At 41.0% G+C, this 144,179-nt stretch overlaps 1 protein-coding gene across 2 annotated transcripts; it reads right to left on the bottom strand.

The window, feature by feature from the left end:
* Positions 1-39,669: 39,669 nt before the first annotated feature.
* PRTFDC1 (phosphoribosyl transferase domain containing 1) lies at positions 39,670-127,742 on the bottom strand. 2 transcript variants are annotated; one of them, XM_028114184.2, is made up of 10 exons: positions 127,521-127,742; positions 127,380-127,473; positions 117,676-117,782; positions 111,973-112,156; positions 55,754-55,819; positions 45,618-45,635; positions 44,174-44,256; positions 43,659-43,705; positions 40,693-40,769; positions 39,670-39,717 (listed from the first exon to the last, which is right to left on the bottom strand). In XM_028114184.2, exons 2-10 carry the CDS (start codon positions 127,425-127,427, stop codon positions 39,670-39,672), a joined length of 678 nt encoding a protein of 225 aa, XP_027969985.1. In that variant the 5' UTR covers positions 127,428-127,473; positions 127,521-127,742. The 2 variants fall into 2 exon arrangements, with proteins under 2 accessions (XP_027969985.1, XP_087881651.1); XM_088025525.1 differs by lacking the exons at positions 40,693-40,769; positions 127,521-127,742 and having other exon boundaries at positions 39,698-39,717; positions 127,380-127,427.
* Positions 127,743-144,179: the final 16,437 nt, after the last annotated feature.

Raw genomic sequence — 144,179 nt, 5'->3', positions numbered from 1 at the left:
TTTTGTGAATATTTTTTGATCCATCTACCATGCATTCCAAAGTGAAAGTAGCCTGGTTCTTAGGTCAGCCACACAGATTTGCTATCAGTAAGACTGTTTGTTGGAGGAGAGCGTTAGGGAGGACTCTTTTGCCTGGCTTCCATAAATACCAAATTTGTTTGGCTATTCAATTGGGTGCAAAGTTTCCTTCTACAAGAGGAGAAGAAGGGAGAAGCAGTTAAGGGTGGGCCAGACTTCAGGCAGTAAAAGGCAAAGGAGTAAAGAGGTGACAAGCACTAAGAGCTTGTTCTAGGCCTGGAGTTCTCACGAGGCACGGAAAGGTTGGGTTCATATTAGACTGATATCAGGGACAGGCTTATAACCTCAACTAGGAAAACTCACGGGCCCTGTCCAGGTGAGCAGGTGAGAATTGGACAGTCATATCCAATGGTCAGGGCTGCTGCTGAGTCCACAATCCAGGCAGCTCAGCCATGGACTAGCCTGGAACAAAGGTGGGGGGGTGCAGACTAAGAAGCACACTGCGTACATGGCCCAGGAAATTAGGAGAAAAGCTGGGACAACCTGTTCAAGTCTTGGCAAGAAAATTTGGGCAAAAGGTAGAGTCCATAGCACCGGAAAGATGCTTGAACCAGAGCTGTCTCTGCCTGGAGTCTGTAATGTTCCCTTAAAGAAGCACAAGTGAATGTTGGCATGGCCAGGCTGAGTAGGCGGTTGTGACCATATGGCTCCTTTGGGGGGTGTCGGAGGTGGTGGTGAGGGAGAAGCTCAAAGCAGACACTTTCAGAGCACAAAGCCAACGAGCTAACTACCTACATTCTCTGACTGCTGGAAATGGCATCCTTCTTTTGGGATTATAGTTTGGGGATTTTCATATTCATGTAAATCACAATCAAAACGAGGTCCTTATTTAGAGACGGCACAGTTCGAGCGAACGGTTTGTGACTCTGGTAAATGGATGCCTGGGTGCTGAGCTATTAATACAGCAATGCCAGGCCCTGGGGAGACTTCCTAAACCAGAAGAGTCCTCCTCTGGGAGGAAATGGGACTAACAACAAATATGCTTTTTCAGTAGGCCAACAGCTTGCTGAGCTGGAGCATGGTACATCCCTACCCCCCCCACCATGTTTTTTTTCTTCCTAAAGCACACCGTGTTGCCAGGAAGATGTATTAGCTGTGGGTTTCTTCAGCTCCTTCATGAATCCAAACAGTTCAATCCTGACATCTTGCCTATGATGTCACGGAGGGCATGGGATTAAGTGGGCAGAGAAGCGGGCTAGCAATGGTAGAGCAGACTAGTTCGCTCGGGCAGCCGTAAACAACAGACCACAGACTGGGCAGCATAAGGAACAGAAATGTATTCTTTCACAATTCTAGAGGTGAGAGGTCCCAGATCAAGGCGCTGGCAGGGTCTCTCTCTTTGGCTTGTAGAGGACTGACTTCTCCCTGTTGTTGTCACGTGATCTTTCCTCTGTGTGTGTCGGTGTCCTTATTTCCTCTTCTTATAAGGACACTGGAAATACTGGGTTAGGGCCCATCCAAAGGACCCCATTTGATCTTAACTATCTCTTTAAAGACCTTATCTCCAAACATGTTCTGAGGTCCTGGGGTTAGGACTTCAACTCATGAATTTGGGTGGTGGGGGACAGGGCACATTTTGGTCCATAGCATGTCAGTGGTGGCCTCCCCGAATACTCGGGAGATACAACTGCTTCAGGGTTTATAAGATTGTGGTGAAGTAGTTTTCATATAAAAGCAGAATGTTCATGGACCTATAACCGGTGGATTGCCATTTAATCAATCACAGACCCATTTATTGTCATCACCCTCTTACTATCACACACCGTCAAATGATCATATCAATATCAATAAATATTTATTGAATAAATGACTTACTCTTCTTTCTTGAAAAGACCTGCCTTTCCCCTTTAGGAGGATCTGACAGTCGAGAGTTAGTCCAAAGTCTCACGTTATGCTGCCGATGGCCTCCTATTGACCGAGCTGTGGGCAGTCTCCAGTGGATTATAAAGCATCATAACTAATTATACAACATTTGTCAACAAAATTAATAAAGTGCTCTTTATGACACAGTCATTTCAGTTTTTTCAAATCTGTCAGCTTGTTCCCTAACTTGAAAACTTCAACAAACCAGGTGCTGTGGCTGCCCCCCCGCCCCATGAGGATGAGGTCCTCTCCTGAGAATGGAGGAGGAATGCTGGGCAAAGCCTCCTTCAGCATGAGTTTCTGTGGAAAACGCCAGACTGGCCCGAATGTGGAGAGGGATCCCTCACGTCAGGCTCCGTCCAGACTAGAGCCAAACCAGCTCTTGGTTAATTAATGGGCCCGCTCCATGCAGGTTTAAAGGCAGATGAGCCTCTTGAGTGGCATGTGAGTCTTGCCCTAGAAGATTCTAGAATCTGTCTGTTGGCTGCAGTCCCTGCTCTGGGAACACAGTTTTCCATTTGCTAACATTTTGTCACAGGCACAGCAGCTGTGAGCGACTGCACAAGGAAGGGCAAAGTTGTGGATCAGATCCAGGAGAAAGGGTGAAGAATTGAATTCAAGAATTGAATTCTGTAATATCTAAGGGCCAAGGATAGATTGATTCTTTTTTCTTACTGTGATAAAATATATATGCATATATATTTTATACACATACTTTAAATATGTTTAATATGTACTACATACATATTTTAAACATATGTATATATAGTTTATCATGTATATATATTTAATATATTTACATATGTATATATATTTTATCATTTTAACCATTTTTAAGTGTACAGTTCAGTAGCACCGAGTACACACCATTGTGCAATCATCACCACCATCCATCTCCAGAGCTCTGTTTATCTTGCGAAACTGACGCTCTGTACCCATTAAACACTAACTCCCCATTCTCCCCTCCCTCCAACCCCTGGCAAGCAGCATTCTCCTTTCCATTTCAATGAATTTGACTAGATATCTCATATAAATGGAACCATACGACATTTGTCTTTCTGCTGCTGGCTTATTTCACGTAGCAGAATGCCTGCAAGGTTCCCTCCTCCTGTAGCCTGGGTCAGAATTTCCTAGCTTCTTAAGGCTGAAAAATATTCCACCGTGTGTATATAGCACACTTGGTTTATCCCCTCATGCATCAATAGACACATGCGTTGCTTCTACCTTTTGGCTATTGTGACAAATGTTGCTGTGAACACGGGAACACATATATCTATTCGAATTCCTGCCTTCAATATTTTTGAGCATTTACCCAAGCGCGGGATCCCTGGAAAGTTTGGTTCTTAAAGCCAGGCCTCCCAAACCCAGAGGGAAGGATAAGAACAAACAGGGGCACACACCAAGCCCTGGGACCGGGACGGACTGGGGAGAGACAACTTGGCAAACAGGGTCCAAGTCCAGTCAAAGAACCTGGGCAGTAGGACTCTGTCCTACTGAGATATTGCTCATTAGGAAGGATTCCTGCTTTTAGAGGGTGCATCTCTATTGGATCCGTAGCTCTGCATCTGTACCATTCTACCATCTGGCGTCCCTTTCCCGCTGCTACGCTGTTATTTACGCATGTACTTTAAGTTCCCTACTAAACTGTAAACTTCCTGAAGGCGTCTATGCTTTGCTCATCTTAGGAGCCCCACTTAGTACGGTCTCTGGAGCATAGCTGTGGTTAATAAATATTTACTAGATAGATGAACCTAATACTCAGCATTACAGAAACAGACCGACTTACTCATTTCCTGGAATTCTTCAAGGAAAGCACCACACTCATGTCAGCTTAGATGTTATTAATAGCAGTTGAGTAACCAGAGGAAGTAATAATACCACTGTGGGAAAATTAGGCCACATCTGAAACACCATGTGCAAGTTCAAGCGTGCCTTAAAGAGTCTCCCAGGTATTGGGGATAATCTAGAAAGAGCTCAGGGGAAGGGTCAGCAGAAGCAAAGACTCTAGAAGCTGTCAGGTGGAAGAGAGTTGAATAATTGACTGTTTAGCTTGGAGACTAGAAGAGATGTAATAAGTATTTGTAAATATTGGAAAGGTATTCTTGCAGAAGAAAAAGCTAAATTTTGCTCCAGGGAAAGATCCAGAACCAACGGATTTGAGAGCAAGATCAGATTCAATATAAGAGAGAACTGTTGGAACTTTTAAATTTGAGCACTCCAACAATGGAATGGACTGATTGATAAGATGGCGAGTTCCCTGTTAACACAGAGATATTCAGAAATGCAGTAGAAAGGGACATACAGACTAGATCCTGTAGATTTTTCTTTTGACCCTCATAGTTTTTATTTCCAAGCCTCAAATAGTTTCCTTTTTTAAAAAAAAAAAAATTCCTGTTCAGCTTCAGAAATGCAATATCCTCTCTTATCTCTCTGAGAATATTACCCCTGTGTCCTCGGGGGCGGGGGGGAAGCTTCCATTTACTGAGTTTGGTACAACTCTTTGGGATATTAGTTTTTCTCAAACGATCGACCATTTTTAGCTGTGAGCTCATGGTTGTAGGTGGAATCTCTTTGTAGTCTGCGAATGTTTTCTCTGCTTCCTAGCATTCTCATGCACAAGTGCCAGCAAGGTGAGCCGGTGGTTAGTCTTCTGGGTATACGGATTCCCCTTTATTTCTGAATGTTTCCAAAGCAATTCTTCCAAAATTCATATTCATTGCCTCTGCCGGAAGGCAGAACCTCTATTTGGCAAGAAGGAGTCAGACCTTGTCCCATCTGACTGCTTCTACCAGTCATCCCTAGATTTGCCTCTGGGCTCCCCTCTTGCTTCTCATCACTGCTACTTCCAAGCCTGGGATTGGTGTCTTGGAGAATTCCAGAACGTTTTCTTCCCTCTAAAACAGGCTTTTATTTTTTTGAAAAACATCTTCCTCTATAATCCCAATCCTCTTTGCCTTCTCTTATTTAGGAATTCCTTCTTATTTCTGGTCCACCAAGAATATCTCTTCTTGTTTTCCAGTTATATTGTGGGTTTATTATTTTAAACACGTAACCACTTTCTGTCATTTTTAGGCATCTGTGCTCAGTTAACCATCTTAATTCAATCTCCTGTCCCTTCCAATTCTAAATGTTATAATTTTATAAATTCAAAAGGAAAAGTAAACAGAAAACAGTAATTATAAAAAGAACTCATTTTAAAATTTCTTTTCTAATTATAATAGTAACAGCAGAGATGAAATCCAAGATCACTCACAATACCAAATTCAACTATCATAATACAAATCTCTGCTAATATTTTGAAATATATGTAGAATATACATATATATGACTTACAATAAATATGTATATAATATGCTACTTTTATTACATGGATATATAAAATGAGAATAAACTCTCCAAATTACCCTGTCTCTTGAATTCCCTCATAAACTGTTATGTGATTATTTCCATAATTAAGCCACATATAAATTTCTGGTTACCTTTTCTCTTTAAACTCTTTTTGTTTTTTTCTTTTTTGTGCCTTTCCTCTTGTAATTAAGTGTTACTCTTTCACTGGCTAACCACAAGAGCTTTGTTTTTTAGACATTTTTGTTTCCTTCTCTATGAATAGCAACGTCTGCAAGGTTTAGCAAGTACCAAAACATGGCATCTGCCACGCTAGATGTCTGGAATGGTGCATCCACACTGCCTTTTAAGGTTAATTAATTTTAATTTCAATTTTAATTACCATAACTCATGAACATAATTTTAGAAATCTAATCGTAATTCTCATTCTTCCAATTTATATCATAATTTTTAAAGATTTATTTAATTGTTTATTTGCGAGACTGAGGGAGAGAGGAAGAGAGCAGAGGGAGGAGCAGAGGGAGGGGTAGAGGGAGGGAGACAATCCACAAGCATGTTCCCCCACTGAGCCCGGAGACCCACATGGGGCTTGATCCCAGGACCCTGAGATCAGGACCTGAGCCAAAACCAAGAGTCAGTCATTTAACAGACTGAACCACCCAGGCACCTCTATATCATAATTTTTTAGTGAATCGATATTCAGAGTTTGCATTATTATGACTATGTAATTTTTTTTTTTTGGTTGAGATAAGGGGAATATCAGGATTACATTCCTTTTCTTATTCAAATTTAAACAATGTTTTTGGAGTTATAGTTATACTGAGTCCTGGCTTGGGAAGCAGGCTGGACCGATGAACAGACAGACAGAGGTGCCCATCCCTGCCCTTCCAACGTGGTCTAGACCCCACACCAAAGTACTGGCTGGTCAGCCTCCTAGCTGCCCCTGCTCTGCACCCCCTCCGCAGTCCACAGACTCCAGCCGCTTTGATGGTCTCCTGTTGCTGCTTCTGCCCATGTTGGGGCGAAGGGAGGCTCCAGCCCAGACTGTCCCTCCAGGGTCCCCCACCTATCCTAACCCCATTTGAGGCCATGGCTTTTCCAAGGGAGTCGGGCGCCTCTATCCCCCTGGGCCTTTGCAGTTGCCCTGGCTCTCCTCCCTTTTCCCCCTCGGGGTGGGGGTGGGGTGGGATGCACCACGAAAGGCCCCATGGGGGCGGGCCACCCTCCAGCTTTCACCTGGACCGGGTCAGTTCAGTAACTGTGTAACCCTGGTGCCTGTATATGCGGAACGTGTGCTGTGGGGCCGTCGCTAACCTCTCAGCTGCGCGAAGTCTGCAGGAGCTTGTGGTCTCCCGGTCCCGGCCCGCTCCGCAACCCTCCGCAACCCTCCGCAACCCTTCGCAATCCCCGGGCACCCCCCCCCGGGGTGTGTGGGATGTGCTGCTGCCGCTCGCCTGCCTGCCAAGGCCTGGCCAGCCCCCTCCCAACCCCCAACCAGGGCTGTGCGTCTGGCTCCAGAGACTGGGGGAAAACCCAACTGCCAACATGCAAGTCGCCTCCACTCCCATCGGGGCGGCCGGGTGTCCTCACGCCTCTGCGGGCAGTCCCAGCCGGGCCCTCCTCCCGAGCCCAGGGCCCCAGCAGACACCGCCCAAGGCGGAGCCTTACCTGTCCCACCCGGGCCTGCAGGCCTGGAGGCCAGTGCCCGGCCTGTTGGTATCGCTTGCGTCCTCTGGGCCCGCTGGTCTGCCATCTCTGCCCCAGGCTCGTTGTCACCATCCCTGGCAGGCCCTCCCCGGACCCCAGCCAGGGCAGCCGGGAAGAAGCGCATGCCTTGGAGGGGGGTGCCCAGTGTGCGTCCCCACCGGACAGGAGCCGGGAAATAAACTCCCTTGAAGGGGAAAATACGATTATTAAAATTAAAATATTATTGACTATTTTTTTCTTAATTTGTATAATCATTAATTCTAAATATTCCAGGAGCTTGGTAATATGCCTCTTGATTCTATTTTCCTCTCAATCCAGTACATTAGTTTCGTTTGTTTTTTTTTTTAATCCAGAAGATGCTCTGGAGCCGGCCCTTCTCAAATTCCAACCTGGACTGGTTGGTTTCTAGGCCTCCTGGACAGATGTCATCCTGTGTTAGGTCTTCTGGTTCCTATAATTTCTGTTTCATGGTTTTCTCCCATATTTTTCTGAAGAACATCATTTCAGTATTTTTCTGACAAGGAGCATATGAAAGGTAAAAACATCTGAGGATTTAAATATCTAAAAGGATCTTTTAGTCCATCTTTATATGTGGTTAATAATTTGGCTGGCTATAGAACTCTTATGCCAGAAAAAAAAAAACCTTCCGATTTTTTGAAGGTAATGATCCATTGACCTATAGCTTCTGCTATCCTGATGCTTTTTATGTGAACAGCTTTATTTGTCCTCTCTAGACATTTTTAGGATCTCCTCTTTGTTTTTGATGTTCTAAAATTTCCCAGCGATATTTATGGTTTAGGTCCTTTGTGGTAGATGTTCATCAATGCCCTTTTAAATCTAGAGAATCAGATTGAAAATAATTTTTTGTTTCCCACGCATGTGTCCACGTGTGTGTGTGCATGCATGTGTGTGTGTGCAGGCATGTGTGTGCATGCATGTGTGTATGCATGTGTGTGCATGCATGTGTGTGTGCATGCATGTGCGTGGGGGGGGAGGTAGGCAGTTTGGCTGGCTGTAGGAGGAAAGGACAGAAGCTGAACCGTGTCTGCATTCTTTTATCTGCGTTTTCTTTGTAAGTCTCACACAACCTTCCGTGCTACTTGGTGACTCCAAGACCTCAGTCTTTCTAGGTCCCTGGGGGTCAAACTGACTCCCTTCTCTTTGTTGTCCCCCCGGAAGCCATTTTGGGTGGCTGGGTTCTCCTTTCTGCATAAAAATCTCATCTATCAAATTTTTGTCTTCTAAAGAGATATGAAGATATTCGTTTGGTCTCTTGGACCTTTTACTTTTTTGTTCCTGACATTCTGTTATTGACATTTTATTAGATTTATTAGGCTGTGTTAAACCCAGTGTATTTTACTAGAAGTCTAAAGAGCTTTTAGAGTGAGTCTTTGAAGGCAAAAATGGCCATCCTTTTCTTTCTTTCTTTTTTTTTTTTAGATTTTATTTATTTATTTGACAGAGAGAGACACAGCGAGAGAGGGAACACAAGCAGGGGGAGCTGGAGAGGGAGAAGCAGGCTTCCCGCCGGGCTCCGATGCGCGGGGGGTGGGGGGGGGTGGGGGGGGTGCGCGGAGGGATCATGACCTGAGCCGAAAGCAGACGCTTAACGACTGAGCCACCCAGGAGGCACTCCTTTTCTATCAAAGGAGTTACTAGGGAAATGTTTCCTGGCAAGGCAAGGAACAGGGATATAGTGTTTCTCTTTTCTTTAGTAAACTTAATCTCTTGCGTCCTGGCAGCAAATGGTATAAATGACAGATGTCAATCAATTCTAGCCTTCCCCTCTTGCCTGAAGTCTTACCCACCGCTGACTTCCCCAACTCTTCTCTGGTTGCTAACAACTGAGGGATTTATTGTTTTACACTTGGACTGACCAGTGAATATGGGCAAGGAGTCATGTAGAGGGCTCTTCTGCAAACCTGACCTAAACTAAGTACAGAAGTTGTTGTAGTTAGTCTTAGGGACCAGATGTTACTGTATCTGAAGGGTACTAGACTCTGAATCCCCCCTCACTACTCCCTCTTTTTTTTTTTTTTTTTTTTTTAACAAAAGCAAAGGCAAGAAGAAAGTAAGATGCTGAGTTGTGATGTCCATCACGGCTGTTTTGGTATCTGATATATTTATGATGATGCATTTGATATATTTTCTATAATAAATATCCTTGTAATTCAGCATAGTATCTCTCTCCTAGAGTTGTTACAAGCCCGCACTAGAGCCAAATTGCATAGGTTTGAATTCTGGCACCATCACCGCATAGCCCTTGACCTTGGGCAAGAGACAAGTCTCTCATAGCTCAGTTCCCTCATCTGTGAAATGCAGGTGCAAAAAGAAGAGCCTCATCAGGTCACTGTGAGTGTACAAGTAAAATAAAGTCTCAGGCATTTTAAGGATTATGTGTTTGCTATGATCATTGCTGTTGTTATTTCAAATGACAGGATGTTGAGGTTGTTACTTAAAGAAACCCATTAGAGAAGGAACACAGCTGAATGGTCTGGAGCAGCTGCTGTTGATCAAATACAAGATATGGAACCAATTCCTTAGCAACCAAGCCTCAAATGACATCCCAGAGACTCCTTTTTGAAGACCCATCATATTCCTTTTCTGTATTAGTTGTTTTCCAAGGTGAGAAAGTTCGAGTTTGCCTAATAAAGCAAGTACTCCGGATGTGAATAGAGTGGGTCACGGGGACGCCTCATGTGCTCACGTGACATCCCTGGGTTTCCTCTTTCCTTCTCTTCAGGAAATCCCCTTTCTTATCTGATTCTTTCTCTATAAATAGATGCAATAGGTTTGGAAGGCCATGACTAGCCTGGGATTCAGATAGGAAGGTCTGTGAGGAGGGAGATACTTTGCTCTGGCTTTTCTGCAGCAGGGAGCCCTTGCTCAGTGCTGAGGGAGGCGAGGGTCTGGGGGAGGGAGGGACCGGCACACAGGGGCCAGAAGACCCAAGGAGGGTTCTCTCGCTAAGGAGGACTTGTGGTGCACTGGAAAAAGCTCAGGGCCCAGAGTCAATCAGATCCAACTTCCAGTTTTATCCCCAATTCAATTTCTCAAAGCTTTATGAACGACAATGTCCTCATCTGTAAAAGGAATACTTCTCAGTGTTGTAATGTGGAGTTAATGAGTGAGTTTACATCTATAAAATGGCTTGGCACATCATAGAACTCTCTCTGTTCGCATTCTTCTCTCCTTTCCCTATTTCACATGTTTATCACTCTCAAATGCATCTCCCAGATTTCCACGGCAAGACAGGATCTGGCCAGGCAACACCAGGATGCACAGTGCCCTGGTGATTATCCTCTAGGACATTCACTTAAAGGATCTGCATAGGTCAGATTTTCAAGGCTATCCTAAATTATCTCTGATAATGGCTTGTTTCCCCTCAGCAATTGAATCATGTGTATCCAATCAATTTAACAGTATATTTATTAAGCCCTGTCCTGTGCTCTAGGTACTACAGAGGATATAAAGGAAGAAGAAAGGAGCTTGCAATTTTGTGGACAAAGCCAAACAACTAGATAAGTAATATAGAACTAACCCAAGTAATGGACTGTGGAAAAAGTCTGTGACTCACTGATGTTCAGAGTGGGGCACACTTGGCTTTGACGCCTTATTTACTGCTCCTATACAATAGAGTCAAGTTTTGGGTAGGGACGTCCTCACCTCATCCAAGCTGAGGGGGGTTTAGGGAGTTACATGCCAATATGGGTTGGGGTCTGGGGGGGGGGCGGTTCTGGGAACATGTGCATCTGCTGATTTGTCTTCAGGTGCCAAAATGTTTTCCCAGGCCAGAGTTGTTTCCATTCAGGATTGTTTTCTCAGCTTCTTGGGGAAAAAAAACCAAAGGGAGAGTGCTGATGGACACAGACAATTCTTTTCAGGACATGTTCTAGCCAGACTTGGCTGCCTACCAATTTTTCATTTTTGGTGATTTGCTAGAAGTAAGGCCTCTGTTTCATAGCATGGAGTCTTTTTCTAGAGGACAACTCTCTTCCTGCCTGTCCCCCTCCATTTTGCTCACAGATGATGGAGAGACTCTTGTCTTCCGCATCAGTAAAACACTTGGCACATCTGTGTTACTTCTCATTCATAGAACCTCAAACTCTCTGAAAACACAACTAAAAGCAGCTACTCGGTGCGCAGGTCATGGTTATTGGTGGTCAGCATTTTCTAGGCAGGCACTAGGATTAATGATCAGCAAGAGCCCCTTTTTTCCCTCATCTTATATAAGAATTGGAAGGTAGGCCTCCCCATGCTAACTTCTGCTTTTCTTCACTGTCTGTACCCTTTGCCCTGGTTTGACCGAAGGTAATACTGTTTCCCCTTAATTTGATTGGGTGGTCTCCCACATCAGAGAATTCCCAGTTTATGCCTTGTAGAGTAAGTAAAGGTAGACCAACTTCAGGTTAAATTCAGACACCATCCCGGCACGTTCAGCCCCGGAGTCTTCTGTCTTCCAGCTATCGTTTCTCCTCCAGTGACAGACTGGCCCTTTGGAAGTTCCAGGGAGATTCTGTTCCGACCTCAACTTTGCCCAGGTCACAGGGGTCTGAGGCGAAAACGGGATTGTGTTGAGTCAAAAGCAATACGTTCTTGCTTCTCGCTTCCCTTTGCTAATGCAGTGCCTCTGGGAATCTTGAAAGTTCACCCCAGTTTTTCTGAGGGGTGACCAGTTGGTATTTCACATGCGTTTGCAAATAAGTCTTTCCCGTGTTGGCCAACTGTTGGCTCTCCCGCTTTGGCTCCTTCAGGGGACATTGCCCTGGAAGTCCCAGCAAAGCCCCTCATCTGAGCAGAAGTGCTGACACCTGGTCAAAGTCGCCCTCAGCTGCTGGTGAAGTCATCACAACCGCTGAAGGCACTGCCGCTCCCGGGATGCTCTGCCGAAGCTGGGTTGGGTCTGCCCCGCCATGATGAGGCAGCTGGTGCTGGCCTGGGGGTACAAATGCTGATTCTGTGGGCTGCTTTCCGGGGTGGCAGGTGCCTTCTATACAGAAGAGGGCTAAAGCTTTCCTCCCACTTTCAGGGCATGCTCTCACACCTCCCACCCAAGTAGTGCTGCTTTGTGCCATTAGAGTCTTATAGAGAGTTTTGCATGATAACCCACTTTCAATTTTTACGTGCTTCCCCCCTCTCATCCATGAAGACCGTGCTGCGTGTTCACTGGAGATGAAGCCATGGAAACATCCAGGTCCCAGGCACGGGCTATTTGCTCCGCCCACACTGAGCATTATGTTGAATCAGGCTGCCGAGTGCTTTCCAAGGGGTCCTTCAGGCCCTGAGACCATAAATCTGTCTCCAACCCTCCTTCCGCATTCCAGCCAGAAGCTCGGTCTGCAAATCTATCTTCTTGCAGAGAAGCATGAGGGCATGATTAATAAAAGACTCTCAAGGATAAAAATCAGTATCATTAAGCTACAAATAAGTGGAGAAGGGGAAGGGATATAAGTTCAAGGAGGAAAAATAAAGGCTATATCATTCCCAAATATTAAATAAGAATCTTCCCGTATTTGTGAGTGGATGAAAATGAGTCATTAAATTGTCCAGATACTTTGATTCCACCAGGCACATTTAAGAGTCATGTGTGCTTTTAGTCTAAAATATCAATGTTTACAATCTGCTGGAAATTATCTCCTTGGCAATTATTTAAACTTCCGTTGAAAAAGTTTGGATGTTATCTTTAAAACAGCACAGAGCACTTCAAAATTATTTTTTGGAGGGGGTGCTGGGAGCAAACATGTTGGAGAGCCTCCTACGTAAAGTGCTTTGCAAACATGCTCCGACCAACTGACTGATTTCTATGAATTTTATGTCACAAATTACTTTTTAATTTGCAATATTTTATATTTGTTTAGATTTGTTTTTCACTGGAAACCTTGAAGACCAATAATGATGTTAGACGGTTACTTAATTTGGCTCACCCTCCATCTTCACATGCTTGCTTCCTGGTCTGCTGCCATCCAGACACTCTACCAAAGCAAGAGACCTCCGATTACTGATCACCAGACGACGAACACACCTTGCAGGGAACCACGTTAACACTCCCATGTTAAAACCTTATCTGTTCTCATTCTCTGCTGTCTCCTTCTGCTTTTTAAGGTTCAAAAAAAAAAAAAAAGTGGCAAAACTCAAGATGGCTTGGCAAGGAAAATGAGTGGGAAGGGAACATAATTAGTGAGTAATCCTTAGTTTTCCATGTGAAGTTACTTTTATTTCCACTCCAAGCCTCAAATATCAGCAGGGTGGAAAGAGTGGAGAATAAATCAGTAACTTGATTATCAAGAGAACTCTTTCCTGATTGGAAAAAGAATAACTATCCTAGGAAAAATTGGCTCACAGGGAAGGACCTTCCATGAATGTATTTCTACTCTGCTCTGTTGCTTACAAGAGAGACAGCATTCAGGGGCTGGGAGTAGGGAGAAACCTCTGGCAGCCGTGCTTCTTGTGGGCAGAGAGACAGGGATTTCCTTTAGCAAAGGAACTGCAGGGCATCGGGGTCCTTGGGATTGGCAGTCAAAGACGACATTCTTTGGCCAGGACAGTGAGAGTCAGCGGGAGGTCAACTGATGCGAGCAGGGAGAAGTGTAAGGGTTGTCATGCCAAAGTTGTTGCACAGAAGCTGAGCATAAGCCCCAGAAGGTTCCAGACTCAGAGAAGTCTAGAGCAAGTTCAGTTCCTCCTTTGCCCTGGGAATGAACATCAGAGTCACGTTTAGTGGCAGAAACTGGAAATTTAGCCAGTGAAGAACTTCAAGGACATCTATGTATTTGTATGTATTTAAGTCATGTTCTAAATTGCATCCACTTTGAAATTCGTAGGCAAACTTTGCTAAATGGTGTTTGTTAGGGATTTATACTGATAAGTGTATGCACACAGTTTTAATTTATATGTACACAGACATATCCATACACATATATGTCTTATGGGAAATGTTTAACTTATGGCTCCTCTTTCTAGATGTTCAGATCAGCACTGTGATCCTAGGAAAAGCCCAGATGATTGGTTTGCTTTACACAACCAAGCCTTCAAACATCAGGGTTTCTCAACTGAAATTGCAGAAATCATGCCTAAGAGGAAATGAACAGTTTCTAGGGCTGCCCTTGCCAACCCAAGCCTCAAGGTAAGGGCAAATAGGCCATCAAATCCAAACCCGCAGGAGTGACAGAGCCCGGCAGGAAATGTCTGTCTGGGAGCTCCCTGTGTCAGTCTTCCTTGACGCCCATTTCTAGCCCGGGAGCCAATGTTTCATGTTCTGATGATTTATTTGGGGGTGGGGGGGGAGGGGCAGAAGGAGAGGGAGAGGGAATCTTAAGCAGACTCCACACCTGGCATGGAGCCAGACACGAGGCTCGATCTCACAATCCTGAGGTAATGACCCGAGCCAAAATCAAGAGCTTAGCGCTTAACTGACTGAGCCTCCCAGGGATCCCTCATGTTCTGATGATTTAAATATGTGTTCTCTGGTGGGTGGGCCAGAAGAAACCTGAGACTGTTCACAGAGTCATATCTCAAGTTGTTCTCACGGCTATCGTGGTGTTAATGACCAGGCTGGACATCCCTCCTCTTTGTGGACGGGGGATGCAATGCTTGGTCGTCATTAGACTTTGTTGCCTTTGGGGAAAGCCATGGCCTGCACCTGGGCACCACCTTTCCCTGCTCTGGGTCAGAAAGCTGTGAATGGAGACTCCACATGAAGATTGGAAATGCTGATCCGAAAAGCTCCCCCTCTGAATAGCAGCGGTACATACATCAAAGCAGGCCTCTCTTTGCTTGATTTCCTTGGCTCGAGTGGGACAGGGAAGCGGAGAGTCCAGGACGTTCCCACAGAGAAGGAAGGCCCTGACTAGGGATGTTGTTCACAATGCCTTTCGGAGTGAATTCGGCTGCTGCTAAACTGGCTTGGGCACAAATGTTCACAGCTGCATGAAGGATGTTGCAGGGGACATAATGGGTGCTGTGTGTGCTGGAGGACAAACAGTCCCACGCAGGCCTGGGCCTGAGAAACAATGGGGCAACAAACAGCCTTCAGGACAATGCATTCATTTCCTGTAATGACACTGGGCACAACGAGGCCCAGTAGGCTGTTCCATCTGACCGAGACACACTGCACTTGATGCCATAATTTTCAAGGCCTGCTGTTCATTAAGAATGAAGAACACATAAAAAGAAGGAGCGATGACAAACCTTTGTGGTTTTTTCCCCTGCAGAGCCAGATATAATTACAACTATTTTTTTTTTTTTAATGCCCAGATAAAACAGTGCAGTAAAAATACTGGAGAGGTGTTAGAAGCTATTTCAATTTTAAGTCTTTTTGACATTAAATGAGTGTGACTCACTATCACCGCTAAAAATACTGGTGTGTGGCACCCGGGGCTTCTCTGCTTCCCCGCAAGCCCGCCGGCTCTGCCATGAGCTCACCTCTTGCCTGAGCTTCCATCCTCATGCAGATAAAAGTCCTGTTGGGAGCTGGTTTAAGATAGATCCTTAATAATGGTAATGATAGTCATGATGACTGACACCTACTGAGTACTTGCTTTGTAGCAGGCCCAGTTTTAAATGCTTAAATCCTCATGAGAATGCTGTGAGGTAGGTACCCTTATTAGCCCCATTTTACAGATGAAGACGCTGGGGCATAGAAAGGGCGAACAACTTGCCCAAGGTCATAGTCTGTCTTTTCAAATATATACCCAGGGCCTCCCGTGGACCCACTTTGCTGGGCGACACTCCACCTTGGCAGGCACTTGGCTCACCCCACGTTTGCGATGAAATAGCGTCCACAAGGCTCACACGAGGTAGGCATGTCTAGAGGGGACAAGGAGAGGGCTTCCGGGGTCAGAAGTGTTTTGAGGAGATACAGGGGAGAGATGGGAAAGAAGCAACCTCCACAAGGCTGCTTCCTTCCTCAACTGATAATTAATCAAACACCAGGAGCTTCTCCATGGATCTGCTCAGAAAGCCATGACTGGCATGCAGAGCGCTCCTGATTTTCAGGCTCGCCAGGCTGTCACTGAGCATCAAATGTGCCCCCAGACTGTTTAAGATGTCGAGAGAGTCTCGGAGGGGTCAAATGGTGGTGGTGGGAAAGGATGGGGTGAGCTGGAGGAAACAGCGCCAAGATAGAAATAAATACATAGAACTTTGGAACGGAAGGACGCTATAGAGATCATTCAGTTACTTTCTCATCTTATCATTGAGGAGCCCTGAGGGCAGCAGGTGAAGAGCCCCCACGAATACCACTCATGTGGCTCAAGACAGAGCCAGGAGTACAAGCGAGGTCTGCTTTCTCCACCCGAATAAAAGAGCAAACCCAGTTACAACCACTTGCCAAGTGTGTCCTGAGCACTGAAGGATGTACTACTAATGAAGGGTCTTGGCAGGGATGTGACAGGAAAGAAATGGGAGATAGGATTCCTCCCCTCCTGAGGCGTACAGCCTCTTTGGGGATTCACACGATACCTAAGTGGAAACACCAATGGACGCATCTCGCCATTTCCCAAGGGAATTTGGCTCATATATAAGAACAGAGGACTAAGGACTTCAAGGGATCAACAGAGTGGTAGTAACGCAGGAAGGGTTTCTAGAAATGCACCTTGTCCTATATGGAGGTCGCTAAGAGGGGTGTGAATTGGTAGAGAGAAAGCAGGGAGTGAGAGCCGCAAGCATAGGCAGCCAACAGGTCTCTCTGGCTGGCCCAGAGAGTCTGTATCTACAAGGAATGAGAAATGATGTCACAAAGAGAAACCAACTTTAACAACATTCCTGTCATACTTCGAGGCAGCAAGCTGTCTGACATTTGAGACGCTGAAGAATCTGCCCTGGTTTGATAGCTAAGGAACAAAACTAGTTGTAGGCAAAACAATGAAATGACACGCACTGTTTCCCTAGAGCACCACATTAACAACCAGTCCGTGATCATAATGCCCTTAAGGAGCTCCATCAACAAACCAAGAGCAGTGATGGGGCTCCTCACTATATTCTAGGTATGATGCTGGGCTCCAGGGATACAAGGAGCAAAATTGGCTCAGTCTTGCTCTGGGTGTTCTTTATAAATGGTTTTTGTTAGAACAGTTCTAGCAGAAAATCAGCTCTTTTTATGTCTTCCAAAACTAAGGAAGCCCAGCAATTCTCAGAGGCACTGAATAATCAATACGTTTCATGGATGTCTAAATGAGTGAATGAAGTCACTGGGTTTTTTCTGCCCGGCCACCTACTCAGGAAGAGAAATCAGGCGTCCACTTACACTCTTCCTGCTCTTCTGGCCACAAGCCAGTACAGAATTACCCCTTCTCTAGGCATGCTCTCTCCCTGGAGAGATGCAAGGCTGTTCTCTGATCACTGGGCTGTTCTCACAGTGGAGGCTGCTGGGTAGCACTTTGTAAGACCACATGGTGAGCGAACTCCCACTGGAACTCACCTGGAGAAGCCCCGGCCAAGGGCTCCTGAAGCAGAAGGACCTACTTATTCTCCTTCATTTGTCCACTCTCCTTTTCATCAGTCAGGGACCAAGCTCTACACTAGAACCAACAGGAAGGAGCTGAGATAGCTGAAAGAGGGGGCAGGTTGAACAAGGAGAGGATTTGCATTTTCATAAGGAAGCCATCTTGTCTCTGCTGAGAGATGGCACAGACAGGATTCCCTCCTGTTGAGAGACGGGAGGGGAGGAAGGGGTGTGTCTAGATTAAAATAGGCCGGACTGTCAAATCAGTTGATTCCAAGTAAACCAACTCAATTAAATAAACATTTCTAGGGTACTTGGTACGTGTCTGAACCATTTATAGTGAGTCTGGAGCACCTTAATATTCTCCTCTAAAAATGCATTTCTCACCACCAGACACTTGCAGTTTAGATATATTTAGAAACAGGTATACGTATTTAATTCTTTTTCTTTCTTTATTGTCATCCTTTAGGTTTTCATTAACCCTGTTTTCTCCCAATGTCAGCTGGGCTATACCATGGAAAGCAAAGGGGTTTAGGTGGGGAGGTGGGTGGGCAGGCTCTGTGGCCTGCTGTGGGGCCACCAGCAAGAATGCAGCTCAGGGAACCTTCAGGATATCGTCAAACTGAGGCTGTTGAAGGCGGTGGAGCAACTGAGCCTTCCCATCTGCCTCTTTCCTCCTCTCTGCTCATTCTGTCATGGTTTGTAGGTTCGCAGCTTGGGGTTTGTGTTCATCTGGGAGCTCACAGTTCTGAAAAACCATTGCTTTCTAGGACCTGGGTGGAAAATTCCCTACGGAGAGCTCTTGGTCCTGAAGAGATTATGGCAAGAGTGGAGGGAAAAGAGAAGGTGGCTTCTCCTCCAAGGGAAGAAAGTGTTGTTAGGACAACTCAATTAGCCCCAGCTTAGAGGGAGTTGATGACAGCAAGGAGGAGAGGGGTCACCCGGACTGAGATGTCCTACCCCCAAATCTCTGTACCAAGAATGGGTCAACTGGGCATCAGGCTAGGAGGGATCTAGTGGCTACATTACACAAGGCTTTCTAAACTGATTTCAGACTAGAATCAGAAGGCTCTGGGCCAGTGGGGAAGGAAGCAGGGGGAGTCAGAGCAAAGACGGTGTTAGTCAGCGGATGATGAATCAGTTTGGGCTCTGCCACTGATCAGCTGCGTGATGTTGGCAAATTATTTAACTTTTCTGAGTCTCAGTTTACTCATCTGGAAAATACAGAGCAGTCTCTGGAGACAGACGAGTTTAAAGTTTTATCACCTTCTAGCTGTTTGGCCCAGAGAAACTCCTTTCAACTTCTGTGAGCCTCAGCTTCCTCTGGTGTAAAATGATGGAGAATAATTATTACCTACATCAAAAGGTTGTAAGAATTAAATATAATGCATGGTAAGTATTTAGGGCAGTGTCTAGTACATAATGTTCAAAAACCGTTAGTGCTGTAGGATGTTAATGTAGGATGGATGTGAGGATTAGAGAAACACATGCAAAGCACTTAACATATTACTTGACACATCGTCATTAGACACATAAACATTAGGTATCATGCGACTCTGAGCAACCAATAAATATTTGTTGGACAACTTCCTCGAGGAAGAATGTGTCTTTTCATCTTTGAATCTCTATTATCTAGCAGTGGTGATTGTAAGTATATTAGTTTCCTATTGCTGCCCTAACAAATTGTCACACATTTAGCAATCTAAAACAATATCAATTAATTACCATATAGTTCTGGAAGCCGAAAGTCCAAAATAGCTTTCCCTGGGCTAAAATCAAAGTGCTGGCAGAGTTGTTCCTTTTAGAGGCTCCAGGGAAGAATCCATTTCCTTGCCTTCTCAGTTTCCAGAGACTTCCTGCATTTCTTGGCTCTTGCCCTCTTTCCCCATCTTCAGAGCCAGAAGGGGAGCACCTCAAATCTCTCTGATCCTGCCCTCCCTACTTCTGGTCATTGCATCTCCTGCTCCTCTCTTATAAGGACTCTTGTTACCATGGGGCCCATCGAGACAATCCAGGATCATCTCCCCATCTCAAGATCCTTAATTTAATCAATCCATGAAGTCCCTTTTGTATGGCAACATATTCACATGCTCTGGAGATTGGGGCAGGGATATCTTTGGAGGTGTCGTCATTCTGTTGACCTCAGTAGGAATGAATGAACAGCGTGTTGCACATTAGCAATTTCTTCTAGAACCTCTGCTTACCGTGTAAACTTGCCCAACCTGTCTTATATTGAAACAACTCTGCCCTGGATTTTATATCAATTCAAGGACATTTGATTTCACAGTAAGCCTTTCCAAATCATGACTCGGGTCATGATCCATGGGTCCTGGGATCTAGCCCCACAAAGGGCTCTCTGCTCAGTGGGGAGTATGCTTCTCCCTCTCCCACTGCCCCTCCCTGGGCTTGTGATCTCTCTCAAATAAATAAATAAAATCTTTTTTAAAAAATTGGAACTTTCTTAAAAAGTGTTTAACTATACTCAGTTCAAAGATGGTCGCCAAAATAATTTGTACTTAAACAAACAAACAAAAAAGCCAACAGTTCAAGTTAAAACAGCACCACAATTATTTTAATCATAGTTTTGTTAGGGTAAGTTCAAAAACTAAGAGTTTTGTACCTTTGTAACAAAGTCAAGGTTCAGGCAAACACTACTCAGCTGTGGAAATAGTAATTATTTAGAATATGTTGAGATGAAGCTGAAGGGTATGCTCGGAGGTGAAGAACAAGAAAAATATCAGCATTAAATATTTACATAAGACTATGTATTTGTTCGTTGTGTATAGTTGGGTTAATACAAAGTGCTTGGAATTTTAGATATATTATCTTATTTAATCCTCATGACAACCCTAGAAGGTATGTATTGTCTCCCTTTAACTGTATCTTGGAAAAGTTAAGGCATTTGTTCATGGCTCACAGTTAGTAAAGGGGAAATCTGGACTCAAACACAGGCCTATCTCCAATGCCTGGGATTTTACCATCATATTCTAGGATTATGCTCAGAGGTGGAGGATGGGGTTAGTTCAGCTCCTGCATTTTAAGTATAAGTTCTAGAAAAGTAAAACGATGTGTTGCTAACAGAGAGGGTAAGAGGTGGGTCAAACTGCAGGCTGATTTCTAGTAAATTTTTGCTACCATTTGTTTCTAAGGATTAGGAAGGACATTTATTTCTCTTTAGCTTTTACACTTTAGGAAGCAAATGCACAATCTAGTGGAACTTTGAGGTTGCTGAGGCTGGGAAGAGAATGCCTTTGTTTGAATAAAACCAGCTCAAATGAGGTAGCTGGGATATCACCTTGGAGCTGAAAGGAGGACCTGCCCCCTATTAGTCACAACTGTCAAGATTGGGCTTGAGCCCCAGTGGATAACGGAGGCAGGGCACGAAGCCAGGGGCAGGCTGGGAACGCCAAGAGGTGGCGGGGCCTGTGGCCGTGGGGTGAGCTCAGGTCCAGAAGTCATGTGAGAAGACTGAGTCTCTGCAGGCCAAGGAATAGTGGACAGAAAGCAGCTGAGCAGACAGGTTTGACATTAGCCCCTGAGGCCCCAGCACCCAGCAGGCTCGGTCTGGAGGCCCTGCACTTAGCTCCTATCTCAGGCCTGAGCATGGATGGGGGCCCTGCACTAGAGCTGGGTCACGGGTGTCTGTGTTCAAGGCCAGTATAGATTCTTGTGAGCAAGACTGTGTCAGCCCCTCCATATGCATTTCAGAAAACATCACACTTGAAACATAACTGGTTTGTTTATTTCTGGAAATGAAGCAAGATTTGGGTAATATGTTTAAACATGCCTCATAGATATCTAGCATTGTGTTGGTGGTCAAGATTGTTGTTTAAACAGAGTCATTCTCAAGATACTCCACTGATTGTTTTTTTCCCACTGATTTTTAAAGGGCCCGAATCTAGGATGTTAAAGGGCCATATCAAATAGAACATGCATGGTAAAGAACAAATGCTTACTATATAATAAATAATAAATATTTGTTAAATGAATGAATGAGTCTGCATCGACAACAAAAAGAAGGCGTCTCTTTTTTGGAACACCAAGAGGAGGTCTGCATAAACCCAGAGAAACTAGGAACTAATGTCCAGGTGAAATACTTAGTGTATTTGGAAAGTGGAGAAACCATCCTCCTCCCCACAAAAGTGAAGCTTAGACTTGGGAAAGAGATCTTGGATGAGGGTAGATAATGGAGTGAGAGCAGAGAATCTTCCACGAAGGTCCCATTCAGCCTCCCTGCCTCCTACGTTCTTCCAGACTTCAGTGCAGAAAGGGCTTTAGTCAGCTGCCTGGAGTCTATATGTACGAGCAGCAGGTCCCGCAATGATTTGAATGCCACATTATTAAGTGCTGCACGTGGGAGCATCTGAAACCGAGATTTTGGTCACTTGGACTCCTCCTTGCACGCCCACACAACAGAAATGGACCACAGTGCATTGGCTGAGCACAAGAGGTAAGCTGACACACTAGCAGATACTCTGCTATTTGTATCACATGCACATTCCCGGCGCTCCAGGTCCTGTTCACCTTATCTAAAAACCAATCTCACGTGCCCTTTGGTGTGAATAAAGACTTCTCTAGGGAAGGGAAGGTATGAACTGATTGCAAGTTTTGATGCCTCTTAAAATAACACAGGTCCTTTCAAATTTCAGTTCTAAAAAATCCTCCTGCCTGAAATCTGGGAACTTCTCAAGCCCCATCAGATTTTGGCGGGATGAATTATTTAACATCTTTGGAGCAAGGGAAGAAGAAATAAATGCATCTGGTATTTTTAGGAGACTCTGAGATAGATAACAGCAGGTTTCCTTTCTTCTCTCCCCACAATGGGCAATTTTAAAACGAAATAGATAAGGAGAACAGGACCTTTGGGAATTAAAAAGCTTTCTGAAGAAAGAGTAATATCTTATTCATTCATTCATTCATTCATTATTGTGGTAAAAAACACAGGACATAAAATTTATCATCTTAACCTTTTGCATGTGCGGTTCAGTGGTGTTAAGTACATTCATATTGCTGTGCGATCATCATCACCTTCCATTTCCAGAACATTTTTCATGTTTGAAAACTGAAACTCTATACCCATTAAATAATGACTCCCTATTACCCACTCTCCCCAGCTGCTGGCTTGACTACTGTAGGTAACTCCTATAAATGGAATCACACAGTACGGTTGACCCTGAACAACATGGGGGGGGTAGGAGGCACCCACCTCCCACACAGCCAAAACTCTACATCTAACTTTGGGTTCCTCCAAAACTTCACTACTACTAGCCTCCCGTGGGACAGGAAGACTTACGGATTACGTAAACTGTGAATTAACACACGTTCTGTATGTTATATGTATCCTATGCTGTATACTTACAATAAAGGAAGCCAGGGAAAAGACAATGGTCTTGAGAAAATCAGAAGGAAGAGAAAATGCATCTACAGTACTGTCTTGTTTTTATAGAAAAATATCCGCATCTAAGTGGACCCGCAGAGTTCAAACCCATGCTGTTCAAGGGTCAACAGTATTTGTCTTTTTGTGATTGGTTTATTTTACTTAGCACAATGTCCTCAAGATTCATCCATGTAGCATGCAACAGGGTTTCCTTCCTTTTGAAGGCTGAATAATATTCCACTCTTAGTACAGACCACATTTTTATCCACTCATCCACCAATGTACAACTGGGCTGCTTCTACCCCTGGGCTATTGTGAATAGTGCTGCTATGAACATGAATGTGCAAGGAAATAGTAATTTCTTGACCTGGCTACTCTGGTATGTTGTTCAGAGAAGAATGAGTGGATTTAAGGCCTCATTAAGGATGGAGACAGGGGAGGGGACATACTGGTGACCCTTTGAAACATCAGCAACACTCGAAACTGTGCCAAGACCTCAAGGAATTCTGCTGTAAGTATATTCAAATGTGTGTATTAATTTCTCTTCCAAATTATTTAAAACCAAATTGTTTTCTTCTTGGGCTTGATGACAGTATTTAGTCTCTAATGAAAACAGGAACATAGCTTAAAAAAGAAATGAGAAATATCACATTTATTAAAATCATCCAAACTACCAAATATTCAAGTGAACTATCTAATTATTAGGAAGCTAGACTAGTGCCATGCAAAGATTAGCATAAAATAGCTCTTGTTGAACAATACCTTATCTATAATCAATATTAACCTATATTGGGTGTCAACATTTTTTTCTAAAATTCATTTTGATACTCTTTAAGTATCTAGAGTCAATAATTACCTCTTCGTCTGCTCAATTTGATTACCGTGTATTTTTTAACTCCTGGGGCATGTTTCCCCTGGCAAAATGGAAACGCAAACAGATGGAGGAGAATAAGTGGCTTGAGCTAACATTTTTCTTTTCGTGAAGAAACAGCAGTAGAAAATTGCAAAAGGATCTTGTTTAAGTGAATGTAATTCCTGTTGTAGACAACAAGCGTAGTTCCCCACTCCCATTTCAAAGATTAATAAAAAGACTAGACCAATGCAGGAACATTTAAAAATCCAGGGACATGTTTCAAGAACATTGAATAGCATGAATATCACGCATAGTTTATCTCAGTCTCAAGGACTGTGAGTCAAAAAGGATGTTAAAAACATCTGGATAGAAAAAAATAATGTGTAGCTAGGGATACATTCTGCAATTTCTGATCCTTATCTTCTCTTTTAGTGGTTATCAAAGAGGCTAAAAGGATTTCTTAATATAAAATCCCTGAAAAGAAATACTGTTCGGCGTGGTCTATGTGTCTAAGACTGGTATTTTTGTTTTCTTCTAATTTGTTCCCAATTATTCCTAGTTTTCTTTTTTCAAGGTTGGGTCAACTCAGAACAAATGAATGGAAGGGATTTAAGAAGCGATCATTACAAGAATTTATTGTGCAATATTAGATCAAACTCCTGCATATTTATTTCATAGAAAGAGAGAGAGAAAGCACGAGCTGGGGGAGGGGCAGAAGAAGAGGGACAAGCAGACTCCATGCTGAGCAAGGAGCCTAAGTGGGGGTGGGGGAGTGGCTCTATCCCAGAACCCCGAGATCATGACCTGATGCTTAACAGACTGAACCACTCAGGCGCCCCATGCGTGTTTTAATCTTTAGGAAAAAATTAAGATGCCAGTGTTAGACTACATGGAGAAAGCAACTCAGAGAAAAATGGAAGTCTGCCAATTGCAGAAACACGTTGTCCAGAAAAATCACTGATTGTAAAGAACATCCTCTCTCCTTATATAAGCTACCAGATGTTGTTGAATTGAATTTTAAAAAGAAAAAAGGAAAAAGATGATGAGTCATAGGGTGCAACCACAGCTAAACAAAGTTTAGCAGCTCTTTTAATTAAAGCATGTTGCCGTATGTGTAATAAACAATGGTACAGAATGAGAAAATATAGGTTCTGTACCCAAAGGAGATTTAAATTTAAATACCTTTTACACTTGGCCATTTAGAAAATCTTAATAGCGTCATCTAGTTGCAAGGACTTTGAGAGGTTCTAGCTATCGCTTCTATGACCTTTCACTTCCCCCTCTGCACCCCCAAAAGCACATTTCAGAGAAATCTTTTTTTTTTAATGTCAAAGGTATTATAGTATCCGCTAGAGAGAAAATTGAGAAAAATACCCTCCTTATATCAGAATCCACTCAAATGCCACATTGGGCTGTGTCTTTTCTTTGATCCCAGTGGAGATGGGAATCATGTGCATGTGATTTTCATGAGTGGGGGGCTAGCCCTTCACCTCCAGAACACAGCTCCAAACCACCCTAGCCCGAGATTTTTCTCTAAGCTTTTTTATTCTGTCTTTAGAAACATAATGTTACCTTTCTTTTTGCGATGTTTTGCTCTCTCGTTATCTTCTACATTACCCTTATTCCCAGAACTGGTGCTGGCACTCTAGAAAAAGTCAGATTACTCCTCCAGTCAACAGGACAAAGCTCTACCAGCCCCACTTCATGCAATCAACAGGTATTTATCAACTGCTTATTGTGCACCAGCTGTGTCGGCACTGGTGACAAAGATGAGGTGACTCCGTTCTTGCTCTTCTCATCATTTATGTAGATGTCTGCCGACTTGCATGTTCATATCTCCAGATGGACACGCATGATTCATTGGTGGGCAGGAAATACTAAAACTTCTATTTATTTCTCATTTTGAATCTAAAAATAAGAAGCTAAACCCTACTAGCATTTACCATATGGATTGTCATGGGAGCCCTCATGTGAGCCCATATGTCAGATGTCACATTGCAGGTACAGTGTTTAAAATGGCCTGAGCCTATAATACCAAAGGGTCGACAATACAGTGTCCATGTCATACATAATGTATTTCTGATTGGATTGATTTGAGATTATATTACCTGGTATTATTTTCTCTGTCAGCTTTATTAAAATATAACTGATATGCAATAAATTGCCCATATTTAAAGTATACAATTTGTTCATTGTTAACATGTGTATACATGTGTGAAATCATCACTGCAGTCAAGATAATTCAACACTGATTAAAGTTTCCTGCTATACCTCTGTAATCTTCTCTTCTCACGTCCCTAGACAACTACTGATCTACTTTCGGTCATTATACATTGCTTGGCATTTCCTAGAATTTGATGTAAAAGAATCACATAGTGGGGCGCCTGGGTGGCTCAGTCGTTAAGCGTCTGCCTTTGGCTCAGGTCATGGTCCCAGGGTCCTGGGATGGAGCCCTGCACTGGGCTCCCTGCTCCACGGGAAGCCTGCTTCTCCCTCTCACACTCCCTCTGCTTGTGTGCCCTCTCTCGCTGTGTCTTTCTCTGTCAAATAAATAAATAAAATTTAAAAAAAAGAATCACATAGTATTTTCTTTCCTTCCTTTCCTTCCTTCCTTCCTTCCTTCCTTCCTTCCTTCCTTCCTTCCTTCCTTCCTTCCTTCCCTCCCTCCTTCCTTCCCTCCTTCCTTCCTTCCTTCCTTCCTTTCTTTTTTTTGGTCTGGCATTTTTCACTTAGCATAATTATTGTGAGATTCATCCATACTTTAGTGTCTCTTAGTAGTTCATTCTCTTTTGTTGCTGAGTTGCATCTTAATTGTACGGATATACCACAGTTCTTTTATTCACCTACTGATGGATATTTGAAACTTTTCCTGTTTGGCCTATTATGAATAAAGCTGCTATCAACATTCGTGTGCCTTTTTCTAGACATACACTTTCATTTCTCTTGGGAAATACCTAGGAGTGGAATAGCTGGATCATATGGCAAGTGTATGTTTAACTTTTTAAGAAACAACCAAACTGGTTTCCAAAGTGGTCATATCATTGTAAATTCCCACCTGCAGTGTATGAGAACAATTTCTCCAAATGCACGACAATACTTGGTATGGTAAGTCTTTTTAATTTTAGCTACACTGATAGATCTGTAGTATTATCTCATTGTGGTTTTAATCTGCATTTCCCTAATGACTAATGATGTTGATATCTTTTCATGTGCTTATTTGCCATGTGTATATCTTCTTTGGTGCAGTAATTATTCAAATGCTTGGCCCATTTTGAAAATTGGGTTGTTTGTTTTCCTATTATTCAGTTTTGAGAGTTTTTATGTATTTTAGATACAAGTCTTTATCTGATAAGTGATTTGTAAATATTTTCTGCCTGTTTGTGACAGCCAAAGCCCTGTCTTTTCATTTCCCTAACAAGGTCTTTCAAAGATTAGAGATTCATAATTTTGATAAAGTGCAATTTGTTAATTTGTTCTTTTATATATCTTACTTTTGGTGTTTTATCAAATACATCTTTGCCTACACCAAGGTAACAAAGGTTTTATCTAGATTTTATAGTTTTGGTTTTTTATATATGGGTCTATAATCAATTTTGAGTTAATTATTTATATGATGTGCAGTACAGATCAAAGTTCATATTGTTTTGCATAAGCAATATCCAATTATTTTAGTACCAAATGCTATACTTCTCCCCCTGAACTACGTTGGCATCTCTGCTGAAACTCAGTTGTCCATGTATAGGTAGGTTTATTTCTAAACTCTTTACTGTGTTCTATTGATCTGTCTATATTTATACCAATACTATACTGTTTTAATTACCGTACATTTATAGTAACTTGATTTCAGATAATGTTAATCTACAACATTATTCTTTCTCAAAGTTGTTTTAGCTATTCTAGGTCCTTGAATTTTGATATGAATTTTAGATTCAGTTTTTTAATTGTTGCAAAAAAAAAAAAGTCTTGCTGGGATTTCATTTGAAACTGTGTTCAATTTAGAGAGTAATTCGGGGAGAACTAACATATTAGCAATATTGTATCTTCTGAGCATAGAACACAATAATTTAGAACTTCTCTCCATTAATTTAGAACTTCTTAAATTTCTCTCAGCACTTTTCGTAGTTTTTAGTGTACAAGCCTTTCATATCTTTTCTCAGATTTATCATTAAGTATTTCATATTTACTGATATTGTAAAGGATATATTTTAAATTTCAATTTCTGATCATTGTCACTAGTATTTATGTTTGATTTTTGTATATTGATCTTATAACCTATAACCTTATTAAACTTACTAGTTCTACTAGCTTATTTTATTTCTAGGCATAGGAAGTTGTTAATATCTCCTTATTATCCTTTGGATATCTGTAGAATCTGTAGTAATGTCACTTTCCTCGTTCCTGATATTGGTAATTTATGTTTTCTCTCTTTCTTTCTGGTCAGTGTAGCTAGAGTTTATCAATTTTATTTATCTTCTCAAAGAACCAGTTTTTAATCCATTGATTTTTTTCTATTGTATTTCAATTTCTATATTAAGGATTTCTACTTTGACATTTATAATTTCCTTCCTTCTGTGTAGTTTATAATTAATTTGATCTTCCTTTTCCGGTTCCTAAAGGTGAAAGATGAAATTATTGATTTAAAACTGTTTTCCATTTTTAATATGTGTTTAGTGCTATAAAATTTCCCTAAACATTGCTGTAGCTGCATCCCACAAACATGATATATTGTGCTTTCATTTTCATTCTGTTCAAAATACTTTATTATTTTTCTTTGGTCTATTATTTGACCCAGAGTTTATTTAGACTTCTGTTAGTTTCTAAATATTTTGGGATTTTCAAGAGATAGGTCATTCTGTTATTAAAGATTTCTACTTTTATTCCCTTGTCAGAGAACACATTTTATATAACTTGAATCCTCTAAAAATTGTTGTGACTTACTTTATGTCATAAAATATGGTGTATTTTGGTAAATGGTCTACCTGCCCTTGAAAAGAATGTGTATTCTGTTGTTGGATGGCGTGTTCTATAAATAACAATCAGGTCAAATTCCTATGCAACTATCAACAGTGCTATGCAACTCTACTATATCCTTACTGATTTTAGTCCTAATTTTTCTATCAGCTCTTTAAAGAGGGGTGTTAAAACCACTGTCTATAACTGTGGATTTGTCTACTTTTCCTCACAGTTTTCAGTTTTTGACTTATGTATTTTGAAGTTCTGTTATTATGTGCATTAACATTTAGGTTTGTCATGCCCACTTGATAAATTGCTTTATCATCATAAAATATATTTCTTATCTTTTATGTATTTCTTAATATTATCTCTGATAATATTCTTTGTTCTGAAGTCTACTTTGATATTAATAGTCATTCCATCTTTCTTTTGATTAGTATCAGTGTGTTGTGTCTGTTCATCCTTTACCCTGAACCTACCTCTGTCTTTATATTTGAAGTTTGTTTCTGATAGATAGTTAGGCCTTGGATTTTTATCCAGTTTGGCAATCTGTTCCTTTTAATTTGGGTGTTTAGGCCAAGGGGGGCTGAACTAAATCTGGACTAAATGCTAGTTTTGCAAATGAAGTTTTTTTTTGGAACTCAGCCACAATCATTCATTTACATGTTGTTTATGGTTGCTTTTGCATTCAAAGGCAGAGGTGATTTATTACTCCCAAGTCCATATAGCCGGCAAGAATAAAATATTTACTATCTGGCCCTTGACAGAAAAAAAGTTTATCTACCCTTTTTTCTTTAGGCTCTTTCCATTTAATGTGATTATTGTTGTGGTTAGGTTTAAGGCTATTATGTTGTTTTTGTTGTTTTTTAATCTCACTTTTGCCGCGGGTGTTTCTGTGATCCGACGCCTACCTGGCCCCTATCCTGGGCTTTCTCTCCTGTTTCTTACATCTTACAAGGCAATAAAAATGAAATCTCAGGTGCAGTAAGTTTGGTGAATACTCTTGTATTAGCTTGGGTCGTCTGAGAAGCAGATGCCACGATGAGATTAAATGTGCAAGAAATTTACAATGGAACATTCCTGTGAAAGAAAGTGGGGAGGGAGCTGGAAAAAGAGAGGATAGAAGCATTTTAGACTGTTGTACAGTTCTAAGGAAATTTCAGCAAGACCATCAGGGAGTCTTGGAGACAGATACCTGACAAAGGACCCCCATGTTCTCTAGGAACAGACCTGGCTTAGTATACCTGCTGTGCTCAGTCAGCGACCAGGAGCAGCAAGCGTGTGGGAAGAGTGACTGCAGGGCAAATGCAGTGGATGGTTTCAGAGTAGAGCTGAAGCCCCCAGTCTCTGAAGCCCAGGCTCCCTGTTGTTGGAGGTCTGAGGCTCATTCTCATGGCCTTCACAGTCTTAAGATGAAAGCTGGCTTTAGCAAACTTACTTGTCTGGGTTTCTGCTTTTACTCAAGTTTCAACTTCTGAGCAATTTGTACTTTTTTTTTTTGACAGTTCATGAATGCACTTAAAATGACCTTAAAAAAATATTTTAGGGGTGCCTGGGTGGCTCAGTCGTTAAGCAGCTGCCTTTGGCTCAGGTCATGATCCCAGAGTCCTGGAATCGAGCCCCACATCGGGCTCCCAGCTCAGCGGGGAGTCTGCTTCTCCCTCTGACCCTCCTCCCTCTCATGCTCTCTGTCTCATTCTCTCTCAAATAAATAAATAAAATAAAATAAAATATTTTATCCAGCAATTTTTATTGTTTTCTGCAAGGAGGTCAGTCAGGGTATCTACATTTTCACAAGTCTAGACACTGAATTTATCTCATTCATTATTTCATAATGTCTGTTTTTGTATATATTTTATAATGAACATAATGTAACTGTAAATTTATAAGTAAAGTCTTGTTAAGGGGATAAAAGGTGATAAACATAAACAAGCATGGACTGCTGAATCCCACCCCTCAGAAAAGCCCTAGAGAGGCTATAGAAGTGAGAAGACCAGGATGGGCTCCATCAATGAACAACAGCAACCCTCAAGGGGAGGAGCAGGAGGCTGCCCTCAACTGCTGCATCTGGAGGTGGGTAACTGAAGCCCAGAAGTGGAGTGGGGCTGGGGAGTGGCTGGAGGTGGCAGAGAGAGTGGAGTTGGAAGATGCTTTTGTTTTTGCCTCCCTCCCTTAACCCCATTGTCCTGAGCCTTCAGCACAGAACAATAGCAAGAGCCAATTCATTGGCCAAGGAGGGTAAAATTAGGTAGCATGGAAAGCCACAGTACTGGGGAATTGATGAAAACCAGTATAGGTTGAGCTGCCAGCCTCATGCATTCACTCTGGGAAGTGAGGGAAATTTTCCCTGTAAACCCCTAGGACTGGTGGGTTGTAACTGAAGGAGCTTACTTTCTCCCAGCGCTGCCTCTAAGGGTTTAAATGGAAAGCTCCTGCGAAAGCAAGGGCATGTCTGCAGGAATGGCGGCAAATAGCAACAGTGGTTTTGTGGTATCTGGGATCATCTTTTCCCCTTACCTTCAACACACTTGGTTGAGCACAGACTAGGCTTTGACCTTCTGCAGTACACTTTATCAGCCGAGGTAGCTGATCCATCCAGGGAGGCGTGGACTCACAAGTCAAAATAACTAGATACGCAAAGGATACAGTGATTGTACAGGAAAAACTATGCAGAATATTTACCATCTGAAGGAGAATTACTGAGCTAAACACACCTGAATTTTAAAATAAGCATGAAAAATTTACTCTAGGAGGTGGGGGAAGATAATCAATAATAAGAAGCCATTAGTAAAGTCCAAGTAAAAATATTAGATAGGAAAAATATAATAGTTAACAATAAAGAACACAATAAATGAGAAGGACAGCCAGATGGTTATGACTGACACATGCATTAGTGAGTTGCAAGATTCTATTGAGCAACTTTCCCGGAATGTGGCAGGAAGGAACGGGGTTAAGATAGAAAAGTCAAGGAGTGGCTAAGATTGAGGGGAAAGTGCTTATGTCTGAATCATAAAACCTCCGGGAGAGAAAAAAAGAAAAGGAGGAAATAGTGGAAGAAATAAAGGCAAGGAATTTCTCAAAACTAAGAGATGGAGGAAACAGTGGAAGAAATAAAGGCAAGGAATTTCTCACAACTAAGAGATGGAGGAAATAGTGGAAGAAATAAAGGCAAGGAATTTCTCACAACTAAAAGAAGAGAAGAAAGTCTTCAGATTATAATGTTCAGTGCCCAACAGGAGAGAAAGCAACAAATTTCTTAAAATGTGCAGAGAGCGAAAGCAGATTCTCTTCAAAGAAACAATGATCAGATGGATGTCCTGCTCCCAAGAGCAATATAGGATGTAAGAAGATCAACAAATAATGTAAACTGGTCTTGAAAGGAAATAATCTGAAACCTAGAATTTTATATCCAGCCAATTTTTCATTCAAATATGAGAACACAATAAAGAAACATTCACATACATATGAAGGCTTAGAAGGTTTATCATAAACACACATTGAAAACTTGCTTGAAAGTAGTATTTAAATAGGAAGAGAGACAAGGTCAGGATGTATAGGAGACAGAGCCAATAAAGGTGGTCAAACACCTTGGCAAAATTTATGTTGTCTTAAGAAGATAAGATGGCTAGGGGCACCTGGGTGGTTCAGTCGGTTAAGCATCTACCTTCAGCTCAGGTCATGATCCCAGGGTCCTGGGATTGAGTGACGTGTCAGGCTCCCTGCTCAATGGGGAGTCTGCTTCTCCCTCTCCCTCTGCCCCTGCTCCTGCTGTCTCTCTCTCTCAAGTAAATAAATAAAATCCTTAAAAAAAAAGATGATAAAAGAGCTAGAACTAAAGAATAAAAGAAATGACATACACAGTACCTTAGAACTTAACTTCTAATGGCAGATAGTACTTATCATATTGAGGGAAAATAGATATTAAGATTTTAAAAATCATGGACATGAGCATGGGTCTTAGTAACCTAAGGCCAATTACCATGAGAACAAAAATTGAAGATATAACTTTCAAACCAGCATAAGAAATAAATCTTTCTTGAAAATCAAGAAATCTAAGAAAAAGAGAAAAAAGAAATAAAAAGTACTATAAATGAGAAATATGATCTAAAATGGTGGAAATTAAGTCCTAATATACCGGTATTTACAATAAATATACTGAGAGAAATCTGATTTTAAAGATCTTTATCAGAAAGCAAAAAGTTAAAAACCAAAAAACCCACTAATAATTCAGCTCAAATAGTTGTTCTTTTTTTTTCTGAACAATAGAATAATCTAAGACCAGAAATAAATGAAGTAGAAAAATAAAAGAATAGGGAAGTATCTTAAGTCAGATTTCCTAGAATAGAGGTCTGCAAACTTTTCCTGTGAAAGGCTAGCTAGAAAATATTTTTGGTTTGGCAGGTCACATAGGATGTTTATTGTTTTTTTTTTTTCTTTTTCTTCCTTCCCTTTCCTTCCTTCCTTCCTTTCTCCCTCCCTCCCTCTCTCTCTCTTTTTTTTTTTTTACAATCCCATACAAATGAAAAAACACTTAGCTTAAGTGTTAGCTTGCAGGCCATATCAAAACAGGCTGTGGGCTGAATTTAACCCATGGGCTGCACTTTTGCCCTCCCAGAAGCAGAGCTGGAGAAAACTGTTCAGGCACGCACATTCTTCGGTGTTGTCTTGAGGGAATGCTCTGAGGAGGAAGAGACTGAAGAAAGCAAGAAAGCAGGCAGGGACAGAAGAGGCTAAGCAAGGATGTGCAAAACTTCAGCCTGATCCCCCAGGGAGTTCTAGAGCATGAATCGCACCAGAGAGTCCCACTTGGGCTTTAGTGGTGCTCACATGTCTGCAAGTCATTGGCTGTGATTACCTTGGGGAGGGTGTAGACCTCCAAGAAGCAGGGAAGGGGCGACGGGGGACTGTAGCAGCCAACACTCAATAGAATCTGGAAGATGGGTACACCAGCCTGGAAAAGAAATCCACTAGAAGAACATGAACAAAGTTAAAGTGGTTTCTTTGGGGCGGGGGGAAGAAAAGTATTAGAAGCAAGTAAAGTATGGAATAAAAAGAAGAAATGTCTATATACACATTGAGAATTTTAAAGTCCTAACAATGTCAATATATAGAGAACTCCTATCTTATGCAAGCTGTTTGAGAAAATGGAAGAAAAATAAAAGTTGATGTCACTTTTTGAAGCTAAAATAATCCTGATTCCAAAACCACATAAAAAATAATAGAAGAAAATTACTGGACTCTTTTGTATTTGAATCTAGATGCATAAAAATTATAGCGAATGAGAGCCAGTTGCATAATTACCCAGAGGTCCGTGCCTGGGGCTGGAAGTTCCAACCTTCCAGTCACTGGTCTTTCTGGTGACCAGCCCCATCCTGAGGCTATCTAGAGGGGTCCCCCTCTAAGTCACCTCTTCAGCATAAACTCAGGCATGATAAAAGGGGTTTGTTAAGAGTAACAAAAGATCCTATCCCTACTTTGGAAATTCCAAGGGTTTTAGGAGCTCTGTGCCAGGAACCAGGGACAACGACCAAACATATTTCTTATTATACCACACCATTCTTTCTTCTGATTGTCACCTGCAAGTGTATGGACACATTTTCTACACGGTCCGTGAACTCAGCGCTGTGTACTGAGTACTGACGCAGCAGTCTAATAACACGGGTTCAATTTCTTGTTTTGAACACAGTTCTGTGACCTTGGGTAAGTGATTTAATCTCTTTAGTACTCACTTCCTTATCTCTAAAATGGAGATGGCAGTTCCTACCTCTGGGTTTCATGCTAAATACTAAATTGAGTTATCATCAGGTTTTTGTACAGCGCATGATCCACAGTAGTTGCAGGCAGATCTTTTGTGAAATGTCAACACACTCAGTGTCTGGGTTCCAGTCTTTCACAATGTGTTTTGTTACGCTCTTGTTAGATCTCTTTTAAATACAACTGTAAAGATTCGCGCAGTTACCCAGTAGCTAGGTAGTGTAAGTCATTTTCCCAGGCTATTGATGGATATTCTTCACACGGCACAACAAAAAGCGTTGTTCAAATGAAGATAAGACAAATTACAGTACTTCCTTTTTCCAGCCAACCAGCTCTGTCATTCAATATTAGGAGATTAGATAAATCGGACAGAGCAGTTTTCATCGTAAATCCCTGTTGGTTAGTACTCAGTGATTTGTTGTTTTTAATTGATTTGGTGAGTACTATTTCCAGCATACAGTTATATAAATATATATAGGAAGTCCCATTCTGGATTAGTTTCTTGGCCAAATTATATGGCAATTTCTTCCTATAAAAATGGAACTACTCCTAAAGTTTCAGCATGAATTTACATTTACAGAATACTTGGCAAGCAAAAACTATTTTACTATGGTTTTTATATTTCAAATTTAAGCACCTTAATAATAAAGAAATAAAACTGCTCTTTCAAAGTCTTTTTAATCTGGTCCAAACACTACCAGTGGGAAAACATGTATTTCTACCTTTATAATCAAGATGGGCTACTCTGGTGTTCTTTTTATCATTTCTTAATTCCCCATGTGGCTAGGTAGTAGTAGTCTTTTTTTTTTTTTTTGAGGTGGGGAAGCAGCAGGGGGTGAGGAAGAGAGAGAACCTTAAGCAGGCTCCCCGATGGGGGGGCTTGATCTCACAACCCTGAGATCATGACCTGAGCCAAAATCAAGAGTCAGACGCTTAACTGACTGAACCACCCAGGCGCCCCAGTATTCTGTCACTCTTAAAAACCTAGGCAAGCAGGTGTGCTTTCAATTATGCATTATGACCACTGCATAATCGGCTTCTTCACTAATCTCATTAGTGGAAAATGTGCAGGGGAATAACCTGTCTGTGCCAGATTTCATCTCCAGCTTTCTGACAATGGCCAGAGACATATACATCCTACCCCCTGGATCGTCTTACAGTGTTCTTCCATCAAGCAGTGGCCGTCTATGTTCCCTCCCCTTAGTGTCAGACAAGTCTTTGTAACTGCTTCGACTAACAGAATGTGGGGGAAGTGAGCCTGTCATATAAGAGGCAGTATGGCTTTTGCCTACTTCTGTCTCTGTCTCTGTTCGTACTTGCCTTTGGAACCCAGCTGCCATATTGTGAGGAAGTTCGAACCACATGGAGACACCACACAGAAGAATTCCACCTGACAGCTTCAGCTAAGGTTCTAGCGAGCAGCCAATATATCAACCACCAGGCAAACCTTCAGATCAGAGCTACCCATAGAACTTTCTGTGATTGGGGAAATTTTCTCTGTTTGTGCTAATAACTTACTCCCTTATGAGGCTGTTGAGCAGTGGTAATGTGGCAAATGTGAACGAGGAAGTGGATTTTCAATTTTATTTCATTTTAGTTAATTTAAATTTAAACAAGTACATGTGGCTAATGGCTGCCACACTGGACCATTTATCGTCACTTGGTTATAGCCCTTGGCCTTTGAATCTTCCAGCTGAAGCAAAAGACATCACGAAGCAGAAACGAACCATCCCCACAGTGCCTGCTCCCTATTCCTAATTCTCATAAGCCCTGAGAAATAATAATTATTGTTCATTTAAGCTACTCAGTTTGGGGAGTGGTTTGTTACAGAGCAATCGATAATGAATTTGCTGTTTCTACTGTTTTGTTCACTTGTTTTTTGTTTTCCACAGTAAATAAAAATATACAAGTCTTTCCCCCTCTAGCTATGGTTATGTGTCTCTGGTCTTCACAGCCCGGTTTCTTGAGTGAGTCATCTACACTCACCATCCTCATTCGAAGCTTATTCACTAGTCAACATGCATTAGGCTCTGGATACAAAGTCGTAGTAACATTAGTTCTGGCTTATTTCTCCCACTTAGAAAATGCAGGACTTCAGTATCCCACTCTGTCTTCATGGTTTCTCCTACTTATCTCTGAGCAAAGCCCACCCTGGCAGAAAAAGTCAGAAAAGGGGGTCCTTCGGGCTGAGACACGGCAAAAACGTTTTTGTTTTTTGTGGTTTTTTTTTTTTTTTGGAATGGATTATGCATGACCCTCAGTGAAATGTGAAAGGCTTGTCTGTCCTAGTGTGTGGCCCAAAGGCTACCATGAAAACAGCTCTTTCAGTCAGGGTCTTTGTCACCTCTCCACGGGGTTCAGAACCAATCCTGGGGTATGGTTTGGCCAAGAAACAAAGCAGCCTTCTCCACATACACCTTCTGTCCCTCCTCCACATGCCTCCCACCATCAACGCACAAACTTCCCTTCCACAACCCTTTTGCTCCCCTCCTGAAACTAGCCTGTCTACCAGCCTTCAAGTGTCATCTAGGGATCCCAAAGGAACTTTATGATAGCAAAATAATGACAACTCCCAAACACTATTTTTGCCCAGATTAACCAGACATCTGGGTGGGGAGTGTGATTTAGGGTTTTGATTTCCTAGAACATACTACCTCTATTACAAAAGTGAGGAAATATTTCCATGACACCAGTTCTCTAGGAGTGGGATAGGTCACCTTCTCTCTCCACTGGGAAAACACAAGTTCATCCCATGGGAGGCTGAAAAAAAATACCTGCCTTTGCTCTGAAAGGTGTTTTTTTTTTTTTAATAGTCTCAGAAGGGCTGAAACATGGTAAACCATGTTATATCCAAAGACATCCAAAGGTTAAACAAGGTGCATCAAGATTTGACTATTTGCAGTTCACACTGGGAGTGCATGGTTCAATACTGGATACATTCCAATCTAGTAAGTAAGAACCAATTTATAATGAAGGGTTCTAATTTGTTTGGAATATCCCAAAGTATTACTGATTATGTTACTGTATTACTGTAGTAAAAGTATTACTAATTATTGTAACTGAATCCAAATAAAACATATCACACACTTGTCTCCCCCTTCCCCTACTGATCAGCTTTGGAACACCAAATTAATAAATGCATTGGTTGCTAATCTGGTTATGAGTTTTCACATTTTTGGTCTGGATTGAAAAAACTCAGTGATATTAAATAGATTCGAGTTTTGCAAGAGAAGAGGAAATACTATTTTTCCCAAGATGACATTCTTGGATATCACTGTCAAAATATTGTGTGATAGGAAAAAAATTGCAGGAATGATTAAACTTCTTGTGTATTTAATGGATTTTTCTTTTTCAGCATTAGCTAGCACAAGTCCTTCTCAAAATCTTGTGAAGTAGATCAACTCCCTTCCTAATTCAAATAAACATACAGTCCTCAAAAATTACACTGACGTTGTTAAAATTCAACATTCTAAAGAAAATATTTCAATAAAAATTATGGATAATTTTATATTTATAATCAAATGTATCTGGGTTTTTCTAGGTCTCTGATATAAAGGTGGCACAGTGGAAATTGTATTTAGAACATGAATTCAGTGATTCAAGAAACTGGCCAATTAGAATTATCAATCTCACAAACAATGAATCATGGAACACTACATCAAAAACTACTGATGTAATGTATGGTGATTAACATAACAATAAAAAATAAAAAAATTATCAATCTCTAACTTGGATACTGATTCTTCTATGGAACAAAGCTAAAAGGAATTCCCTTGGCTGGTTTCTTACTTTCTGGGTGTGGTTTATTTTCTTCTCTGCCTGGAACAAAGATATTCAGGAAAATCTTTTACAACTAAAATTCTTTGTCTTACAAGGAGAGAAAAAAAGAAAAGCAGTAGATCAAGTCTGGCTTAATCGTTTGCTTATAGTAGTGCATATATTGGATTTTTTCCAGGTTAACAAAAATAAAGCCCCAGGAAAGATATATGCAGCAGTGTATTTAAGCTACTGGCTCACACACATTTTAATGGCTGAAAGTATATAAAAAATATGAAGGCAGAAGAAAAACAGTAAGCAGTTATGAAACGTAACAAGGTTTTTTATTCTTTATTAGTTTAAAGGAAGCTAGAACCTGATAATAATATGCCACAAATGGTTCAGAACCAAACAAAAGCTGCTTAGTTATTTATTTTGCATTTTCTCCTTTTAGGAAGTGAGAAAAAAACAGTTCTATTGGCACTCGAGCTTATTTTCAATTAAAATCCCCATAAATTAGAAAACATCTCATAAAACAATGGAAATGGAAAAAATGTTATTCAGAAAACAACTTTCTTAAGTGTGCTGCTTTTCTGTAGTGCCTAGGGATGTCGGATGTCTTCTAAGACCACTCAAAAAAATAATTCAACCTCTGTGTTCGTGTTGATGATAATATATAATAGTGTCTTGTCCTTTGATGTAAATAAGAGGAAAAACTCATACGTGCTTAGTTTTGAATTGAACCTCCCGCTCCGTGAATTCTGCCATTTGCTCCTGTCCCACACGAATAAAAGGATGCAGCTTAGAAACGAGGGCCTTGCTGCCATTGTATTTTTTCTAATTAAAATTCAGAGTATTAAACACAGTTGAGTACATCCATGCGTACATGACATACCGTTATCACATACCGGAAGCTCAGATCAACAGCACTGAGCAGAGGCTCATTTCATAACATCATTAAGATTCATTATATGCTACAGTTCAAAAAGGCTTTGTCAAAGCAAATAGTAATGGCCTGCCAGAAATGTGCAAACAGAAATTTATATTAAATTGTCCTTTCCCTCCTTTTTGGGTATGGGAATCTAGCTGCATTCCCAGGATTTGAGTTTGGAGCTTAACTGAAAAGGCTTCCAGTTTCTCCAGATTGCAAAATATTACCAAAACGGAATATTAAAAAAAAAAAAGTTAAGTGAAAAATATTTGAGTAACTACGTGGGGGTATAGTCATCAAGCATAATAACTGTATCGGAATAAAAGAAGGTGAAGTTCTCGAGTGCAAAGGTAGATAGAACGCATGAGTCACAAGGCAGAGTATTTAATTTGGAACAAGTCAAATAAAAACATTGCCTTATTTTCCTTAAGAACCTTTGGTACTCTTTATGTTATAACCTCAGAAAAGAAAGCTCTCTCATTAAAACATTTTTTTTCTTTTATCTCCTGCTGAGTGAAGATGCCTGGGGAGACAAACTTTACATGCTGGCTTTCCGACTGTAGTCGTAAGTATGATGTTATCTGGAGATTCGATGGTGAGAATTTACTCCTTTAGACTTGGTACTTTTCTTTGCCATGTTCATTGATCACACATATGTGCTGAAACAATAAAGGATTTAAATGAATCCGTTTCTTAGCCAAATAGGAGTGCAGAAAATGTAATGCAGTAATAACAGAATGTCATCTTATAATTGGTTATTGTTCATTCAAATATATGTGTGCGCATTTATGTGTGTGCATGTATATAAAATCTAAAGACACCCAATCGAATGCTTGAAAAAGTTTCTTCATTGTTCTAGTTTAGAGCCCTATTCCAAATCTGGCTCCCTAGGTCTGGAACAACCGTAACGGCTGAAGGAGGGTATGGTCAGCCATGGTGGAGATAGAAGTCTCCACCTGGTAACATTATCACCTCTAGGGAGAATGGAGAAATAGCCATGGTAAACACAACATTGACTCTTAATCGATCTTTTTTGGGTAGCAAGAAATGTGTAGAGTATTTTGATTGCAAGGCACAGAAGTGGAGTCAGGTTAATATAGGCTAATATAGCCTACCAAGGCTAATGAGGTGGCTCACAGAATCCAAAGAGCTACACAATGAAGCAACTGGAAGGCTGGAATGGGGTAGCTCCCGACTTTAGCCCATGGTGCTTGTGGATACTCTCTCTGGGGCCCTGCCATTCAGTGGCTTAAGACCAAAATCTCTTGATTTCTGTGACTTTTGGTTTAAGTTTCTAATTCTTAGGAAGGAGAGAGACACACACACACATGATTGGTCCACTTCGGGTAAGATGTCTACCTCTATATCATTCAACATTGGTCAGGGTCCCACAGCTGGGGGGTCTACACTGGGAGTCCATGTATATATGTTGAAAGTTTCTCCAAAAAGGGAATAGTTATGAACTGCATGCAACTGTAACTGGGATTATGAATGCAAAGTGCCCAGAATATTCCTGACACAGAAGATATTCAGTAAGTGGCAGCCATCATGACTACTATTTCAATAATTTGTTAAATTCATATAGCTGTTAAGTTCTTATGAGAGGAGGCTAGGGATTTGCATGCATGACTTACATTCAGATCTCTGAAGTATTCATTGTAATCTAAGGCATAACCCACCACAAATAAGTCTGGAATCTCAAATCCAACATCTGAGTAGAGAGAGAGAAAAAAAAAGGAATAATGTAGATAACATGAGTAGAAAGCCACCATATGCTATTGTTGGCACTTAAACTGTGAGGACCTTTCATTTAAGCAGAAGCAAGTGGGAAAAATGATAAGCAATGCATAGGATGAACCCAGTAGGACCTGGACCACAGTGATTAGGCAGGGAGACGAGGGAGACAAGCAAACATATAAGGAAGAACGGCTGTACTCCTACCATACAGAGCTGAGAAAGGGCTCAGCCAGCCTGGGGGAGAGCAAGAAATATGCATGAGTTAGTCATGTAGCCCTGCAGTTCCAAAGCAAGCAGTATCCAATGTTATAATGCCAAAGGAAATACTTGGGAAGCATAAAGTGCAGTTCAGACAGAAGTATTCCAATCCTGTACTACATGACTAGGTGCACAGGCTGTCATCACTAGGAACCCATTCTCCCACTGCGCTCAGTGTCCTCAGCTGGATAAAGGGCTGGGAAGTCAAACCTGGGAGACCAGATGATGGGAAGTGGGATTGTTCAGTTTGAGGAACAGAACGCTAAGGGTTATTCTAACACTAGTCTTTGAATCCAGTAGACAGATGGCATTAATTAGCTCTCAATCTCTATTGCAGGAGGAATGGGAGTAAAAGGATTTAAATGCAGTGTGAGGTACTTAGGTTAAACGAAGGAAAAGTTTATTGAAAAGAAGATGATTTTTATGGAAAAGAATCTTTAAGGAACAGATAGTAGCGCTCCTTCTTCAGAAGTCTTGAAACAGAATAAATGTGCCTATGGTCCAATGGTTTTTCAAACTCTTTCCACTTTTTTTTGAATCTGTTTGTTTATTAGAGCATTGCAGAGGAGATACGTGCTCACTTACTTTTATGAAACTGTTCTTTGGGATAGCCAATGGACTTATAGCATGGAGAGAAAGTTATCCCTCTGGTGACCACTCACCACCATTTTGATTCCTATGACCAAAGATGCTTTCACATGGAGTAGGCAACTGGTTCCTTCTTGCAGAAAGTGCCAGAGGAGAGGGACTTACTTTCTAGAGGATTGCATTATATGTCACTGATAGAGACCCCCTTTGGTCCCTCCACACTGTCCCTTGCTTTGAGAAAAATAATCAAAGAGGAGAAGCAAGAGCAGAAGAAAAGATGTCAGAGCATATAAAAGATGTCATGGAGAATATGGGAAAGAATCAGTTATGAGAAAGGAACCAAAAGTATCAAGCCTCAGAAGTCCAGGGAGAAGAAACAGAGATTCTGAACCAGCTAAAAGGATATTAGTAAATCCCAGAGAACCCGGGTTGTCACCACAGTAATGACTTCACAGTAACCAGAGCAATGCCTACAGTAGGCATGGCACCAGAGACTTGGCAAAGCCAATTCAGAAGGTCAAACCTTCAGGACTGTTAGGGAGTGAAAGAAGGACACTGGATTGGTAGATCAGGGGGACAGTTAGGAATCAGAGTGACCTATGTCTAGCTGGAGAATGGGTGCATTTACTTGCTGATGTTACTTACAGATGTAGTGCAAGAGTAAGGCAGTGATCAGAACCAGATTGCCTGGGTTCAATACTGACTCTACACTTACAACAACGTGACCTTTGAAAACCATTGAACCTTGTTGTGTTCAATTTCCTCATCTGTAAAATGGGCATAACAAGAGCAACTACCTTGGATGAAGGTTGTAAGGATGAAATGTGTTAATCTCTGCATCACTCTTAGAAAGGAGTGTAGGGCCCATCGTAACCTCTTACGAGTGTTACCTGCCATTATTTTATTCATGTTGTTGCTGTAAGTGACACAAATAATCTGTAATTAGTTGGCTATGTCTGAAGTGAATCTTTCAACTTCAGTTAAAATCTTATCTCTGTGGGATCTTCCATGATTTCCTTAGGAGATTTCTGTTTACTAACTTCGCCTAACCTTACTGCATCCAGATTATATTCCCCATGCCAGTAACTGGACGGGGACATGTTGTTGGGTCTATCTGCCCAGCACTGATGTTGTCTAGATTTAATACATGAAACTTGTTTTTAGAATAAAGAGTCACTTGCGAAATGTCATTGGCATATTACCCATCCATAGTGTGCTTCCCTTGCTCTGATGTTTTTTCAGCTTGCTGATGAGAACTGTAGCCAAATGATCCCAGAGGCTTTAGAGCAAATGTAAGTTATAAAAATCAAGCTGAAGTCTGCCTATGTGAGTGAAAAAAAGTCGCCTCTAGTGTTAGAATAATAAATAATCAAGCTGCTTGTTTACTCTTCCTGGCATTGGAACTATTCATATTATGGGGAGGAGAGTAGCAAAGTGCCCTGGATGAGCCAAATCCTCCAGAACATAGGAAGTCAAGCACAAAGATTGGTCTCTGAAGATATCTGCTCGGCCAATTCTCTGTGTTACTGAACTTTTCTTCGGTCAGCATCGAGCATTGTCTGGTGACGGTTCCTGGAGACAGTATGAGAATCCCTCTAAGCCTTTACAGTGCCTTCCCGGGTCTGACCGACAGGGGCCGCGGCCAAGGCAGGGATCCTGCATGTCAGCCAGTCTGGTGGGGTCAAGTCTCCCTCCACCCCCTGAAACCCATTAGCTGAGATCTTTGGCTTTAAGGTGCTATGGAAAACCTAAACATAAAAATATCCAATGCACACGATAGAGTTTCCATGAACAACGCAAACTGGGAAATGAAAAACCGTCGTTGTAAAGGGTTCTATCCTTGTTGTAAAGGGTTCCATTGGCAAGGCTGGGGAGACCTCTGTGGGACTAGGAAATCTTTACAGCTTCTGCTTCACACGGAATGCCGGCAAATAGGAAACCAGAGATTCTTCAATGTGAAATGACACCACCAGCCAACCAACCAACCAACCAACCAACCAAAACCAAAACCACTTACAGTCGGGTCTAAAGCCATCACTTCTAGGTGTTCTCTTCACCAACAAACTACCATTAAAAAAAAAAAGTGTTTAGTGATCCAGATAAAACTGTGAATTGCAAATAGAACTGAACATCATTAAAATATGTATTCCCCCCACCTCCCCGGCATGTGGAGCACCATCCCGGGCCCCTAATTCACACTCCTGCTACCAAGGCACCACATCAGTGATTCTAGATAAAAGGAAGGGAGAGGGGCACTGGCACCAGGCTCCGCCAGCTGGAAACTACAAATGGAGGCACAGTAACGGGAAGCTCAGACACCCGGCAAAGCATGTACTCTTCCTCTTCCTCTGTCTCAGACTAGCAATCAAATGGGCTATTTGTTCAGTGTGGTCAAGCCATAACACCCCGGGGCACAGGGTCACTGGTTTGGAATAGACTGCTCTCTTTGGGGAAAACATCCTGTGTTAGCATCCCTCCCGGGCTTATTTGCACACACAGAAGCAACAACAGTGACGTGAATGTCCTACTCACCTGGCTACCTTAATCATGTTGGGCTTGTATTTCTCTATGCTACTGAGCAGCGCTCGCATGGTCTTCCCGGTTCCAACAACATCCTTTGCAAAGAGGACAGACACATTCAACTGAGCGCATTTGGGCAGCATAATAGACTTTGCATCCAGACAGATGATTGTATGCCTTATTAATAATGCATCATAATTAGAATTGCCATCAGATGGAGTCAAAATAGGAAGCAGGGTTGGTTACATTTTTTAGACAGGTGCTTCTCTCGGAAACTGGGTTTAGGGGAATATATTGGTGAATATTTCCTCTTGGAACCCTTGAGCTGTGTTGAAAGCTAAGTTCGACCTTTGGAGAGCATGTGCGGATGCTCACTGAGTACATTGGGACTCATGCATGCACATTCAAGGACTAAATTTGGCCCTGAGGTTATGCAACACAATACGGAACGCATGAATTTTCATGGACATGGGATGTACATCTGAATGCACTGAATGGATAAACACCTCCCCCTTGCCCTCCCCACTCAATAGGGGATTCTACGGCTGGGAAGTGAGATGTGTCTGGACGGCAGCTGGTGACAGCCTGTGAATTCTGCGGGTGCAAGGTTGCAGTGAGCCTCGGCTCGTCTCTGCTGATGAGCTGCTGTACAATTAGAGGAGAATGGGCAGCAGAAATGTATTGTCCTTGGGACAGAAATCAGCTGTCAGGAGCTGATTATCAAAACAACAGGTCTGAATTTAGCCAGGGTTGGGCAATTCGTTTGGCTAGAGGGTCTACTTCCTGGGTTATGTCTGAGCCGGGAGGACTGCAGATACACATGGCACATACGGGCAACCGTGTAACAAAAGCTTGAAACAGCTCCCTTGAATTCTTGCCAGCTGATAAGATAGACGTGCTCTCGAAGGAAAAGTGGCCATGTGCCGTATTAAGTCCACTGCTACCACAGGGCCTGTTCGCTCTCAAATTTTTTTAGCAGAAAAATTAAATTAAATTATAGCTTTCTCTTGGATTGCCATTTGAAAACTGATTGTATTTACGATTTGGTTGCTGAAGGTAGAATTGTTTGAAGTCCTTAGGGGTCATTAGCAAGAACACTGAATCAAGGGTGAAAAGAGTTCAAACCTTGCTTTTACTATTACATATATTTGGTTCTGTGGGGCTGGTTTCCTCTTCTGTAAAAAATGCCTGATTTGCAAATAGGTATAAGAACCAATTTAGACATGCGTGAAATTAGACATAAAAACGGATAAAGTACCACGAAACTATGATTGCAAAGCTTTTATTCTAAATTGTTTCAGGCCACTGATTCTAGTTAGCTCTTAGTAAATTCGGAGAGCCATGCGCACAGTGGAAATTCAATAAATCCTTGACCAATTTGATAATAAGTGCTATTTCAAAACTCACCATTAGATTCTTTCAACTTCCAAATATGGATAAAGAAAAGTCAGCTTACCTCAACAATGAGGACATTCTGAAATTAAAAAAAAAAACAACAACAAAACACAACAGTTATTTAGAATACGATGCAAATCCGTTTTACAAGATAGACCCACGTTTTTGCTTACAGTTAGAAATTCCACAATTTGTTTAGCTGGTCCTTCGCCATCCATCTAACTCAAATGCTTGGAAGTAATGTAGGTATTCCAGATTCATGCTAACAGTCTCTCTGCAATTACTGGGTGCTACAATATTGGTATCTACATTCAGGTTAGCAGCAGGGTCACATCAGATCCTAGACCTGTCTGAAGAGCTATCCACAAGGTCAACCCAATGTCCCTAATTCTGGCAAGCACCCCATCCAGCTTACTTTGGCACACAAGTTTACTAAGAGTTTACCAGGAAAACGAGCCACACAAACTATGTTGTTAACGGAGACAGCACTCTGCAGAAGGATCATGTATTCAACTGTGACAGTCCTGTATTCCTGCATAGCCACCAGTCACTGGGGATTCTGTATTTACTCTCGGATTTTCAACCCTGAGGAAGGGGTGGGCTAGAGAGAGCTCTGCGAAGTGCCTGGTTGATATTTTTAGAAGCATGGTTGGGTTCCTTGCTATGTGCTCTCGAGGCCTACCTCTCCTTCTCCCCTCAAAACACTGATTCTGTTTCATTTCAATTCCTGTTTGAGAGTTGTCCTCCTACTAGAATGTAAACTCCATGAGGACAGGGATCATGTTTGTCTTGCTTACTACTGTATTCTCAGTCCCTAGGATATATATACCTGCATATAGGTGCTCAGCAATTATTTACTGAGTGGAGGATTAGTAACTGATGACACTGATTCATGAATTAAAACCAACCAATTAAATGGATTAGTTACATGTCAATACCCGTCCCACCACATTAAAATATGACTGTGTTAATATGACATTGAAATGAACTGAAGGGTGTGGCTATAATGTAATGTTGTCTTTCTTTAGATGACCCTTCATTTCTTCCTATGATTCATATGATACTTTAAGAATTCTATCAAGCCTTACACCTTAGAAAGCTTACTTATGTCTAATGCAAAAGAGATTTAAGTAATGAAAGTGTTAGCCAACCAACCAAATCCATATTTACTTTATGCGTCACATGCTTCTTAGGCAGAAATATCTTTCTGGAAGTATTTTTCTCTCTGGTATAGTCATTAAATAGTCATTTAGTCATTAAGTACATTTAATTTTTTTTAAAGATTTTATTCATTCTTTCTTTGAGAGAGAGAGTGCAAGCGTGAGGAGGGGCAGAGGGAGAGGGCCAAGCAGACCCTCTGCTGAGCACAGAGCCCAATGTGGGGTTTGATCCCAGAACCCTGAGATCATGACCTGAGCTAAAGTCAGATGCTTAACCAATTGAGCCACCCAGGCGCCCCCCCCCCAGCCCCATTAAATACATTTTAAAAATCTTAGTTTTATTATTGAAATGTAAGCTTATCTTGTCCATTTTAAAGTAGGTCATGCCCACAGTATCCCCTACCCTAAGTATCACAGAGACAGAGGGGTGCCCTTGGTATTCTGAACACATTTGCTATGTTCTTAACCATTATCCCACAACAGTCAGTTAGGATACGCATTTTTAGTCTGACTGAGGCTTACCAACCATGCCTGTTAACCAACCCGAATACTTGGTTAATTTAATTCCCTAGCTCATAATCTTTTTTTGTTTCAATCTTATAATGAAAAACTCTTTAAAACTCTGTTAGTCTGCATTCTTGCCTAATTAAATAAAGTACACTGAATATAATTAAATTTGTTTTTTAAAAGCTTAGAATCTTGCAAAACAAGAGTCATCTTTGAAAAGATTAATTTTAACTATAAGATACAATGGTGGTTGGGAAGCAGGGCTTGAATGTGTACTAATCCAGAGATATATTATCAAAATTACTTAAACACATTTTAAAATCAAGGAATGCATATACAGATTCAAAATCAAATAGAAAAGTCTAAAGATTTTCTAAATGTTGCTGTGTATCTAACTGTAAAGTATTTTAAAATGCGTATGTACTTTATATAAAGTTATCATGGCATTCTGTATTATGCATAGCCAAAATATTATCACAACTAACAAAAATGACAATAATCCATTTTATTTTATGTTTTTCATTTTTTCTAGTTTTATTGAGGTATAATTGACATACACTGTATAAGTTTAAGGTGTACTGCATAACGGCTTGATTTATATATATTATAAAATGATTACCTCAATAAATTTAGTTAACATCCATCATCTCGTACAGCTACAGAAAAAGAAGAAAGCAAAAAAAGACCATTTTTTCCTTATAATGAGAACTCTTAGGATTTACTCTCTAAACAACCTTCGTATATATCACACAACAGTGGCGGCTATGGTCATTGTACATTTCATCCCCAGTACTTATTTATCGTATAACTGAAAGTTTGAACCTTCTGATCACCTTCCTCTGATTTCCCTGTCCCCCATCTCCTGCTTCAGGTAACCACAAATGTGATCTCTTTTTCTACGAGTCTGGTTTTTGTGTTGTTTTGTTTTATATTCTACACGCAAGTAAGATCATACAGTATTTGTCTTTCTGTCTGACTTACTTCACTTAGTATAATGCTCTCAAGGTCCATCCACGTTGTTGCAAATGGCAGGATTTCCTAGTTTCTTATGGTTGAATAATATTCCATCGTGTGTGTGTGTGTGTGTGTGTGTGTGTGTGTGTGCGTGTATCACAACTTCTTTATCTGGCAATAATTTCTTAATATCATATATAAAACCTAGGACATATTTAGATTGCCCTAGTGGTCTTTAAAATGGCCTCTGTAGCTGGTCTGTCTAATTGAAGCCCATGCATTGGGTCCATAATCCCCTTTTAATTTAAAATAGTCTCTTTTACTCTACATACATTTCTCAATTTAATAATTTTAGACATCACCTATTTACTATGTTATATAATGATAAGAATTTTGTTGTTTTACACTATCTCACTTCTTTTTCCACCCCCCAGGGTAGATACTTGGTTGTATCTATGACTGTATCTTCTTGTACTGGTCACGTTTTTTCCCACTACAGAGTCAAATAATATACTATAATTATGTTCCCTTTTAGTTTGTTTCTTTCCTTGAAGTTCCTAATCGTTTTCCCTGCCATCTTTCAGTGTCTTAGACTGCAATAACCCTCTTGTTCTTTATGCTCCTTTCTTTCTCTTTTTCTCTTTCTTTTTTTCTCTCTTTATCTTTTTCTCACTCACTCTTTCTTTCTTTCTTGGAAGGATCGTTATGAAGAAAACATTGGTTAATTATGGTTTAACTATATTTCTTAAGGGATTTTGGAGGATTAAGGAGGCTAAGCGGGTTGATAACATCTGTAACAGCACAAAGAAATTTCTGAGTTGTGTATGGTATGTAGTGCGTTCATAAATGATGGGCAAGGGAATACTGATATAAAAAACCCATCTGCTACTGAAAGGGAGCTCTGCAGAAATCTAGAGTTCTTCAGTGAGTTAGAGCAATCCCTACAGATATTTCTTTTCCTTTACAGAACATCACACTATTTTCAAATTTTTTCCTAAATAATATGTGGGTTTACTGTCCAGATTGTTAGCAGCCTACCTCCAAAAAAGCAATGCCTTTAGTACCTTTAGAAATTGCCATACAAAAGACATAGCCCGAGAGTACAGAGAAAGTAACTAACCCAACTTTGGAAGCATTTTCACTACTGTCTAACTAATCTCTTTACATTTTAATATACCAGGATTAGCTTCACAAGCTAAGGGACAAAGACAAATTCATCTTTATATGATCAGCATATAACATGGAGACCGGTATGTAGTAGGTGCTCAAGCAATGCCTTTGGAACAAATCAACAATTTTGACCTCATTTTTTTCTCTAGTTTGTTATACTTTTGACACATCCCCTCCATTTTGTTTTCCTCAACGATGTACAATTCCCCATTCACTGAGCTATATAGTTCATGTCTACTGCTTTTAATTTTGCAGCAAGAAATCTTCCAAAATACATCCCCCTCCTTTTTTTATTTTTTTGAGTGGGCAACCTTAGAAATTTTTTCAGGACATGCTGTGCCTCCTAAATGCTTCCAATCTGATAACTCCCATCACTGAATCTGAGATGTCTGCCAGTTACTGTCTTAGTCATCTCATCATACCTAGCTCATTTCCTCCCGGAAAGTAAGTAAAATTTGCAACCTGGGGGCCATAGGCAAAAATTCTATGGGGAGTCTCCGGAGTGTGTCATTTCGTTGCTATAGTACAATCCTGATGGAAGCTAACAACCTCAAGTTTCTTGAAGAAAAAGAAAGGAAAGAAGAAAAAGAAGAAAAGAAGGAGTTATACAAATCTAAATGATTTTCATAAATAGGTTATTCCCCCTTTCAGTCTTTTAAAATGCAGAATGAGTAGCATGCCACAGTCTAATCAGCAGCAGTATAGTTTTGGGGCTATGGTCACGCCAAGCAGAGGGTTGGCAGTAATGATGATGGGCTCATTGTGGGTGCTGAGCATGGGTAGGAGTGTGAATATGAGCCCCACAGAGAAAGGAATGTAGTTCAGCATTTCACTTTATGTGATAATTCACAAAATTGCCAGAATCATCAGTCGGTGGGCATTTCCATTATTGTTCTCAGCCTAGTCAGATGCAATAAAAAGGGATGATTTAAATAGTTAAGGCAGCCAAGGAGGAAATTTGGCTGGTTCTGACGCTTCATTCTGGCATTTGATTAGAAACTTATTTGGTGGGGGAAGGTGGCACGTCTCCTGAAATCTTGCATTTAACCTGCACATCTGTGTTTTCCCATTGCCAGATTTGGGTCTGTTTCCATGCAGTTAGTTTTATTCCATCCCTTTCAGAGATTTCCCTTGAACATGAATAAAATCTTCTTGCTTTAATGGATACACACATTTTATGAAGTGCCAGGATTAAATCAACTTTGAAACAGCTTGAACACACCGAGGAAAATGCTTTTAAATATTGTGAGCCGATGAGGCCATTTAACTTAATCATTGAGGTTTCCCTTTATTCCACAGCCATGACCTATTTAGAACCATGACTCAGCCAGCTTCCCTTATGAGCTTCCTTCTCTTTGCTTTAAAAAAAAAAAAAAGAAAGAAAGAAAGAAGGCAGGAGAGAAAGAGAGAAAGAAGAAAAGAAGGAAAGAAAGGCTAAAAAAAGAAGCCATGAAAGAGACAGGTCCATGGGGGCTATAGTCTCTTTTCTGGATATTTTAACCCACACATCTTTAGAGAGCTTAAGAAGTTATGTACTACAGTTATGGGGCTTATAATTTGTGGACAGTTATATAGGTGAGCTGTCCCCATGTTTTTAGAAGTTCTTTTATAAACAAATTTGATTTAAAAAAATCTTTTCAGGGGGCCTGAGTGGCTCAGTCAGTTAAGCATCCAACTCTTGATTTCAGCTCAGGTCATGACCTCAGGGTCATGAGATCAAGCCCCCCATCGGGCTCCGCACTGGACGTGCTCAGCCGGGAGTCTGCTTGAGATTCTCTCCCTCTGCCCCTTTTCTCCCCCACCCTCACCCCACTCACACACTCTCTCAAATAAAGAAATAAATCCTAAAAAAAAATTTTTTTTTAAATCTTCTCTAACCCTCCCTCCTTCATTTCATCATTTAGCTCCGCTGCCCCCCCCCCTTTGGTCAGTGCGGTGCCTTCCGCAACACTCCTACTTAGCTCCCGTGGTTCCGGTGCCCCTGCGTGCTCCCCCCACGTGGCCTCCTGACCGGTTCCTCTGCCTGGAGTCTCTTTCTCATCCTCGACCCTCCTATCAAGTTCATTTTCCCAAAACACGGCTTCTTGATGTCACTTCTGCTCAAAAACTTTTGCAACTCCTCTTTGCTTTTCTGAGCAAGTTAAACTCTTTATTGAGACTCTCAATACATTCTACAAACCAAACCCAATTTACATTTTCCCTGTTTCAAAGTATTGTTTCTCTATTTTGAGCTGACTTTTTTCAGCCACACGGATCTGCTCTTATCCCCTGGCTCTCCTATTTCCCTCCTTCATCCCTCATTTCATGATGTTCTTCCTCCCTTTCCTGGGTTATTCCCAGGCTTTCTGGTCCCAAGTAAAACCTCAGCCTCCTCTTGTGAAGACAGTCACAGTCCCAAGGAATCATTTCTTCTTTGGGTTTCTTTAAGGGCAAGGGACTTTTCTTGGGATCATTAAAAATAGTTCCCACTAATTGTTGGGTGCCTTTTCAAATTTTGTTTGCTTGTTTGTTTGTTTCCCCAGCTGGTGTACATTCTGCATGATGGAAAGATTCTGGAGGTCCTCTGAAACTTATTTTTAAAGTTCTCTCAAACTCTTAATGCATAGCCTTTCTCTGAAAGGCTGAAGGATGGGTGAACACATCAAGCCATATGAGTGCCTTCATCTGTTTAAGGAAAAGGAAATTCCAAAAGTTAAGTGACATCGTTTTCACTCGTCCACCTTCAGGTGTGCAGCATTCACCAACCCAGTCCCCGCTTTGACTCTCTTGTGACACCAAAGCCCTTCTGCTTCTCAAAGTCAATGTGCCCTCATTTGACACCTTTCTCATTCGACTTAAACCCAACCTGCTGGCTGATGTGTCCTTTGGTCTGGCTAGATGGACTTCTATGTACCTTTCCCTCCGTCATGTCCGCCCTTTCCCACACTTCATTGAAAACACCTTTCTGGTTTCTTTCTAAGAGAAAGAAGAACATGCATTCACTCAGTCACCAAATATTTTTTCCAACCTGTCAGCTAGGCACCGTGCACGATGCAGGAGATAGGATGGTGAATAAGATAGGCAGGGTCCCTGCCCACCTTACAGTGACATTCTGGTTGGGGAAATAGACAAATAAAAAAATTAGCCTCAAAGTAAACACTGCAAACTGTGGAAAGGGCTTGACTTGAAACAGGGTACTGATACAGAGATGAATGGGGATGGTGGGGAGCATGCAGGAAAAGAGTGCATGCCCATTTTAGACAGAGAGTCAGGGAAGACCTCCCTAACACAGGAGGCTGAGACCTGAAGGATAGGAGGAAAATGGATTCCAGGTTGGAGGCCACAGCTTGTCCAGAGCTTAACCAGTGTGGTGATAGCACTGTGAGGGGTGAGTGGTGTATGATGATGGTGGGAGGGAAGCAGGGCCAGATCACATAGGTCTTACAGGCTGTGAGAAGGAGGTTGGATTATAATCTCAGAACAGTGGAAGTAGGGTTCCCAGATAAAATACGGAACACCCAGTTACATTTGAATTTCAGATGAATAACAAATGATTTTTGAGCTTAAGTATGTTCCAATTATTGCATGTGACACACTTATACTAAAAATGCATTCATTGTTTATTTGAAATTCAAATTCAACTTGGCATCCTGTTCTCCATTTTTTGTTTGTTTGTTTTTTGGTTTTTTTTTTGCTAAGTCTGACAACCCTAATTGAGAGGCCGCTGAAAGGTTTTTAGTAGGCAAGTGAGGCAATCCAATTTGTATTTTAAGAAGATCCCTTTGGCTGTTGTTTTTTGGAGAATGGTTTGGAGGATAGCAAGAGTTAAATAAAGGCAGAAGTTCAAGGAGACTAGTTAGGTTACATAGCATCCCAGAGAAGGGATAGTAGTGGTCTGGCCCTAGAAGACCAGTGCTTCTCAAACTTCCACGTGCATAGGAACCATCTAGAGATCTTGTTAAAAGGAAGACTTAATTCAGAAGATTTTCTGTGGGATCTGAGATACTGCATTTCTGATTAGTTTGCAGGCGGTGCTGACCTTGCTGGTTCCTCGATCAAAGGTCATCAAACTATGGCCCATCGGCCATTTTTATAAATAAAGTTTTATTGAAACACAGCCATGTCCATTTGTTTCCATTTTATCTATGGCTGTTTGCTGGTTTCGTGCTATGATAGCAGAATTAAGTAGTTGCAACAGAGACTGTATAGCCCTCAAAATCTAAAGACCGGTGCCCAGCCCTTCCCTAAGAAGTTCGCTGACCCCTACCATAGACCACATTTTGCTACTGTAAAGGTCTCGATTCAGGTGATTACCGTGAAGATGGAGAGAAGTGGGCAGATTTAAGACACATTTGAGAGCCCTGAGTGTGGTCTACCCTGGTTCATTAAGCACTCCTCTCTGATGGGAGCCCAGGTACCCTGAACTGCATAAAGATGCATAATCTCTAAACCTAAGCTGTTGTGACAGTTGAGAACCTGGCTAATCAATATTGATTCATCTTAGAAATATTTACCCCCTGCGTTCTAAGCTCAAGGGGTTCTACTCAGCACACATTTAAGCATATATAGAAATCCACTGAAGGACACACATAAATACGAGTGTAAAGATACTATGGCACAGCACCTGGAAGAATCATTTGTCTTGTAAGCAAAAAATTGAAGCTGACTCCTGCTTGTACTTACTGCCGGTTGATTTTCTAACTCTCCCACCTGAACTTCCATGATCTCTATTTTCTCATGGCAGGAGGGTGTCTTTGTAGTAAATCTGGGAAGGGATACTGAGGCATAGTACGATCACCCCTCCTATCACACTCCATCCCTTAGTATGAAGCTAGCCTTTCCCCACCCTCCTCTCTATCTCTTAAGGGAAGGGAATATCCGATGCTCACGTAAGAGGGAGATCACTTTAAAATGAAATAGAAGATGATTTTAGAAAGCAGGAGAGAAAAACCAATTTCATGTACAACTTTTTTCTTGGCATTCATTTAGAATTCCTAGAATTCCCGCTTTGACAGACCCCCCCCCATAATAGCCCATGGCAAGAGGCTTGTGTAATACCACACAAGGTATGGTATTTCTTTTGTGCCATACACCTGTAAGGCAATGTCCTCCAACAAAGTCCCCAAATGACTTATCGTTTAAAGGCCACTCCAGGGTTGTTAAGAGTTGTGAATTTCTGGAAATGGCTTTGAGTATTTTAGTTTTCTAGGATGTTGCTTTTATTTCCATTATTTTTTTTAAAGTAGGCTCCACGCCCAGTGTGGCGCCCAACGGGGGACTTGAACTCACAACCTCGAGATTAAGACCTGAGCGGAGATCAAAAATCTGACGCTCAATGGAGTGAGCCCCCCAGGCATCCCAAGGATGTTATTTCATGCACTGACGTGGTAACATCAAATGGTGGCCTAATGATGCATTAACATTAGCCAGTTAATTCCAATTTCTGTGGAACATAATTGACGTCTAGATCACAATGTCACATGTAGATGGCTACCAGGCTTTCTAAAGAGTAGAGGGAAGGAAGCTTGTTTGTCTAGTTAGAGCCCATGTGGCTCTGTCATGTTCCTAATATTATTATACATATTTCTGTTAAATGTGCCTGCTATTCCTTTTCCCCATCCGGACATTGCGTAACAATAACAACCACAAATATGAGAGATTAAACTTGTGGAGGAGGCTGATCCATTTGACTTGGAAGGCTGAAGTTGTTCAAGGATAGTTGAGTCCAAGAGGACCCGGGCTGTTGCTTGCATTCACAGCAAAACTTGAATCTCAGGCCGCATTTCCACAAGGGCCAGGTGCATTAGGCGACAATTCTTCCTTCCAGTGGATGTATTTATGTCAGAATCCAAACAAACTTTCACTTAATTATTAAGCATTGGCAGGTTTGGAACGCCGAGTTGAAAGTGGAGGTGTTCGCCCCATGATCTAATGGATTACATTCTTTTGCATGGGAGAGAAAAAGGCATAAGGCTGAAAAATGTGCTCTCGAGATTTTAATCCCTTCCTTAAATTTTAGATATTTCAACAAATCTGTTTAAATGTCTTTCCGCAATGGCTAGGTGCTGAGGCATAGATGAGAGACAAAAAAGAGACAAATAAAGGAAAAAAGCTTCCTTTTCTGGAGGAACTGCAAGAGGAGAAAAGGAAGAAAGCGAGTGCCAAGGGATTTTGTAATACGGGGTTGTCTGAAAGGAGATTGGAAGGAAGGTTGGAGACGAAAGATCTGGTCGGCCTCACGTCCTGGAAGCCTTATGAAAGGAGTGTTTTATAAGGAAGAAATCATTAAAAGGATTCACACATCCATTTGCATGAATTAGCCAGCCCGGGAGAGTGTCTGAAATGCATTTCGAGAGCTGACCTGAAATGAAGGTCACTGATTTCCCCATGACATCAGTGCAGCCCGAGCGGAGTTACATTAACAAACCTTTCCAGCCAGTGTTGAAAGATCATTGCCTCCAATTATCTGCATCTCGCCCATGGACTGGTCGTTCTAAAAAAAGTGAAGATAATATTTCACTGTACAGGAAAACCTTTGCAGCACATTTTCCCCGTCTACCCAGCTCGTGGCTCGATTGCGCCTGACAAATGCGGCACAAATAGCTGGTACAGATTCCTGGTTGCCCCTGGTTACCGGGAGCCACTGGCCTGCTACTGTGCAGGAGACAAAGCATTCTGATGGCTCCAGGAGGGGAGAGACTCTGTAGAGAGGGGATGATAAAAGGAGTGGAGAGAAAACCAACAGACCTAATTTTGGAACACAGAAATGATGGGAGGTGCCTGAGCCTATCTTGAGGCAGATGGAATGAGGGAAGGCAGTCATACTCCCGGACCTCCCTGGGCGGATGGGGCTACGGGAGGGGCCCCCAGAAGTGGGCCATGCATTTGTCTGCTAGGCCACCAAGCCCCAGTCCGCTGCCCCAGTGGGGGGCAATCAGATGGTGGTTCCCAAAGAAATTAGAGACCTCCTCTATTCCTACCAACACAGGTCCAGCCCCTCATCTGATGTTGAGGGCAATTCTAACAGTTCGCACAGATCAAGAACTATTATTGCACTTAGACCTTCAGTGGTGAATGAAGAAGCCTCAGGAACTTTCTGCAGGCCCAGGAATATGTTTAAGAGACTTCTCACACCAATTCCATTAGAAGTCATGAGTGTTCACTTCCATGATGGTTATATATCATACATCATCCTGTCCTAATTAAACCACACACACACACACACACACACACACACAAACACACACACACACACACACACTAAACCAAATATGGATTGTTACATAGTGCTTATCACAACAAAGTAACATGGAGGCAGAACAGGAAACAGAGAGCAGGCAACTTGTTTTCTGGCCTCACTGGGGAGACACAGCAAAGGGACTGATGCAGATACCTTACAGAGTGTGGCTTCATGACCAAGCCAGACCTTTCCAGCAATAACCTGAAGGAGAAGGTGATGGTGCAGGCACTTCGTGCAGGATGTGCTGCTGAACCAGGAAACATTTTAGGTCACCACTGTGGCTTTTTTAGCTCAGGGCTTTCCTCTCTTATTCTGGCAAAAAGGCTCTGCCTCTTTCCTGGGAGCGTGGGGCGGGAGCGGGTGTGGTTCATTCCCTAAGGGTCAGGTGGAGCCAGGCCTTACCTAGGTAAACCTAGGTAGCTAGGTGAAATGTAGTTTCAGCTACGCCTGAAACTACATTTGGCCTTCGACCTTCCAGCTACTGAAGCCAATTCATTCCCTTATGAATGTTCTTGGGTTGGGTTGAATTGGATTCTGTCACTTGAAACTGAGTCTCTATCTAGGCATGAAGCTACTTTGTCATAGAACTAGTTATCTGGGAAGTCAAAAAGCAACCAAATAACCAATACAACAGTTTCACCAGTGAAGCAGCTTTTGTCTTTTTACCTTACTGCTCAAGAGGGGGAAGATGATGACCTTAAAATGTTTTCACTTCCACTTGGTAAAGCATTCATTCTTTACAGCAATGGAGTAGAGAGGATGCCCCACCAAGTAGATAAGTCCAGTAATTTTCTTCTTATGGGAACTGATCTCAAAAGGAGAAAGTCAAAGAACATTCAGAATTCACAGATCTCTTGCTGTTTTTGAACGGGCATTTATAACCATATATTCACAAGCAGTCATGCAGTACGTTAGGAACTTGTCAAAAATGTCAAAGAGGAAGATTTTCTTATCACTTGTAGAGGTGCTGAGATATAGCAGTTAACATAGGGGGAATGTCTGCATATTAGACTCAAATGTGTTGTTAATAGCAGCAGGAAAAATAAAATTTCAATACCTCCAAAGGATGGAGGTATGCAGAATTGGATGTAACCACTAAGCCACAAAGTTCAACATAACAAACAAGATTTACCCGCTGCCAATCAGAGTAAACTTCATAATAATTCTACTGTCAACTTCATTCTATTGATTAACAACAAAAAACACAATATATCAGAAAGCCAAATAATGTGCTATAAGTTTCGCCTTCAGCGTGTTGCCAAGCAAGTCTTAGTTCAGAAGACCTTACTTAGAGTCCAAGTTTATAACATGTTTTTTATTATTAGATTTGTCATTAACTCATCTGGAACTTCTATCTTCCAAGTGTCTGTATAGTCCATTGTCCCAATATCATTTACTGAATTGTTTGGGTTTTTTCCCCTACTGGTTGGAAATGTCATTTTTGTCATATCTTTCATTCTCATATGTGAGGGTCAGTTTCTATACTCTTCTGTTTCATTAGCCTAAATGTCCATTTTAGCATCCAAACCATACTGTTAAATTATTATAGCTTTTTAGTGTGTTTTAGTATCTGGTAGCGTAAGTCCCATTTTTGTGTTCTTTTTTTTTAAAAATTGTCTCGGCTATTTTTGTACATTTATTTGCCTATTTGCTGGGCTGTTATGAAGATCAAATGAATTAATATATACTGATCATTTAAAACAGAGCCTGGCACATCGTAAGTACTCAGTAAATGCTGGATATGATTCATTTCCTTCCCTCCCTCTCTCCCTTCCCTACTTCCTTCTTCCTTCCTTCCTTCCTTTCTTCCTTCCTTCCTTCCTTCCTTCCTTCCTTCCGCCCTTCCTTCCTTCCTAGGAAATGGTCACTCCTCAGACCTCTTTGGTACACTGCAGTCTGGAGCTCCCCTGGTTTAATGACTCCAGCAAAGAAGACTTTCATGTCTTGCTGGGTTGGATGAGGGAACTTATAGGATCATCTTCTCCATTCATACTCTCCCCATCCCCTTGCTGCTTTTAGCACATTCCTCCATCACTCCATCTTCTAAGAACCTAGTGACTAACTTGTGAGCCTTGCAGGAGTTCTGTGGCACAAATGCTGTACTTCTCATCAGCAATTCCCTCCATAGGCATTTAGAATTTCACTTTCTCTATTCGGCCGAGTCAGTGCCCTCCCTTAAACAGTTTTGCCTCCTAAAAACCACTGCCATCTCTTGCCCACTGAGGTTTTCTCCCCTTCTCTTTGTCCTTGCATATATATACTTCTGTTTCTTTCTTTACTGGCATTTTGATGGGGTTTCAGAAGGGAATAGAGCTAATTGTATGCATTCAATCCACTGTGTTTAACCATGATATTTTTCTAATGGCTCAAAAGCATCTTTATATTCCTAGGATTGATGTATTTTTTAAAACAACATTGTTTTTTCTTTGATAATATTTTATTGGGGATTATTCATCTTACCTTCATAAGTCAGATGGGTTTATAGTTTTAAAGCACAGTTATACTATCCTCATACAATGCATCGAGTGGTTACTTATTTTTTTTTCTATGCTCTAGAAGAGTTTGTGTAGGAATGGATTGATCAGTTTTGCTAAGGTTCAGTAGAGCTCAGTATAGGTATTATTTAACTCCCAACTTACAAACCAGGAACCTGAGCAATGAGCATTTACATAACTTGCCCAAAGAGGAGTTGCTAATAAGTGAAGGGGTCTAGTTCAATCCTAGAATTGCTGGCTCCATGTTATTCTGGAGGACTAAAGGAATTCATGTGCATTCAGCGCTCAGAAAAGTGCCTGGCATGTAACAATTAGCAGTACGTAAAGTAGGCCCTATATTCTCCTAAGAAACTTGCAAATCTTCCTGGTGTCCTAACATTTGACTTTGTGATGTACTCTTTGTTCAGTTCACTCAGCGTATTACTGCTCCGCAGGCGACATGCGCTCGGTGGTTAGGGTTTCCCGAGGCTAACTGCTACCCATGACGCATGTGGGTAAGGAGGACTCATGTCCTTGCACTGCTACTTTGTATCCTGGTTGGAGCTTTGGTTATAAACGACCTCATATGTGTTTTCTTTTGGGGTTTCTCAATGACCTCCCAGTTACCACGCTGTGGTGTCTGACGCTTTCCAGTGGATCATTTGGTGAGCATAGTTTCTTTCATTCCACTTTGCTGTTTTCATCCTTCTCTTCAACAGGCAGAAGCCACTTGGGAGATGGTGCTCTGACCCACTTTTGTACTTAGCTCTCATTAGATCCTTGTGGGAGACATTTACAGTCCGTAGAGCAAGGAGTTAACTTTGAAACTGCCTTACATGATGGTGGCAGAAAGTCTGTGGTAGAACATGAGAATGGAAGGCTGGGTTTCTGATCTTCTTCCAGGCCCAGCTGCATTTTTACCTTGGGGATCATGGGCTACCCCAATTCCTTTCTATGAATCCACCATTTTAGCTTAAAGTAATCTAAAATTGATTTATGTACTACGTGTAAACAAAAGAACCTCAACTAAGATACCATGCTAATTTACAGGACAAATCAGTATTTGCAAATTTTGATAAATAGTACTAGTGACAAATTACTTGTGACACATCTCATCACTATTGATGAACACCACTGTCCTGCACTGAGACTCCAGGAGTTCCTGGCACAGAATCTACTGCATTATCCTCCATGTCTTAGCTCATGGTTGTTCACACCATATTTCTCCATCTTTCTTCACATGGGTAATTCGTACTCTTTGATCAAGTTCAGGCATCATCTCTTCTAGGAAACTTTCCTAGAGTCCCCTGGACTTTGTATGTGTCCCAGTAACATTCTATACAGATCTGCATGTTAATAGACCATATCCGACTGGAGTTTTTTTGTGAATGTAGCAATCGCCAATAGAATGGAAACTCCTTCAGCATAACAGCCTTAGTGTCATCCTGTACCCTCTGTTGCTGGCACATCATGGCATCCGGTGTTTATGGAGCCATACTAAAGCATCTGAGTACACGTGTTAGCTATATTTTTAATACTTCTTCTTCTACCCACTTAGACAGCAAGTGTTCTTGGGCAGAACTTGGTTTCTATTCTTTTAGGTTCTTTCTCCAGCTGTCCAGAAGCCTGAAGGGCCTTATTACTCAATGGAAGTCAGAGAAAAATGAAAACTATAAACAAACACATGAGAAAATATCTGCAAAGCAGAACTGAGAAGGACTTAAATAAAGCTGACTTGACCAACTTGGAAGATGGGATGACTGGAAAAATGTAGACCTTCCTCTGTTATGTCTGATTCACATCCAAATGATATTTCTTTATTTTCATACTCTTATTATCTCAGTTCCCAGTCTCCTCAATATTTTTAAAAACCTAAGTGCCCATATCCATGTGAATTCTGAACACTAGAAATATGAAAATATGATTTATTAAGATATCTTAATAACAGAAACTCATTTCATGATTAGTAAAGGTACATTTTAAAGCCAAACTAGTGTTTTAATGAGGAAAAAAGCCATATAGGTTAGCATGTACAATTTCACTCATTTGAAAGTATACATGTATTTTGCATTTCCTGAATTTGGTGTGTCTAACTTTGCAAACATGATGTGACTTTATTTGAAGACAAAATGGCTTTCTGCTTAATGACGATGATTTATTACACCATTGTGATTGGTGTTCTACTCCACCCAGTCTCCAAGAGGGCTACTGGTTGGCTAAGAGTACTCTCCACCCAACAGAGAAAGGCTCTTTTCTTTATGAGAAATAAAAGGGAGCTGGGCTGGAAGAAGGGGCCACAATGATGTGAAGACTCTATAGGCTGGGAGGAATAAGGAAGGGTCATCAAAAAAAAACAAAAACCAAAAAAGAGAGAGAGAAAGAAAGAAGAGACGAGAGAAAAGAAAAGAAAGAAAAGAAAAAAAGAGAACAGGGAAAAGAAAATGGACATTTATTTTAATTTAGTTATAAAGGACCCCAGGAAGGAGGAAACACAGTTTGAAAACAGATCCAGTGACTTCGCTTATCCTTCTGTTTTGAATCTTGGTATGGACTCTTGTTTTGGTTTAAGTTATGTTTTTAAATTATGGATCAGAAGGACAAACAAGTGGAGCCTCTTGAACCATCTGAGTGACCCCAAAAGACTTCAGTAAAATCTGTGCTTTAAAATGTGGATGGCCATATCCCAGCTGTTGACTCTTCCTTGGGAGACCATTTTCTCCATACAGTTTTTTTTTTTCTCCTAAATAACCCAGGGAAGACTTATAATTATAACTTAAAAAAAACTGAAAATAGCTGGTCAACAGTAATGAAATGTTAAACCAGCTCTCATGAACTAGTTTTAGATTGCCAGGGGAAGGAATGGTGAACAGGAAGGACCAAGGAAGGGAGAGAACTGATAGCAGATAGCATGCCAGAGAAACCTCTAGAACACACACCGATTTTGGCATTAAACTTGGATCTACCGTCTTTCCCAGCCAATTGTACTCTGGGTCCAAAAAGTTCTGCTAACTCGCGTCACTTCTCAGCTCAAAACATTTCTGAAGATGCCCATGCCTGCAAAATGGTGTCTGATTTTTTTTTTTTTTTTTTGCCACCCTCAGAGCCAGGCAAGAGTCCCCTGCATATCACAAACACCAAAACACAAAGACATTTGCTTTTTTCTTTTTGGTCTTGTAAGGAAATTTCTGGAAAATTCTGTAACCGTTTGAGCTAATGAGAATTATGCAACAGGGACATGTGTGCTGAACTGGGCTTTGACCTCTATCCCCTTATAGGGTCAAGTTTATGGGGGGGTTCAGAGAGGATGGTGGTGGAGAAAAGCACAGCCTTATCTTGGGAAACCAGAAAAAGAGGGGCTGATATTTTTTCAAGTTGGCCATCCTAAATCACCCGAAGCAGGTATCTCAGAGGCCAAACTCCCCAAATAACTGTGTTCCCTCCTACCTCTCTGCTCAGAAGGTATCATCTTGGAGGCACCTGAATCAGGAAAAAAAGGCACAAGGGAGAAGAGCCTAGCCTCCCCCAAGTCCCTGAAGAGCTTAAGTGGGTCAGTCTCATGCAGGTTTTAGGCAGGCTCAGTCACCACCCAGGAGCTGGTCCTGGGCCCAGCTTATGCCCTGCCCTGCCCAGCAGACACACGGCTCTGCTCAGGCTTGCAGGCTGCAGGGATGAGTACAACTCCTTTAGCCTCCAGTTCAGGTGATCTGGGTAGACATATGAGCCTGGCCAGGGACAAAGCTATAAAGCTTCAAAACCTTAAATATTTAGAAATATGGTATGTGACTGCATTTATAATTTTGCCTGGGGCCCCGTAAACTTTAGAGGCAAGGCTGACTTTGAGAACCATTTACTGAACATTTACTAAGTGCCAGGCACTACTCAAAACACATCACGTACATGAATCCTAGCAAAATCCTATGAGGTACCATCCAGCAGCCATATTCCTTGGTATTTACCCAAGGCGTTGAACATTTATGTCCACACAAAAACTTGCACTTGAACGTTTATAGTAGTTTTATTCATAATTACCAAGACTTGGAAGCAACGGAGATGTCCTTCGGTACGTGAGAGGATAAATAAACTGTCGTACATTCAGACAATGAAGTATCATTTGGTGCTAAAAAGAAATGAGCTATCAAGCCATGAAAAGACATGGAAGATGGTTAAATGCATATTACTAAGTGAAGATGCCAATCTTGATGAGGGTATATACTCTATGATTCCAACCCTAAGACATTCTGGGAAAGGCAAAACTATGGAGATAGTAAAAGATCAGTGGTTACCAGAGGTTGGTGAGGGTGGGGGGAATGAAGAGGTGGACCACAGGTGATTTGGAGGATAGTATAAATACTCTAGGATACCATAATGATAGATACATGTCATTACACATTTGTCCAAACACATATGGGTGTCAGTTGTAACTCTCTGGTGTAGGATGTTGATAGCGGGGGGGGGGCTGTCGTTGTGTGGGGTCAGGGGGTACATGAGAACTCTCTGTACTTTCCCCTCAATTTTGATGTGAACCTAAAACTGCTCTAAAAGTCCATTTTAAAAAAATCCTATGGGGTAACAGGCACTATTATCACCCCAATTCAAGTAACTTTGCTAAGTAACAGTGCCCAAGGTCGCACAGCTGGAAAGTGATGGAGCTGAACACAGGATAACCCTCTGTCTTGCTCCAAAACCTCCACTTAACCAATACATTCTACAGCTTTTCTCTCGGGTCTGATCAGAATCTACCTTTTCAATGTGACTCCGCTCCCCCAGAGGTGCTTGTAATGCGCACATGAATCCCCTGCGCAGACCATGATCCCGCCTGGAGTGGGACCTGAGAGTTGGCATTTCTAGTGAGCTCCCAGGTGACAGGGAGGGGGCAAGTCCACAGGCCACGCTCTGAGTCTTCGGGGTCTATGTTCCACCTGCTGGCTAAGTCCAGCGCACGCCTTGCATTTTATCATCGTCTGTCTTGTGAATGCGCCCTCTACCCAGAATGTCTTTCTGCCATGTCTCTGCTTGTCAAAATCATAACTTCCCTAGACATACAAATTAAAAATCTACTCTCATTATAAGCCATCGCCTGATCCTCATCCCACCACCACCGTCAGCCAGAATTGATTTCTCCTGCCAAGACGCTTCCTTCGCATTAAGCACCGATTCCTACCGCCCTTGTTATACTCCTCCTCCTTGCTCATTGTCAATGCGTCTGTTCACGTCTGCTATTCTAAAAGCAACTTGAGGATAGAGACTCTAGATCTTCCATCTTTGTATGTTCTTTAGCACTGAGCAGGTGCCTTGCATGCAGAAAGGAACATGATGTGTTCTCCTTTTCTGTAAGGTGGGGACAATAACACCTACTTGTTTGGATTGTTGTGAGATTTAAGTTAAATGTCATATGTAGAGTGCTTTGCCCACAGTAGGCGAATACTTATTTAATGAATTGAATTTTCCTTTTCTGTTATCCATAAAAGGGAAAGGGGAGGGTGTGGGAGTGAATTAATGACAAAGCCAGGCCTACCCCAAGGTAACTTTTATTCGTGTGATTTTTCCACTCTATCAAGCTCTACATGTAACTAAAATTTATCAGTATTTACAGAAGAAACCTGGAGTATTATTTCCTGGTTCACATTTTCTGTGCAAATCATTGACTCAAGTTCTATTAGGGCTTACAGATAAAAGGAATAAATGTGTCCTTAAATCGTAGTAAAGTATAAGGTAACGTACATAATACATTTAGTGTACATGTAATGTACATATGTAACGGAGTTACATAGACATACCACTATTCAAACAACCAAATTTAAAATTAGATAATGGTTTCCACGTAACAGGATCATACAAGAAGAAATGATTATGACCAGACACAATGATTGCCCTAACCAATTACTCACCAGGACACCTTGGCAAACTCACTCGATTTCTCATTTACTTCATCTGAAAAATGGGGATAATACTGCCTGCCTTACCTGCTTCTCAGAATTCATGTCAAGAGCAAGCAGGTTGCCAATACATGCAAACGCTACGAGGAAATGGAGCAAACGTTTTATGTGCAAAAACGCATTAACAATATCCTCGGCCTAAGACAAAGCTAGAGGAAAAAGGCAATTTATACGGACTACAAAGAAAGTAGGATACCAAATGTCAAGCATTTCATCTACCATTACTATATTTTAGATTTACGGTTTTGCTCCAACTTCTCCAGGTATTTGATGAGACATGAGTATCGCGTGAGAAGGTCCGAGAGCAGAATGCTTCTAGAGCCACCTTTTATTTTTCAGAATAAGAAAAGATGGTTTATGTGATGTAGGCATGTTGATTGGCAGTGCAGGCTTGCAAATTCCTTCAGTATTAAGTCATGTCTTCAAAACTGGGTGGGGCGCTGAGTTATTAAATTTTTTCTTTGCCTCTGGAGGCCAGGGCTTGGAAGTAGCTGGAAACTACATGTGAACTGAGCTGGGTGGTCTCGGGAAAACTCTGTGTAAACAGCGTTGCTCATCTAAAAGTAGCACAATACACTGCACATCTGTCTGTCCGTATTATACAAAAGGAATCTGGACTCCATTAATGTGCCTGAGGAATAAATTATTCCCTAATAAATGTTTTTATAATCACAGTGGAAAGGAAGGTCCAGGACAGCAAAGGAAATGAGACTCTGCCATACCAATTTGTTGGCAGAAGCCTGACAGGGGAGTGGGAGAAGGAAGTGGACCACAGCTGTGTCTGACTTAGAGTAGGCATGCCTTCTTTAACATGCGAAAGGTGGGGTTCCATACAGACGAAGGTATGGAAGAGTACCTTATTCTGTACTTGCCAATGAGCAATGCCAGATCGCTCTCAGTTCCTGCCAGATAATCAAAGAATAACTTCTTAATGATGCATCCAACTAAGGGTGTAGACCTGACAAGCTCAGTGTCCCCAAAATCAGAATGTCCACATGAGGCGACTTGACCGGGCCAGCAGCTATGGAACAAGGCACTCGGGCCATCTGATTGCTCATGCATAAATACCTACTCTTCTCGCTTTACCCCCATGAAGTATCTGTTGTCATTGGCTGATGACACGAGGGCCTTTGCTTTGTAAGGGCGGCAGGAGAAGTTGTTTGGGTCAGAGGTGGCAGGGAAGAGAGAAGAGGAGGCTGGAGGCTGATACGACCACTGTTCTCCGCCTGGTTCCTTTAACCACATTTGAGCCCGGCTGTTGGAGGACTGAACTGCTTCCATTAGAGACTAAGATTCTGGGAGGGGTCAAAGATCCGCAGTGGGGCTCGTTCACAACTGTTTGGGGCGCCTGCCTCTGTGGGCAAGCTGGCCCTGCCCCGGTACCTGCAGGACTGGCAGTTTCCGGAGCTCCCCCGGCACGGACACGGACACTCACAATAGGCACTGTTAGCAATGGCCTCACTAATGACCTCAGAAGGCGCTTCTCAGGCAGAAACACGAAAAGCAGGACCTGCAGCGGGGGCTGGCAGAGGAGGTGGCAGATGCCCTGGAGTAACGCCAGCTGAGGGACTGACTTAGAGACACACGTGAGAACCCCCTTGGGAACTCTCAGAAATAACTGAGGAGTAAATTCTCGATTGCGCAGGTGGGAAAAGTGTAACCCCAATTCAGCGTACTTTGGCATACTCATACCTGGATCTACTTTTGTAGTTACTGACGGGTAATGCCAAAGGTGAAAGCTGGATAGAAAATGACATTGGCATTTCAGAGACTTCAAGTATTTATTTGGTGTTTATATAATCTTCCCCTGATCACATCAAATTCATTTGCTGTAAAGTTCACAATGTGCTTAACATCTCGGAGTTCATGAGACTATTTCCTATTATGGCACCTCGGTTCTTAATTTAAAAATTTTAAGGGGATGATTTTTCTTGTTGTGGTAGTTTTAAAATTTCATTATATTTTGATAAGTCCCCGTGACTTCTGCTTCTTGCCAAGATGGAATAACAAAGACCAGATTTTAAAAAAAGCAAAACATAAGCAACAACAGTATCAAGATACTGGATGTCAGGCAACAAAGAAGAGCAATCCCTAAGACAGGAACAAACAAAGTTGGCCCTATGACTGGCTGGCTAACTGTCTTGGTAGAGTTTTCAGGCCACAGCATAGGGAAGGAGAACCCTGGTGGAGCCTGGGAGACGGAGTGGAGGAGATGGAGCTGAGCGTCCCGGGAGAACCCGACAGCTAGTTCTCAGGATAGGATATTGGAGAGAAGGGCTGCAGAAGGAGAACCAGCAGAGCATGCAGCAGATCTGCAGATGCAGATGAAGAAACTGCCTGTGCCAAGGAAAGAACCATCTAAACGGATTAGAGAGAACAGTGCCCAACATAAGCAGAGCCAAAAGAGTGCCTGTCCCCACCAGAAGGGTTAATCCCACGATCGACGGGGAGTTGGGTAGGGTACTCTGGAGGGTCTTGCCTCCGTGGTGAAGAATCACTAGCCCTAGCACGAGGTTTGCTCTGGACCCACCTAACAAGTTGAAAAAGCAAGATCTGAAATGATCCAACTGCTTCCAAGTAACAACTGCATCTCAAAACAAGGCTCAAGAATATATAAGGGCATAAAAAAAAATCACCCATCCACAAGCAAACAAAAAGATGCTCACCATCACTAATCATAAGAGAAATGCAAATCAAAATTACAATGAGATATCACCTCACACCCATTAGGATGGCTACTATCAAAAAACCAGAAAATAACAAGTGCTGATGAGAATAGAGAGAAACAGGAACCCTTGTACATGGTTAGTGCAAATGTAAAATGGTGCACCCTCCTTAGAAAACAGTGTGGTGGTTCCTCAAAAAAATTAAAAATAGAATCACCATGTGATCCAGCAATTCTACTTCTGGGTATATATCCAAAGGAACTGAAAGCAGAATGTTGAAGAGATATTTGCACACCGAAGTTCACTGCAGCGTTATTCACAACAGCCAAGGGGTAGAAATAACCGAAATGTTTGACAGGTGGATAGATAAACAGAAAGTGGTATATGCATATAATGGAATATCATTCAGTCTTAAAAAGAAGGAAACTTTGTCACATGCTACAACATGGATGAACCTTGAGGACATTATGCTAAGTGAAATACGGTAGTCACAAAAAGACAAATACTGGTATGCTTCCACTAATTTGAGGTATCTAAAGTAGTTCCAATCATAGAAACAGAAAGTAGAATGGCAGTTTCCAGGGACTGGGGAGAGCGGGAAATGGGAGAGTTGTTCAGTTTCATAGAGTTTCAGCTTTGCAGGATAAAAAGTCCTAGAGGTCTCTTGCACAACAATGTGGAATACTTAACCCTCCTGAACCGTACACTTAAAAATGATTAAGATGGCAAGTTTCATGTGTTTTTTATTTATTTAAATTATTTTATTTATTAAAAAAATCCATCACACAGTAAGGTACAATTCACAATGTTTGACATCTAATTAAAGAGTCTCAGGCACAGAAAGAGTCAGAAAATTGAAGAAAATAAAAATCAGTCAAAACTGATCAAGAACTGACACACATGTTAGAAGATGACATTAAAACAGTTCTTAGAGTTGTATTCTATATGCTCAACAGTTAAGTAGAGACATGGAAGATATAAAAATTTTTAAAATACACAAATGGAGCTTCTAAAGATGAAAAGTAAAATGTCTGAGATGAAAAAGGTGCAGGTGTGGGGGGGCAGAATTCTAAGATGGTCCCAGGACTCCTGTCCTCTGGCATACACATCCTTAAGTGTGCAAGGGACCATGAATACGATGGAATATCACTCCCACTCTTATGTTACCGTATATAGCAAAAGGAATTTTTCAGATGTCATTAAAATCCCAAATCAGTTCATTTTAGCTAACCAAAACGGAGATGACCCAGGTAGGCCTAAGAACTCAGGGGAGTCCATCAAAGAAACAGGAAGCCTGCTGGCTTTGGGAAGCAGACACACGTATTGTGAACTGCTATGCTGTGGAGAGAGCCAAGTGGCAGGGAATGGGGGGCAGCCTCCAGGAGGTAAGAACTGCCCTCAGCTGATAGCCAGAAAGAAAGTGGGGACCTCTGCCCACAACCTGGAGGAAATGAATTCTGCCAACAACCTGGAGGAGCTTGCAAAGGTATATTTCCTGAGCTGGCTTTATAAGGATGCATCCAGTTGACAACCTTGGGAGACCCTGAGCAGAGGACCCAGCATCCTGGCACCAGACTTCTGACCCAAGACAATGTGAGATCACAAATGTATGTTGTTTTAGTCTGCTAAATTTGTGGTGATTTGTCATGAAGCAATAGAGAAGTCATACAAGTGACCAAGAAAAATGGCAGATGAGATACTGCAGGAGAAATGATTAGTAGCTCAATGACAGCAATAGAGAGTGCCTAAAATGGAACACAGAGACAAAAGACAATTTTTAAGTAAAAAGATCAGCAGTGAGCTGTGGAGCAACTTTAAAATATGGCCTAATAGACATGTTGGTAGAGTTCCTGAAAATGGAGAGTGGGGAAGAAAATTATTAGAAGAAATAATGTCTGAAAATTTCCAGGTTTGATGAAATGTATACATCCACAGATCCAAGAAGCTTAATGAAAGCCAAGTACAAGTAACATGAAGAAAAGGACACCAAACTATGAAAATAATAACAACAATGTAGCTCTGGTTAGAAACAATTCAAGTGAGAAGATAATGGCGCAACACATTTAAAGTACTGAAAAAGGACTGCCAACTTAGACTTCTGTACCCAGCAAAATTATCATTCAAAAACCAGGGATGAGGGGTGCCTGGGTAGCTCAGTCAGTTAAGCATCTGACTCTTGATTTCAGCTCAGGCCATGACCTCAGGGTCATGAGATTGAGTCCCGCAAAGGGCTCTGCACTGGAAATGGAGCCTGCTTAAGAGTCTCTCTCCCTCTCCCTCTGCCCCTCCCCACCATGTGTTCTCTCTCTCTTTTCCAAAAAAGAGGGTGACATACAGACGGTGTCAGACATACAAAAGCTGAAATAATTCATCAGCAGCAGAACTACACTACAGAAAAAGAGGAAAAACTGCAGGAAAGAGAAAGATGATCTGAAAAGGAAATAGGGATTTGGACAAAGGAATGAATGTGACCAGATATGGTAACTACATAAATAAACAGAAAAGATTTTTTACATCTGGAATTGAAATATTGGTATTGAAATCTTTTTAAAAAGTAAAGTGTCAATTTTGGAATAACTGCAGATTTACAGAAAAGTTGCAAAGTTAGTAGAAAGATTTCCTGCATACCCTCTACCGAGTTTCTTCTATTGTTAACGTATTTGATGGCAGTGGTCGACCTGTCACAACTAAGGAACCAGTATTACTACATTACATTAACTAAACTCTGAAGTTTATTTGGATATTAGTTATGTCCTTTATCTATCCCAGGATCCCATCCAGGATAGCACATTATATATAGTCATCATGTCTCTAGCCTACTCTGGTCTGTAACTATTTCTCAGACTCCTTTCTTGATGACCTTGACAGTTGTGAGGAGTGCCAGTTAGGTGTTTTGTAGAATGTTCCTCAAATGAGGTTTGTGTGATATTTTTCTCATAGTTAGACTGGGCTCTGGGTTCTTGACAAGATGATCACAGAGGTGAAGTGAGTTAGTTAAGGTTAATATCATGACTTGGCACTCATGATATTAACCTTGACCACCTGGTCAGGGTACTGTTTGCCAGGTTTCTCCACTGTACAGTGACTCATTTCTCCTCTGCTTTCCATATTCTGCTAAGTCACAAAGCCCAGCCTACACTCAAGGGATGGGGAATTAATCTCCTTCTCCTTGGGAAAAGAGTATCTACAAAAATTACTTAGAATCCTTGGAATCCATCTTATTTGTTCAAATATGGTCGTGCATAGGAATGAACTGCATCAGAAAAAGTAACTATAATTACATGAGTGTACATAGAGACTTAGTTTCTTATTATTTACATCCCTTTAAGAGATAATTATCTTTAAACAAAAATAACAAAAAATAGTAATATATTGTGGCATTTATACCGTATGTATTAGTAAAATGCATGACAACAATAGTATCAAGTCCAGAAGGGTAAAAATGGAAATGTACTATTATGAGGTTCTTATACTAGAGGTGAAATGGTATATTACATCAAGGTAGACTGTGGTAAGTTAAAAATGTTTCTATAAATGCTGGAACAACCACTAAATTAAACAAACAAACAAACCAGAGTTTTGGCTAGTTAACAGAGGAGATATATTGGAATCACACACACATAAATAATGAATTGAAAAGAAGGCAGAAAATAGGAAATGATGGGAGAGAACACATGCACAAATAGAAAACAAATCACAGGATGACAGAATTGAACCATACTGATAATCACATTGAATATCTATGGTCTCCACATGACAGGTAAAAGGCAAACAGGATCACATTGGCTATATGCTGCCTTCAAGACACCAGCTCTGCATATTAAGAAACAAATAGGTTAAAAGTAAAAAAAAAAAAAAGAGAAACATATAGCATCAGTATTCATTAAGGAAATACAAATTAAAACACCATGAGCCACCTTGATTCCTTTGAGTGGCAAAAATTAAAAACCATACCAAGTATTGGTGAAGACATAGGGAAACTGGAACTCTCTTACTTTCCTGCAGGAGGTATAAAATGGTACAGCCGCTTTGGAAAAGAGTTGAGTAGCTTTTTTAGAAGATTAAACATGTGCCTACTATAAAGTCTAGCCATTCACCACTAGGTATTTATTTACCCGAGAGAAAAGAAAGCCTATGTCCATACAAAGACCTGTTACAAATATTCGTAGCAGCTGTGTCTGTAATAGCCACAAACTGAAAACTACCCATTTGTCCATCAACAGGTGCCAAGTAGGTGGGCTCAGGGGAGGGTGCTGAGGTTGGAACACTGGCAACAGAATGAATGAACACCCAGGAAAGAACCCTGGGCTAAGCATGCTGTGCCCACATGTGCCTATAACGACGCTTACTATTGGCCGTTTTCAAAGATTGACTTTCACATCAGGTTTAACTATTCGAAAATGTTAAAAAAAAAAAAGCTCAGTTTAAAAAAAAGTCAATACACATATTTAATGAATGTTAAAATATTTATACTCTACTGTAGCCAAAAGTTCTAGGAATTTGCTCCAAGTCTTCTCAATCCCATCATAGAGACCAAGTCAAACTTCCTTCAAATGTGCCTTTTAAATCTGCTTCAAGTCACTGGTGTTCTGATTAAGTCACTTCTTATGTAAAACTTCTAACCTCCTTCTCTTTACTCACCACCATCTGTCTCCTCTTCATATTCACCCCTGACTCTCATCTGCTCAGATTGGCCATGCACTATTATTTTTACCCCTGCAGTCAAAATAAATCCTCTTCTCTTCCCATTTATCTGCTGCTGGGGCCAATTAGTGATGGAGCCTTGGTTCTATGCTCATATGCCCTTCGAGCACCCCTAATTCAACAACTGAAATTGAATGACATATTGTGGGTACTATAAATACACCAGTCCACAAGTGGAAAAAGGCTGAGGTATTTCAGGAGGCAAGTGGCATTGAAAGCAAATTCTTCACTAGAATACTGACATTTCAGGTTTTATTAAAGCATTAGTTATTTCTGGAGCACTGAAGACCTAAAAGCAAATTTTGCTACCACTGGAAGACATGGCTACATATTAAGCACGCATTAATAATTCTCTAACCTGCCACACAGAAGTTTGACTTCTATAACTCCAGTTTTCATTTGGCTGAGAGGAATGGGAAAAGGAGTTTCCAAATTCTCTTAAAACCCTGGGATTTATTGGTACCTGGGTGGCTCAGTTGGTTAAGCATCTGCCTTCGGCTCAGGTCATGATCCCAGGGTCCTGGGATCGAGACCCCGCATCAGGCTCTCTGCTAAGCAGAGGGTCTGCTTCTCCCTCTGCCCCTACCCCTCTCTTGCTCTCTCTCAAATATATAAATAAAATCTTAAAAAAAAAACAACCCTGGAATTTAGCTATCAATAGATAATAAAATCCACCTAAACTCTGATCATTACAGCATCTGTCTTTGTAATGGCACATCTGACTCCCAGGAACGTGGAAGTAGCACATCCCGTGTGGCATAATATCGTATATTTGAGAAAGAAATCTCACGTAAAATTCAACCACAACTTTCAAATATAAAATACGGTATTATTATTAACTATAGTCACCGTGTTGCACATTACATCAGATTAAGAGAGTAGATCTTAAAAGTTCTTATCCCTAGTACAAAAAATTTGTAACCATGTGTGCTGATGATGTTAACTAGACTTATTGTGGCAATCATAAAAACAAAAAAATTTAGATGCGATTCAGAAGGAGAGTATCCAAACCAAAAATGAAAAAAAAACAACAAAAGTTTTTAAAGATGTATTTATTTATTTGAGGGAGGGGAGGGGCAGAGGGAGAGAATCTTCAAGCAGACTCTCACACGGGGCTCTATCATCTCATGACCCATTAGATCATGACCTGAGCCAAAACCAACAGTCAGATGCTTAAGTGACCGAGTCACCCAGGAGCCCCTAAAAAAAATGGTTTTTAATGAGAAGAGTCCATCTTTTAATAATTAGATTACCATATATATTAATAAAGTTTTTGGAAATACTGATTCTTCTCGTTTTTTTATAACTAGAAGAATATGTTTCATTAACTTACAATATTAATATTAGTAGCTAACCTTTATTGTGATAGATATTGTGCTGGGTTTTGCTTACTTTATCTCATTTTCTAGATGAGAAAATGGAATCTTAATTAAATAGCTGGTCCAAACCCACTCAGTAGTTGGCGGGGTAGAATGGAAACCCAGTCCTGCTCATAGCAAAGTCCTCACTCTTGACCATTATGTTGAACTTCAGGAAAATGATGGCAATGCTAATGGCAGCGGTGCTCAAAAATGAGAGCCCGAAGTTTCCTACTATCATGTCTATTAAAAATATGATGGTGTCTTGACTCCAGTGCAGAAACTGCTTGTCTCCTGACGTTTTTGTGGCCCCCAAAGGAAATATTAAAATAGGACTGCTCTGCTGGCTCTTTGGCTCTTGGAATCGCTGCTTACACTGTGAGTCATGATCTTGGGCCTCTGCCTCTGTGGACACTGACTGCTCGATCTTCACCCAGAAACTCCGGAGAGGAGACAAGGTGGGTGTTGCCCTATCACAGCCATGAGTAGTCACGGGAGTGTCGTGGTTTCTTTCCCATGTCATGCAGTTCAGAGTTCTGTGAAAGCACAGTGGGGCCAACCTAGGCTTGTAGATGAGGCAAAGGGGCCAACACCCACATTCCCACTCTACTTAACCCAGAGCAGCTCCACTTTTGAGGTTTTATGGAAGCTATCACTTGAAAATCACCGACCTACTGGGAGACAACATAACATGGTGGTAAAGATCATGGCTTTGGAGCTTGACAATGTGGGTTCAGGTCCAGGTTCTACCATTCCTGGACCGTGTGCTCACAGAGCAACTTAATCCACCCTTCTGAACCTCAGATGCATTCTGGCTCAAAATAGGCATCAGGAAATGGTAGTTATTAACACTACCATCTGGTCCCATTAGAGGGTGATGAGCTAGAGGGGAATCAGGTTAAAATCCAGAAAGAGAAGGGGAAATTCCTAGTGCTTTATAAAAGAGAAACTTGGGACCTGGCTCCCCAGACAGGTCTGCCTGTGTTATATCTTCTAATTGTAAAACTGAATATCACTGTAGAGAATACTCGATCCCTTTCCTGTTATAAATGTGAAAACTGAGATCCACAGAAGTTGTGACTTTTACCAAGGTTAAATTTAAAAACCTATAGCCTATAAGCCATTCTGTTTCTATCTCCATACAGGTTTTTTCTTTCTTCTGGAAATCTCTAAATTTTCTTATTCAAATAAATAAAGTCTTTTTCTATACATGCGGGGTGGTGGTGCTGATGTGAGCTTAGGGAAAAGGTACAGCACTAGACAACAAGGGAAGGAAAAAACCTTAAAATTTAGGAGGGATAGAGTTGGGGCTGCACATCTACCATATAGATATTTAAATAGCATTATTATTGATGTAATAGGTTAAAATAAGATTGCATCAAGGCATATTGATTTTCACTTTTAAATCAGTCTGTGCTTTTCCTAGATATGTATAAAAATATATACATATATGCATATATTTTTTCATGTATACAAAAATATAGACTAATTAAAATGCAAATCAATATGCCTTAATGAAATCTTTTGATATATTAGGACAGACCTAACTATATTAAAAATGTTTTTCATATGATAATTTTCCAACCACTGAAAGCTAGGTCAACACATACTTAGTCAAAAACTAAAATGAAAATAGCTCCCTCCTTTCCTTCTTATACTGTGCAGACATGGTGAAAATCTCAAGCATCGGCTAACTCTTTGGCCACATCACACTCATGCCACATATGCACAAAAGGGGCTTTTGGTCCTGGACAACAGCAGCACAGAAGTCAACAGTGCGTGCTCTAAAGGATGCTTCCCAAAGTTTTTAACTGTGAAACATGCCCTGTCTTCCCTTGGAAACTCTTCTCGAGAATCCCAGAGTTCACCAAGTTCAACTTCTGACAATGTAATGCTAGTTTTAGCCTGCTGCTAATGGAAGGGAGTGCAAATGCACCCTATTTGGAATCACTGCAAAGGAAAGAGAAAGTGTGTCATTCAGTCCATTGTGAGAGCACTGGGCGGTCAAACATTGCAAATGCTTTGGAAAAGGATGACGTGGAAGAGTTCTGAAAAGTGCCTCTGTGAAATCCAAGGTCATTCCAGCTCCATATCAAAAGAACAAACTATTGTGAGTGCACTAAAAAAAAATTGAGAGCAATATGAGTCAAAAGAAAGTCTCCTCCTTAGGGTCAGTTTCTTTGCCAGTAAAAGGGCTTTCCCATCCCCCTCAATCACTAAGTCTAAATGGAACAAAACCCAACAAAATAAAGCAAAAGTGCTCCTGCCACCTGCTATCATCTCTTAGGATGTTTACTCGATGACTTCTCTTCTCCTCCTTTCAGCATGAAGAGGGTTGTTGGTATTTTGGATCAAAATTAGGCAACGTGATATTTTGACAAAACCCTCCGACAGCAGGAAACTCTGTTAACATTTTGATAGAGTGAGTCAGGCAGCAACTGAGGCTCAGTGCAGTGATAAGAGCGCCACCAGCATGATGCTCTAAAATGTGATGGAAACCCAGGGCTTCTTTACAAGAATGACCTGCTTTTCCCAAGAAGTGCAAAGTGAAAAAACAATGAGTTAGCACTTTTTGCTTAGAAAATTGAGAAACATATTAAAGAAACAGAACGATCACATCCCAAGGTGGTGACAGCGTGAAAAAAACAGACACTTGCATGGACTGCTGTTGGAAATGCACATTAAATACAAATGTTTGTCAGGGAAATCTGGTGCTAAGCTATCAAAATCTTCCAGAGAAATGTATAGAGAACAAACTGGTGGTTGCCAGAGGGGAGGTGGCTTGGGGGGGTGGGGGATGGGCGAGATAGTTGAAAGGGATTAAGAGTACTTTTATGGTGATGAGCATCGAGTAATATATAGAATTGTTGAATCACTATATTGTACATCTGAAACTAATATAACACTGTATGCTAACTATACTTGAACTTAAAAAAAAAAGCTTTTAGGAAGATCTGGTGACAACATATCAAAAGCTTTCAAATTATACCCAGTTTTAGGAACAAGCCTGACGCAACAATCAGAGATATGTTCAACATTTTATGAATAAGGAGGTTTATCACAGCATTATGATGCAGGAAGACTTTAAGTATCTAAATGTCCAATAATAGAGGATTATTTGAAAAATCTGTGAATATATGCAGATGGTGGAATCCTTCCCTACCATGAAAAGTGATATTACAAAATACTCTTTTTGATATGTGTCCTACTCAGGATTTTCTCAAGTGCAAGTGACAGGTACCCCATCTGAACTAATTTAAACAGAAAGGTGATTAATTGAAAGGAAGAGCTGGACCACCAAGTTCATGAAGGCAGGACACAGGGTGGTTTGAGGAATGGTGAGACTCTAGAACCAGGGACTCAGGACTCTCCTTTTCTCTTGTCTCTTCTTCTACTCCATCTCTAGCCTCACATCCTAACAACATCATCAGCCAAGAGAAAAGGATTTTCCTAAACTTGAGTGTGAAAAATTCCATAGAAGACTTAACTCGTCTGGCTCAGATCACATGTCTGCCCCTTGGAACAATCATTATGGCCAAGGATACCTGAGCTGCAGTGACTAGCCTGGTTTGTGTCAGATATCTACCCTTAGGTCAATGGCTGTTATCAAGGGGGCAATTTGGACCCTCCATGAGAGTAGCGGGGTGAATGGAATAGCACAGTCAGGGCCATTGGAGCAATTGCTGGGAGCTGGGGAAACCACCCTAATTTGTCTCCCACAACTTCAGTTGATAATATGATTTGTCAGTGCTTTCCACAGTAGTTAGTCCTAGTCTTTTTGTGACATTAAAGAGTACCTTTGTCTTACTTTATTTCAAGAAAAGGGATTCCTTTGTGACCATGTGGTTGGGAAGTGCTCTGGGATAAAGGGCATTGGGTAGGGGTTGCACTGTTGGAGCTGTGCAGAACTATCCCCAGCCACATTGTCTGAATGGGATCGGACAGATGAGCTGCCATCACTGACAAAAGACTTCATATCCTCCACAAAACTCAGCAGGTAAGAAATGGTCATGGGAAACAGCCATTTATTATATAGAAATCCAGTAGAGCATTCCTAAAACACACTGATTTCTAACTAACCAGAAATGAACCCTATTATGCTATCAGAGAGATACCATATTTGAACCATATACTTGAAAGAGAAAGAGAAATACGCATGAGCCTTTAAAAATCTAATATCTCAAGAAAATAGAGACAGATGACTATGACACATGATGGTTATTTTAAACATGTTCCCACAGCAGTGAAATTCTCTAATTCTGTTTGAAAAGAGCCAACAATATTGTAGGAAGTATTCTGAATGAAACAGCAATGCTGCTTTTCTAGATTTTTTTTCTTTGGTATACAGTTGTAGATATCTGTGGACTCTCATCTACCAGAACTGGGGGATTTAAGAAGTGAGCAAAAGATGGATTGGAAATGAACTCACAGATTTTTTTTTTTAAATGGAGAGAGTAGTAAATGTGTAGAGACTGCTAGCTGGTGAAGGTTTGAAAATCGATCAAAAGAAATTTAGTTGTTGCTTTTTGTCCATCACTAGGCAGAATTCCACAGCGCACCTAATTGACCAATGCAACCTAGTTCTCCCTTATGAAAACCACACCATTTATTTTATATCGTTTCTCATATTGTTAAACTGAGAGAACTTCAATATTTGCCTCTTTAGAGTTTCTTTCCAAATATAAATTCCTCTGAACACCTAGGCCAGTACTGAGGAGATGTGAGAAACAACACGGCAGGGGTATTTGTCCAAAGACCCTTCAAACGCTGGTTGTTCACACACAATTTCAAGCCAAGCCTCAAAGAGGAGTAGAAGCCAAAAAGCCAGAAACTCTGAGGCCTTGGTTCTATAGCTGACTTTTTACATAACCTTATGTAACTTGGTATTTTTGCAACCGAATTTTTCCCATCAACTTCTGCAGCTCTAGAGAAGTTGCCCTGTTATTCTGGCCAATTAACAGAAAGACAATACCTCAGACCCTTCCAGAATCTTGAGTGGAGGTAGAGAAGAAAGTGCTAACCAATTGGTGAAAGAGAAATTGGGTGAAAAAAAATATGCTCTTTGGTATACACAGCTCCTTAGTCTTTTAAATATTCTCATCAAATCCATTCATTGGATTAAAAAAAAATCAATTGTTTCTCCCAATCAATGTATCTAGATAACGGTACTTGCAAACCCAGTGAGTTTGGATTCTAGTTGCTAAGTTTTGTGCATGTTTATTTTCAGAATTAAAAAACAAATAACTTGGGTAAATACTGTTTACAAAGACTCCAGATAAACATTTTATATAAATAAAATCTATGCAGGAAGACTGTATTTAAAAAGGGAAAACCCTCCTTCCTGTGTCTGGCCTTAAGAAAGGAGACTCTTTCAGGGTCACCTGTCACTGATCAGTGTTTGAAATTAGGATTTGAAATCTTTGGTCTGAAAGTCGAACCTCAAACTATCAGATTACAAAGTAGTTATAACCTGGAAATCATATTTTAGCAACAGACATGTGTCTAGGCTTGGAACCTGCTTCCGAATCATATGCCTCAGACACCATAACATAATTTAGTAGACAACTGTATCTCAGTTCCTTTATTTATGTGTAGTTGATCCCAAGGCCACAATTAAAATCCCTCAGTTATCAGGCTCTCGTTTCCTGAATGGCCGAGCAGGGTAACATCAGTCAGTAAGAGAAAAGGAATCTGTGACTGCGTGAGAAAGAAACTGAGTGCTTCTTTGCCCACATCACCTCAACAATTAAAAGGGTAAGGGAAACCAGCAGGGGTGCACGCATGCACAAGAGAACTGACTACCATGGCCTAACCTCACTAATACATGCTAACATGTGTTTTTAAAAAGGCTGAAACAGAACATTTCCAATTTTCCCATGTTCTTGATGTCTTACTGCTTGTACTGAATCACTCGGCATCGACAGTGAATTTCTCTTCCTGGACATCTAGAAATACCCACCGACGGCAGCGGAGATGGTGTAAAGGTGTGGTGACTTGTCACAGGTATCCGTCTACAAGGGTCAAAGCCGCTGAGTCTTCCCCATGACTGTCCGTGCAATCCTTGTACCATCTGTCCACAGAAGAGTGTTAGGTAGGTGAGATCTGCACAGTCGGGGTTGCTTTGATGGCGAAAGCTCTTGCTTCAGCAAAGTGGGCAAAAGAACAAAGCTGATGGCTTGCAGTAGTGGTCGCATTGCTGATGGCAGAGGGATGGACTGCCCGGGATTCTTTTTCCCCTTTAATCTTTAAATTGCCCTTTTGCAAGGCAACAATTCACATTCTAGTTAGGCATTCATCTCTGCCTGGTTAGTGTGATCAGCCAACTCATACAGCCATGGACCTTTGCTAATGGCTCACTACTGTGGGGTCCAGGTTCATTTTCATCTGCTCTGTGGGCGCCAGCCAGTCATTGTAAAGAAGTGGGTGTCCTTGGAATCTTAGAGCTGGAATGAAGTTTAGCAATTGTCCAGGTCTGCCTTTTTACAGATGAGGCCTGGTCCACGTCCAAGACCTTGTGATTTAGTAGGTCCCATCAGAACCGGGACTAGAGTCTCGCCTTCATAAATTCTGATCCAGTGCAAACTGCCTCTCTTGGGAAAGGAGACTCTTCTAGAAGCCCCAGAGGAAGTTGACGTTCACATTTTCCTTCACACTTTGGACCAAAGAGAGTGGCAGTAGAACTTAAAGGCCTTTCTTCTCTCACCACAAAGTGACACGGTGACAGGAAATAGGAAAGCAAGCAAGATGTAGTCTAACAAGATTACGGTTAGATTTCTTTCTTCTTCGTTATCTAGGTGCTTTGCCGTAATTGTTTGCTTCAATACTCATTCATTTATTCTTTCAACAAATATCTGCTATTCTCCTAAGACCCTAAAAGACTGAATAGATTATTCAGCACAAATTCCCCACTATAAATAGAATAACAAGGTATAGAGACTGTTGTGAGAAAAGATGATTGGGTCACCTTCATAGACTAACTTGTTACTCGCTGAGCATTCCCTGTAAGCAGAAAACTAATAAAGCAAACAGTTGGTAACATTGTATTTGTTGTTAGCTGGTAATGATTACATGAGGGCATTCATATTCATTGGGTGAAAAATTCATTAAGCTGACCTTACGATTTGAACACTTTTCCATATGTAATTATACTTCAATTAAACATTTCTTTAAAAAGATTTATTTATTTATTTTAGAGAGAGACAGAGAGAGCACAAGCGGGAGGGGCAGAGGGAGAGGAAGAGAGAATCTCAAGCAGACTCCTTGCTGAGCGCAGAGCCTGACGCCGGGATCAACCTCACAACCCTGAGAACACGACCTGAGCCAAAACCAAGAGTTCGCCACCAAAACCACCCAGGTGCCCCACAATAAAACATTTTTAAAAGATGCCTACCTTAGGAAGCAATTAAAAGACACAATCCTAGTTCTCAAGGAGCTCATATTTTAAGTCACCCTATAATACAGTAGTCCCCCCATATCTGTAGTTTTGTTTTCTGCAGTTTCAGTTACCTGCAGTCAACCACGGTCTGGAAGCAGATGATCCTGCATCTGATTTATCTGAAGCCTAGTGTTAGGCTACATCACCCTATGTCACTCACCTCACCTCATGTCCTCATGCAGGCATTTTATCATCTCACATCATCAAAAGAAGAAGGGTGAATATAGCACAATGAGATTTTTTGAATGAGACCATTTTCCCATAACTTTCATTACAGCATATGTTATAATTGTTTTATTTTATTATTGTTGTTAGTCTCTTAGTCTGCCAAATTTATATTAGACTTTACCATAGGTATATCTGTATAGGAAAAAAATAGGGTATATATAGGGTTCAGTACCCTCTGTGGTTTTAGACATCCCGTGGGGGGCTTAGAATGTAATCCTCCATGGTAACTGGGGACTACTGTTTTTATGGGGGAAAAAAAAAGAAGAAGTTCTCCTCTTTCATTTTACAAAGGAACCTACTAAAGCCTAAGAAAGGTCACAGGGCTGGTTTTGGTAAAGCCAGGGGTAGGACCTGGTTTTCCTGGTTGATAATCTCTCCACATTCTCTCTTCAACAGTCTGGCCTTCTGTTTTAAGGGCCATCTTTGAAGAGAGTCACTCAGAAAAATGTATGACTTCATTTCTTCTTGGCCTGTTCTAGCCTTTCTAAACTGTAAGCTAAAAGTTTTCATCTTTATTCTGATACATTACACTGTAAATGCCTGAAATTTGATAGAGTTACCTCCTTTCGATGAAGTTCATTTGATAGAAACAAAGGAGGTTGCCTTTGTACCCCAGTACACACTTAAACCACTCAGATTCTCTTTCATCTGAAAGGTTTATTTTTTCCATTTGCAAGTCTGTGATTCTTTTTATCATTCCTGAAGTTGACAAAAATGAGTATGTGACAATTCTCCACTTTTGAGGAACCAGTCACACTATTATATATCTTCGCTGAGATATCTCTTCCCCAAAAATTTGCACAACCAACTGTTCTTCCACATGAATAGTGAGTGGTACTGAAGGGCTCCTGCAAGGCTGTGAGGTAGGCATGCCAGTGATTGTGAGAGCATGTCAGGGGGCATGCCAGTCAGCTGTAGGGACGGCTTGGAACACGTCAGGCGCATGGCGCTGGTCATCTTCTATGCCATCTCTGGGATCCCCTCTCCCAGAGCCATATCTTCTGGAAACCCTAAGAATACATCGGGCCCTCTAGGGACCTCTAATTATCCCAGAAGTAGCCACAGAAGACCAAACAATGGTTTATAGAGCCCACTCTTACTTGGTCCTTTCCCTACACTACTGACACTTCCTAGCGTGGGCTCCTTTTCCTCACCCCACCTCTTATTACATAGATATTATCCAAAATCTTATCCCCCACTTTCAACCCACATTCACATTCTGTAGGCAATCTCTTCCATAGGCTCAACTTCCATCCATATACTAAGGACTCCCTGTTTTATTTTTGCCTCTTGCTAAGGTATCTTTGTAGTACCAAAGTCCATATTCTGAACAGTCTACTGGAAATCTCCACAGGGGTGTTCCATGGGCCCTTCTGTCTGCATAAAAGTGCTTGTTGTCCTTCCTGCTGAATGGTTTCTTCCTCCTGTGTCTCGGTGAGGATATATTATCCATCAGATATTCAAGCCAGAAGCCAAGAGTCATAGACTTCTCTTCTCTTCCTTTTATCAGCCATATTGTTACCTATTAATTTAATCACCTAGAGGAATTGGTCACTATTGATTACCTATTTCATACTTGTTTCATTCTGTTTTTGTTTTTTTTTTTTGGGGGGGGGCAAGGGGAGAGGGAGAAAGAGAATCCCAAGCAGGCTCCACACATAGTGGGGAGCCTGATGCAGCGCTCGATTTCATGACCCTGAGATCACAACCTGAGCCCAAACCAAGAGTCTGATGCCTAACTGACTGAACTACCCAGGTGTCCCTCATTTATTTTTTTGAGAATTAAATGAGAAAGTCCATGTAAATCACTTACATAGTGTCTGAGTAGTAAATATTCATCGAGTTATGGTTATTAGTCCTAGTAGCATTATCACCACTACTATAGCTGCTTTGATCAGAGAGATGGGCGGGTGGATGAATAGAAAGATAGATGAATAGATACAAAAAGTGACAGGATTCAGGTATCTGACACTTTACATTCATTCAAAATATTTGTAGTCTGCTGATACCAATCCCAAGGCATGGGTTGTTTCCCCACACCCAGCAATTCTCTGACACCTGCTGGGGGTCCTACAGTTCAACTTAATTCTGACGTTGTCTACCTGGACATAGCATCAGATTCCATAGGTTGAGGGCTCAGTCCTATAAGACTACCCTGCATTTCAGATGCCAATTTCAAGTTCAGGTTGTGCTTGTGCTCTAATCATCTGTTTGTAGATCGGAGAGGCTCCTACAACCCCCAACTTGGGTTCAATTAATTTTCTAGAGTGGCTCATAGCACTAAGGAAACCAGTTTATTCACTTGATTACTGGTTTATTACAAAGGATATGAATCAACAGCCAGATGAAGAGATACATAGGGCGAGTCCCTGAACACAGGAACTTATGTCCCTGTGGAGTCTGGGGTTTAGCACAGCAACACATGGATGTGTTCTGGTGCACCAACTCGAAGTTCTCAGAAGCTTAGCCTTTTGGATGTTTTGGGAGGCTTCATTACATAGGCCCGATTGATTAAACCATTGGTCGTCGGTGATTGAACTCAATCTCTTGTCCCTCTCCCCTCCTAGAAAGTCAGGGTATGGGGGTTAGAGGTTGGGTGGGACTGAAAGTTCCAACCTTTTCATCACATGGTGGGCTCCACTGGCAACCAACCCCCATGTTTAGGTGCTTTCCAAAAGTCACTCATTAACAATAAAAGATACCTTTATCACTATCATCACAGGAAATTCCAAGGGTTTTAGGAGCTCTGTGTCAGGAAGTGGATGAAAACCAAATGTGTATTTCTTGTTATAAGTCACAATATCACAACCACTATTTGCCAGAAACTCTTCTAGGTTCCGGGGACACTAGTGAACAAATAAGTATCTACTCTTATGGGCCTTACATTTTAGTGAACAAAGACAGGGATTATGTACATACATAAATACATAAATATATCTGCAGTGATAAGTTTTTTCAAAAAATAAAGCAGGATAAGGGGAATGAAGGGTGTGGTGGACACTATTTTAGATAGGGCAGTCAGAATAATATCTCTGATGAGGTGACATTTAAGAAGCCTTCAAGCCAAGGGAGCAGTGGGTGGGGTGCCTCTGAGTGTGAGTATACAAGGTATATTTCAGGAAACAGCAGGAGGCCAGTATGACTGGCATGGGAAGCAGAAAGAGGAAGGGCTCATTGGTGGTGAGGTGGTGATCTCATCTCACCTGATACAATTTTTCAAAGTAAGTGTTACTATATTGAACTCACAGGTTAGAAACTGAGGCTTGTAAAGAATCAATTATTTGTCCAACTGCCTTCAAAATACTTCCATAAAGTCTCAAAATAAGCCTGTTCTTTCTGCTGCTTCCCCTCTGTCTTTGCTCTAGTTCAGAGCCTCTTTCTGTCTTGACTGGACTATGGCAGTAGACTCTTAACTAGCTTCCCTATTCCTGGTCTCTTCACCTCTAATGCTCCATACCATGCTCAGAATGACATCACACCTGAGTGTATCACTTCCCTGTTTAAAATCCTCCCATGGTTTCCCCTCCTCCAGATCAGAGGGTCAAGGTCAACTCCGGAGGTAGACCAGGCTCATCTCTGCTGCTCATCTTCCTATCATGGCCCATGCACATGGTCCTCCACCCATGCCAGATCAGGCCTCCTCTTATCCCTGTGCAGATGCAGATGCTGCTTTCTCAGCTTCCAACTTCCCCTCTCCTCTTGTCTGTAGGGAGAGCCCTAGTCCGCATTCATGATACAGCTGAGGGAGCCTCCCTTCCCCTCCCTCTGCTCCCATGCTTTGTATATACTCCTCGTTACACTTCTGATTACATTGTGACTGCCCGGCCCTCTCTCAAGTCAAGAGAGGCCTGGGCCACCCATCTTATGAGATCTAAAGATACTGAATATGAAGATTCAGAATTACAAAAATGTGCAAATTTGAATACTTACATAACACACATATGCACATGCATGCATGCACGTGTGCACACACACACACATCCATTGCTAGATGAAGATGGACTATGCTGAAACTTGGAACAAATGACCCATATGAATGAATGAATGAGTGTGTCTTACCATGTGGAACAAGGAAAATAGTATCTTCCTTGGTAAATGGTCAGAATATAGACCACACAGAAGGCACACAAAAGTCTTTAATTTTTTTTTTTTTTTTATATCCTTGGCATTTCTGCTAAGAGGCCAATGAACTGGAACATTTTTATTTATCAGGGAAATAAAAGTAGGATTGCTACAAGGCCTCATTTCATGGGAGCAACTGTGACCACAAGGCTCACATGTAAGAGGTTCTCCTCAGCTCTCTTGAAAGCTGGCTTGAGGGCTGCTAGCTGCTTGCTCCCATTTGAGCACCACAGGCTCTGGTTTCTGAAAGGCATGGGGTCAAAGGAATAGAGAAATGCACAAGTCAGGAGATGTTGGTACTCTTCCTGGGCTTGCTGCTGGCTTATCTTTCCTCAAATGGAATTCTATGGAGTATAGGCATATGGATATGCTAGAATTATATCCATTGAGGATATAAAGCAGCTTATGTCTTACTTTCCTAAATATAAAAGTCACATGAAAACACTTCAGAAAAATGGGATAGTGTAGGGCGCCTGGGGGGGTTCAGTCAGTAACAGCGTCTGACTCTTGATTTCGGCTCAGGTCATGATCTCAGGGTTCTGAGATGGAGCCCCGTATCGGGCTCTGCACTACATGTGGAACCTGCTTAAGATTCTCTCTCTCTCTCTCTCCCCCTCTGCCCTCCACCTCCAAAAAGAAAAAAAAAGAAAGAAAGAAAAATGGGATAGTGTAGGTCAGTATAAAAGTGGAAAATTACCCAGGAAAGGGAAACTGATAGTGAGTTGTATGAGTTAGAATTTCCACAGGATAGGGGCGCCTGGGTGGCTCAGTCAGTTAAGCAGCTGTCTTTGGCTCAGGTCATGATCTCAGGGTCCTGGGTTCAAGCCCCGCATCAGGCTCCCTGCTCCATGGGGAGCCTGCTTCTCCCTCTGCCTGCCGCTCCCCCTGCTTGTGCTCTCTGTCAAATAAATAAATAAAATCTTTTTTTTTTTTTTTTTAAAGAATTTCCACAGGATAAAGGTATCTGACTTCAATCCCTTCCAGGCTAATTCTTTGGGGGAAAAAAATAATGTCTTTGAAAATAGCAACATAATCATTTTTGGAGTTACTACAAGTCACTTGGGTTCTGAAAATCCCACGAAGCTATACCAACACCATGGAGGAAGTTATGTTTTTTCAAATATAATGTCTAACAATCAAAAAATATTTGGAGCCATTGTCTACTTTCTTTTTCTTGCCATCCGCTTTCATTGTAAAACTACAGGCAAATGCATTTCAAAATGAAGTATTCTAACCCAATATAAATAGAGGACACGGAATAAAAGACTATTTCATTCTGGAGTCTGGCAACAAAATGTCATAACCTTTGCCCTAAGAGTTTGATTTTCAGTAAAATTTCTTTACAGAGTTTTCTAGCAACCAAGTGTTTTGAACGTTAAATGTGGGAAAATTTTACTTGAGGGCAGCACTGCTTTCTAGGATTTGGTCCAAGACCTTTACAGTGAACGTTGAATAGGGCCTTTTAGAATAGTTTCACTGACTACTGCTTGATCTGCAGCAAAGGCCCCTGAGGCCCAGGGATACATCACACGCTTCGATCACCACCACTGAGGGACAGAAGACCCTCAGTACGTTTTTGTTGAACTGCATTTAACTGAACATGCCTTCTAGCTTTCATCAAATAAAGAACTGGAAGACCACCACATGGTATTTCAAGGCAGTGTTTCTAATGCCCGAACAATGTTTCTTTACACATTTTGATGTTTTTTCACAATCTCAGGCAGGAAGAAATATACCACCAAGTGACAAAGTGTCCTCCCCCTGCCCCCTCCCCCCCCGGACGACTGCTGACAAACTAGGGCTTGAAGGGGCTAGAAAGAGCTCGAATGCTGGAGCTGTCCATGTGTTACTGGGTACCTCATTGGATCTAGACCTAGTTCCACTCTGGCCTTGGTAACTCAGGTGGGGTGTGGAGGCAAGGGATGAACATTTGGAGTTAATCCCTCTTCTAAACAGTCCCGTGGATTCCAGATCCTTCAAGAAATACAGAACATCTCTGGCTGGGGTGAGTATGCGGGAAAAGAGGCAGGCATTTTAAACATAAACTCCCCAGCTGGGATGATCAGCCTGAAACAGGGCATCTAACCTTCCCCATATGTTAAGATTAGAGAAAGAGATTGTAGGACTTTCAGTAAGTAGCTAGGGTGCAGGTTCCCTTTTTATTATATAAAAGTATCCATTACCCATTATCTCACTGTCCAGCACTCATTTGTGGGAACATCTGTTTCCCTTACTAAGCTGTGGGTCCGTTTAAGGACAGGGATTGTGTGATTGCGTAATGTTTTCCCAAATTTGCAGGATCTAGCAGAATCATTGATGCACAGGCTTTCAGCAAATCACTCAAGTGGATGAATTTTTAAATACTGCATGTATTTCTTTGTAATTTGTCAGCTTTGTATGGGGGGGAAATGTCCCTTTCTTCTAATAGTGGAAGACTAATATGCTGCACCTGGGATTAATTTTAGATTTCAAAATGTTCTCACTCCATATTTTACCCTCTATATTGAAAAATGCCACTTTGTTTCATCTCGCCTCCTATTGAAAGTCTATGAAGCACTTAGCACCTCAGTGAAATTATGTGAAGAGCTACATTAGCAGCATGGGGTGTCTTTCTCAGGGCCCATGGCCAGACCTTACTGACATGGCTGGGTTCCTATGCAGATATAGTCTAATAAGATGCATACATTTGTCCAATATGCTGAATAAAGGTGGAGGCTGGGGATTCAATAAGTTAAGGCCAATTATTATCCTGACAACTTACATGTATCTTAAGGACTAGAGCAAGAAGGCAGCTTTGGTTGAGAGAAAAGCATAAAACCAGAAAACTTAAGCTTTAACTCCCGTTTTACCAATTACTAGCTGGGTGACCGCGAGCAAGTCATCTAACAACTCACAGATTTTTATCTCATTGGGGCATATTGGGGATAATGACACCTATTTCAAAGGGCTGTGGAAGATTAGGTAATGTATCTGAAGATGCAGTGTATGATCGCAGTGAATACAGTAATTAATGTTAGTTGAGTGTGAACCACCTACGAACCTAGAATTTCTGCTTGTCCATATGAGAGCAAGCATTCGCCTCCGCCTCGGGATTATATAATTATAGATCCATCCAGTTTTACTCAAATCTAGTCTTCAAAAATACCAGTCTACAAAATAATTCACACCCACTTACTTTACCACAAAAGGATACTTTACAAAATGAATCACCACTGGATTCTAATAAATAAAAATGGAACTTGAGGCAATTAAAATTCAACACAATTTACAAAAACAGTTCTTATACCTGACTTTTCAGATTTAAAAAGTCACTTCATCAGGAACTATGGTCGCCAATTTACAGCTGAGGTGACAGATGGCTAGAGAGGGAAGTCAATTTTTCAAGAGTGCTTAGACAATGTACACCTGTGCGTTTATTTCTCGAATCCCAAACAATTAATATGTGCTAACCATATTTAGCACTACTTAAAAAAAAATCAGCTCTTTTGAGGTTTAACTTACATATACCAATTTTGAGCATATAATTTAATGAGTTTTGACAAATGTCCACAGTCATGTCTCCATCACTATGATCATGATACAGAATATGTCTGTCACCCGAAAAACCTCCCCTGTGGCCCTTTGTATCCCTCACCTCTGTCCACAGGCTCTGGCAAACATTGTTCTGCTTTGTGTTCTGATAGTTTTGTTTTTTTCTAGAATTTCATTTTACACGGAATCATTCAGTATGTAGCTTTTTGAGTCTGGATCTCTTACTTAGCATAATGTCTTCAAAAGGCACCCATGTTGTTGCATGTATCATTCTTTGAATGGTGTTCAACCCTTTTCATTGCTGAGTAGTATGTTCTATTCGTGAATGTACCTCAGTTTGATGATGCCTTCTCCTGTTCAAAAGTTATATGTGAGTTTTTGACTTTGAGGGAGGTCAGTATCCCTAACCCCTGCGTTGTTCAATGGTCAACCATATTTAACTTTATAAGAAACTGCTAGAGTTTTTCAAAGTGGTGATATCATTTTACCTCCCCCCGCCCCCCACCAGCAGTGTAAGGGGATTCCAATTCTCAACATCTTCTCTAACACTTGTTACTGTCTGGAGTTTTGATGATAGGCGTCCGAGTGGATGTGAAGTAGGAACTCACTGTAGTTTTCATTTGCATTTCCCTGATGACCCATGATGCTGGGAATCCTCCTATGCTCTCATTTGCCATTCAAGTATCTCTTTGGTGCACTGTCTATTGAAATCTTTTGCCTACTTGTAAAAATTGTCCTCTTATTTAAATGGGATAAAGGAAAAAAAATTGTCCTCTTATTAATGAGTTAGAATAATTCTCCATATGGCCAGATGCAAGACCTTTATCAGATATGTTTTGCATATATTTTCTTCTAATTGGTGCCTAAGTCCCACATCTTAACAGTCTTGATGTACCTTGTTCCCATTCGCTTCACAGTCCAATCCTCCTGGCTCTACATTAAAATGTATCCAGAATCCGATCCTTCTCAGTACCTCTGATGTTACCACGTGGCTCTGTAACCTCCCACCAGGGCTACTGTGGTGACCTCTTAACAGGTCTCTCTTGCCCCTTCACTCTATTCTAAACAGAATCCTGAGTGATCCTTTTAAACCCTACATCACAACACGTCCCTTTCTGTTCAAAATCTACCAAAGGTTTCTTTTTACTAAGTTAAAAACTACAGGTGATTATTAACAGAGAAAATGCCATTTTCACTTTTTGAAATCAGCTACGACAATACAGTATAATAAAATCTTTTCAGTAAATCAAATATAAAGAATTTCAAGTACAGCATCTAGAGGTCCTAATACCACTTGCCATTGAAATTTCAGCCACTTTAGGGAGAAAACACTAACTTTTCTAGCGCTGCCCAGTTTCCAAGGCAGAGTCATGTAATAGAGTAACTTTATGTTGAGAGATAACCCTGTAATTGGCTTCCTCCTCTTGATTCAAAATTAGGTTAGCTAAGAGAGGGGTGTAATGTCAAGCAATCTTTTTGTTCCTTTTACTTGACACTTTAACTAACTTCATGTGTATATGTTAGGTTTATGAGATGACTAATTATGTAGTTTTTAATTATAATAAAGTTCTCTGTTGGATGTTAACATTCACATGCTTGTTCTCTGACTCAAGGTATCTTAATCTATGGCAGGCCCAAACTGACAATTCTTTATGCCCAGAAACTTGTTAAGTAAAATTCTACTGTAATCTTCACAATAAAGAGAGATCAGAATCAAATTAGGCTTACTGTACCTAATCTGGGCGTTCAGGAATTGGCATTTCTGCCAGAAATGTCCCTTTCAAGTTAGCCTAAATGGTTTTCAATGCCCCTATTAGAATGTGTTTTCATTCAGTTAGAGTCAGAGGTTAAGAAGGGTAAGGGCAACTCAGGCAATGGTTCTAAAGCAATTTTTAGAATCTATTTACCTCTAATATAGGGACTAGAACTCATGTAAGTGAAAGTCATGAAACACACAAAGCAGCTGTACATTCAAGATACACAAACAAATCTTTCTTTGAGTCACATGTGAAGAAATAGGATTTCCACGGTTATTTTTAAATAGGGTTAGGATTTTTTAATTTAGAAACTAATGAAATTTTCTTTTCCCTCTGGGGAGGGAGTCAGTCCCTCACGTGCTGATGAACCCATTGAAAAATTGAAAATATTGTTAAGTCAAAAATGCGTTGAATACACCTACTCTACCGAACACCATAGCTTAGCCTGGCCTACCTTAAATGTGCTCAGATCAATTACATTAGCCGATGTTTGGGCAAAATTATCTAACACAGAGACTTTTATAAGAAAGTGTTGAACATCTCATGTAATTTATGGAATACTCTGTTGAAAGTGAAAACCAGAGTGGTTGTATGAGTGCAGGATGGTTGTAAATGTATTGGTTGTTTACCCTTGTGATCGTGGGGTTGACCATGGGCTGTGTCTCATTTGCAACCAGCCTCATGAGAGAGGATTGGACTGTATGTCACTAGCCCTGGTAAAAGATCCAAATTTAAAGTTCAAAGTACAGCTTCTACTGAATACATATTGCTTTCACATCATCTGCAAAGTCAAAAAATCCTAAGTTGGGCACTATTTGTACTTGACTTCTGGGAATGTCCATTTTGTTGATTTTTTTTTTTTAATGTTGAATGCCCATGAACTGTAATACAAAACCGAAATCCAAAACTAACACCACCCTATGAATCTCTTGGCTAAAGTGCTTCAATGCCTTAAAGTTTCATAGTCAAGTCAGCTAGAAAAAATAAATCATCGAATCGGGACTCAAAATTACATATTTAAATAAGAAAATGAAGTTAATAATAGCTACAAGTAAACATTGTTTTAGGACATAGAACCCATTTGCTAAATTTCCAAATATTTTATTCAAGTGTGAGGAATGTGACTATTTCTACTAGAAATATTCCAGTTTGGTTTGGATTACTACAAAAATAAAAAGAAAGTCATCATGTACTTTCACAAAAATATTTCTTAGGCATTTGCTATCTGCTTTCTATTTTGTGAACCAGGGAGAATAAAACCAACACCCATGTGTACATAGTGTTCTGAAGTAAAAATACATGAGTGAGAAGAAAAACATAGGATGAAGGTGAGCTTAGGGCCACTTAGAGCCTCACAAAGATGTACTTCTTGGCCTGGCAACATTCTTAGACAGCAAGGTGTTCTCTTTTCTGCCCTCAACATCCCAGGGGTGTGGTATTATCTTAACCTTATGCATGCTATGATCTAGTTTAAAGAGTAGAGTTTAAGAGAAGTCAGTGAAATTTATTTTGGAATACATCAAGAAAATAGGGCCTTGTGCCCTGCTCTGCTTCCTACAAGGTCTAGGCCATGGTAAATGCCTTTCAAAGAATTTTGTTAAAACTGCAGGCATAGCCAAACCCTTTTCCAATTACTTTCATATCAACAAATGCTTCATCTTTCCCACATCAAAGCAAGCGGCCTCCTGTCTGAGGTCTAACTAGGATGTAATACAAATCATCACCATCCTCCTCATCAAGATCAACAGCGTAGTTGTTATTTATTGATTATCTGTTTGCATGATTCTGTACTGAATCTTCCACATGTTATCTGATTTAGCACTCATAAAATCTTCTCGCGAGATAGACATGATTAGCTTCATTTTACAGACAAGAACACTAAGATTCAGAAAGGTCCAGTAACTCGGTATCAAAAATTAGTATATGATACTGGGATTTGTACCAGATACATCCTTATTTGAAAGTTTGTGCTTATAACTTCCATATTCCTTTTTATGATGCTTGCCTTTTCAAAGACTCCTAACATTTAGACAGGGAAATGGGTCATCTAGCTTCCCTTACAATGGTTCCAAATAAATAAGAGTTGCAAAGAGCATAACTTAGGTGGTAAAATCAGAGCCTCTTGTTTTCCTTTTAAAGATCCTTTCCCACGTTGGGCTATCATACCCCATAGGCAATGTCAGAATTCCACACACCTCCTAGACAAGGACTCATTTTCAGGGTCCCACTCCACTTCCTATGGGTTGTCCAGGTTAGCTGCTATTGCTGACAGATCATTTGCCAAACCTGTCCTCTCTTTGTTCCTAAAGACACCTTGTCGAGCCACTAAGGAGCTCCATCTTGCTAAATTTGGTGGTCAGTTTTCAATCTTCTTATGTGATCTATCAACTGCCTTTGGTGATTGATCGGCTTCCCTTCACTTGGATTCTAGAAGGACATGATTCCCTGACAGCTGTTCCTCAGATTCCTTGGCTAGTTTCTTCTTGTCCTCCTCATTTCTAAATATCGGGATGCCCCAGGGTTCAGTCCTTGGATCTCTTCCCCATCTATCCTGACTCCCTGGGTGACCTCATCCTTTATAATTGCTTTAAATCCCTTCTACACATTGACCACCTTCAAGTTAATATCTTTATCCACAACCTCTTCCCTAAACTCCAAACTGGTACATCCCATGGCCTGCTCATCTTGGATGTTCAAAGGGAAAAAAAAAAGTTCAAAGCCGAAGTCTTGGTTTCCCCTTCCAAATCTCCTCTTTTCACATTCTTCCTCATTTGAGTCAATGGCAACTCAGTTCATACTGTTGCTCAGGCCCCAAACCTTGGAGTCATTCTTGAAAAACAATGTCAAATCTCTCAGCAAATCTGGTTGACGGTTTTGGCTTAACTCTAAAATATGTACAGAATCTAAATACTCACCACCTCCTCTGTAACCATTCTGGGTCAAGCTATTCTTATTATTTCTCACTGTGATTCCTGCAGGGGCCTTCCAAACATCTCTCTGCTTCAACCTTTACCCCCTTCATTCTATCCTCAACACAACAGACTTCTTTAAAACATAAGCAAGATCATGTCACTCTACTCAAAACCCAACAAAGTCTTCCCATTTATTAAGAGTCAAAGGAGAAGTCCCTACAATAGCCTGCCAGATGTTACATGATTTTACTTCTCATTACTTCTGAATTCATCTCTTATTAATCTCCTTTTACTTATTCTTCTTATTCTCCTTTGCTTTTCTCCAAATGTGCCAAACAAAGCATAATCTCACCTAAGGGCTGTTGTACTTGCTGCTTCCTCTGCTGGAATTCATTTCCTCTATCCATACGATTTATTCCCTTTTTTCCTCCAAGTCTCTGCTTCAAATGGCCCCCTTATTACAGACCATCTTCTCTGACCACTCTTCCCACAACCCCTTTCGATGTACCCTCTCCGTCCCACCCAGCTTTATTTTTCTCTATAGTATTTTTCACCATTTGACACATTTCATATTTTCTTATTTTTTTCTCATTTTTTATTTCCTGCCTGTTTTACCTAGAATGTAAACTCCAGGATGACAAGGAATTTGTTTTGTTCACTCTTGGATCCCTAGCACCTAGAACAGGGCCTGACCCATAGAACATAACTATTTGTTGAATTACCACGCTATGGCAATTTTGTGCTCATAGAACCCCCAATAATGTCATCTCCTATTTCCTGACAAGACTGTCTCCTCCACCTAAATTTAGACTTTCCCTTATGGCCCACTTGCCATATATTCATGTCTTCTTATTGCCCTATAGCTCAGAGTTAGTTCCTGGACTCCACAGGGCCATTGTAGACCCAGGCTCTGTCTCTCCTTCCTCTCTGCCATCCTCAGTAATTAGCTGAGTCCTAATACTTGTCTTCTGGTGGGCCCCAAGGAGACTGCCACAATCTTTATGACAAAATAAGTCTTAATAAAAAAAGAGAGAGATTTCCTCTTTAGGGAAATAAAACATTCCCTCTGGGAAGACTTGCATCAGGCTTCCCTTTACTGTGTCAAATGCCCATTTCTTAAGTGAAAGAGAGGCTGAGAAAGTGAGTTGCCATGAGCAGCCTCTGTCATGGAAGACAGAAAAGTTGCAGCTGGGAAGAAGGACATCTTTTGGATAAGCAAGCAAGAGTGTCTGCTGCACTGCAAATATTTTTAACTTCTAAGAAATTTTTCCTCTCTTTTTCATCTTCTCTTATTCTGTTACAGGGTCTTGTTCTTGCTTTAGAGATACTATATCTTATTTTGTCTCCAAGGGAATGTTAAACATAATATTTTGAAGTTTTCTTCTGTTCCCTGCTTTATCTCTATTTTCTTGATGTTCCCTTTTATTTTGTTGTATTTTTGTGTGGTCTTTCTCATTCAAGTTAGAAACAGTTCCTCTTGTTTGTCTTTTCCTATTTAAAAGAGAGACACCAAACAAACTGATTGGAAAGAGTTATGTGTCCATCAAGGGGCAGAGAATAATGACAGATGGATTTACTAGAGGATTCGTTTGGGGAGAGATGTCCTTTTCCATGGGGGACTCCCAAATGCAATATGTGGAGTGCTCGCTTCGGCAGCACACATAGCAGATGCAACATGTGGAGGTCTTTTCTTTAGGGCCACTCAATTTCTTCAAAGAAGAGCATTCACTCTCAAACCTCAGTGCTTCATTGGTGGGGTGAGGAGTGGTAATGTGCCTGGCTGCTAAGGAAGGGGGCTGATGTTCCCACAATCTCATATAGAAATCTTAGCTTAATCCCCCCAGGCCTCTGTTTTACTTGTCCACAATTTTGACACCTCTTTGGTTCAATTTTTCTTGCAAAATTAAACTTTACTTTCCTGAAATAGTGGAAAAGGGAGCTAAGGGTGGGTTGGGAGGGGAAGGAGAGCAGTCACCTGGTTTCAAACAAGGAAGGTGAGGTTAGCGGACCAGGAAGTGCAAATGGTCTGGGCAGACATCAGCTCACTAACTGCTGTACATGACTCAGTCTCTCAAGGCCCTGCTTGACTTGCTCTTTGTTGCTCCTTGGTGTCCTCCTGCATGCACGTGGGTCTTACGCACCTCCATGACATTATGTCCATTATCTCTGGCACTGTTATATGCCTCTCCTATTCAATTTGTCAATTGAGGTTTCATATATATACATATATGTATGTATATATATATATCATATCATATATACTTAATATCACATATAATTAATATATTAATGTCATTTTAGTGGAAAATGCAAATCAAATGTGTGGGGTCAGTCATTTTTATACAGATATTCAAAGATTTTAAAGATGATATCAATTCAGATATGCCGGGACCCTACCAATCTTGAAAGCTGACCTTCTCATTTCACAAAAGAAGAAAGGAAAGCCCTGAGAAATAAATTCTTTGCCAAAGTGAACTACAGTCATGAGGTTCTTCTGGAAGGCAGCATGAAGACGTTGTCAGGCTTTCACGCTGCTGAGTCAGGCTGCCTAGTTTTACATTTCAGCCCCATTTTCAATCAGCTCTGTGAACTTGAGACAGTTTCTTAAACTCTCTGTCACTCACTTTCCTTATATGTAAAATGTGGATAATATCAGTTACCTAACTGCTAAGTCATGGTTGGCATTAATGCATTAACATTTGTGAAGAACTTAAAATAGCAGTTTCACATAGCGGTCAAAGCAGTCCATTAATCAACATTACTATTACTAGTTTGGATAAATCTAACTCAACTTCTTAAAAAAACCCATGCATAATACTATTATAGTAGAAAGAAATCTTAATCTAAGAATTTGTACAGATAGTATTTGGGATAATTTATTCTAGTATATATGTTCTATATGTAGATCTAAGCCTAACAAGGCTGCTGACAGAAAAACCACCCTTGGAAAAGTCTGCATGAACGCATCCATTTGAAATATGTTTAAATTTATCCAATCAAAGAAATGAACTAGATTACATGATGGTTTTCAAGTTAAAGTATACTCATTAATCATCTAAAATTACTAACAATTCTAATTCTTACAAGAACACTACCTGAAAACATGGAAAGTTACCTTTTTTGCTGGTCCCAACTCATCTGCATTAAAAGGGAGTGGATTTTCTTTTAAATAATGAAATAAAGCCAGGACATGTTTCTTTCAGAGTTAAGGATTTCCCTGTCTGTAAGTCAACAACAGTGAAAAGTGATTTAAAGATTGAGTATGGATATAATTAGTATCTTCCTGTGACCTGGGCTCAGAAATCAGTGGAATAAGGGAAAACCCTATTTTCACCTTAAGACATTTTCTTAACAGGGGGAGGAAGGATAACGGTGTACATTTTCACTTCTTAGATCTCTCAAACATAGGCCAAGAGGAACTTCAACCAGAATTACTAGAATTACTAGAATTCTAGTTGGGGCAGCTTCTGAGCGTCCTTTCCATCTGCCTTTGCTGATTAGGAGAGGCTCTACTACAAAACAGACAAGAGGTTACTAGGGCACTAAAGCCCCTGCCAGTATTTCAGCAAGAGCTCGTGAGAGAGGAAGGAGTAATTCCAGGATTTTACACATCACATGACTACCAATGCTTCCCACTACTGTATTCGATTAGCAGTTTTAGTAAAGGCGGTGCTGACTCATCACCAACCACTGGTCTACCATGAGCGCTGAGTCTCTTCCTGAGGCATTTCTGCCTAGTCATTTCTATCCATGGCGTGAGCTTCGGGGCCCCTGACGTATTGTTATGCCCTTTTAGTCACTGAGAGTCATCCTGTTTTTGTGCATTATTCTCTAATTTGTCAATGTCTGTTTGGATTCCATTTCTGTTCTCGAGGAGAAAAAAAAGGTTAGGCACACACAAAGGAAATATTTTCAAAACTATCCTCCAAATGAATGCCAAATTAATAAAAAAAAAAAGTTAAATAATTGTGTCCTTGAAAGCTGTAAGCCTCAAGCACTTTCGTATATGTTGAGATTACCTAAATTGTTAACAATAATATTGCTTTTAGTAAGGGCAAATTCATGCCATGAAGTAACACATACTGTAATCTAAAATGAGAATAAAAGCATTAAATTTGAACTGTATTTTAGCACAATGACTATCATAAAAGATATTTAAAGAGATTATTTTCTCATAAATATTTCCCCAGGTCATTTCTTACATCTATTTTTCCCCCTCCAAATTCAAATTATTTCTTGGTATCTTACCTAGCATATAAAGTCCATGTGTTTTATAAGATACATATAGCATACGTAATTTCATAAACGCTTGTATAGTCTTGATGCTAGGTTTTATATTCTACATCAGTTACAAAATGTTGATAAATTAATCCAACTTAATAAAATCAGGGCAAGGATTTTTGCTCCCTGCAATTATTTTTTGTGCTGAAAATTAGACATTCTCTGGACATAAATTTTTTTAAAGATTGTATTTACTTACTTTTCAGAGAGAGAGAGAGAGAGAGACAGAGAACAAACAGGGAGAGCAGCAGGCAGAGGGAGAAGCAGGCTCCCCGCCGAGCAGGGAGCCCGATGCGGAACTCGATCTCAGGACCCTGGGATCACGACCTGGGCAGACGCCTAATCAACTGAGCCACCCAGGCGTCCCTCTCTGGACATAATTAATAAAATACCACATTGCATCTTTTTTGGAAAAGGGCAGATACAAATAAATTAAAATGATTACCAGCACGCTTGTATAGCGTGCTTAAGGTCCACGGGTCCAGAATGTATGGGAAAGATAAATGGGACAACAGCAGGGCATACGGTACAATGGGAGTCCTGAGACATCCGGTGTCGTTGGTACTCCTAGACCACACACCTGCTGAGCCCGGCCTCGCCTAGTTCCCAAGTTCTGTGGCCTTCACTCCGAACAGCTAAGTCCCTTGACCCCCACGCCCACTTTACCTACTTACTCAACCTCAGTGAATCTCTAGAAACAAACCCAACCTTAGATGGGATTGGAACTCTGGAACTGCTGGGCAGGCAACTGGAGCCTAATGCCTCATGACTCAGTCCTCTCCTGCTGGCTTTGGCCTTCTGCCTTGTTCTCAAGACCCAGTACCCGCTATGTGTTCTGGATTTATGCATTGTCCTGTTTTCTGTGCCTAAGCCCCTTCCTGGAAACTCATGCAGTACTGCTACAGAACTAGGGCGCTCCCTTCTGCCTACCTGCCTCCTAGGCATTGGGGTCCTTTTCCTCACCCACAGATCCAAGAGGCAGCCATGCTGTTGTGGTTAATAGTCCTAATTTAGGAGCTGGACAGAACTTGGGCGGTCCAACTAAGCTCTCTGGCCTCCATGTCCTGACCTGTGTAAAGGGGATGTTAGTTAGTAGAGCCAACTTAATAGGGGTCTTGTAGGGGTTTAACAGTTAAAACATATACAGTACTTGGAACAATAGCTGGTCATAGTATATAGTATATAAGTACTCAGTGAATATTAGGTTTTATTAATTGTGGAAGCAATAGTAGAATACAAACCAGCTGACACTATCGGCCTCATGCATGGAGCTCTAAAGGTTGTGGTCTTTACATCCCATTTTTCTATCACCTGTTATGCTTGCTGCACTTGACTTCGACTCACACTGGCAGCAGAGTCCATTCCTCAGTACACCCCACTGCGCACTGGGTCCTGTTTCTTACCACGGATTCAACCCCAGCCTGTAGCAGTCACCGAGTTGAGCACAGCTCTGTCCCAGAGTCACCTGAAAACTTGGTTGCCTCTATAATTTAATAGTTACTTCTGCATTATTCCCTTACTTGCCCTCTCAGGGTTTGCTTTTCATAAGGGAAGACAAATCCTAATAAGCATCTCTGCAGAAAATGAAATTTGAACACAAAGAATGTACACCAATCAAATGCAGAGTTATTTACAAAATAAAGACCGTAAGGGAATGACAACTAAAAATATTGCTGGAAACCTACCATTAACCTTATTATACAATGGGCTTTGGTTTCATTTTTTAAATATCTTTTACTTGACAGAATTGGAAATCTCAAAGTAAACTTGCCTAGAGCAATGCTAAATTATCTCTTTTAAGGTCAGATTAGATATTTGCTTCATGCTGAGTTTCTTCATGCATGCATGTTGAAAGCCAGTAGTAAATACATCTTAAGAGTCGAAGGTCAAAGACAAAACAGGTAATGTCAACACTCTGTTTCAGTAAACATATGAACATGACAGATGTTCCAGCATCTCTATCCAGAGGTCACATAGAAATTATGCTCTGGTTTTCATAAATGCTTTTGATTAATTTTAAGGATTTCGGGGGATGGATTCAAACCACCCAGGCCTCTTCCTGGTTTATTGTTTAGTAAATTATTCGCCCTTTGAAGTCTGCAGAAATAATCTGAGGATATTAAAAATATTTCAAATACTAAGGTGGAAAAAATCTGTAGCTTCAGAGAAGTATCTCGCCATTTGCAAAATGGTATTGGGATAATATCACAGGACCCAAGATATAGAATAACCAAAGGGTAAAGACAATGTTTTCTGCTACATTTCAGTTATTCAAACACTTGCAAATGGTATTGAAAAAAAAGGGAAGACCACCAACTCATCAATTCCAAGTGGTACGCTTTTTTCAGATTTTACTATATCCCAAATCAGGATGCATCACACAATACATGTCATGTCATGGCTTAATTTATAGCATTTTTCCTTTCTTAGTGGTACATGAACTAGTGGTGTCCTTTACAGTCTATGATGTCTTAGGTTTAATGAAAAATGGTAAATATTGGAATTTCTTTTGTCTCTCACCTCTCCTTCTCTGGAGTTTCCCTCCTTTCCTCGCTTAAAAAGATATATAGATATACATATACATATACACAAATTATGTATATTTATATACACTCTACACACACATATACACCAGGCTTGGACCCATCCAGCACCCCCAGAGAACTGGGTACCCGTCTTCTCCACCTGTTCATTGCCAAAGAACTGAACTGGAATCCTTTTCCTCAAACCAAACCCAAGATGGGAGTCTGCTAAAGCTGGAGTTCCTGTTTCAAAAAGAAAAGGGGTATTCAACTCAAAGCCTCCTTACCATGTATGGAAAGTTCAGTGAAAAGCCGGCTCTAGGGAAAAGTGAAAACTTCTCATTAACGCTAAGGATGCTGAATCTGGTTTATCTATCCCATCCCCATTCCTCACCAGCATGGCTAATAAAGGACTGACCTAAACCCTTTGTTCTGAACTCTGGGAATGAGAGAGAAGAGCCATATTTTAGTTTTTCTCTTCTCTCATGGGAATAAGTTTGTGGCCAACCCTTAGCTCTAACGAGCTTCTTTAATAAAGATGCCAGCTTCCCCAGGGGCCCACATGCCCTGCATGGCAAATCTCGAGATTGTATTTTATCTCCAAAAAGCTTTCTGTTGGTGCTGCCAACACACAGGAATTATTAATTAATACAGAGCAGTGTGCGCTGAAACAGCATGGGGGAAGGATCTTGGGAAACTCCAGAGTGCCTAATAAAAAGTTCTTGTCAGTTTTTAAACCTCAAAGTTTGATGAAGACTTTGCTCACAGGTTAGCTACCCAAATTAATGGAAAACAAAGAAGTCAGAGAATTACATTTCAGCCTCAGTTTGGGTTGTATGTAAATTAACGAACCTTTAAATCAGGGCAATATTTTGGAGGGAAAAAATGCTTGGCAAATAATACATCCACATACAAAAAAGCTGGCTGAAAAGTCATTTGCTGGCACCCACCAATACTGCCCACCAACTTTTCTTAAATCTTCCTATGTTTCTCTACTTCTAAGCCCCTTACAATAGATATTCCAAAAGTTCTCCCACCCCAAACCCAAGGGAGCTTTCCCCACACACTAAACTGGGTAGCTCAGGAGGCAGCTGAAGTATTCCTGTTTCTCCTTGATTCAAGCCTTTACAACCTCAGGAGTTGGTAGGGAGCTTGGTGCTCAAGGCTCTTTTGCAATTCTGCTGGATTTGGCTTCCCAAAAGCATCAGTTTTAAGTGAATCCAGAGAGCAAGCAGGTGTAGTGAATGTGCAAATCTTTTGGAAAGTCTCCGCGGTATAAAGGGGAAAGATGAAAAGAAAAGCATAGTTTCCCATAATTTACAGGAAAACCAAGAGTCAACATTTATTATTCATTTTCTTGGAGGGTACTTCTTCATAGTTTATTAATTTCACGTATAAAACTTTTCCAAAAACTATGCAGTTAATTGTCTATTTATAGACATTGCCATTTTTCCCAGCAATTATAGGAGCTGGCTTAACCTAGTTAGGTAGCTGTTGAAATAAACGTAAAAAAAAAAAAAAAAAAGTTGATCTCTTTTTTAAAAAATATTTTATTTATTCATTTTAGAGAAAGAGAGAGAGAGCACGAGCCAGGGGGAGGAGCAGAAGGAGAGGGAGAAGTGGACTCCCCACTGAGCCCAGAGCCCGACTCGGGGCTCAATCCCGGGACCCTGCGATCATGACCTGAGCTGAAATCAAGAGTCGGACGCTTAACAGACTGAGCCACCCAGGTTCCCCTAAAGTTGATTCCTTTGGGGGAAATTTTTAGCCTACTACATCTCAACACATCAACACATCTCTAGAGAGACAGTATGTCTCAGTGGTCACAATCTTGGGCTTTGGAGTTAAACTTGAGTTTGCAGAGCAGACCCTCCATTTACAAGCTGTTTGACCTTGGACCTGTTATTTAACATCTCAGGTCTCAGTTTCCTCATCTGAGAAACAGGTATCATGTTACCTAATTGTTTCTCATTTTCTATCTACTAGCACATCAATCAAATTTTGAGTTTTCTTTATTCCTTCTTATCCTCTCCACTTCCTGGGAAGTTATCCATGGTATATACAATATTCCTACTCTTTCAGTGGTTCTCCCTAAATTTTAAATAGGCATAGCTAACTTAAAAAGGTTGGTAAGTCATCAACATCTCTAGGCTTCCCCTAAACAATGTACAACATTAGGATGCTTTCACTCTGGTCATTTACAACTGACCGTGGACTGACATTTTAGTTCCATCCTGTTTGTTTTACCACCAAAAGGTGTCATCATCAATATTTTTATTTCATCAATTACGTTAACCAGTCAAAACTTTTTTTTTTAGAACCAATGTTCTTTTTTTTTAAGATTATTTATCATATGAGAGAGAGAGAGCGTGAGAGAGAGAGAAAGAGACCACAGGCAGAAGGGAGGGGGAGAGGGAGAAGCAGACTCCCTCCTAAGCAGGGAACCCTATGTGGGACTCGATTCCAGGACCTGGGATCATGACCTGAGCTGAAGGCGGTGCTTCACCAACTAAGCACTCCAATCAAAACTCTTTTGATTTACCTACATGATTGTCAGTTTCTTCACATCACATTTGTTTGTTTGGGTTCAATTTCCTTCTAACCAAAACACACCCTTTAAGAAGTGCTTTCAGCGTTTGTTACTGGGAAACTTTCAGCATGTGATTGCTCATGTCTCCAGCCGGCACTGACGCTTGAGTTAAAGATTAACAGGGAATGAAAATTATGGTGGACAATTATCTTCTCTCAGAATGTGGATGATAGGACTCCATGTCTTCTGATTTCTGTTGTGGCTTTTGAGAAGTCTGTTGATCCTATAGTGGTGATTCCTTTAGAGACAGTTTCTCTTTGTTCCTCAGCTGCTTTCACAATCTATTCTTTGACCCTGGTGTTTTGTTTTTCAGTTTCACGATGACGTGCTAGGTGTGGTCTCACTGTGCTTCCTACGTCTGAATAGTCATGCTCCTTCATCAGCTCTAGAATATGATTAGGCATCACCTTATCAAAAATTCCCTCTACTCAGGTCTCTCTAAGGAATAGTCTTTCCTTCTGGAATTCCTGGGTGACATATTTTGGGCCTTTTCCTTCACTCTTCGATGTCCCCTAACTTCTCCCTCTTACATTCCATCTCTATCCAAGCTACCTTCTGGCTACTTTTTTCAGATGTATCTTCCCGCTTAGAATTCACATCCATATCAACATTATCTATCAACTGACTTACTATCTTATCCATTCAGTTACATTATTTTTCGCTGCTAGACATTCTATTACCTCACTTCTAAAAGTTTTCATGTATTGTTTTTTCTTCTCATGCTGTTTTACCTTTTCTTTAAATCCTTTCATTTATGTTTTCAGTCATATTAAGTATAATTATTTTATATTCTCTTTCAGATCATTTGTGTCCCTATTTCTGCTATTATTTTTGCCAGCTGATCTTGCCCATGGTGGATTGTTTCTGTGCATCCTTCGTGCTTAGGGTTTGTGCACTCAGCTTAAGTATAGCTTATCTGAAAGAATCTGGCCTACGTGGAGGTACTCCCTTCAGAGAGGTTTTCAGCTGCCTTCTACCCAGCACCTTGGGGTTATTGTGGTCTGAGCCCAATTTTAATATTAAATTTGCTGGTTGGACTTTCCCAGACAATGCAGGTAAATAAATTAAAACTTTTAACTCACATGTGGTACAGACTTGAATTTAAAAATTCCCACAGGATATTTTACTTTCCCTTTCCAGCCCCGGCCAAAAAAGGAGCTAGTTTCTTAGGGTCTCCCATTACTGAAGGGTGGATTTTTGTCACCAAGGGCATGCATCTTTGAGGGCACTGGCTTTGCTGGAGGATCTCATTCAACTTCCCATTTTATATCGGTCCAAGGCTTTATCATCTGTCTCTGCATGGGGATGACAATCCAATGCTGAGACAACATCCCCTCTTCCACAAACCCCTCCACAACCCCAGCCCCCAGTTCATCTCTGGTCCGATTCTCAGACTTTTCATTTCTGTTTCGTGGGTACCCTGTACCTTCTCGTGAGCTCCAGGAAGCATTGAAAAGGGTTTTAAACAATTATTATTATGCTTCACCTAGCATTTTTAGGTGGATTTTCAAGTTGTCTGTTCCATAAAACTGCCACAACGAAACTCTCTGGTCTGTTAACCTACTTGAATGTATTACTTTGAGAAAAAGAGAATGTTTTTAAAATGTGTCACTTATTGGTATAATACAAATAGATGAGATGTAGTGTTTCCTTGGATTAGATATGCTGAAAAATTAAGCCTCACAGGTGCATAAATTCTTATGAGAAATAATTGATTTGATTTGATTCTTTGTTAAACTGAAAACTTTCACAAATTTTATTGATCTTATAAGAGAAGTCACAAACTATAGCCACTTCTGTGCATATGGGATGTCATATACATAATAAAAATAAGTTCTCTCTCTGATGCAACTTCCAGATTTTCTCAAGCCACTATTTCTTTCTTTCTTTCTTTCTTTCTTTCTTTCTTTCTTTCTTTCTTTCTTTCTTTCTTTCTTTCTTTCTTTCTTTCTCTTTCTTTTCTTTCTTTCTTTCTTTCTTTCTTTTTCTTTCTTTCTTTCTTCTTTCTTTCTTTCTTTCTCTTTCTTTTTCTTTCTTTCTTTCTTTCTTTCTTTCTTTCTTTCTTTCTTTCTTTCTTTCTTTCTTTTCTTTTTCTTTTTTAGAGAGACTGAGCATGAGAACAGTGGGATGGAGGGGCAGAGAGAGAGGGAGAGAGAATCTTAAGCAGACTCCATGCTCAGTGCTGAGCCCAAAATGACCTAAGATCATGACCTGAGCTGAGATCAACAGTTGGACGCTTAACCAACTACTAAGCCACCCAGGCACCCAGGCACCCAGGGTCACCATTTCTTAAAGGCACATTATTGCATGATGATAATAATTGTATATATGTATGTATGTATATATACATACAATAATTGTATATAAGTATGTATATATATACATACTTAGTATGTATCTGACATATATTTTAGGAGAAAAATATAACTAATGTTGGCAAATTCATATCTCATGAAACAATTAAGTTTTGTGGAAAACCGTAGAAAAACTTGTGGGAAATATGGATATGTTGCAAAGAGCACAGACTTGAGAGACAGATGGGCCTGGGCTCTGATGCCATCTCTTCTATTTATTGGCTGTGTGACATTAGGTGAGTTAATGAACCTCTTTGAGCCTCCTTTTCTTCATCATTAAAAGAAGAAATGAGAGACAGCCGGCAGGGTTGTAGTCAGAATTAAATGAGACAATGAATTCATATAGCAAGTACTGAATGAACATTAGTGCAAAGACAAGGAAGGACTTAGAAAGAAAAAAGGAAGGGAAGAAGGAAGGAAAACTGGAAATCCAAAGGAAATAAGGTTGCCAGTGTTCCTCTTTTCATTAAAGAACAGGAGTATGTTGGCCCTGCTTTCCAAGGAATTAGCCTAATGCTAATTTCTAAATAATCTTTGGCTAGACTGCTATCATTCATGCAAATTCATTTCATGTCTTATGGGAGGTTTCATGTAACAACAAAGACAAGCAAATTGCCTGGAACCTGGGATGTTTGGAGCCATCCACCCCTCAGGAAAGTCCCTTAGTAAAGAGTGGAGGGCATCCAGCAATGACAGCCCTCTTGGGAAAAGAGCCCCTCAAGTGACTTATGAATGTGGATGGCTGTGACAGGGAGAAACATGGCCTCTGAGCAAACTGGACTTTCAACTTTTCTACCCCAAATAAAAATCTTAAAGAATCACAGAGCAAGAGTCTAGGAGGAAGTAAAACTACACAATGCTTTTGACCAGCACCCACAACTGTATAGAGTCCTGCTCTCCCTCCCAGAAATTTATAAAGGAATAAAAAGAATATTTTCATGGTCACCGTTTCTGCCAAGATGTTTTTGAGATGTCTGCTCCCTATGAGCAGGTTTAGAGGTATGTGGGAACACCAAACACCCTCAGAGGAAAATGATGTTCCAGGTCCTGTTCCCCTTATCTGGTGGGGTTTATTAGTTTTTGTTTTTGTTTTTTTAAATATACGTCTCTGCCCTCAGGAATGTTGAAAGAACTCAAGTATGTAAAGGGATGGTCAGCTCAGGCCTAACCTGACACAGCAATTAGTTCATCTCTGGATGAAGACAGCTTGTGTGCTACGAGCAGAAGGCTGTTCACATCACATCTCAGTCTGTGAATATGGTTTTTCCATTCATTTCCGAGGATATTTAGTTAGGGGGAAAGCTTGCTCTGACTGAGGAGGTTGGCTTTTACATTGTATGTGAGGTAGTTTCTCAGGAGATGATCTGTGTCACCTTGTTGGTAGACATTAGGAAGAACAGTTAGTAAGAAGAGAAGAGACCCGGCAATCGTCCTCGGGCCCTACAGGACTTAGGTGTGGGATGAAGGCGAAAATACTCAGTGTGTGAGAATGGATGAAGGTGGTGAAGATGTAAAGTCTACCATTGCCTTCATTCTTCATCAGAACCCTAGAAAGGAACCCCCACATCCCTATCCCTGGGAAAAATATGTTGATTTGAAAATAACTGTGTAGATGCAGCAATATGGCCACGATGTTACTGTAGTTTTAGAAATGCAAATGTTTGCTTTGAATTAGTATCACATAAATATAAATTAACATAATGTAAGTGTTAGAATGTGTGTCTCTAGGCTAAAACATTGATCAAATAAAGAGAAGATGTCCAGAGAAATGGACAAGAGATAGATAGCAGTATTGTTTAATCTGACCTGGATTACAATGCTAGTAGTTTCAGCAAGACTGACCATATTCTGGGTCATAAAATCAGCCTCAACAAATTTAAAAGAATTGAAATCATACAAAATATAGTTACTGCAAAAGAATTAAACTAGAAATCCTCCAGAACTATCTCTGGAAAATCCCCAAATATTTGGAAATTAAACAAGACATAATCCATGAGTGAAATAGGAAGTCACAAAGGAAATTAGAACATAGTTTGAATTGAACGAAAATGAAAACAAAGTATCAAAAATCGGGGGATGCAATAGTCAATAGCATACCAATTGAGAACACGGCAAGGATGTTTTCCTTCACCATTCCTATTCAGAATTGTACAGGTAGTCTTAGCCAGTGCATTAAGGCAATAAAAAGAAATAAAAAGTCTACAAATTAGAAAGGAAGAAGTAAAACCATCTCTATTCACAGAAGAAATTACAAGAAATTCTACAAGAAAGCTGTTAGAACTAGCCAGAGAGTTTTGAAAAGTCATAATATTCAATATACAAAATCAGTTGTATTTCTATATACTAGCAGTAAACAAATGGAAATTGAATTTCAAAGAAAAACTTACCAAATACAATAGGACCAAAAACATTTTAAATATTTAGGTGTAAATCTAACCAAAGATGTCTAAGATCTGACTCTTGAAAATTAGACACACACGGATATTAAATAAGATCTAAAAAATTGGGAAATATATCCTGTTCATGGATTGGAAGACTAAAGAGTGTTAAGATGTTAATTCTCCCCAAATGGATCTATAGATTCAAAACAATCCCAATAAAATTTCTAACAGGTTGTTTTGTACAAGTCAACAACATGAGTTTAAAATTTACATGGAAAGGGGTGCCTAGGTGGCTCAGTTGGTTAAGTGTCTGCCTTCGGCTCAGGTCATGATCTCAAGGTCCTGGGATTGAACCCCGCATCAGGCTCCTTGCTCAGCAGTCTGCTTCCTCTCCCTCTGACCCTCCTCCCTGCTTGGGCTCTCTCTCTCTCTTTCTCTGTTCCAAATAAATAAATAAAATCTTTTTTTAAAAAATTACATGGAAAGGCAGAGAACTAGAATAGCTAAAACACGTATGGAAAAGAACAAAGTCAGAAGATAGGCTCCCTGATTTCCAGACTGATTATAAAGCCACAGTAATCAGAACAGTGTGGTATTGACAAAAGGATAAGCATATAGACGAACAGAACTAGACAGTGTCCAGAAACAGACCCATACTTATACAGTCAAGTGATTTTCAGTGAAATAGCAAAGACAATACAATGGGAAAGGATAGTCTTTTCATCAGATGATCCTGGAAGAAACAGACATTCACTTGCAAAGAAAAAAGGTACCATATTAACAAATTAACATGACATAGATCATAGACCTAGATTTAAATTAAAACTGTCCTGCATCAGCCTCCCTTCTCCCTCTCCTGTCCCCCCCACCCCCGGCTTGTGCTCTATCTGTCAAATAAATAAATAAAATATTTAAAAAAATAAATTAAAACTATGAAACTTTTTTCAGATTTTTTTTATTATCATTTTTTCATTTGAGAGAGAGAGAGACAGAGAGTACAAGCAGGGGGAGAGGCAGAGGAAGAGGGAGAAGCAGACTCCCTGCAGAGCTGGGAGGGTGATGCGGGGCTTGATCCCAGAGCCTGGAGATCATGACCTGAGCCAAAGACAGACGCTTAACCATCTGAGCCACCCAGGTGCCCCAAAACTATGAAACTTCTTAAAGAAAACAGAAAAGAAAATCTTTGTGACCTTGAATGAGGCAAAGATTACTTAGATACACAAAAAGCATGATCCATAAAAGAAAAAATTGATAAATTAGGAGTTTATAAAAATGTTTAAATTATGCTCTTTAAAAAAAAAGAATACTATCATGAAAATGAAAGAACAACCCACTAGCTTGAAAATATACTTAAAACACATATCTAACAAAGGATTTGTGGCTAAAATATATAAAGAACTCTCAAAACTCAATAATAAGAAAACATTATTGAAATGTGCGAGATATTGAACAAACATTTCAACAAAGAACCTGTATGAATAGCAAATAAGCAAATGAAAGTACGCTTGATATCATTATTCCTTAGGGAAATGCAAATTAAAACCACAATGAGATATTATCACTTATTTGAATGGGTAAAATAAAGGAAAAAAGGCAGAAAAAGGAAATTAGCAGTACCAAGTGTTGTGGAAAATATGGAGGAACTGGAATTCTCATCTACTGCTGGTGGAGATGCAAAATTATTCAATCCTTCTAAAAAACAGTTTGGTAATTTCTTATATACACTCCCCATATGACTTAGCAATCTCAAGAGAAATTTACTCAAGATAAATGCAGATACAAGTACACACAAAAACTTGTATGTGAATATTTATAGCAGCTTTGTTCATAATCATCTCCAAGAAGGAGACGAACCAAATATTCTTCAGCTGATAAATTATTTTATTAAAAAAAATTGTTTTAAAGATTTATTTATTCATTTTAGAGAGAGACAGTGCACAGGGGGAGGGGTAGAGGGAGAATGGGAGAGAGAGAGAATCATAAGCAGACTCCATGCTGAGTGTAGGGCTCGATCTCATGACCCTGAGGTCACTACCTGAGCTGAAACCAAGAGCTGGACACTTAACTGACTGCGCCACCCAAGTGCCTCTGATAAATGATTTTAAAACTGTGATATAGCCATATAATGAAATTGTATTTGACAATAAGAGGAAATAAACTTCTGGTATACATAACAACATGGATGAAACTCAAATGAATTATGCTAAGATTTACAGATGTACTAAGGCTACGTGGTATATGATTACATTATATGACATTTCTGGAAAGAGCAAAACACTAGGGACAGAAAGTGTATCAGTGGTTTCCAGGAGCTGAGGAAAGAATTGACTACAAAGTACAAAGGGACACAAGGGCATTTTTTATGGTGAGGAATGTTCTATATCTTGATTGTGATGATTTACATGACTGTATGCAATTGTCAAAACTTACAAAACTGTAAACTAAGACAGATAATTTCTCCTGCATATAAATTATACTTCAACACATCTGACTTTGATTTTTAAAAAGAGTTTAAAAAGCTGTTTTCCAGGGGAAAATCCAGTAAGGATCAGAGCCAAGTAAATGAGAAAAAAAAAAAAGATCTTATACGGAAGCATAGTGACTTAATCCAGGATGAAAAGAACCTAAAGAACAGGTTTCCAAGAGAAGATGAAACCAACAGTTTAAGGTTAAGATGTCTGGAAAAAACAGCTTAGAAGTCATCCGGAAAATACAGAGTGTCTTAAGAAATAATAAATAATTTGCCAACTGCTCAAGAGCTGAAGTAACTGAATCACAGAGAGTGGTAGGCAGAACCCTAAGGCACATGCCCATCTGTTCCTGGTGTACACACCCTATTTAATCTCCTCCACGTGAGTGTGGGTGAGACTAGTAAACCCGTGAATGCACTCCCACGGGAGAGAGAGAGAATCACAAGCAGATTCTGCACTGATTGCAGAGCCCGTGATGGGGCTGGATCTCATGACCCTGAGATCATGACCTGAGCTGAAATCAAGAGTTGGACGCTCAACCGACTGAGCCACCCGGCGCCCCCAGGTCAGCTTTTAAAAGAGGGGTCAGGCCCTCAGTAGATGGAAAGGTTCTGCTGTGCTGGGAACTGCCTAGGGTGGGGGGGGACCATGGGGCAAAGACCCGAGGGCAGCCTGTAGGAGCTGAAAGCATCTCCAGCAGGGAAGCGGAGACTGAATTCTGCCAACAACGAGTGGTCTTTTGCCAACAAATGATCTTGGAAAGGTCAGTCATCTGCAAACCTCAGATGAGATCCCACCCGTGGCTAATGTCTTAATTTCAGCCTGGGAAGACTCTTGAGCAGAGAACCCAAGCCTGGACGGCTGATCTAGAGAAACTGAGATGACAAATGTGTGTTGGCTTAAGCCACTAAGTCTGTGGTGATTTTGTCACACGGTAATAGAAAAGTGAAGAGTGAATTAAATGTGTCAAGCTAGTTTAATCAGAAAATACTTTGGTGATTTTGACTCCAACAGTTCCTCACCCAACCAATAGTAGGCTAGTTTTAATGATTTACTATACATTGAATCAAAAAGCATCACAGAAGGTAACATCATAGAAGAGGGAAGACCAAGGGGATGACGTCTTTGGAGGATACTTTCCCTCGGTTCTGTCCAGGGTGGGCCAAGAAAGTCCCAGTACAGACCGGTGGAGGGGCCTTCCGCTGGAGGTTCTCTGATTTGGGCTCATTGCACTTGGTAACTCATTGTCCCACAGACTTCCCTTCTCCACTTCCAGGCCAAGACTTCTGCCACTCCAGTACTAATAACTGTTCTCTCTGGGCTGGACACCCTCCCACAGGTCTCTAGGGCCAATGGTGACATCCAGACCAGAAACACGTCAGCGCTCACTGGACTTTCTTAACACTCATTGTTAACACACTCATTTGTGAGGCTAGTCACCAGGAAATGACCACTCAGCTTTATAACCATAAAAGAAAGTATGAATCATTCCTGAAGCATCTTTCCATATATGTGATAACAGAAAGAAGGTTTCCCCCCAAACAGTATTATTTCAATTATAGGTTGCAGTATCTTGCAAATTTAAAAAATAACATTCTTCCTTTTCATCAGATTATCAATTGTTTTATTCCAGAAAATTCTTTATTCTAAACATTATATAATGAAAACGGAATTAATAACTTACCTTGTAACTTTTTAGTCTGATGAAATCAACCTTCATAGAGACAAATCTATCTGAATTTCGACTGATGTTCTTAAGGTGTTCCAGAAGATCCACACAGAACTTGTAACCTCCTTTAAGCACACACAGGATCATAATGTCACAGTATCCTATGTCTTTCATAATATCCTTAGCCAGCCGTTCAGTTCTGAAAGAGGGATTAAAAGACATATTAAAGCATAAGTACTTCTGAGTATTTTTTTCCTTTCAAAAAAATGCATGATGCATTACCCATATTAGATTACACAAGGGATTGTGGAGGAGAGCTCAGGAGACAGAAGCCTACAGATAAAGAAGCTTTGTTAAGACTGGACAAAGAGAGAGTGTTCAAAACATATTTCTGATAACCACATCATCCCTAGTACATTTTTGCTCCTTGGTGTCACAAACATGAGTAAGGTGTAAAATATATGTCAAAGATCATGAATGCTATTATTTTATCACTACAGAGCCTGGTTGTTAACAATGCTATGAAGATATCTGGTGATGTTATGCTCACTTTATAGCAAAGAGAGAGGACATGGAGAATGATTCACTCACCTTACAAACATTAGAAGAGCCTGGAAGGAAAGTCAAGCACACAGAAACTATCAAAAGAATAACCTCTCTCTTCTATTTGACAAAGATGGCACATTACCTATGTGAAAGGTGTCCAGGGTACAATTCCAGGAGGCACCATTTCCATGGAGCACCATGTGAATGATGCCTTCCTGGAGCTAGGTAATGATGCAGCCTCGGGTTGGCACCCAAAGCCTGATTTGGAACTGTCACTGTATTTTTTCTAATTGTTTCATGTCTAGAAGTCCATTGCCCGTGCATCCATACAACATTAAAGCCTCGAATGGAGGCAGGAGCTCAGGTGCATATTTAAAAAAAAATTCCTACTGGCACTTCAGATAGAATTAGATTTAGAATGTGTTAAATGAATGATTGGAATATATACATATGAATATATATGTGTATGTGTATATATGTGTATGTATGTATATCTCTCTATAAAGCATTATATTACATATGTTCTATATATCTAATATATTGCATAATATATTTTATATAAGTTATATATGTGTGTGTATATGCATACATATGTATAAACATATACATATTAAATGGCAACCGTGGTTTCAGACGATGTTCCTCAAAATATGATCATCAAGAAAATGTACAGCAGCATGCCAGATAGTCTGCAAAAAGGGACATTTGTTTTCAGCATAATGGAGTGAAGTGGTCAACACATTCACTCCACAAAAAAGTAACTATAAAGCTAGATAAAACTGTTGAAAACAACCATTTCAGCACTCTGGAAGTTAACCAGAGACATATAACAAACTGAGAATCATTTATTCATGAAAACATTGAACAATGGGTAGAAAGAGCACAAGTCTGTGGCATCCTTGCCAGAGAGTGCTCCCATCTCCCTGTGCCCCACATCGGCTTTGTTGTTCAACCAGGTAGTTCACCCAGGGTGCGGCACTGCCAGAGGGAGCTCCCCTCACGGGGAGCAGTGTCAGTTGGTATGGCTATCTTGGTAGCCTGTGAGCAGGGAGAGCCAATGGCCCCATTATTGTGAAATTGCACTCCTGTTTGAGCAACTAACTGGCAGACTAGTCTAGTCGGGGATTTCTGGGAGGTTAGTGTCACAGGAGAGGGATAGACAATACACTCTTCACATATCTCAGGTTGACCAGAAGCTATGCATATGCCCAACAGAGACCAGCATGGGACCAGGTTACCTATACATTCCTGAATGATGGAGCCCGTAAGCATGTGCAGCAGAGACACAAGAAAGCACAATGAAACAATAAAAGCTGGGGAAGACTTGAAAAAGGCTGGAAATTTGAATGTGCTTGACAGTCCCCACACACATTCATCAGGGCTTAAGGTGTTTGAGTATAATCTCTAGTCAATCTTAGCCTGAAGGCTAAACTATTCAGACACAGGGGTGAGTCCTAGTAAGTGAGGCTTACAAAGTAAAAACAAGTAGACTGCCTATTATCAGAGGCCATGCACTGTGGGGGATACAGATTCCACAGAGTGGAAAACAAAACAAACAAACAAAAAAACCCCAAAAAACAAAACCAAAGAACAAGGGCAGTGAACAGAAAATAATTACAAATATGGTAGATATGAAACCCAACTATATCAATAATCACTTTAAATGTGAATGATCTAAATATACCAAGTAAAAGACAGAAACTGTCAGAGTGGATTAAAAAAAAAAAAAAAAGACCCTAACATATGTTATCTATAAAGACACTGATAGATTAAAAGGATGGAAAAGGACATATTGTACTAACACTAACCAAAAGAAAGCAGGAGTAGCTTATTGATTTCAGACAAAGCAGATTTCAGAGCAAGGAAATTATCAGGAATAAAGAGAGCATTATATACTAATAAAGAGGTCAATTTTCCAAGAAGACATAACAATCCTTAATGTGCGTGCATCTAACAACAAAGAGTGTCAAAAAACTGACAGAACCTGGGCGCCTGGGTGGCTCAGATGGTTAAGCGTCTGCCTTCGGCTCAGATGGTTAAGCGTCTGCCTTCAGCTCAGGTCATGATCCCAGGGTCCTGGGATCAAGTCCCGCATCGGGCTCCCTGCTCAGCGGGGAGCCTGCTTCTCCCTCTGCTTCTCTCTCTCTGTCTCTCTGTCTCTCTGTCTCTCATGAATAAATAAATAAAATCTTTAAAAACAAACAAACAAACAGAACTAGAATCCACTACTGCATTTGGAGATCTCAATACTTCTCTCTCAGTAACTGACAGATCCAGTAGTCAGAAAACCACTAAGGATATACTTGAACCACACAGTATCATAAATCAACTGGACCTAACTAGCATTTATAGAATATGTCATCTAGCATTTTTCTCAAAGATATAAATAAGAAAATGAAAAGACAAGCCACAGATGGGGGGTGGGGTATTCAAAAATCATATATCTGGTAAAGGACTTATATCCAGAATATATAAAGAACCCTTACAACTCAGTAAGAAGACAAACAACCCACCCAATGTAAAAATGGCAGAAGACTTAAATAGTCATCTCTTCAAAGAAAACATAAATAGCTAACAAGCACACTAAACAATAGGAAAATGCAAATTAAAACCACAATGAGATACTTTTATGTATCCACTAGAATGGCTATGGTCAAAAGGACAGATGATACTAAATGTTGGCAACCATGTGGAGAAACTGGATTCCTCATCCTCGCTGGTAGAAATGTAAAATGGTACAGCCACCTTGGAAATAATTGGCAGTTTCTTAAACTTAACCATAAAACCCAGAATACCACTGCAAGGAATCCAAGAGAAATGAACAGGTATATCCACACAAAGACCTACATGCGAATGTTCATAGATACATTGTTCATAGTAGCCCAAAACTAGACATCCAAATAACCACTGATTGGTAAATCAATAATTAGATATTGTATGATTTAATTTATATGAAATGTTCAGAAAAGACAAATTTATAGAGAAAGGAATCAGATTAGTGACTGCTTGATGCTGAAAGTAGGAATAGGGACCGACAGCAAACATTTGGGGATGACAGAAATACTGTAAAATGATGGTTGTGCTTGCCCAACCATAAACATTTACTAGACATCATTGACTCATTGACTTACAATGGGTGAATTTTGTAGTATGTAAATTACACTTAATAAATTCATTCCTGGGCCCCACCCCAGGATTTCCAGACATAAAGCATAAGAATACACATTTTATGGGGTGCCTGGGTGGCTCAGTGGATTGAGCGTCTGACTCTTGGTTTTGGCTCAGGTCATGATCTCAGGGTCATGGGATGGAGCCCCGCATGGGGCTCTGCACTCAGCACAGAATCGCTTGTCCTTCTCCCTCTGCTTTCTCTCTCTCTCTCATGAATAAATAAAAGCTTTAAAAAAAAAAAGAATACACATTTTAACAAGTTCACTGGTTAAGTCTCCTGTACTGGGAACTGGCTTTCGGTAGCCTTAGCAGCCCAATCATGTACTAGATCAGGATGCAATTAACTAAAGTCATAAAATTCAGGTGAGAAAAGCAAGAATTTGTTTAAACCAGGGGGTTCCCAAACCTTTGTTAAGGGGAAAATGCCTCTGAGTTATTAAGAGGTGAGCTGAATACAAGGACTCCGCTGCACAACAAAAGTTGGTTTAATTGTTAGAGTCAAGCAGGTTTCTTTCCTTTTTTTTCTTTTTTGCAGGAATTTCCGTATCTTCAATTTGAATTGCTAACAGGGAGATTTGGCCATTTGAGAGTTGCAAAATTTCCCAAGTTTCTTTGATCACAGAACATTTTGTTCCCTCTGAGGACTGGGACTTGTATTCCATGAAAAGATGGCATCTTAGGCCATGAGAAACTCCAAACTAGACCTTATTTTAATAATATACTATAGTTTGAGAGGACGTGGACTATGCAAGTCTTACCCAATGGAAAATTCTTAGAGTGAAAGAATGACATTTCCTTTTGGTATAGACAGGAATTGATGGAAAGATAATATCCTGGGAATAGTGACTGTCTAGTGTTTTCCAAACTTTAGTTTGGCTAAGGACTTGTTTCATAAAGTTAAATATTAACTCAGAAGAATATAATAGATTAAAAAAAATAAAGGCAGAAGTACTATGGTTTAAGAAAAAAGGTAGCATGGGAAGTCCAAAGTTTCAATTTGTTCCTACTCCCCAGTGCCTCTCCCACCCCCCATTTCTGGGTGTCTGAAGAATCTCTATGTTCCTAGGAGTGCACTGTGAAGCTTGCTTTCCATGTAAATGTGAAGGTTTGAGTATTTGATCTTTGTACAAGAAAACAGAGAGGTACACGGAATGATTATAGTCTGCGCATTAGGCAGTTTTGTGAAAAGGGTATGACCTTTAAATCCTGATGCTTAGGGTAGGATCAAGTGGAGGACGCTCTCTGAAAACTAAGAAACAAATGGTGACTTATGGGCTTAGAACAGGCGAGAAAATGTTGGCTTTTAGAAAGCCAATTGGCTAGGAAGGAGCTAAAGGATCTCTATATAGACGGGTCAGAAAGACCTGGAAATAGCATTCTAGAAATAGTTCTGTGCAGATATTTTTAAGTTGAAAATATGCCTATTCCCAAAACATTACCACTGCCTGGAAACCATAACCTGGCACAGACTGGCTGATTTGTGATACATTGCTTGATCTGAGATATATGCCAAGTTGCAGGAAAAGCCAGGGCTGCAGGGGTGTGTCCCATGAAGGTAAAGTTCACCTGTTAATTATCCCTGGTTAACTCAAGCGTCTGTGAAAAATCTAAGACAGAGGTCCTCAGGTAAACAGCAGTGCTTTCCCAAACCCTGTTTTTATCAGTTTGTGCAGGACATTGTTATTTTGAGGCTGTTACATATATATATATATATATAATATATATATATATATGCACAGAACGTAAAAATATCTGCATGGAACTATTTCTAGAATATATATATATATATTCTTATCATTTCCCCGAACAAGTGTCCAGGTAACCAGCTCAATTAAAGCAGAGATTCGTTTTATTACAAATTCTCTGTCCTATAAAATTTCTGTCTACTCCTATATAGGAGACACTCAGGAATAGGGTCGTAAAGTGTATTATATGATTTGCACAAGGTGGGGGGGGGGCAGCCAGTGCAGAACCAAGACTGACACAAGAAACAACACTTACCTGTCCACAATGATGCCATGAGGTATGAGGACATACTCCAAATCTCCATAATAGTGCTGTGGGTATGTGAATAAATTCAAGTCATATCCTGGCCAATCGTCCATAATCTGTAAATCAAATTATTTTCGTTACAATATTTTTCATGGGGAATTTATTTGTAAAACGTAAATAAGCAAAAATGGGTATCATTTGAAAAAAAGAATAATATGGAAAACAGAAAAGAGGTCTGATGATCAATATGACGTTAGATTACATTCTATCAACCTATGACAAGCTCTGTGGGGGAAAGTAATCTGTTTCACGAAACCTGATGAAAGATCTAGTGCTGAAATGAACAGAGAATTCTGCTCCTAACTTTTGGCATCATACAAAGAAATATCCATTTGATGTCTTATAGTTAACCTGATAGTATTGTTTGAAATGTTTGTTATATCTAAATTATATAGTATCATGAATATAAGTAACACTATGTTCATAAGTATATTGGACTTATACTTATGGACTTAGAAATATGGACAGTATCATCATACATTATTATAAATGTTATTACGTATACTATTATGTTTCTATGCATTGTAAAAGCCTCCTCTGCCTAGGAAAGATTACCTATTAAAGTACATGTGTCTTGGGATTAGTGTAGACACAAACTTCTGAGTGGTCTAGTCATTACAGTAAACACTTCAGAACGATATACTATGGTGGGAACTTCCGTCAGTCCTATTGGGAAAAATTCTTCCAGAAAATTGGCCTATTCATGTAGTGAATAGAGTACTAGCCAGTCTTTCCCTTGCTTAGCACTGGATATGCAAATTTTATGGTTAGAACAGTAAAGATGTGGGAGGGAAAATGAAGGTGAAGAACGAGTTACTTTTACTTTCAGATCACCGAGAAAGGATACACCAGGGAAGTGTTAGCACCCAACTCATTCCACAGCTGTCCTGCTGGTTCCTGTTCTTTGATGACTCCTGCACACTTCCATCACAACCGCTATTCAGCTTGAAGCTTTCATCATGCAGAGCTATCCCAATTTTCCAGCCCAGTTCCCTACATCATTGCCTCCCCATCCTCAGGCTGGGCTTCAGTCCAGTCGTAACCTTTCCCAGTTCTGTGTTCTGTTCGTTTGTCTTTCTTGCACCTGCGCCCTCTCCTTCTCCTTCCCTCTCTCCCTCTGTATCCCAAGCTCAACCCCTCTGCAGAAGCTCAGGTCAGGCCTCACTTATTTCTGGAGGCCTTGCTCAGCCCTCTTACTCTCTGATCTTCTCTCCCAAATTCCTCATAGATGGGGCCCTCAGAGCTGTCTTTTCAAAGGCTCCCAGACAGGCTCCTTGAAAAGACTTTTGCCACTGCCAGCCTCTGGCTCACTCGGTCTTACCTGTTATAGAACCCATTTGTACATCATTTAATTCTGGCACGTCCCCCAGCTGTCTACCCTTCTCCTCATCCAGGACTCAAAACATTAGCTCAGGTTTTGGAAGGGCAACTTATGGTCCAGCTCCCACCCAGGCCCACCCCAGTTCTGGGTTCTGAAACACCAGCCAAACCAAACTCATTTTCTTCCAAATTTAGCCCTTTCCTATCTCAGCAAAAGACAACATATTTTTCTATTTGCTCAGATCAAAATGTTGGAGTTGTTGTTGCCTTCTTTCTTTCATTCCCTCATGTCACCCATTGGCAAATTCTATCATCAATTCCCTCAAAATTTAACCAGGACCACCGTCAGCATCCCAACTGCTACCTCCCAGTCCATGCCACCATCATTTCTCCGGGGACCATGCCATAGCTGTCAGACTTGCCTCCCTGCTTCCACCCTGGCACCCCCACCCCATTCCAACATGGCAGCCGGAGTACTGCTGTCTTCTCGTCTTCTTTCAGGGGCTCCCCATTTTTCTCTGAGTACAATCCTGAGTCCTCACCATGGCCCATGGGGGCTTCCTCTCTGACTTGTCTGCAGGCATTCTCTACCTCCTTTACTCTGCTTCAGCCACGTTCTTCTTGCTGATCCTTGAACATGCCAGGGATGCTCCTGCCTCAACAGCTTTGCACCTGCTCTTCCTCTTGCTTACAATACTCTTCCCCCAGATTTCTACATGGCTTACACTTCACTTCCTTCAAGTCCCCACTTAAATGTCACCTCCACAGAGAGGACTTACCTGATTACCTATAGAAAATAGCACCCCCTTCCTTCCTTCTCATCTCTATATTCCTTTTCCCCAGCTTTACTTTCCTTCCCAGCATGTGCTCCCACTGGATGTGACACATGTATGTCTGTGTGCTTTGTCTTGTCTCCTCCCACTAGAATGTCAGTGCCTTCTGACAGAGACTATGTCCGAGTCACTGTGGAAACCCCAGTGCTCAGAACACTGATCTGGAATACAGTAAGTGCTCAAAAATGTTCAATGAGTTAATGAATGACACATTCTCCATCCACAGACTATCCAAGACTACCTGAGCTCCAGCCCAAACTGATTTGTCTCGATTTGCCTCCTTGCATAAAGAGCACTGCTGCTCAAGGCTCTGGAAATTCACATCTACCAGGGGCAGATTGTTAGCCAAATGGTGTGTGTCATCTGCCTCTTTGAAAAGTATCACTTTTGCTCTGCCTCTATCCGCAAATTGGCTGGGTGCAACTATTGAATTTGTACAGAGCAACTCTGTTTTCCAGCCCTGAGAACTCCTTGCGCCTGCTGTAACCATCAACACCACAGTCCCCTGTCAGAGCCTGAACAGCAGCTGTACGTGAGGAGCCTCCAGAAGATCCTCTGGCAGGCCACGGTAAAGGCCAGACAAGAACCCCAACCCACATGAGGCCCCAGGGAGATCATTCAAGTGCACGGCATTTTCTGGCTCCCCTTCCAGACCACACACACACTCCGCACTCCACTTCCTGGAGCCCTTCCAGGTGGTGGCATCATTAACTAGTGGTCTTCTGAGCCCATTCTTCCTACCATGCAAATCCCTTACTGTCCCCCCTTCCCCCCCTCTCCCCCCGCCCCCCCTGGTTCTGGCTGCATCTCAGAGCCTACATTCCTCTCTGTGTTCTAGAGCTTAGCTCTGATCCTTACTGGCTGTGATGCTAGGGAAAGCACTCATCCTGCCTGAGACTCAGTTTCCCCCTCCTTTAAACAAGACACAATAAAACCTATGGTCAGGGTTGGTGTGAGGATTAACAGAGAACAGAGGGTCTCCAAAGCAGTCAGGAATAACCCCATTTGAGGATCTGCTGCAAGGAAGCAGCCTCTTCAGTGCTATGGACTGAATTGTGCCCCCCCTAAAATTCATATGTTGAAGCCCTATCCCCCCCCATTGTGATGACATGAGGAGGTGGGGCCTTTGGGAAGTAATTAGGTCATGAGGGTGGAGCCCTCATGATGGAATTAGTGCTCTTCTAAGAAAAAACCAGCGAGCTCTCTAGCACACTCTCTCTTTTTTCTCTCTCCCCCATCTTTCCCCCCCCTTCTTCTCTCTCTCTCTCTCTCTCTCGCTCTGCCATGTGAGGACACAATGGGAAGAATAAGGCAATTATCTACAAGCCAGCAAGAGAGTCCTAACCAAATGAAATCAGCCAGCACACTGATCTTGGACTTGCAGCTTCCAGAACTATGAGAAATACACGTCTATTGTTTAAAACAAACAAACAAAATGAGTGGGAGAGAGAGAGATTTACTTAAGAGTTCCTAGGACATTTCCTGGTATATAATAAGTGCCTAATAACTGATGTCAAAAAGAAGAAAAGAATGATAAGCAAATGGCAAAACCAACCTATTGATAAGAGCCATCATGGTAACCTGTAGTCAAAGGCGGCATGAAGTAGTGGTCAAGCACTCAGACTTAGAAGCCCAGCACCTGTCGGGGGGGGGTTATAGCTGTGGGACTTAAGTTGGGACTTTAACTCTCTGTGCCTCAGTGTGTTCATCTATAAAATGGAGTCAGTGCCTGCCTCGCATGGCTATTGTGAGGATTCAGTAAGATATATAACAGAAATAAAACTCTTACAAAATCATCATCTAGTCTATAGTACTTCCGGGATAAGTGTTAACCATCTAGGTGTGTTGAAACAACATGGGTTAACTTGCAAATTAAAGGCCTTAATTAATTTACAGAAAGGCCTCAAACCTATTTGTCAACGTCTTGTTACCCTAGTTAAAGTTACACATTTAAGAATAGAAGAAATGTATTTCTCTAAAACTATTCTATAATTCATACTGGCCTTTTCCAATGAGTCTGAAATAGTGAGTTTTCCTTGTTGAGATGAAAAAAAAAAAGACAATTAGAGATAAAGGAACTACTGGTTTACAAACAACAGGTGTTGGCGAGGATGTGGAGAAAAAAGAACCCTCGTGCACTGTTGGTGGGAATGCAAACTGGGGCAGCCACTGTGGAAAACAGGATGGAGGTTCCTCAAAATATTAAAAATAGAACTACCCTTGGGGTACCTGGGTGGCTCAGTTGGTTAAACATCTGCCTTTGGCTGAGGTCATGATCATGGAGTCCCGGGATCAAATCCCGTGTCGGGCTCCAATCCTGCGTCAGGCTCCCTGCTCAGTGGGGAGTCTGCTTCTCCCTGTGCCCCTCACCCTGCTCGTGCTCTCTCTCCTCTCTCTCCTCTCTCTCTCTCAAGTAAATAAAATATTTAAAAAAAAAAAGAACTACCCTATGATCCAGGAGTCACACTATTGGGTATTTACCCCCAAAATACAAAAACACTAATTCAAAGGGATACATGCACCCTGATGTTTATTGCAGTATTTTCTACAATAGCCAAACTAGGGAAGCAGCCCAAGTATCTATCAATAGATTAACAAATAAAGAGGATGTGGTATGTATACGAAGGAATATTATTCAGCCATAAAAAAAGAATGAAATCTCGCCATTTGCAACAACATGGATGGAACTAGAGAGTATTATGCTAGGTGAAATAAGTCAGAGGAAGACAAATACCCATATGATCTCACTCATATGGGGAACTTAAGAAATAAAACAAACATGCAAAGGAAAAATAAAGAGAGAGAGAGAGAGAGAAATCAAGAAACAGACTTTAATTATAGAGAACAAACTGCTGGTTACCAGATGGGAGGTAGGTGTGGGGGGAATGGGTGAAATAGGTGATGGGGATTAAAGCATACACTTATCATGGAGAAAAAAAAAGTACTATGCTTTTTTTTAAATAAAGGAAACTACTGGTTTACTCCTTGTAATTCTTAATGGTGCATGCAAATTGCATTGCAAATAAGTCCTAAAACTGAAGGAATGCAGGCTGCTATGAACTGTAGAATAAGATAATTATCTTATTCATCTGCTTTTTAAAAAATCCAAACAAGAAATCTTTAAATAGTTTCAGTATCACAGATAATATGCTCTAAGTTTAGTCAGAACAAAGCTTTCTCTGTCCAAAGACACAAAAAAACATGGCTAGGCTGGGGAAGTGACAAACACATTAACTGAGCCATTTTCTACAAAATTCAAACCCTAGAACTCATTCAGCGTCTCTTTTTTCCCATTGGAAGATGTATTGAAAACCTTCTTTCTAAGCCATTAAAAATCATTTTTTTTTTTTTGCTTAGCATATTTCTTGCACCATTTTTCAGGTTTTTCCCCCAGGGAGAAAAGTAGTTTGGAAACACATACAAAAAGCAAATCCCTGCTCTTCTCTGTGCCTGAGCCCCACACGCTGGGCCCCCACTCTCTCCTTCAGGCAGTGACCAAGGTTGCCACCACTTTTCAGGCTCACATCTACCCCTCAACTGTCAGGGAGGAAAGGAGTCTCATCCCTCAGCTCTGCTTCCAAGAAGTCCCACACAGGAACATCCAACATCCAACACCTAGCCCAGGCAAGGAGGTGACTCAAACCACACTTTGTCTTTTTTTTTTTTTTTAAAGATTTTATTTATTCATTTGCGAGAGAGACAAAGAGAGAACAAGCAGGGGGAGAGGCAGAGGGAGAGGGAGAAGCAGACTCCCTGCTGAGCAAGGAGCCCGATGCGGGACTCGATCCCAGGACCCTGGGATCATGCCCTGAGACGAAGGCAGACGCTTAACCATCTGAGCCACCCAGGAGCCCTCAAACCACACTTTGAGTCAATGCGTAGAAACAGTTCCCTAAAAAAAGGCTCCAGATTCTGATCCCGGAGGAATAAAGGGGACGTACCAGACCACATGACACCTTGTATCACACAGGCCTTCCTCTTCTGTGGCGGGTTGGGCACCCAACCTGGTAAAGTTGTGTTTTAGTTGGATTATCTGATTACTTATCTCCAATACTGCCCCAATTCTTGGGGGGGGGGACCCATAACAGAAGCACAACAATTATTTTAGATTTTTTTCTTCTTATTCCTTCCAAACCCACTGTGTAGGTACTAGCCATGATTCTCTTGATAATGCTTTGTTAGAAACAAAACATATCTAAGAAGCTGATCCCCAAAAGCCAGATGAGTAGAGAGCTTTCTCTCTCCCTGAGAAGGAACAAAGATGTACCAATCATGGGCTGGTGACCTTCCGGCTCTAGATCAAGGGACCAGTCAATCCTGAGCAAAGTTTCTGAACGTGGGGTCTACAACTCTTACTTGGCAATTAACATTTGCTACTGCTTACTGTTAATAATCTACTAATGTCTTACCTCCCCTATTCAACGGAAAGCCATTTGTAGGCAAGCGCCATCTTAAATCTCGTTATATTCCCTTCTCTTGCACAAACCAGGCTTCTTGTTTTATGTTTACATCATCCAGCTCTATGCCCCCCTGCCATCTTCATCGCAAAGTTTCTACCAACTCGGAATTTTCTTCTGCACCTCATTTCTGGACAGCCCCCAAACCAGCCTCCATCATCCTATTAGCCACTTCATCCTGTGGCTCCTTCATCTGCCTTAACCCAAACTACTTAATCTTTATGCCACATCCAATCTTCCAGAGCAATCCCACCTCGGAAGGACTTCCCTGCAATCATAGCTTTCTATGTAGCATCATGAGTAAAACCTGACTTCAATCCTGTTTCTGTCCTTTGCTAGTATGTGACCTTGGGGATTTTCTTAATCTCTCAGGGCCTCCGTCTCCTCCTCTGTAAAATGTCAATTATATTCCTCCCTCACGGATTTGCAAGGAGTTAATGAATAATTCAGGGAAACCACATAGTAAGTGCTCAATAAACGCTCACTATCAACACCTGCCCCCCTTTTCCACTGGTACTAAAACTTCCGTTTGGTTTTTTGCAACCATCCTTAAGGTTCTCTATTTTCCCTGTATAGGTACCTTCCTGAGCTTTGCCTTTCCTCTCTACCCTAAATGCCATGGACTTCCCCAGCACGTTGAACTCGCTCTGAATTGGCCTTCCCTCCCTGTATCCAACTTGAGTTTGTCTAATTATGCCAAGCTCTACTGGAGAAAATAGCATAAATGCAGGGGCCATCCCCATGACACATTGTTTCCAACCTCTCATGAGGTCCTCTCTCTGCCTCACACCGTCTTTCTCAAAAAATTACCTTGCTTCCCAGAGAGCTTCTTTTGATACTAATAGATTGGGCTATTTATACTGTTCCATCATTTGCTTTTTAGACTTTAACAATCTGCCTATCTTATTAGTCATATCAATTTACCTAATTCCTTTCTAAGAGCATGTATTATTAAAGAGTGTGCTATATTGTAGCCATTCTAATGATGGGATGGTTGTTTAAATGATTCTCACCGCTAATGGCTTTGCAATTGTGAAATACAATGGCCTCTTTTCCATCTTTGTCCTGCTTGCTCTTCCTGCAGCATCTGACGCTCTTAATGGCCCCTCTCGCCCCTCCACAAAACTCTGTTCCCTAGACACCTACCACCCTGTCTGTCCTCTCCGGCTTTGCTAGTCATTCTTGGTCTCTTTATCAGACTTCTGCTGGACACTCCGCCTCTTACATGTGGGGATTTCCAGGTTTCTACCCATAACAGCAGTTTATAATTTTTTCCCCATTTTCACGGGGCCTTCCTATCCAAGCCAAGCATCAGATATTTTTCTATTTTCTGAAGATTTCCAAGTCTATCCAATCACTCTCCTCAATTGCAAGTACAAATTTCAAATTGCCTGCAGTGCATCTTGACCTGGAGGCCTTACAGACTCAGTTTGTCCAGAATTGAACTTATTTCCCTTTTTATATGTTCATTCCTCCCCCACCCCCAGGCCTAAATGTTCTCTCCATGGCAACGGGAGTGATTTTTTTTTTTTTTAAGCATAAATTGGGTGTGAGGATTTCTTCTCAGGATACAATGATTTCCTTGCAATCGGTATGCCCAGTACCTCTTCTTCCGAGTGTTCACGTGGCTACCTCCTACTCACCCTTCAGGTCATGGTTCAAATATCGCTGCCAAGAGACCACCCTGACCACCTGAGCAAAAGCAGTACTGCTCTGCTCCCCAGCCCTCCTCCAATCACTCCGTATCTCAATCCTCTCTTTTCTTTTCACTGCACACATCACTATGTGAAATTTTCTTCTTTATTTGCTTGCCTATGCCTCTTCTCTAGAATGTAAGCCCAATGAAGACAGGGCTTTGTCTGGTTCCCTGCTCTATCTGCAGAGCCTAGAACACCACCTGGAAACCCGGCAGGACAGTCAAATAAATAAATTTAAATTCCTCGTTCTTGAAGATGGAAAGGTCCTGCTGATAAATTAAGAACTGAGCAACACAGTTCAACCTGATTAGTTCTGTGTGAGTGTGTGGTGTTTCCTTCCCCAAACCCCATACTCCAGCAATCCATACATAATCACACAGGTTATCTGCGAATACCACAGAGCTCTGAAAAAAGAAATGTTAATGCAGCAAGTTAGCCCCACTCTCCACCCTCACCTCTGTTAAACCTGACACAGTAATAACCACCACCTTCTATAGAAACCATTCTGGACAGGAGCTAGAAGCAGAGTCCAGTGGCCACAGGGCAAGAGCAGATTTGATTCCAGGACGCTGACAGATGGGTACCCACTGACTGACTCTTTGAGGGATTCCCAGGGATAAAGGGGCTCTGGTCTGGGGAACCATCATCCCACATCCTCCCCTCCCGACACACTACTAGACAGATATTTTACAATCTCTCCAGTTCGCTCAACGGGTCAAGCACTCAGTGTCTCCCTTTCGCTGACAAGGAGACTCACGCTCCGGAGGCACTAGCCTGTGTCCATCTTGAGTAAAGACCCCAGGGTCCCAGCCCACGTTTCAAAGCTCAAACTCCGTCCATTTGAGCTACTTTATTTCCTAGCTGCCCTGGAGAATCTTCAGTATCTTTTTGGAAACCAAACTGGAAGCCTGCGCTGGAGGGGTCAGGGGGAAGCGCAAAGGGAGGGAGGCCCCCAAGAGTAGCCCGCGAGGGTCTTCACAGACCCGCCCTGCTCCCAAAGATGACTCGTCGTGGCTGGCAGGAGTGGGGACCCGGCACCACACAGGGTCAGCGCTGGAGTATCCGATTCCTGGCCCGGGAGGGGAGGGAGGGGCGCGGAGGGGACACTGACAACACGGGGTGCAGGGCTGTTAAGTGTTGGGTCGGGTCGCGCGCGGGGAGGGGCGGCTGGGAGGGGAGAATGGAAGCCATCAGCTCCGGGACGGGAGAACAAAGCAGTGGCCCGCCCGCATTTCACGCGAATGCATTTCAGGCATTTAATCGAAAAGGAGGGTGCCAAGAAGGGAGGGGAGGGGAGAGAGCGGGGAGCGCACGACTCAGCCCAGAAATCGGGAGTTTGCATTTACCACGACGCCTCGCCCGTAGTCTGGCGCCTCCTCGCTGCTCCCGGCCATGTTTCTCCCGGGGAAAGCGGGAAGGGAAGAAGGGCGCGGGAAGGATCTGGGAGGGCGAAGGGCTGGGAGGGGGATGGGACTGGGGACGGGGACGGAGACGGGGCCGCCCCGCCCCGGGCCAGCCAGCGGGGAAGGACCGCGCGCCGCGGACCCCGCGCCTGGCGCGGCTCCAGCGGCTCGGCCGCCGCGTCCCCCTGCCCGGGCCCCCTCCCCCGGCGGGTCCCGGGGCGCGGGCGGCGATGCGGGCGGGGAGCGCAGGGCGGGCGGCGCGGGGCGCAGCTGCGGAGCCGTGCGCGCTCCACCTGAGCGCAGGCCCGGGGCGCGTCCCTCGCGTCCGCCGCCCGCCAGTCTGCGAGCCCCGGAGCCCCGGAGCCCCGGAGCCCCCGCCGCCTGCTCCCCGCTGGGACTCGGGAGGACGCGGCTGCCCGCGGCTGGAATTTTACAGCAAGAGAAAGTATTCCCATGGCCCCCGCCTCCCTAAGGCTGTGGTCACCGGCTTTCAGGCGAACAATGTCTTTGAATCCTGCCTGCTAATTTTTATGCGCTCTCTATCCCAAGTAAAATCCGTGACAGAGTCTGCCCTATGGGATGTTCTCGAAGTACGGCTGTGGACGAAACTCTCCCAAATGGGTTTTTTTTAAATCGTCGAACTGCCCAGCCCGCAGTTTGAAAGAGCCCTGTGATTGCTTTTATCCCGGCCCAAGCCCGCAGTTTAGGATCTGGAATCTGAAATAGGGCCCTTCCTTCACCGCATTAAGGAGGAAAAGGGAGAGACATTTTTACAAATTATCTACTTTACCACTTTTGTGAGACCCTGTGGCCAGACTTTCATGGTTTCGGGTTGCAGTTTAAAGCAATCGCTCTCAGATTCGAAAGCTTCTTTTATGAATCTTTTGTTAATTGAACCCCTAATGCAGCCTTCCCCCCACCGAATGTGCCGGTTCTTCGTCCATTCCTCAAGGGCCCCGCTTTCCTTGAGTATATATTCATTCCCCTGCTCGCTCTTGTCCCGTTGCATTCTTTGCAGCCCCGTCCTGGGTCTGCAGCCCCGAGCTGAACACAGTTCTCGGACTCAGGCCTCTCTCTCCAAAAGACTTGTTTTGTTCGGGTTTGGGTTCTGGCACACGGCAGGGAGAGGAATGCTGATTTTGCTTGGTTTGAGGGGAAAATAACCACCAAGCAGTTAATGTCGCTCTAAGTTGGAAAGTTACTCGTCATTCAGACGTGGCCGTGCTCAGCACTGTTGATCGGCTTCCCCGGATAACAGCGCAGGGGAAGGAAGACAGCTCCGTGGATCGCGGAGATCCTCGCGGAGACCCGGCACGGTGCTGGACACTGGGTGATCTTGTTTCCTGGTGTGCAGGTAAACATTTTCGCCCGTCCTTGTCAGAGGTCCTTGCTCAGGGCCATTTTTATAGTCTGCCTCTCACCTCTTTTCCCAAAGGTGAAAGTCCATCTTCCACTGACGTTATCAAAAACCAAGCCCAGGAAGTATCTTCACAACCACCGTCACTAAAACTTCCAGGAACTGAAAAGTACCATCACGGGGGTGTGATCAAACCATAGGGTTCACGACACTCGCTTGCGGAGCTGGTGAAAGCAGCTTCATCTACTTTAACCCTACCCCGCAGGTTATGTGGAGAAGCGCTGGGATCGGACATGGAAATCCATGCTACCAAGACCTCAGATGAGCGAAAGGCAGGTGGTTCTCGAACCTCTCTGTAAAGTATCCCATGTTATCTTCTTACTGCTGCAAAATCAAGCTTACCCCTAAGAGGCTCAGTGTGGGTCATGGGTCAGTCAGATCGGGGGCAGGGGCCTCAAAATAAATGACAGGTGTAGCTGCTAAACAGAAAAAAAGCAACCCACTCTGGGCCCAGCCCAGGCACTGTGGAACATGGAAGAGAAACTCTGGGTAAATTTTTCCTTAGAAAGGCCATTAATTTAAATGCAAAACCAAATGGGATCACGATGAAAAAATATAACTTGCTTGAATGACAACAGGAATCTTATGAATGTATGCTCAAGAACATCCTGTCTAGACCTGTATAGGACATCCTAAGAAGACCACAGAATGATGAACAAAATTTTTTTTAATTTTAATAATCATTTTATTTAAACCAATATAGGAAAAATATCACTTCAACATTTATTGAGATGTTTATTCATTTTTTTCATAATAGATCTTTGAAATCTACTGTGTTTTATGCCTACAGCACATCTCAGTTTAAAGTAGCCACATTTAAAGTTTTCAGTGGCCACCTGTGGTGAGTGGTACCCATACTTGGGTGTTGCAAATCTAGAGTACTCTAGAATTTATTGCATTGACTTAAAGATCTTGGGAGTGAAAGAAACTAGAGAAGAAAAGGATGAGATTTCAAGTATAATTGATCAATGAATTTTCCAAGAACTTGATAGAAATGATACTAACAATACAAAAGTTGACACCAGCTAGTTGGATTTTTGTTCTAGTTTTTAAATATACCTGTTTTTTTTAAACAAATCATTTTTAAAAGTAAATTTATTATCTTGTCGTATTTGGATGACATTTTGTGTGATCTAATTATACTTTGATACTTTGGGCAGCATTAAAGTAATGCGATGTAACACTTGATATCATGAATAGTAATTGCAAGGACCAGTATCCAAGAATAACAACTCATCTGGCCAGGCTTAATTCTTAATCTTGCGTTATGAGAACTTAGAGGCAAAAATTCTTTTAAAATCTCAAATTTCAGTTATGTGTCTAGTGGAATAGGTTTGCACTAGAATTCTGATTTTTTTTTTTTTTAGTAACAATCCTTATGGTCTTAGCCAATGAGGCTAAGCCAATTACATCAATTTAATATGCCACAATTTTCTCATCTATAAGAGGGGGCAATACATTACTGTTCTATTGCATATAATGAACGAGATTAACATAAGATAACAGGCAAGAGAATTTTCAGAAAAATCCCATGAAACTGTAAGGTGTTACTAATCTGAGATACTGCGAAAATGTATGAGCAAATGACTGTAAAGTTAGTTGATCTGAAAATGACAGGGTAATTGCCTTTTTAAGATGGGTGTGATAGACCAATCGGGAACAGTTATAGTCTAGGGACAAGTTGGGGCTGGTATGAGAATTGATAAGGAAAATGAGAAAATTATTAAAATAATGGAATTTTCTACACGAAAAAGGGATATTTGAGCTCAGAATGTCCATTTTCTGATATTTCTTTGAAGGGGCTGTAAGAATAAAGAGGTATCTCTTTGCTAAGTTAATAACCAATAAATATACTTGAGTTTTTCTGTCATTCTCTGTATCACATTTTAGTGGTAGATTCCCTGCATTTTATTTCACTTTTTTTGGGGGGGGGATTTATTTGAGAGAGAGAGAGAGTGCACACAAGCAGGGGGAGGGGCAGAGGGAGAGCGAGAATCCTCAAGCTGATTCCCCTCTGAGTGAGGACCCCAATGCAAGGCTTAATCCCAGGACACCAAGATCATGACCTGAGCTGAAATCAAGAGTCAACTTAACTGACTGAGCCGCCCAGTAGCCCCGAGATTCCCTGCATTTTAAATTCTGAGATTATCTTGTGTCATTACCATGGTAAAATCACAAATATTTATATTTACCTGAATTCTCCACCAGGCCAAAAGACTTTTGTCCTAAGAATACATACTGATTTTTTGACACCTCAGTAGTTTTTAAACTTTTGACCATACTAATCTGTTACTGAAGGAGCAATTCAATCTATGTGCTGAGTTGCTTAGTCTGTCACTCAGTAACACTGGATTCAAAAATACAGAAAGGCATTTATTTTTTCCTCAGCCCTGAAACATGAAAATAAATAAATAAATAAATAAAACTCTTGGCCTGGGAATTGTGTTGAAATACATAAACATATGAAACTTAGTGACTCAGATTGTTAGTCACAGAGTCACTGGTTAGAATCTGGATGAAAGCCATGGTGGACAAAGGCCAGTAATAATGATGATGATATTTTGCTTTTCCTTAGTGAGGAACAAAACCCTTTACAAATGTTACAAGTACAGGAGAAAAAGTGGCAAGATACTTTCTTCTAAATATTCAGGGAAAGTGAGAATCTTGCTACATTTGAGTATTTTGTCCCCGTAGGTATGTACAGAAGAAATATAGTTGCAAATAATTGTAACACAAAACAACTTAAGCAAAAGCCTCATTAGTATTCAATTAGCATAGTAAGCCCTCTTTCATGGCCTCTTGTTTGAAACAGACTGGATCCAATGTGTAGTCTTAGAATAAAGGAAATAATGGCCCCATAGTAGTTCTTACAAATAAAGCCAGGAGCTACATTCAGAATTATGTTTTGTATTATTACACTTTCATTAGTAATTAACCTTCCACTGAAGAACACACTATGGGTAGACTTCAGCCTGCTTTTTTGCAATAATGTCAGGCATGAGTAATATCATCAACACTAAGTGCTGGGCTGTTTCAGAGATATTCTCCCACTATCTCCCCATCTGACCGGAACAGGAATTGGATAGCTTCAGAGTAAAAGAATAATGTGTCCATGTGTTCCTCCAGATCTCAGAGTCCTGGCAGCCGACCTCAACTCTCTTGGCCACCATAAAGCAGTCATTGAAAGGACACAGCTGCAGGAACTAGAGGCTAAGCACTAAATAAATCCACAGGGCTAGAGGCACAAGTCATGTACATGACCCTAACACAATACCTTGTGATTATGAATGAACGGATTAGCATCTAATGGTGCTATGGCAGCTTATGCAAAATTAATTGGTACCTCAGCCAGTGCCGAGTTTCTACTGGAAAGATGTCCAGTTCAAAAAACAAAAACAAAAACAAAAAAAACCAAGGAGATCTCCTTAAACTTTGGCTGGGTTGAGGAGATGAAAGACTAACTAGAGGGGGTTGAGCTGCTTCTTCTCTTAGTTGTACATAGATTCTGTTCAGATCAGCATAGATGTACTGTCCTCACTGGCAACATCCCAGGAACTAGTCGGTATCGCCAGTGTCTGGGTTGTATTCTAGATAGGAAGTAGGGGGAGCTTGGGAAAGGGGTGGGGGAGACGTGGCTTGAGGTCTGGAGTTGTCTCATATGAGGGAAGAGACTAAGAAAGAAAAGGAGATTGGACACTGGGGAACCTAGAGCAACATTTCCCAAGGTGTGTTTTGTGTCACTTTTCTTTATATTTAAAAAAAAATGGGGTTGTGATTCATTAGGTTAGACAAACAATGAGATAAGCAAAGTTAAACACATTTCTATCTTGTGGGACTTCTAGGAGCTTGTAATATGCCAACACACACTGTCAATATTCAAGAAGATGGTAGCAAAATGCAATGTTTCCCTAACTTTGTTGACCATGAACACCTTCGCAGGGGATGTTTTATAAAAATTTTTAAAAATTACACTATCGTGGAATCTTTTCATTTATATTTTTAATATTATCTCCCAGAAAGAGGTTTTATAGTGTCTTAAAAATACACTGAAAGAATTCAATCTTTAAATATAACATTATTTTCATACTATGTATTGCTATGTTCTTCTTTTTAAAAAGGGGGTGCCTGGGTGGCTCAGTCTTTAAGCATCTGCCTTTGGCTCAGGTCATGATCCCAGGGTCTTGGGATCGAGCCCCACATCGGGCTCTCTGCTGGGCGGGAAGCCTGCTTCTCCCTCTCCCACTCCCCCTGCTTGTGTTCCCTCTCTCACATTGTCTCTCTCTGTCAAATAAATAAAATCTTAAAAAAAAAAAAGTGCACTAATGGGGCAGCTGGGTGGCTCAGTTGGTCAGGGATCTGCCTTTGGCTCAAGTCATTACCTCAGGGTCCTGGGATGGAGCCCCACACAGGGCTCTCTGTTCAGCGGGGAACCTGCTTCTCCCTCTCCCTCTGCCCTTCCCCCTGCTCGTGCTCTCTCTCTCAAATAAATAAGTAAAATCTTTAAAAAAATATATGCACTAAGAACTTAACTGGACATGACTGAGGACTTTCTCCATCTCTGTATGGTCCTTCAAGTTGACATGAAACTTTGCATGTCCTAGAAGACAAGGAATTTATTCCCACCCCCATTCATTCTTTCCCCTTTCCCCCCAGCTTGTGAACAAAAGCAACCTTCTGAGTAGCAAGAGATGAAAGCCATCTCATTGTATGGATTCCCTTTGGTCTCTCTCAATGACAGTGTGGTGGCTTTCAAAGGCAACTGTTTGTAGACATGTCAGCATAGAGTGTATCCAGGTGAACCAATAAGCATACTGGGTGTGGGCATGCTGGGCTCCTGGTATTTCCAAGGAGGTCTCTATCATATCCAGGACAATGGCCATCTACTGGAGCACCCACATTAATAGTCCTGTGGTTCGTACTTAAAGGAACTGAGTTCTTTGTCTTTTCTAACTAGGAATCTCTTTACCATACTCACTACTTCAGCTGTACCCGTAGGATTCGTGGCAAGTCGAACCTGATTCCCAGAGAGGGTGGGTGTGATTCCTCCCCTAGGACCAATGCCAAATGGGGCTGTAGCAAGTCCACAGGCACACAGGGCTACTTCCAGGTCTGGAGCCAGAACATTGTTGTTGAGTCTACCACATGGCGATGGGCCTGCTTTCTCCAAAGTGCTCTCCAAATGGGCTCCACCAGGGTTTCACATCCCCCAGACTGGATCTAGATCTTCCACAAAGGCATTTTTATCCCAGGATATCTGCCAAATTATTGTTGTTGTGGGGGGACAGGAGCAAAGAACCTCCTAGTCTGCCATCTTGCTGACCTATGACGTTTTTAAAAAGAAAATTCAAATGTATTTTTCCATTTTAAATGTAGTATGTGCCAATAATTTTAAATCAGAACATTTGGAAAAATAGAAGTAAAATAGAAAAGCATTTTAAACATGTTCTGGGGTCTTCCAATTTTGCAACTCTGGAAAGTATCTTACACAGTCGTGACTAAAGGCTTGCTCTGTATTTCCATACTTCTCTGTCTCACACTCTAAGCAAAATAAACATATCACACAAGTATTTTTCCATGGTCTAATAAACTCTGTACAAACATCACTTGAAATGGCAATCCCATCATTTATTTAGCCATTCTCCATGTATTTTCATTACTTCCAAATTTTGATTTCATAAATACATATAAATAAATATGTTTTTAATAAAATGTTTATATGCATTTTAACCATTTCTGGAGGATAAATTCTTCAGAAATTGAGTTTCTAAATTAGAGAGTATAAATGTTGTAAGGTTCTTGGCATATATTGCTAAATTTAGCTTATAGTATTAATGGCTCTCTTCGATGGAAAATTATAGTAAATTTTATACAATTTTTAACTGAAATTGAATAAAATTTTATTGCAAAAACACTTTAAGGTTTGAGAAAAAGGGTATTAGTTAACATATGTTAAAAGCTTAGTAATTGGAACTAAAAGAAAAGTCAGTTTGAATTTGTGATTAATTCTTAACTAAAGATTACTTTAAAACAATGTGCTTTTATTGTCGTAGTCCATAAAGTAATACCTAGACTAATGAAAAGTTTATGGTGCTCTGTTTCAGAGTTTTGGCTCCAAGTCAAGGAAACTCAGCTTTAAAATCAGACTTCACCACCTACTGCATGACCTTGGGCAAGTTTCTTAACTTCTTTGCCTTAATGTCTGCATCTGTCCAATGAAGATAATGTTAGTTCCTGCTTCTTAAGGTTGTTGTGAGGCATAGATAAAATAATGTACTCAGAGGACTGAGTACCTCAGGAGTGCCCAGCACATTTCATCTATTATCGAAATAGAACAATTTTATTGTTTATAAAAGATTTTATTTATTTATTTTAGAGAGAGAGAGAGAGAAAACCAGCACCTGGGGCAGGGGAGTGGGAGGGAGAGGGGCAGAGCAGACTTGGACATGGGGCTCAAACTCATGACCCTGAGATCATGACCTGCGTGGAAATCAAGGGTCAGACGCCTAACCGACTGAGCCACCCAGGTGCCGCTAAAATAGAATAATTTTAAATGGAATTTCTGGTCAGTTGGAATTTCTGCATGAATAAATGGATCTGAGTTTTGAATTAGTAAACCTACAATCTATAAAAGTTTCTTGATGTAAGTGAGCTAACATTTTCCTTGAAATTATATTGGGTTACCAATTTGTTTTATATATATGTATATAAAATGTTTTATATATATATAAATGATATATACATGTGTGTGTATGTATATAGTGTGTGTGTATGTATGTGTGTGTGTAAAGCAAAAATGACCTACAGGAAAAGGGTCTGTTTAATTAGTACAAATAATGACGGATTCTGAGTTAAGAAGTCTATTTTTTATAATTTTAAATTTCACATTAGAAAGAAAAAAAGTAACTTGATTTAATGCTTTTAATGTTTGAAATATGAAGGACAACAATAAAAGTTAACTTCCAAATGTATTAAATACACTTCAGATAAGCTTATATCAATCATAAATACATCAGTAATCTCAATATGTATAGTTTATATCTAAAGAATAAGTATAAATGGACAAAATTTAAAAATCATTTAGGGACACCTGGTGGCTCAGTTGGTAGAGCATGGGACTCTTGATCTCAGGGTCATGAGTTCAAGCTCCATGTTAGGTATGGAGCCTACTTAATGAAAGAAAATAACAATTTAACATTTTTCTCAGGGTCTCTGTAAGGAACAACTGTGAAACTTTTATAGCAAAAAGTTGTCCCTTGATACAGAAATGGTACTTTGGCAAAGCAGCCTGCTGCCATTTTAGATGCTAATCGGTTACTGTGGTCAGTGGCTTTCCTGCTTTAGCACTCACTTTACCTCAAATTCTCCACTATTTCTTAGCTCCGCAAAATGATCACGAACCTCCTGAACTCGAAGCTCACGCCAACATTGATGTTATTTGACTCTGTTCTTAGCTTGAGAAATAACCTTCAGATTCTCTTTGGTTCATACCAGACACACAAATGACAGCCTGGAAAAGTCACAAAAGTGAAAAATTTTAACACATCTTTAAATTAAGACCATTCAGAGGAATTGGAGACCGGAAAAATCTAGTTTGTATAGTAAAGGCCAAATACTTACCTGAGAAATAATTTCTTTTTCATCCTACAATTGACGTCAGTGGCCTTTTATGCTCAGATTTCTCACCGTGTTCTACACATTCAGCCACAGAGCATACACCCAGGTCACCTTTTACAGAGAATAAAGGAATGAGAGATGGGTGACTCAGACATCTCTGTGGGTCTAGGGATTTTGCCAAAGCTTAAGTGATATAGACAGTCTTCAAAAATTATGAATGTCATACTTGGACTTTGTACTCATTACCTTTTCACCTTGATAGTCAAGTCATATTACCTTTTATGTTATGACTTTTTTGTTACCTGGGACCTTTTTGCCTTCTTTCTCAACATTTTTTTCTAGGTCCTAAAACTGATTTGTGTTTCTAAGTTCTTGCTTTAGGCGCATTTCTTGGATTCCGTTGTCTAATCAACTAGATGTATTTTTTAAAGTAGCAGACTTTTAAAAATGATAAATATTGAGAATGGTTACTAAGATTGTCACTTGGGCAGTTAATCAGAAACCTTTTTGTGTTAGAAAAGTTTTTCTGAATCTTCTTCCACATTTTCTGCTCCTTCTTAAAAAAAAAAGGAGGAAACTCTGGCTTTAAAATCAAGCTATGAAAAATGATGTACAATAGACCAGTGACAGTTCTCAAAAGTCAGTTTACTTTTGTGTAATGAGAAAAACAGAGAAAGGAGATGGTAGAAGTAATTACCTAAGCTCATTCGATAAACTTTGAAAATTAATGGAGAATATGGGAAAGATGTTCCCTCGCCACCTGTCAGAACACTCTAGGCAACTCCACCAGGCTGAGGTTCTTTAGGTTTGAAAGCCTAAAAGGTGGCACCCAGTGGGTAAACTCCCATGCATTTCATCTGGTCTTAGACCAGAGGTTCTCAACATGAGCAATATTGACATTTGGGGCTGAATCAGTCTTTGTTGTGGGGGCTGTTTTGTGCATCACAGGATGTTTAGCAACATACCTGACTTTTACCCACTAGAAACCAGTAGCAGTCCTAGTTGTGGTCATTCAAAATATCTCCAGGGGCACCTGGGGGGCTCAGTTGGTTAAGCATCTGACTCTTGATTTCAGCTCAGGTCGTGATGTCAAGGTTGTGAGATGGAACCCTGTGTGGGGCTCCCCTCTGGGTGTGGCTGCATGGTATTCTCTCTCTCTCTCTCCCTCTGCCCTTCTTCCCTTCCCCTTGTGCATGCATGCACTCTCTGTCTCTCAAAAAAACAAAAAACAAAAACAAAAAGCTTCAGAAAGTAACAAATATCCCTCCCAGCGGGTGGGAGCAAAATTGTTCCCAGTTAAGAATCACTGTCTTAGAGTGACAGCTCTTATACTGGCCTCAACTGCTTCCTACTCTATTTCGAAGATGTGGAGGAAACTGTTTAGCCCATAGCCAATAGTAATGGCCACAGTAATAACCCTCTTGGCTATGGAATAATGCTAGAAGAGTTTGAGAGAGGGTTTTCTTTCTTTCAAGTGTCCTGGAATAGAGAAACATAATCAAACATAAAGAAAACATTGACTATGTTTTAAACATAGAGAAACAAATCAAAGTTTGTGTCAAAAAGCAAAACCCAAACTTGATTTTTACACTTTTTCTTTTCTTTTTTTTTAAAAGATTTTATTTATTTATTTGAGAGAGAGAGAGAATGAGAGATACAGAGCACGAGAAGGAAGAGGGTCAGAGGGAGAAGCGGACTCCCCGCCGAGCGGGGAGCCCGATGCGGGACTCGATCCCGGGACTCCAGGATCATGACCTGAGCCGAAGGCAGTCGCTTAACCAACTGAGCCACCCAGGCGCCCGATTTCTACACTTTTTCTTAATGATGCAATCATTTTTCATTTTCTCCTAGTCCTTCAAAATAGGGATTTGAGTTTACACTATTTAAGAGACCTCTAAGGTTCATTCATATTCTTTCCATTTATTACAAAGAAAGGTGAGTCTCAGGGAAGGCTGAGGAGCAATATACTTAAGACTGCCCGAAGTACTGATATTTTAGATTCCTGAGGCTTACCGCAGAAGTTGGAAGTGACCTTCCCTTCTTAGACCTGTCTTTAATATAGAGCTGTGCATGCTGGGCTGAGCAAGTCACTGCACAGGTGAGCCCACCTGATCTCACGGGCAAACCCCAAATCAGGAGTCAAGCTCTGAAGTCTGTGTCCTGCTTCTTCCTATTAATGTGACCTTGGGACTCATGAGCCTGAGATTCAGTTCCTCCTTTGCAAATTGAGAACTTCCGTGATGAATTGATGTGATTGCTGTGATGAGTACATTAGCATCATGATCATTGTCACCCGTGTTACTCGAATTTTCCTCCCTCCCTTTCTTTTCTCTCTACTATGTCTATTCCTTGCACATGCCCAGGCCTCAGGAGTCACAGCCCTTGCGTGCTTGCTCATCCCCAATTCTGAGTCCCAGCATCGCAGAAAGCTCACCACCACCTCTCTGGCTTTTAGAAAACCAAGTTCACATGCTTCAAAAAAATTAACAGAGCTGTCTTTCAATTTCTTACCATTTGAAATGGTTTCATTAAATGTCCGATGCTTAGATGTCCATGCATGTAAAAAATTAAGTTCTCTGTTAAATGAATCAACAAAGTCCTAGAGCTGGGGCAGGAGGAATATTGGAAGTCATCTAGTCTAGCAAGGATTCCTTGTATAGTGCTCCTGGCGTGTGGTCAGGATACTTTCACTGAGAGGTAAACTCGGAGCCATCTCAGTAAGTTCTAATTCTTACTACTGCCCTACTTTGTACGTTTTGTGTTTTCTTCTGGAACGGTACTGGTTGCATCTTCTTCCTCATTCACTAATGAGCTACATGTCCATCGGCAAGTCATGGACTTCTAAGTTTGCTGCATTTAATGGCTTTATATGTGAATACATCAAACACAAAACAATGAAACTAATTCTGCAGCCACACAACCACCTGAAACCTTGTCTCATTTCTTGCATTTAGTGGGAATTGTATAACTCGGAAGATGACTGATCTCCCAGTGATCTGAACCTTCAGACAAAAGGTTTACAGAATACATTCAGATTCATAGTCTTCCTCCAGAAGAATAAGTTTCAAACACACTCCAAAGGGAGTATGAATTAAAACCTCCAGGTATGTCTAGAAAATAGAAAAAGAAACTTGAACATGACTTTTATGCCATTTCTGTATGGCATTTATGTCACACTTGTAATTGGAGAAGAAAAATGAAGTATGGGGGCGCCTGGGTGGCTCAGTCGGTTAAATCCTCTGCCTTCAGCTCGGGTCATGATCTCAAGGTCCTGGGATCGAACCCCGCATCAGGCTCCCTGCTTGGCAGGGAGTCTGCTTCTCCCTCCCCCTCTGCCTGCAGCTCCCCCTGTTTGTGTTCTCTCTCTCTCAAATAAATAAATAAAAATCTTTAATAAAAGAAAGAAATATGAGGTATGTACAGACACAGGGAATATAGTCAGTGGTGCTATAATAGACCGTAGTTACATGCTTGTGGTTCATCACTATAGAGTTGTTGGATCACTATGTCCTACAGCTGAAACTAACGTAACATTGTGTGCCAACTGTATTCAAATTAAAAAAAAAATTAAATGAAGTGTATGAAAAGGCTTTAATACTAACACGGCTAATAAGGGGGAGACCCCATTACATGAGGTATGTGCAACTTTCTCACTAAATTTGAAAGCAGTGCCGACACTCTCCGGGACCATAACACCCACCGGTTTCCTTTCATCCTTCCTGCCAGTGCTGTAAGGGCTTTTTCTGGACACCAGAAACACCTTCCTCTGAGTCACTTTCCAGCGTCAGTTGAACAGCCCGTGTTGCCAGCCGGGCTCCCAGACGCCTTTTCCATTATGCAATCTCCTTCTGTTAGAATGCGCCACTCCACATACGTAGGCATTGAAGGGAATGGAATATGGTGCACGAAGGATGCTAGAGATTAAGTGAAATCCTTGTAAGATGTATTCCAGGTATCCGAATATATACCTTTATTTATGGACATCCACACTCTCCTATCAACACTTCCAGTACCAACCATTAATGGTGGGATCTTGAACAATTACCCAACCTATCTGTGCCTCAGTTTCCCGATTGGTAAAAGAAAGTGGTAATCATACTTACATCATAAGGTTATTATGAGGACTAAGTGAGTTTAAGTTAAGCACGTAGAACAATACAGACCCTACAACTACTGTATATGTTTGAAGTTCTTATTGTTACAGAGAAGAAAATGTGGCAATGTCTCTGTTTCTCATTTAATTGGCTATTCATGGCTTTGGAAAGTCATAAAATAGTTGAGTTATTTTTTGCTTAATTTAATGAGCAGATTTTGTCTCCACAATGAGCAAGACCCACTGCTTTGCTCATCCTAACGGAAGGTTCTAGATTCCATGGGTACCAGGTTCAATTTCTGCCTCCACAAATTCAGAGCTTCTGAAGTCTTCTTTTTCTGGAGTATGTGTATGTGTGAGTATGTGTGTATGCCCACACACACCAAGAAAGTGGCAGAGATGCATCCAGCTGGTCTGGACTACCCATTCTTCTGTCATTCCTCTTCATAATGAAACCATGTGATTTCTTTCAGCAAGTGCACTTGGCACCACCTGGCCTGCCTTTAATGGATGCCATCCCCAGAAATGATGAAAGGCTTTGGCTCTTACAAATGAGAGTATCTCTCTAATCGAGCTGAATACTCACCATGGATGTAGGGCAGGAAATATCACGAATTGTTTTTTTTTTCCCTCATCCAGTGAAGCCCTAGTATTTCTCACTGCATTACTCTTCGCTTAATTCAATATTTAGATCCTTGAATAAAAATTCTACAAGGGACTTTCTAGCAGTCTTATTGTGATCCTGACCTTTCTTTATGTCCTTACTTGGATAGTAGTAACACCTATATGTATATAGGTGTGCAAAACATATAGATATTTAAGATATTTATGTATGTACATATATATATATATATATAATTTTGACCAAATAATTTTGGCTCAACACACCCAAGACTGAAAGATATTAGTCATCCTAAAGATAAAAGGAAGTAGTAAAGCAATACATAATGTTTTAAAAAAGATGTTAACAGATTTCCATAGGCAAGGCTTCTGGTATTTCTGGTTATCAGCAAAATCATCATTGGGACACCAAAAGAGTAGAAAATATTGGTGGAAAATGTCATCACCTGGTAGATTTTTTTTTTTAAGCCTATCGTCAAGTAAGATCTTGCACTATACCATTCCTTCCTTCTGATTCCAATATAGGGAGTGGGGTTTTCCCACGCTGAAGAGGAAAAAGAATTCTGTTTCCTTTCTCTCTGACAATAATCCTCTTGCACGGCAGATGAACAAGGCAAAGTGTAAGCCTAGCCTTGTTGAAATGTTCCTTCCCATGAGGTACGAGACCTCACAAATTTGGTGTCTTGCAAGGCAAACTTAGCAAGCAGGAAAGCCTTGTAGGTCTTTCAGCAATCTCCTCTTAGGGATGCCGACACTCCTTCACTCATCAAGCAGCTAATGTCCTTCACAATATCCTTTGTTGTCCAGGCTCCCCACAAGGTCCTGCGCCCTAGACCTGCCTTGAATAGTATGCTCCATGCCCATGGCTTCTTTTCAGCCCCCTAGGCTGCCCCTACTCCCTTATGTGCCTTCTGACTCCTTCAGTTGGGGCCCTTCTACCTATTTGGATAATCTAATTCTGGAGGACCCAATGAGACTTGATGGTGGAATTTCAGACACTGCAGCATGTTGATAAGGGCAGGAAGGATGTTTGGAATCCCATAGAATCACCTAGGAATGCTGTATCTTACTCTGGGTTGACTACCACACAGGCACTGCTACCTTTGGAGGTCCAAAAGTTGAGTCATGAATAATCGCTCAGTCTCTTCTCTCCCAACCCTTGTATTTTGGCTTCTTTTTTCTTTTCTTTTCTTTTTTTTTTTAAGATTTTATTTATTTGACACAGAGAGAGAGAGTACAAACAGGGGGAGGCAGCAGAGGGAGAGGGAGAAGCAGACTCCCTGAGGAGCAGAGAGCGCAATATGGGGCTCCATTCCCTGGGATCACAACCTGAGCTGAAGGCAGATACTTAACTGACTGAGCCACCCAGGAGCCCCTATTTTGGCTTCTTTATAAGTAGCAAGATGCATGCTGCCAATCCTTAAGTAAACCCATGCTGCCCCTTTAGTTATGAGGACTCACCGTTTTAGAGTCTATATGGGTCATGTATGCTGAGGATGAGAGTTATGTGTTTAAGATCCTATGAACATGTTTTTAACTCCTCTCCTAAAATTCTATCATAGAACTATAGAATCCATAGATCTCTATTTCTTGGAGTGAGCTCTGAAGAAAAATTCACACACATACCCACAAAAGAAAGATAAAATGAAAAGGAGACCATGATGCTAATTTTCTAACAAATGCTAAAGTTGTAGTTTTGGTGTTTTCTTTTCCTTTCCTTTTCTTTCTTTCTTTCTTTCTTTCTTTCTTTCTTTCTTTCTTTCTTTCTTTCTTTCTTTCTTTCTTTCTTTCTTTCTTCTTCTTTCTTTCTTTCTTTCTTCCTTCCTTCCTTCCTTCCTTCCTTCCTTCCTTCCTTCCTTCCTTCCTTTCTTTCTTTCTTTCTTTCTTTCTTTCTTTCTTTCTTTCTTTCCTTCTTTCTTTCTTTCTTTTCTATAATAAGATTGTAGTATATAATTTTTAAAAGGAAAAATTCATAGAGGCCAATGAATTTGAAGAAAAAGATCAGGAGGGCCTTTTGTTTGCAAAATACAAAGAAGAACCCTTTTCAAAACTGTGGCTTAAGTGATGTCAATAGTTGCAAAGTCCCTGGAACTAATGAATTTTATCCGGTGGAATGACATTTTAGGCCATTATTGACATTCATCCTTTCTTATCATGAGCATTCTTAGATCATTCCCCAAAGAGTTCTAAAATTTTTCTAAGGAACTTCTGCATCATTCTAGAGTAGCATTTGCTAAACTTAATTGCCTTAGGAAAAAAACACACTCTTTTATATCATTTTGCATAGCAACATCCCAAACACAGCAAACATGATGATGCATGGAAAGTAGAAAGTCTTGGAGAAATACAGCTATGGAGGGACTGGTCATGTGTTCCCAGAAATCACTTGAGGACTGTTTCTGCTCTCTCATGACGACTGCCAGGGGCCAGGCCCATCCATGGTTCTTTTTTTTTCCCTGAAGCTCTGCCTTAGCAATTCTTACAAACAAAGCTTTATTTTATTCAGAAATCAGGTGAAAAGGAAAAAAAATCAATGCTTATTGAAGGAATAAAAAAATCTTTCAAGATGATGTGTACTCCCATAAGGATGGGCTGCATATTTTAGAAGTATAGTAAGTATGCACTGGTCTGAAACAGTTACCATAGGAACAAAACTTTTTCCCCATTAGATGGAAGGGTAGTCACTGTAGTAAATTTCCACACAAATATCTAAGCTACACCAATTGAGCATCATTTGGGAATCAAATCCAACAGACTGTGGATTTAATAGGCTGATGTTAGAGGGGGGGATAAGGACTTTAATATAAGGAAAATTTTTGCACATCCAATGATCACACCAGGTTTGCTAAACAAACCATCAAAATAAGCACTTTGGTGCCCATTGCATTTTTTTATTCTGCTCTAATTTCCCAGAAGGGCATCACCCCAACTCTCAGCTAAAAGCTGTGCCAAGCAATATCAAAGAGGAGTCTTACAGCATGGTTCATAAGAATTTATT

Source organism: Eumetopias jubatus, unplaced genomic scaffold, assembly GCF_037043125.1.
Source record: "Eumetopias jubatus isolate StellerSeaLion01/CBP00866 unplaced genomic scaffold, mEumJub1_p1.0 scaffold_8, whole genome shotgun sequence".
Classification (NCBI taxonomy): domain Eukaryota; kingdom Metazoa; phylum Chordata; class Mammalia; order Carnivora; family Otariidae; genus Eumetopias; species Eumetopias jubatus.
Note: the sequence above shows the minus strand (reverse complement) of the source record. Positions and strands in the feature narration are given on the sequence as shown.

Bases quoted from the DNA above. Each gene is read 5' to 3' on its own strand.
- PRTFDC1 (XM_028114184.2), bottom strand. From the start codon at position 127,427: ATGGCCGGGAGCAGCGAGGAGGCGCCAGACTACGGGCGAGGCGTCGTG. The intron at 117,783-127,379 runs GTAAATGCAAAC...TTTGATTTACAG, and splicing joins ACTACGGGCGAGGCGTCGTG to ATTATGGACGATTGGCCAGG. The intron at 112,157-117,675 runs GTAAGTGTTGTT...TCCCTCTTTCAG, and splicing joins CATGGCATCATTGTGGACAG to AACTGAACGGCTGGCTAAGG.